The following is a 144,179-nucleotide window of genomic DNA, read 5'->3' as shown; positions in this document are numbered from 1 at the left end:
GCTGCGATGAAGTCCTCTGTTATCTAGGGGAAAAAAGCAAACCTGCTTAACATTAACACGGAAACTGGCTCTTTGCCACAAATTATAGAACTGTTCAAGGTTATTGCTTTAAAAGGCCCAAAACCTTCAGTAGTGCATTCATCACTGACAGATGTTCGATAAGCAAAACCTTCATACCATTAATAACAAATTATGATAAAAATAAATGTATTTTTCTACTACATGTTTCAGGACCTTTAAATTTTACAATCCTATCCATCACGTAGTAGCAGCAGGGAAGCATATGATCACTCCCAAATTCAATCGACAGCAACACAAGACAAACAAAGGGCCCTGCAACCAGCACAGAGCCTCAATCTCAACGCTGTGGATTACACAAAACAGAAGACACTGACACAGCATCAAACTAGCAGCCAAGTACCTTGAAAGACTGTGAGTAGTGTAGCTAGGGGGGCTGGTGATGATTAAACAGCAATGTTGACGTTTTCTTTGTATAAATTACATAAATGAGATAAATAAAACACTATTCAAGTCATTATTTTTGGAAACACCCTCACGCAACTTTCATTGACTCTTGCACAGTACTGTACGTACCAGTGTTTAGAAAGCTGCAGCCACAATAAGAAAAAAATGCAGCAAGAGGGAGCAGACATGCAGGGCTTTAGAGGCTTTAGATGAAATGTACTGTGGGAAAACATAAACCGAGAGGTAGCGATGTTCATACTTTAGGGAACCAGGCCTTCTTCTCAGGGTCCCAGTCGTAAGGAGTCCCGTCCTCTGGGTCGGTGTAGGTGTAGGGGTCAGGGCCGGCCCCGGTTTTCTGGCCGTAGAGCTCCTGCAGCCGCAGCTGCTCCGTAAACTCTTTGTTGGCATCTGAGGCACCACTCATCTACAACAAGCAGGAGAAATGTCAGTGAAATATTATACATTATTACACATGACATGTCTATTACTCTGAAGCAGTGATGATTCTATATCCTTCTTTGCCATTTTCTACGCAACATTTCAGAGGTAGTTGCAATGTGAAGTTCTCACAGTCTTGCAAGGATTCCTCTGTGATCATAGGTTTTGTAAACAAGTATTTGTGCATGCAACCAAACTTAAGAGAGAAGGTCAGTGTGTGGCTCAAAGCAGGATAATGAATACCTATGATTCTGTCCGAGCAAAAACAAACAATAATTGGATTAACCTATAAGATGAAACAATATCCATGCAGCTTCTGACACAGAACCTGTTCACACACGCTATTGGTCAATCCCGCATGTGTACGCACGGTCCAGTCCGATCGCTTGAACTCAACATGCTGTTATTTATAGGATCGGACAGCTGGACCCAACGATAGCGAGCTAATTAACACACATGCAAACCCGCAGTCCATTGTCACAGGGTTGTTGTGGGTCCGCAGCAATTTACTGCTGCACGTTGGTGGCATTTGAAAATCTGTACTTGTGAGCTTTAGTAGCAGTTATCAGTTAGTCAATGTTAGCAGCCATAAGCTAGTTAGCGTTACCTTCAGCGCGGATACTCCAGGCTAAACCAAGACCTGCGGAAACTAGCGGAGCTCCTTCCCCTCGCCTGGAGAACTTCCTCTATTCAGATGGTATAGTCTGAGTTTTTTTAATTGTTTTATTCTGTAAGTTACGTTATTTCATCGCATGCTAACGTTTTTCCCTCCGACTCCGCGACAACCATTGAATGAAGTACTTCCGGGTTACATCCCCAACGCGCATGCGTGAAATGTGAGGGTTTGAGCACTTAATTTCTAGTGCAGCGTCTACCGTTTCTCAGCTAGCGCCTGACACCAAGGCGGAACGCTAACTCCACCCGCTGTTTGTCAGAGAGTTGATAGAATCCGTCGCTTCTTCTTGTAACCGCCACAGCCTCGCTAAGCTAAACTAGCTTCTCGTGTAGCTCACGTTTCAAGCAGCGCGTCCCGGGTGTGTTTGACATGGCGGAGGGTCCGTCCAACCTCCCCCCGGGAGACCCGCAGCTCATCGCCATGATCGTGGAGCACCTGAAGAACCGGGGGCTGTTCGACGAGTTCCGCCGGGACTGTCTGGCCGACGTCGATACGAAGGTAAGGCAGCTAACTTCAGCCAGACTACAAGCTAATGTTAGCATGTTTAGATCCACTCTTTGATTAACCCGTTAATTTGAATATTATCTTCATTGTTAGTATAATTTAGATCAAATATAAGATACAGGATGATTTCCCAGTCTGTCTTATTGTTGAAGTGGAGCTGTGTGCTAAAGTCTCCGGGATGTTTCTAAATATGTTGTTGTTTACATATTTGTTGATGGGTTTCTTAAGTGGAAAAGGGTCAATAAAGTAAATTCAAAACCTATCAATGGGTTTCATGGCCTCATTTTGGCTGTGGCACATGCAAGTTGGAAATATCCAGCCCTGGTGAGTGAGGAGCAGGTAACACTACATGTTCAGGGGATGGATGGATTCCACTGATTATCAGCTAATGTCACTCAATCAATCAGGAAACTGAAAACAGGCAGTTAAACCTGAGCATCCACGTTGATCTATAGCATTGAACATGTGTGATCTGTGGATCTTGTGTAAAACAACCCAAAAGAGAAGTGATCTGCATGAAGAGTGATGGAAACCTCCTGACTCCAAGAACAGAAATACCCTGAGTGGACTTCACTGTGTTTGCAAGCTGTGGTGTTGATATTAACCGACTTCCCAACGTTTCTAAATTCACAAAATTAAAAGTAAAACAATTGCAGAAAGTCTATTTTCTCTCATTTTTTATGTCTTGTTTGTATTTGCAACTTATTTCTTAAAAATTAACCCAATGCCATTCGCCCCAGGGGTTGCTAAACTTTTGCTTCTGGCTGCTTTGTCTTAACAATGTTGTCACTGTCATTGCTCCCAGCCTGCCTATCAGAACCTGCGACAAAAAGTGGACAACTTTGTCACGTCGCACCTGAGCACGCAAGACTGGAACCCAACCAACAACAAGAACCAGATGAGGAATGGACTGAGGCAAAGTGTTGTTCAGTGAGTGGGACCTTCAGGCTTTGACTTATTTAATGTCCAGTTCACAGTGTAAAGAAATAACAATGTTCTTTCTGAATTTAGAATATATTAGAATAATTCTATTCACTTTACACACTAGTCCACAGATTGGGGAATGCCCAAAAGAGTAAAGATTAGGATGGTTGGAAGTAGAACTCTGATCAGTTGTTATTTATTATATTGGTTAATTAGTTGATTATTTTCTATTATCACATAATCATTTGGTCTATACAACATCAGAAAACAGTGGGAAAATCTCTTTCATAAACTGACGTCTTCAAATGTCTTGTTTACATGTTTTCAATGAGTATGGATTATGGTGTTTTCGCTTTAAAACAATCAGTTAATATATGTATTTTCTTCCCCAAGTACTGTTGCTTATGAAATTAGTTTTGACCTCTTGATCAATAGAGCAACCGTTGCTGGTCTAGTCAGAATGCAAATAGCAAAATCCTCAATCATTATCATTACATTTATTGATGTAAATCCTGTTTGTTTGTTTGTTTTTAGATCGGGTATGTTGGAGTCCGGTGTTGACAGGATCATCACGCAGGTTGTGGACCCCAAAATGAACCACACTTTCCGACCACACATAGAAACAGCCATCCATGATTTCCTGTCAGGGGACAGGAAGGAGGAGAACACCTCAAGTTCTAACTCTGCACCGTGTGAACCGACAGAACCGCAGGAGGCCCCGTCTGCATCGGGCCCCAAAACCCCCTGAGGTCCGGTTAAAAAAAAACTCAAGAACGGTCTCGAGAACACTTCAGAGATACAGTAAAGAAATCTGTATTCCCTCTCACTGCAGGCATATATGCTGATCTACATGCAATGTAGTATGGCTGTGTTAGCCCTTTGAAAGGTGCAGCATCACAGGGAGTGGAGGAGGATGAGGTGGTTTCCTGCTATGTTGTCTAATTCAGGGAGTCAGGAATGTTGCTGTGTTCAAAATGTTCAAAAAAGCATCAGGGGTTGTTTCATCGCTCGTCTCCTGCATGAAGATACAGCTGGAGAAGTTACACTGACACTGCACAAACCTGGACTACTGTGTTTTGAATAATTTGCTCACGTTTTTTTTTATGTGTGACATCGGCAAGATTTTAATTTGAGTGTTATATATTATAAATTTCACACTGATTGTTTTTGTATTTGCCAAAATGATTTTGACTCTAAGCTTTCATATTTGTCTGTTCTGATTCAGACTGAGAACTGAAGTCAGTGGAATGTTTTATTTCCAGTTTGGAGGATTAGAAGATCCAGCAGGTTCCCTCCAACTACTTAGACACGTGTCTACAGGCTCCTAGCAAATCTCACATTGGATTATTGAAAGAAATTCATGTGAAGCTATGTTGTTCAGGTTTCCTTTTTTGTGCGTGTTTCTAGTATGTAGTAGTATTTGTGCATCTCTTCTTTAGTAAACACAGTTGATATCAAGTTCCTCTCTGTCTTCTGTTTCTTTATTGTATCCTTTTTTTAACTTTTGGGCTTTTATCATTAAAGATATTCTGATACTCTGTGAAAAGACAGACACACAGTCAATCATTTCCTCTGAGTGGTGTCAATAACTTTGTTTTTGCTGAAGTGAAAACAGAGGAGAGCCCAGAATTGCAAAACACTACCACCAGGTGGGGTTGTTGTTCTTGATTTGCAGAATCCAGCAGTATTCAGCATTGATATTTTGAAGAAAAACCTCTTTACTGTTTTGCTGTTGCTGCCACTACTACAGTACATGACCCATCTGCAGAACAAATAGCAGCTGTATTACTACATGAGGTTAACAGTCTGAAGCTGCAAAGAGTGATCTCACTGATGTCGTATCTACTGCATCAGCTACAAGGCAATTGTCAACCAGCTATTGTTTTCGATCTGTTTTGTCAGAGATACCACCAGCCCTTCACTTTAAACCATTTTTATGCAATGTAAGTCTTACACATTGACCTTAAACAGTTTTTCACCTGTAAAGTGTTGTTCCTGTATCGGGCTGCAAAATTTAGTTTAATGTAGTTGTAGTAGTTTAATGTTTTGATTTATTTTTTGATTCTTTGGAACTTTATTTGTATTTTCTCAAAGCCTCAATCAATCCAGGCTTAGACCTCAGTCAGTTGTAAGTGTTTTTGTGCGCAGCATCACACATTGCACAACTATATTGATTTAACTCCTTGTTATTGGCAGCAGACGGGTCTATATGTTAACACAAATATTATGTGTCTGTAAATGCAATGCCACGTGTGTGTTTGCGTCCAACCATGGAGCTTTGAAGTTTAGAATATAATTGATGGATGAGTTTATTTAATTATTCAGTGACCTTTGACCATTTACTGATCGATAAATGAAATGCAAAAGTCTTATTAAGTTATTAATTAATAATAATCTTGTTATCAAATAAGATACAAATGAATACTGTGTTTTATAACTAACTTATAACTTTATAAAATAATTTACATGACACCAATGATACATAAACTGTCGCTTCAAGCATCAAAACTCAGCAGCAGCTTTTCAAAGAGAAAGTCCTGGAGACTCTTTAATGATCTGTAGACATCACCACGACCTTGTTTCATTGAAGCTACCTTTGACCAAATGACTGATGCTTTTGAGCAGCAACTGTGTCAAAAATAAATACATTTATTGATCCTTATATAGTTTTTGTTAATGGACAGGGTTAGGGTTAGGGATCAGCTTTGAAGTCAAGTTGTCCAAAGTTTTGCATCTTACAATACAAACTGGTGAACTGAGCACTTCAGGGTTCAGTCATGTGAGGACAGTGTGTACAAACCCAAAAGCTGTGGTAACACTTCCTCCTCGGATCAGTTATCACAAAGCAGATACTTATGACTTTGATCTATATGTCCACACACACACACACACACACACAGAGGGCGACGTGTACAATATTGTTTACAACAAGAGTGCAAGAGGGTCCCACGTGTGCGCTGTATGCACAGTGTTGTCCATGTACACTAGTGTGCCGCTTTGGGCATGTGAGTGTGTCTGTTTGAGTAATAGTGTGTGTTTGGTGTCCGGGTGAAGGGTCATTGTGTGGGTGGTCACCAGGGGTTGTGCGAGGGAAGCTGTGGGATGTTGTTTTGAAGCAGAATGAGCGGGAAAGGTTGCGGAAAGAAAACAAAAAAAAGCCCTCCAACCGATTTTAAAATGTGAAAAGTGTGTGTGTGTGTATTTGTAAAGACACATTTCAATTAACGACATTTAGCTATTTTCACGTTTGTGGTTTGGACTGAAAGGTCTCAAAAACTTTTTGGGCTGTATTACCATGAAATCGATTACACCCATTAATGGTGCCCAGATGATTAATTGAAAATAACTTACATTGAACTTCTCATCCAACAGCAACATAAGGTCAAATCGAGCTTTCAATTTGTTCTAATGCACAAACGATTTTCCAGTCAGCCTCATCTGCAGAACTGAATTGGTGAACATAGTTAACATTATATGTTATACCTTCATAATTACAATTCAGATTTAATAACCAGTGTGCATAGATTTTAGTTACGTCCGCCAAGGGGGGATATTTTCCCCTGTATTTGTTTGCTTGCTCGTTTGATTGTTGGTTTGTTTTTTAGGAGTATTACAGAAAAACCACGGGATGGATTACCACGGAACTTGTAGGAAGGATGTGCCATGGGTCAGGGAAGTAGCCATTTCCCTTTCTTTAACATTGCAAGATTAGAGTAAAGAGGTCAAACACATTTTAAACAACCTGAAGACCCAACTTTTTTCCCGAATAGATAACTTAAAATTTATATTATAGTATGCAATTGAATTATAAGACCCATTAGGTACATCTCATAAATGATGCCCTGTTAGAAAGTGGTAAAACATGGATATGTTGAAGGCATAACTTATTTATTTATAAAAGTACGTTAGAATAACATGATGTAAGTCATTCCTGTAAAATGAAAGTTTACAGGAATGACGCTCTCCAACAATCTGGCAAACCTGAGCCTCTTCACATTCTCCTGCTCTCTGTTTCAGTGTGAGACGTTCCTCGCTGCACGTCTCTCTGCCAAGAAAGCAGCTGCTAACCCTCAAACACACGCACACACGCACACGACACACACACACACACACACACACACACACACACACACACACACACACACACACACGCACACTGGGTGGAGGGTTAATTGAGTGCGGATGTCTTGAGTGGTTGACCTTCACGTACCCCCACATACCCCAGAGGAACAGGAAGACCTCAGCACAAAAGAACATTTTCACATTTGGGGAGTTTGTGAGTGTGTGATTTATTTTCTTGGCCCATTCTATCTCTTTCCTCTCCTACATCCGTCATTCAGTTATTGAATGAATGCAATTATCTAATGTGTGTGTGTGTGTGTGTGTGTGTGTGTGTGTGTGTGTGTGTGTGTGTGTGTGTGTGTGTGTGTGTGTGTGTGTGTGTGTGTTTGAATGATTATCTATAGTTATCTATGTATTGGCCAATTTTGGTTCAATACCATCATTGTGAGGACATGTTTGCTGGTCCTCACAAAGTAGGTAGGTGTGTGTGTGTGTGCGTGCGTGCGTGCGTGCGTGCGTGCGTGCGTGCGCTGCGTGCGTGCGTGCGTGCGTGTGTGTGTGTGATAATAATATCCATAGTAATTCTAATCCTGAAAAAGCACAATCTCCAATCAGTCTGTTCACTCAAATAAAAAATACTCATCTCTCAACAATGATAAACTTTTAGCCCTATAGTTTCCTGCGCGTTCACGGTGCTGCGCCGTGATTGGTGGCTGACATCAGCTCCCTTCACTCACACCGTCGTGAACGCGCACCTCCGTCCAGCTCTCTATATAACAGCCTTCATGCCGAGCACACGCTGTTTGCGGGAAACTCTTCTTCGAGGCTGCGCTTCTCCTCTTCCTCCTCCTCCTCTTCCTCCTCCTCCTCCTCCTCCTGGTACCGTTACTTCCCTCCAACAACACAAACAAGACAACAGCAGCTAGACACACAGAACTAAACACATGCAGACTCAGCTGGTCTCAGACATGCCGGTGAACCTGGTCCGGGTGTTTCTCCTGCTGCTGCTGGTCTGTCAACAGCTGCTGACCGTGGACCCGCAGGATGTCCTGGAGAAACATGCGAGTCAGGCCAAAAGACGACTGTCCCTGCAGAGCACAGGTGAGTCCAACATGCACATACTGCATGCACGCGTTCACAGTTCACACACACAGCTGAGGGATCTGCAGACATACTGCAGGCTGTGGTTAGTCTTTTACTGTCAGATACTGGGTTGAAACCAGGTTGCAAAGGAAAGTGCTTTGTGACCTGGATGAATATTCTGCAGCCTTGATAATAACATATACGTTCTCATGTCATTTGGATATAATATCAATATTGAATAGTTATAATAGTCTCAGTTGTATACTGATATTATTCTTGTGTGTGCGCAGTAAAGTGACCATATGACACATCTTCCATCATTCAGAATAAAGTTGCTTTTCACTCTGTGCAATCTGCAATTGTATTAAACTGCAGCCACAGGCCGCGGCCGTGCGTCGGTCCGTGCCGGGTCGTGCCGGGCCGGGCTGTGGAGAGAGAGAGAGAGAGAGAGAGAGAGAGAGAGAGAGAGAGAGAGAGAGAGAGAGAGAGAGAGAGAGAGAGAGAGAGAGAGAGGGTGTCCGGCTCTGTCGGTGGCTTGTAACTCAATGCGCTGCTCCGGGCAGCTCGATCCTGTTTAAGCACATTCCCTCCGTGCCTGCAGCGCTCCGGCCCGGAGCTGAGCCGCCTGCAGGCTGCACTGCACGAGCTGCAGCAACCACAACCACAGCATATAGACCCGCAACTGCAGCAGGAACAACAACAACAACAACAACAACAACACAATGCGGCACTAATGAGGGTCAAAGTTTAACTGCAAATGAAGAGTCCAGACTAGAAGTGATGAGTCTCATGTTGACTTCTCAGGGTCAGTGGCATTAATGTGCTCAGACAATCAGAAAACAATCAAAAACAGAGAATGGAATAGTTGAAATATGACAAACAGATAAATAACCAGTTCAAACACTATCTGAAGCTCAGTAAAAGCCTGGTTGTGCATCACTGATGTTGGACAGTTTAATGTCTCACTGTCTCCTCTGGACGATCCCTGGTCCCTGCTGTCCGCTGCAGTGTAGCCTGTGAAATATGAATACTACCACACACCCTCATTTCTGTGCCCTCACACGAAAGCAGTGTGATAAACTAAAAAGGTTTTGATTACAGTCAGAACCCTGGTCTCTCTTTCATTAGTCTATGGTTGTACCTGGAGTCAAGTGGGCGTCCACAGCCGTTGTGTTGACATTGGGATCCTGAGTAAAACATTTACATGATTCGTAAGATGTCATTATCAAACTCAACCCAGGCTGGATATTCTACAATTTAACTGTAAACTTTATGATAAATAACTAAAAAGAGAAAGAAAACTGAAATCGAACAAAATATGTAGAACTTGAAAATTTGACAAGAAAACAAAAGTGAAAATAAAAGTTTTCACATCAGAAAACATCAACACCGATGACGACGTGTCTGTGAAAGGCTCATATTGTCTGATTATTTCAGCGAATCGATTAATCGCTTTGGCTCTAAACAAAACCAAGTTTGAGCTTCTCTGAAAAGAAAATTGAAATCAACAAGACGGCCCCGTTCATGTGTGTTGATGTCACAGATGCTTAATGACAAGGTTGTTGATTTCCTTTCTTTTAAACTGGTGTCCTCCTGATGTGCGACGTTCCGCAGTGTCGTCTGAAAGAATTCAACATTTATCAGCACAGCAGTAAATATGTGGGAGACTCTCTCCTCTGTCTCCATGTCTCTCAGCGGAGATCCAGAGTTGCCTGGTGAGCTCAGGGGACGTCGGCTGTGGGACCTTTCAGTGTTTCAACAACAACTCCTGTGAAATCCAAGGGCTGCACCACATCTGTCTCACCCTGCTGCACAACGCCGGGCGCTACGACTCACAGGTGGGGAGCACGGCGAGGGTCCGACCTCCTTCCGCACACTCGGATACTTGAAAACACGCCTGAAACCTAAGGGCAGATTCAGATAAGACATATCCAGATGCATGTCCGTATTCGGTGTAATCCCCTCAGTCATTACAGTCATTTGTGAGGAATGTTTGTTGCATAGTGAGCAGTGTATAGTTATGCATGGCACTGGTCACAGAGTAAACTGACGGGGGGAGTGAAATGAGAGAGGGAACAGCTTGTCTACTTCACTAGAATAGAAGTGTGAGAGAGTGATGCAATGTGTCTCCAGTGGGAACAGGCACAGTGGGTGATGTTCAGTGAGGACCTGTATGTGACTATGTGCTGGATATATAACATAGATCCACACAGTCACAAACAATACTGTCCCCTGAGATTCAAATATAGTTTTTTGTGGTAGTTTTGTGTCACTGCCATCTTCCGCATTTAGAGCCAGTCTGCACAGTCGCGATCAGGGGGTGGAGCCGTGGTATCGAGGTCCTACTGATACACGCGCTCGACCAATCCCGAGTCAGTCTCAGCTGTCAATCATGACGTCTCACACTGGTTCTATACACTTGAACATACATCATTGGTTCTGACATGACAGAAACCATCTTTGAGAAAAATCTATTTGACGTGTACTTTGACATTTTAGTTTGACCCATGTCCCATCTGCTAACATGGAGGAGGCTTATGACCTATACTGCTGCCAGCCACTAGAGGGAAATCAAGATGCTTTGGCATCATTTGCGGTCATGACGTCCATCTCTAAATTCAGTGGTCTTCAGTTTCTTGGTAGTCATTACATTAATTTGTCATTTCATCCTGAGGCCCCCGGACCCAGTGGGCCCCAGGGCCCTTCGGCCTGTGCCCAGTCAGTTCAGTGATCCATCAATGCCTGTGAAAGCATCTTAAATATGCACATAAAAAGCATATTAAACAAATGTGCACTACAAGGTTATTAACATGATATTGAACCAACAGACTGACAAGAACTAGAGCAGCTGTTGTTGTTTGAGTTGAGAGAAAGTAGTTGAGAGAAGCTGATTAGTAGTAAATCAAAGACTCAATGTAACAATGGACGTCGACTCTGGTTCTGGAAAGTGAAGCCAAAGCAGAAGAGCAGAACCTTTATCGTCTTGAGCAGCAGAGGGCAACTCCACTGGTTGCAAAAAGAAGTCAGTTTCTATAGTAGTCTATGAGATAATGACAGAACATGCAGCTCTGCTCAATATGCCATGAGAAACGTCCCATTCATTCTTCCTCTCGTTCCTCCTCCTCCTCTTCCTCCCAGGGTAAGTCCTTTGTGAAGGATGCGTTGCGGTGCATGGCGCTGGGACTGCGGCAGCGCTTCAGCTGTGTGAGCCGCCGGTGCTCAGCGGTGAAAGAGATGGTGTTCTCACTGCAGAGAGAGTGCTACTCCAAACACCAGCTTTGTCTGGCTCTGAGGGACCACATGGACACCACGGGGAGCCTGGTCCAGTTCCACCTGATGTTTCCTCCAGGGTGAGATAGAGACACACACGTTAACAAATAAACAGCAAACTTGTACGGCCACTTCCAAAGCATCAGTGAAACAGGCCTCAGTGAAAGTTGCAGTAATCTTTGCTGTTCATTGAGAGGAGAAATGACTCAATTATTTGATTATGCTGTTATGAGCAGCAGCTCACGGTGTTGTTGGGATTACAGAGCCAGTCTAAGCTTTTATGACCAAACCAATTTCTCTACCTCAGCCAGACACAAAACAATTTTCTCAGAGATTTCTTTTGTATTTTCCACATAAAGTTTTTTCAAGCACAAATCGAACTACACATAAAAACGAGTGAAGAGAAACCCACCTGAGCTGTAATCAATGTTGCTAAACCTTTCCCTTATGATTGAAATTTCTGCATATTTAACAGGTCGTTTAATGTTGGTGACTTTAAAGCCGACGTATCCTCTGTTCTGTGAGAATAGTCTCGTTGTTAACCAGGTAACTCAGTAAAGTTCATCCCTCCACCAAGGCCCAACAGTCCCCTCCAATTCGATCAAGCTAAACCAAATTGCACACACTTAGATATTAGTTATCTAAATCTTTCATCAACTACCGTATTCCCAGGGAAATCTGTGAAAATGTTAAAAAGATCCTGGATCTACACCAAAGTTTAATGGGTTCTACCCTGACTCGTAACGCATCCTTCCACCAAGTTTTGTGGAAATCTGTTCAGACATTGTTGTGTCATCTTGCCTACAAACAAACAAACAGTGTTTTGGAATCCGACACACGTTCCAAACAGCATCTCATTCTCGTGTGTGCCCGTCCTTCCAGGCCGTACGTGGAGCTGGTGAACTTCCTGTTGAAGTGTGGTGACGAGGTCCGGTCGTGGGTCAGTCGGCGGCTGCGCGGGCAGTGCGAGCAGCACTGGGGTTCGCTGTGCAGAAGCTTCGGAGGCACCTGCTCTTTCAACCAATCGGACGCTCTCCAGAACACCACCGCTCCGCCACCCACCGTGCCTAGGCCTATCACTGCTCAGGGACCCCTGCAGCAGCCAATCAGGGCGGCCGAACCAGAAGACAGGAGGAGGGGGCTCAATGTGATCGACAACGCGACTGAATCTGTTTTCCCAGTGTCTGAGAAAACCAATGTCACTGCCTCATAGAGCATCAGGTTAACCACGCAGCTGTGCAGGCAGCTGTGCAGGCAGATGTGCAGGCAGATGTGCAGACAGGGTACACACAGATACAAAGATCATGCACTTATTACTATTATATTAGCAGTAGAATGAGTAAACGTAGTGGTAGTTGTATTCAAGTATTCTGTGTAGTTTTGCTGGTGAAAGCAACGCAACATAACTTATTTAATCTGTTGGGTATTTTGCTTTTAATATTTTTCTTGACGTTTGAAAACCAATGATCTACCTCACTTCAACATAACAGTAAACCCCAGCGGCTGTATCCTGCAGCGACGGACACAAGTAAACACGACAGGGAGTTTGTTTCTAGCTCAAGTGCAGCTGAAAGTCAGTATTCTACCTATTTAAGTCTGTGTTTTATTTTTATTTATGTGCATTGTTATTTTATGCAGCGCAAACACAATCAAACTTTCTCTTGTAGACAATCAGGGTGTCGTCTGCAGGAAGGGAAGCACTCTTCGGGTATGGCGTGTAGTAAATATGTATTTTTTTTTCTTGTTCTACTCGAACAATCACAAATTTCATACAGACCCCAGGTTTCAAGCTATGTTTTGTAAGTTTTTATTTAAATGAATCTAAAAAACACATTTGTAAGCAGTTTTGATTGAAATTAAACAAGCTACAATATCGTCACAGGATGGAAAGACGTGTGTTTGTTCAACTGGTTAATGGTTCTTCACACACATTCACAGCGTGGTGTCTCTGGTGGTGATAAATCATTGGGTTTTCTGCCATCTAGTGGTAATACAGCACAGCAACATAGCCCTTCATATTTTGTATATATAGAACTTTATTCAAACTTCTGTTAAACATACAAATAGTCACTGACAAGGTTAACTCTGCAACAACAGTGTCTTTGAAACAGCAGACAAACACACACCTTTTCTCTTGAACACACACACAGGCGCACAGACTGTAATTTGACAATAGGTATACAAAACAAAGGTTAGTGCAAACTATAGCCCTGACTCCTGGTTAGTTCTGAAGACCAGATAAAGTATTATGCTTCAAAGTGCCCTTTTCATGCCACATCTTCTTCTCAGGTTTGCAAAGGTGTGAAATTCAAATTTACAAAATACAATTACAATTCTCTTGAAGCTCTTTTCTCCTCCTGTCACCACGAGGGCCTCAGAGTAGCCTGATTGTACAAAATTGTACAAACTGTCAAAAAGACAACACGACAGCGTTCTTACAGCAGGCTACAACAAGTTTAAGCCTTAAGTGTGTCAAACAATAGCTAGGATCAAGTTTGTTTGAAGCATGCCGAGGCTCACTGTGGCTGCATAAACCTCATAATGCCAGTTATAGTTGCTGTGCTCCTAACTCTTAAGTCAACCTAACAACACCCATCATACCAGTTTTATAAATCCACAAAAATTCGGCTGCTGACCAATGAAACACATTTTCCCTTGGCACAGTTTCTATTTGCATTATTCCAGTTTCAATGCTGCTTCCATCTCCCCATGGAGTCCACGTTTAATCTCATACCTGCCAGTTAACGCCTTGCTGAGTAAAATACCTGGAAAACATTCTTGTTGTAAGCAGGTGACAGACCGAGCCGGCCGGCTGGCTAGATGAAGGGAAAGAGGCGCTTCTTAAGGATGTAGAGGACGGTGGCGAAGAAGAGCGCCAGAGCCAGGAAGATGAGCAGCTTGTCCGTCAGCTCCCGCCGGTTGTACTTGAGGATCAGTTTCCTCCCCAGGTAGATGGTTCCTGTCATGCTTTTGAACTCCTCATTGGTTTCCTGCACCGTCCTGGAGGAAGTGGCTGTGGCGAGGAGAGGGAGGAGTAGAGGTATTAAAGGTTTAAAAGATGAGAGATGGAAACAGAAGAGAACAATTTGGATTAACCTTTTGTACACACATGTTTACAAACACAATGGACAAAGTTCAGTATTTTACCCAGTGTGCCGATGGTGTCCTCGCTCTGCTTCACCTGTTCAGACATCAATCTGCTGATAGACATCAGACTGTCCGTGATGCTGCTGCTGTTTTCCACGATGTTTTCTTTAGTCGCCTTCCTAAAATAAATACATGCACAATACCAGGTGATGCAGGTTTATTGCTTTCAGGGTTAGGGAAACATTGTATATATTGTTACGTTTTAAATATCATATTCTTTGCATAGTGGGAGTTTGTTCAATCTATGTTTCCTGTCACCTGTAACACAGCATCCCACTGGCAGAAAAATATGAATAACTCAAAATTATGATGCTGATTGAATCAATATCGTACAGTAGAGTCTCAGGAAAACCGCTGTTACCTCTGTCTGGTGCCGGGGGTTTCTCCTCCAAGCAGCAGCTCGTCTTTCTCCATGTGGTCTATGGCCAGTTTACAAGCCAGGTTAGATTTCCTCCACGCTGTCTGGTTACTGGAATCCACAGACAAAACAATAACCCAATGAGGACTGCAGCTTTTTTAGTGTTCTGCATCTTATCTGGTCTGTTTTTACAGATGATGTTGTACATGCTGTTTAACCCCAACAAGCCCAGGCCACTGTGTGTTATTCTGTTCACTCTTTACGAATTCTATTTATTTACAGATTTATTGCACATTTTAAATTAACTAGAAAATGAAGAAACCTTTAATGTAAATAGTTGCTCTAAAGACTTTTGTATATTTATCTAGATTGCTCGAAAAATCCAGACAGGAAGTGAATTTTGTTGTTGTTGCTAACTGACAGAAACTATGAGCTTACAGTAGCATAATAACCCATATATATATATAGAGAGAGATTCTACCAACAAACATTAATCAGGTAAAGTTATGTATCTGTCTCAATAGTCTGAGAAACAGCCAAACCTGATGCAATGCGCAAAGAGAGGTTATAACCAAGCAGAATTTAAACGTGTTGAAACAAACCAGTTTCAGTTCACTCAACTCATCACTGGAAGAAACGCTGGTATTTTAGTGAAGTTGATAATGAACATGGTTGATGTCACACAAGCTATTTTGTGTGTGTGTGCGTGTGCGCATGTGCGCGTGTGTGTGAATTCACCTCTGCATTTGCCTTCTCTGACTCTCTGTCTCTGCCTGGATGGCCTGTCTTTCCGTCTCTCTGTCCTGCTCTCTGGCCATCTGCTCCAGATCCTGACGATAACAACAACAACAAAAGCAACAATATCACCACATCGCATCAAATAAAATTGTTTGGATCTTATATAATAATTCTGCCAGACGTAAAGCAGCAGGCTGCTGATACTGACCTGTATTCTGAGCCTGAGCTGGTTGAACTTCTCTTTGACCTGAGAGTTGAGCTCCTTGAGAGTAGACTGCGGTCCAGGACAATCCCTGATGTCCTAAGAAGTAAAAATGTAAAAGTTATGAATTGTCTTTTTATAATTTGGTTCAAGTTTTCAAACTGTGGAAGGACGCATTGAGCATCGGCCTGTTAAACAATTACATAAATGAAATGTCCAAATCAAATAAACATAAAATGCTTATACTACTTGTGTACATGCAATTTTGTTTATAAATGGTAAAACGATGAGAATAATCAAATCACAAACCTTAAGTAGTATATTTGTATTATACTTAATAGAATTTGAAATGATTCCTGGTAGAAGGTTTAATTATCTAATAGCTGACACTGTGCTGAACAGATCAGCTGTTTTTTCATTATTTTTCCTTAGTAATCAACACAACGCTACAGTAGATAAAGTTTGTCATGTCCTAAAATCTCCACAAATATTTCGTAATAAAAATCAATTTTAGAAAATACTGAAAAATGCTCAACCTGAAATTGTCTTCTGACCCAAACCCACAGATATGACGTTGAGTGTTAAAGAAAACTAGAAAAACAATTTCACTTGAGAGCTACAATGACATTTTCTTCGTTTTTATTAAAATACATTTGAAATGATAAATATCTTAAAACTGTTAAATGGTTTTGATGGAAATGACAAAAATGAAAACCTCCTGATTGCTTGAGCTCTAATAGATATTTCTAGTGAGTTGAAATATAGATATAAACAACATGATGTCCATAAAGATTCTATAGGTTTTAATATTTATCTTGAATAATTATACTACTTTGACTCCTAATATTCCTCTGCTGTACCCACTTATTTCAATTTCGCAAATTCAGCTATAAATTTGGGAAGAGCTTTTTAGTTGTAGATTTATAATCTCATATCTAACTGCATTTAAATAAAAAGCCTTGAAGAATCAAGTCAGGTACTAGGAGAAGCAGTTTCTGATCCAACAATTTATTAATAAATGCATAATTGTTTTATTTCTACACATCAGGTTTATCTTTTTTTAATTTGTTTACCTATTACGTTTGTTGTGAGTTTGGTTTCCACACCTATAGAAACCTCTCACACACATGACAACGAGCAGAGCAAATCAAGTTAAACACCGTTTCAATTATCACGATTATGAAAAGACGATTTTCACTCCGTTATTGTCTCTGTCGTCGAGTTCGGTTCAGCTCGGTTCGGTTCAGTTCGCGTTAGCTTCTTGTTTTCCTGAATAAAACCGACACCAGTAGAAACTAAATAAACCTGAGCTGACTAACAACACGTTTTCGCATGTTACCTGAACGAGAGCCTTGATCTCCAGGTCATATTTTATTATTTCTTGGCCACAAATGCGGACGTGTACATCCGCAGAAGACGCCATGTTTGTTATTGTACGGCAAGCTGGACGGACAAAACAAGGCGATCCGCTAAAAGGCGACGCACCAAAGACGGTGGTAAATAGAGAAAGATTGTTGCTTATATGCAACTGAATTAAAAAGAGGAATAATCTCAATGAAGGAAAGAGGGAAACAAAGTAAGGACCTGATAGTCTTTATTTCATTTAAAATCATTAAAAAGTCATAATGACAAATATGTTTAAGATAAAAACAGTGAGTAGTAAATTCAAAATACTTTTCTGACCATTTTTTCCTGAACTATCATAAACTGTATTCATCTCATTTCTGCTGCTTATGGACATTTGTATATTAAACTTTGTAAGTGATGTGAGCTTCAACTCTTTGTCTCTGAGTTTGTTTTTTACATTAGAGCTAGTTGATATAAAATAGAAAAGATTTAATTGAAGTTCGATGTATTTCAGTTTAATCATAGACTTTATAATAAACAACTCACCCTATAGAATTTCAATTGAGAAAATAAACATGATTTTTTTCCAAGTAAAATGTAAACATAGAGCATAGATTTGTATAAAATAAAGAAATAAATGTACACCTGCATTGTTTATTCTGTAAAAACAAAACATTTTCATGTTAGCATGTTAGCTTATATAGCTAACCGATAAATCTGTCCGGCTCTAGTTTTTATTTCTTTGACATTGCGTCATGTTAAATATTGTAAATATCAACACATTTACACAAATTTGACAAATGGTATACAGAGTATACAACTGGGATTTAAAATAAAGTTCTGTGCGTTCAAATGCTGGACAACACGTTGAGTGGGTCACTGCTGTGTGAGAATGAAAATACACAATCCATCAATTAAAATGTATGAAAATCAGAATGTACATTTGAGTCTTCATTTCAGTAACAGCTACGCCTACTAATGAAACAGACCAGAGTCGTGATGGGGTGCTAATGTTTTTTATTGTTTTGATATTAAAATCAAACAACATAATCAGACTATTGTGGTTACAAGCAAAGTTGTGGTACCAACTCCTGGCTGATACAACAGATAAAGAATGATTTCAAAAGAACAAAAGAACGAAAGAAAACGAAAAGAGGCACAATAAACACGACAGAGATTCAGGGCAGATGTCTGCAGGATGTGGAGCAGCCAGAGACAAAACCTGTCAGAAGCTCTGAAACAGAACGAGTCGTTACAGTACAAACCAAAAGATTGTAGAAAATAAAAATAAACGTCTTTTACATTTTCATGCTTGTGCATAAAGCCACCCATTGTGCCTCAGAGAAAAAAAAAATTCAAAAAAAAGTTAGTAAGAACAAAAGTATAAACCCAGCACGACATTTATTACACAACATAAATATAACAACTGTCAAGATATTGTAATAGAACAGGCATATATGTGAACTACAAATATAGACGTCATCGCTAAAGAGAGGATCAAGTTAGTTTCAGCAGGATACACTTTCTGCAGGTTTTGCTTATTTATGAAATTATAATCACCAAGAGATCTATTATAGAGCACTTAGCAATGGAGTACAGTCATCCTACTGAGACTGGTGAGAGAAACACACACAGGACTAATTACAGAAAGATCCCATGCTGTCGATCGAGTCAAACAAGTGACCATACAAGACCAGAAGCATCATAACCATGGCATGGAGCTGTGGAGCTCAGAGTGACAGATACCTCCCACATCCTCTACATGTTTGGACTGGCGTGGATTTCCTATAAAAACGTCTTCCTGTCTGTCATTTTTATCAAAAGTGAAATAAAAAATAAAATAAAAAAAAAACAGTAACAAATGTTTCAGGACAAATATCTTTTTTTTGATAAATGTCTCTCGCTCCATGCAGTTTGGCAAAGTCTGGAAGGAGATGTAAATCATTGCAGTGTTGGATGATGAGTGTGTAAATATAGAAAGAGGGTTTTTGCTTTTATTACCGAGGATGGGTTGTTGTTGTCGTTATGCTTTAATAAGATTAGTCTGCAGAAGAGGAAATCGAACCTCTCCTCATCATTCATCGCAGAGGAGATTGAGGGGTCTCTGCCCACCAGCCTAGAGTAACCCCCGGCTATAATCTCAGGGACTCCCTGACGAGACGACTGCTGACCAAAGCCCTTCTGAAGAAACCAACAAAAAAATAAAAAGAACTCAGAAAGGGCGAAACATCTCTGGCGCAGTGGTAAAGTTTCCCCCAGAAAACGTGATCCCACGGTCACGAGCAAATCTTTTCTCAAATTTCCCCAACAAGGTTAGAGAGCGTAGGCGAGCCGACCCCTGACCTGAGCTCAAAGGCTGCTTCAGTTTGCTGATCCTGGTTCAGGGCCAGAAACTGTCATCGCATCAAAACCTCAAATAACAGAACGCTTCATGAGCTTCACAGACGTCAGTTACTAACAGTCACAATGAAACTGTAAATCTGCAGAAATCGTGTTTCCTTTAACTGGCGTCAGGGCAGAACAAAACGCAGAGGAAACTTAAATAATAGGATACTGAAGGACAGGAAGGAAGAACAGATGGAAATAACTGAAGCCAGATTGTGTGATGACTTACAATTAAGTTTTGTATGCGAACTAATCTGGTGTTGCCTTCAGCCTTTTAATTTAATGTGTGATTACGATGTGTTTTTTATAATTGAATATGTAATTTCAACATTTCTATTTTTAACTATTTGCTTTGACTTGCTTCTCTGTTTTTTGTTGACCAATTTGTCTTTGAGCATTGTTACAATCGCAGAGTTGTATGTAATTAAATGGAATTTTAGGTTTCACTGTGACTGTGATATGAGTCTGTGGGTCTCATGTAAAGTCTCTGACTCATGGAAAAGCCCACTTCAGTGGAAAAGCTATAAAGTCTAGTTCAAACAAACGGTGTCCTCACACTATAATTTACAGGACTGAACAAATAAATATCAAACAAATGGCATCAACACTGGGATCAGGGGTAAAGGCAATAAAATATAATTTAGGAATACAAATTCAAACGTGCAACGTTGGACAGACTCAGAGCATAAATATCAAACTATAATCTCAATTCAAAAATAAAATGGTTTAAACAAACGAGCAGGACAGCGGCCATATATAAAGATACAACATTCACGATCTTTCTGGATCCCGACAACAAGAAGACTAGTCTACATCAACAGCAAAGCAGCAGCAGAGTTATACCTCGCTATGTCAGCGTACAGCAGTGCAGCAGTCAGAAACACGAGACTGACCAGAGTAGACAACAGAAGGAATAATATGGCTAATACAGCTTTTTAACACAGCCATGTTAGCACCCAGCCACTGACAGATTAGCACCACGGTTTACCTCCATGCTCAGTTTGTCGCTTTATTCGCATCCTGCGACTCAGTGCCAACACTGACTTCAAGGAGGGTCTGGCACTTCAATATAGCAAAGTTAAGAAAAGGAAAGTTCGGTCATGTGTGTTTGTTTTTTTGTTTTTTTTTTTATCCCCCTTCTCTCGATAAGGTCTCAAGAGGCAGCAGCACAGTGCTCCGCCTCGACACCCAAGAAGAACTTGTCATTGTAATTGACAAGTTAAAAAATCAGGCCCGAGTCTCCCTCTGCCTCAGACACAGTGGAAGTTTGCTCTTCTCTACACGGACACACACCAGCGGTGATAGCAGCAGCAGCCAATACAGAAAACACAAGAACGTGGCGTAGTGGGCAGAGAAAGAGTTAAAAAAACAGAACCAGGTTTCCCAAAACGACACAAATTTACTTTAACACATTGTCATTTACGCTCTTCTTCGGTTACAAAAAGGGAACATGTTTGCAGGGTTAGTTTTTCTATGCAGACAATAGCTTCTATCTGCATTTAAAGGCTGATTATTATACAAATTTGGTGAGGTTTTCGTTTTTCTTCAAGTTTAGGATTTGGGAAACCCAGCCCCTTTGTTTCTGCAGGGAAACCCCCTCCAGACCGACAGAAGGTGCCGATTTGTGTTCTCATATATTTGATTAAGGCACCTGGTTCATCAGGCATCATATTCAAAATATTTTTTTTCTCTTGTTCATGTAAAAACCAAGTGCAAGGTGATGGTCTGTTGACTCTCATATGAAGAAAACTCAATGGAAAAAAAGAAAAACAGGGGTGAGTGTGTGGACAATCTAAACCAAAAATCTCTTTGTGCTCATTCAATAGCAGCAAGTTTGAAATCAATCATTCGACTGAGAGTACAGTGAGATCAAAAAGTCATGCAACAACCTCGTGACAATGAATATGAAGTTTTTTGGCGATTGGCCATGTTTTTTCTTAATCTGCAAGAACCCCGGACGTCCCTTGATTCTCTCAGTTCTATGCAGGTTATCATCATGCAAAAGACATTACTCCAAATGCATCTTACATTTCTGTATGCATCGAATTTACACAGAGGCTCGTCAGCGCGCGGCCTCTGGAGATGAGGTGTTTTTACAAGCAACGAGGGTTTGAACAAGATACAACACAGTTGAAATGCATCGGAATAAAAATCTAAACCCTCAAAGCCAGACTCTGGGACCTGAAATCACAGCTTGCGGGAGGTAAGGAGAATATGTGGGATAACTGATTTCACAGATGCGGAATTTGAATGTAGTTTGGGAGCAGTTATGCAGAAAGAGCTGCTCCAGTAAATATCATCATTTCGTCAAGTTTTTGGGGTAATTATAATTTTTGCTCCAATATGTTTTTTGTTGCAGGGCGGTGAGACCAAATCCTTGAAGTTTCTGCTATAAAACCAAACCAAAAGAGCTTAAATGCTCTATAGAGCAAATTACATTTAATAATTGTATTCATTTTTGAATCCAAATAAATATTCATTCATTATTTATCGTTTATTCAAAAAGTTATTCTTGGAATTCCAATTAATTATTACCAAATATTTCCACTGGAGATCATTCTTGAAAGTTGAACCAAATTACATATTGACACTCATGATAGTAATCTTATGTTGACCTATATAATATGTGTTTTGATTTGGGGGTTATTTTGAAAATCTTGTGTCTTGGTCAAAGGGAATAAAGATCCTTCATCGTGTCCGTGCAGTGATGTTAAATCCAGGAGTCTGGCTTTTACAAAACAGAAAATGGTATGTTTAACAATAACGATCACACAAATCAATAATACAGAAATCATCAGTCTGTTGTGGTTGTGAGCAAAAATCAGTGTGAATCTTCTTCTGATTGGTCCAACAGGGAAATCACGCCATCAATCTGCAGAATCAATCTGCTCTGATGACAGTTATCGGACAATCATCAAATGGAAAATGTGAGTTGGATCTAAACACAGATGCCAATTTCGTTCTTGGATCATTTCTTTGATAAAGAGAAACAATCAGCACCACATGACAAACCACAGCTGGATCACATCTGGAAATCAAAAGTCTGATCCTTCGTGAGAGCAAAACGTCGCAGGTTGTGTTTTTTGAGTTGAGAACGTGAATTCTTCTGACAAGTCTGTTGGCCGTTTTTTTCAGTTTGTGTCAAGATCGTTGCACCATATTGATTGACATTGATAAGTCATAACACACACACACACACACACACGTACAATATTTTGTACAGAGTAAAGAATGGCGACAATAATTGGAATATAAATATATTTTCTTTCGGTTTGTATATGTCATCACTTACAGTATGTCAGATAGAAGAACGATATTACCCTGATTTGCTGAAGAAGAGCTTTATGGATCCACTTAGCTTTTATTGGACAAGAGTAGCACAAAGTTACACACTCAATTAGCTTAATATTTGACTGAATAGGATTCATCAGAAAATCAAAAGAAGAAGGAATAATTTTACTGGCGTGGATTTTTTTTTCTCACTCATTTCCTTGACTGTTAAAATGCCACAGAGTCTCCTGGTTTGAATGTAAAGTTGCACAGCTTGCACCTATCACGTTAAATGTGAAAACCTGTGAGGACTCTTGCTTGAACAAGGCTTGTGATCGCCTACAAAACGCGCACGCCGCTCTTGCCAGCCGGTGTCAGCCAGCGGCCCTTTAACCACTGTTGACCCCCTTCCACACTCGGGCAAAATTACGGCTGAGAAAATGCCTCGGAACATTGTCCAAAAAGGACGCAACAAAGCACGAGTAGTTTTTTCAGGCATATTTCACCATGTCTGCTACTTTAATCAAGATTGTTTTGAGCCAATCAGGCTGAATGGTTTTGTTGTTGTTGTTGTTGATTACCGCACATTAGCAGAACATGTCAGAAACGTCAGGCACATCTCTCCGTAACTGACACGTCTGCTGTCTTATTGTTTTTATTTGTGTGTCTCTGAAGTTATTTAAGAAGGCAATAAGTGTCCGGATTGAGTCTTCATTTGTAATTGGCTTGCCATACAGTACAGTGATATAGTAACTTCCCCAGAGGCGGCCAGGAACAACGACTTTCAAACGAGCTCTTCCTGCCCGCCCCAGGCTCAACCCCTCCTCATTAAGTCACAAGTAGAAATCAGTTTACAAATGATAACAATATAGCTCTCTGGAGAAATGTGTCTACACTGTACATCACCCTGAAGAGGAAGCCAAAGCAGAATCAGTTTTTCCATAGGAAACCTCTACTGAAGGCAAAATGAATCATGACACCAAGGGGGTCAGCATCAGGATCAACGTAGGGGCCCTGGAATCAAAACCCTCTTTTTTTTTTTTTTTTAAGACCACAAAAACACAATCCTCACAGTCCCTCCTGACCAGGAAGTAGATCGATCCTATCGATACACTGGGCTTCTCAAAGCCAAGCAATGATACGCTCTCACAAGATACCTCATATCATTACACGGCTCCAGAAACATTTGGATCTAACCCTCGTCAGGCCACACCCGCACTCCTTTCTCTTGCTAGTACATAGACCTAGCCAATTCAGGTAATAGACCTATCCTAGCAAGTGGTCATCAAGTACACTTGCAGCATTCACACCAGGCCTTTTAGCAGCAAATGGAAGAAAAAAATGCTTTTCTTTTTGTTTTTTGTTTTTTTTTCTTTTTTGGACAAAGTGCTTTTGTTTTCAAACATATAAGATATAGTATTCTATACATATATCTAACATTTATAAGATACATATTAACTTATAGTCTATTTACAAAAATGAATCACGACTAAGAAAATAGCTATGGACGGCAGGGGAGAGCAAGTCATTAGGCTACAACTAGACTAAGAAGTCAAATAAGAATCATGGATACTCGTCTCTCTAGTATCAGAAAAAGCACCATTTCTCCCTTTTTAGACAAAATGGATAACAGTAAAAATATATATAGATATATATAGATATATGTGTGTGTAGCACTACCTGTTATTCACTCACATGGTACAGAAAGACCACAGCTCTGCATTGCCATCGTCATTATGTGAAGGAGAACTCTCTTCACTTCACACTAACCTGAATTTATCAAGCACTTATTTTTCAAACATATTGAACTCTGGTTGAATATTGCACTTCCTGGGAATGGCAAGAGTTTCCTCTGAGCAGGCAACGGGGAGGGAAGCATTACACAGGCGTCATGCATTGTTAAAGGTTGGGACACGCTGCCTTTTTGTGGCCGGAAACTTTTGTGACTTGAGTTTTGATGAGCAAACGTATGCTGGGGACTGAAGGCGAGGCCAGGCAGATATAAAAACTGAGCAGTTCAACCTCAGAGGAAGTAATGTCACGACCAGGAAGATGCTGAATTCAACCAGCTTCACGGTTAAAGAGGGAATACGTGTGAAAATCTAAAAAACAACGCAGTGTTGAATCCAGAGAAGTCTGGGACAGAAATGGCTTTGTCGTTCTTACAACAGAGAGAAAGTAAATAAAGATGGACGGCTCCCCAAAAGTGAAGCCAAAAACTTCTTGATCACCCCCTGGTGGCTGGCTGCAGTACAGGATATTAACTATGCCTCCACCATGTTAGTGGATGGGAAATGGACTAAAAGGGCTAAAAAGGGCATGGGAAATACATTTTTCTCTCAGATGCTTTCTGTCATTTTAGGTAGTTTTCGAGTTAGTTTGGTTTTAATTAGTTATTTGATGTTACAACAAGCAGTGAGATATCATTGGTTGACAGCTGAGACTCACATGCGTTTGGTTGAGCGTGTGTATCAACAGAACCTTTGTACAGGATGTCAAAAGACGCCAGCAACCATACCCGGGGTATTTTGGCTTCATTTTTGTACAGCAGGAGGAGGTGTAGACTTCGTCCATCTTTATATACAGTCTATGTTATAGCATCTATGACAACACTGCCCTCCCATCTCCACACTGCTGTCCTCTGAGTTTCTTGGACGTGTCCCTGTCTGCGCTAAAGACAGCCTGTCCTCATTCTCTTAATAGACCAGACTTTAAACTAGACCATTACTTGGCGCGTTGTGTTTTAAATAAATCCAATCCTCTGTATTCCACATCTCCCTCTCTCCACTTGGAGAATCTGACAAAACAAATAGTTCCGCACTGTCAGGAAAGCTAGCAGGCAGCTAAAATTACAAAAATATAACAAGAACCTTTTTTTTTTGGTTTTTCAGTTTTTCCTCTAAGTTTCTAATGCAAGGATGGGCTATAGAAATGTGTCATGCTTAGAAATTAAATCAGGTGTCATGAAAAGTGGCATCTCACCTTTGAAAGGTATATCATTTATGTTTTTTTATATACAGTACTTCAAAACACAATTCAGTTATTATTTTGTTGATGAACTAGACCTCGTCTACAACAGATTCTTGAACAGGTAACAAAGAAACATAACATTTTGGTTATTGTTGGTGACATTTTAACAAACAATCATAAAATGTAACATAGCTTATCTACTAGTGCTCTTGGTTCTTGTCCTAGGTAGAGCCATTAACACAATTAGCATGTGGAGAGAGGAATCAGTTCAGGAATGAAGTGCTTAGGCAACAAATTTTCTGGAGAAGCCCACAGATGGGGTAAAAATGTTAGAAAAAAAAAATGAATGTTCCTTTTCTGTACAGAATTGGACCCAAGCTAATTTCACAGTTCTATGAAGTTCCCTGACCCTCCCACATTTCTTACATTCAATACGGCGTCAGGTAAGCTGTGCAAAACCTTACTTTAACAGGCTGGTCGCCGTTTCGTTGCATGTGTCTTTGGTACAAAAAACAATCAAAATATAGTGTGCAAATATTTTTTGTAACTCTTAACGAAAAATATCCGTTAACCCTGCCCCTGACCCTCCCCCCAAAAAAGACAAAGTACCAAAAACCATAAGTAATCTATTGCAGAGCCCTCCTTATATACACAGACTCTGTGGCATCCTGCAACGAGAGCTTCCATTTGTTTTATATACATTCAGAACATCTTTAAACAACTGAAATACACCATAACCCCACAGGTGTCCCCCTCCTAACATTCACTGACATCCTCCCTCAGGGTAAAGTAGTCCTCTCCTTGACTGGACCTCGGGGAGTTCTGAGCAATCGCCTCTTCTCGTTCAGTCTCTCTCACATACGCACTCAGACTTACAGAAACACACACACACACATACATAAACAAGGCACAATGAATAGAACTTTGATCAAACACTAGTATGAACACACCAAACTGTTAGCCTGGTCAACTCTACTGTACAAAAAGTGGAGCCGGTGCCGTTTTTCACTGGGAGACACTTCTATGTACACGTGTGTATGACTCTTCGAGGAGATGGATCACTGCTAATGTCTTCTTCATCACCACCATGATCTTCCTCACAGTCCACTCCCATACTGGCAAAACGCCTCCGTTTCACTCAGTCCAGTTATAACTAGCACAAGGCCAAAAAGCACCAAACTACATGCGCTTCCTCTCCACATGGTCAAAAAACCTCCTGTCCAGATAATGAGCCGTTAAGCTTCCTCCTGCCTGCAACAAACTCCACCCCAGCAGGATGTCACTTAATTCCTAAGATTCAACTTTTTTTTGGAACATTAATTTCAATGAGCTGATTGGCAAACAGGGGATGGCATGAACATATTTAGGCCTTCAATACAAAATATAACTTGCCACCCTGTAACGAGCGTGCTGCATTTTTTTTTCTGCAGCTGTCTTGGCATCCAGAGCCATTTCCATCAAAGTGCTTTAACTCAGTGGGTCGAGTTCACATCACGCAGTTCAATTTTGTTGCCATGTGAAGCGAAGCTCTTCTAGGAAAAGATACCTGGAACCTTTTCGATCTTTGATGGGGTCCAATGTTCAACGGTTCTTCCTCCGTCATAACAATCTCAAACAGACTGTGTGAAAGTATTCCAGTAGTTGCACTCGGGTGACTGTCTGTCTCAGCCTTGGAAGCAGACCTCCAACAGATCCACCCCAACACAATGCTATGTTAAACACATCTAATAATCACCAGTGGATTTAGGACGTGCTGTTAGCTATACACCAAACCATCCTTTGCTTTTAGAGGCGCGTTTCCCAACAGATGCTCACGATGGGTTGGGAGACAGTGACTCTGCATGCAGTTTGCAGAGACAGAAAGCTACGGTGTAGGCCATACAGGTGCATGGCTTTAAACAAGCACACATACATACACACACAGGGAGTTGTATGTGTGTTTGTGTGACTAACAATGTGTATGTGCGCGGGGTTGGAGGGGCATGCAGAGGGGAGCATAGTTACAATGGGACAGCACGGTGGTAATATTTAGCCCACTCCTCTCAGTGGACGGCGGTTTGTCTAGATTTTGGAAGTGGGAACTCGCAGGCCGACCAGTCCGCCAGTGGGATCTCCGCGTCCGGTGTTCTCCAAGATCTTGTTGACAAATTCTGACGTCTGCCCGGCAACTGGGGATGCCACTGCACACAGAGACAGGCAGTTATGATTTATTTTTTTCCCAGCCTGTCTATCTGTTGCTGCTTTGATAAATTTATTTTTTGTTATATAGTGATTACGATATATGTTATATATATATGAAAAACAGACACTGGAAGCAGCAATGGGGCCACAGCTGCTGTGACCCCATTGCTGCTTCCGGTGTCTGTTTTTCAATTAGCTAAGTTGTTGTCTGCAAATTAGGCACTGACATTATTTGTTTTAATTAAATATAATTTCAAGTACATATTTAATCCTTCACAAATTACACTATGTGTGTTTCTGGTGACTGGTTGGATTTAAATGACTCATTAGTTCCCTTCTTTAATTCTCACCAAGTGTCTCCTTGATGAGCCGCTCCAGGGTGTCAGTCATGTTGGTTGTACGAGGAGTAGAGTCCTCCACTCGCACCACTATCTCCTCCTTGATGGTATTGATCACGAAGAGCAGCCGATCTGCAGGAAGAGAAACATCAGAGCACAGATTACACACTCATGAACGGAAATCACTGATTCAAAACACAGCAGATCTGATATTTTGACAAATCACAATATAGTTATTAATGATTGCGTTTTTAATGTAACAAAGCTTTAACAGATACTATGCAAAACAACAAAAATATAATGAAAGGGAAACAAAATACATTTGATAAGAAATTTACAAACAAACTATGAAAATTGGATGTAGAGGTTGAAAAAGTGAAAGATGCAGTAACATACCATATTCTGTGCTGAGTCCCCAGAGCTTCACCTTGTTTGCTTCATACTGGGCTTTCTTTTTAAGACGACAAGCTCTACAAAAGGCAACAGATGATTGGCACAGGGAAATAAGACACACTGCTCTCCAACCAGCATCCTGACTTCAGCTAGCCTTAACTAGAGTGATCGAAATAACATATTACTACTACATGTATGCACGTTTTACCTGGACGCCAGCTTGTTCTTCTCCTTGCGGGACCGGGGTCGTGCAGTCAGCGGCAGCTCGCTCACGGGTGTCAAGTCGCTGATCACCTTGTTCAGTTTGCGGAGCTCGGTGCCGATCTGCAGCAACTTACGTGGATTGGGAGTCAGGTCTTCCACATCCGTACGACGTGACTTCTTCAGCATGTATTTTCCTGCATGACGAGTGATAAGAGATTGTTTTCACATTTAAACTGTTTCAACAATGACTCATCATCAACAGATAAATGCAGAGCAATGACACGGCAAAAAAGGTGGGGATTTTATTCTCATCTCGGTATATGAAAATATGATTTCTATTCTAAGTGAACCTGCAGGTTTTTGAAAATGGATTTCTAATTCTGCATTAATTTAATGTTAGTTGATGTATATGGGATTTTGCTTGGAAACACGGCGAGTTGTGGCTGATGTTCTAAAAAAATGCAAACAATGACCTTCCTACTGAAAGACTGTACTAAGATATACATGATGTGAGCATGTGTGTGTGTGCGTGTGTGTGTGTGTGTGTGTGTGTGTGTGTGTGTGTGTGTGTGTGTGTGTGTGTGTGTGTGTGTGTGTGTGTGTGTGTGTGTGAGAGAATGTTTACCATGGAGAGGCCCGTTCTTCTGGTACAGGTTGCTAGGCAGCGTGTGTCTGTCCCACTCAGACGGCTTAAGCATGCGTTCCTGTTTCGAGGGGGTGAGCTGTTCACTGTACTCCCAGAAGTAGCGGCGCTTGCCTCTCTTCCGGCTGGAGACTCCTGCTGTCAGGCCTTTAACGTCATCCATCAGCTCCATGTCACAGCCTGGAAGAAGTTGCGGGACGGATGCAATTTGAGAAAAGGAAAGATAAGTAGGGAAAATTATGATAAAACGAAGACAGAAAAGTATTTGTTAATGAACAACATCCCAGCAATTGGTTACATTTGTTTACCAGATGTACTTTGATGAGGGCTACCTGGCTCAGAGAAGGTGTCACTCATGTCATCGTCCTTGTCTGCTTCGTAATCTTCATCCTCCTCCTCCTCCTCCTCTTCCTCTTCTTCCTCCTCCTCCTCTTCATTCTCAGAAAGCTCATGCTCGCTGCCAAAACCCTCATCGTGGTCTTCGTCATCTAGCTCCAGTCCGTCGCCTTCCTCCTCCTCCTCATCCGCTTCTTCCTCATCCTCGTCTTCCTCGTCCTCCTCCAGCTGGGAGGGGGCTCTGCCGGCCAGTCTGCTGCGGGTCAGGAACAGGGAGTAGTTGTGTTCCTCCTCCTTGCTCTTCTCCGTCCCCTCTGCAACCAGAACGCCACCGCTAGCACCTGCCACACTGTCGGCGATGCTCACCAGCCCAGAGGTGGTGCCCTCCATGGCCTGACTCGTCTCCACGAGTTGAGGCACAGTGGCAGTCCAACCTACAGGCATCTCTCTTCTCCCTGTCCCCTCTGCACCCTTCTCAAAGCTCGCCAGGCTGCTGGAGCTACCGGCTGCTGCATCAGGACATCCCACTGAGGCGGCACTAGCTGAAGTGGAAGCTTCTTCTTCTTGGGGCTGGGAGAGAGGTAGAGGCACATCTGACATCTCAAAATCAGTCTTGGAGGGCAGGTTGGGCTGAGCTTTATCCACTGCGCTAACACGGACTTTAGCCTTTCGCACAAAGACAGAGCCATGGGAAGTGGGGGCTGCCATCTTGGCTCCTCTGCACTGGGTCTTGCTTTCAGCTTGGCCGTGGTTCTGGGTGAGACTGAGCTGGCTCTGGGTCTTAGCCATAGTCTCAGTGCTGGAGGGGACAGGTCGGGTGGCTTTTTTGGAACTTTCAGGGAAGTCTGGGAGAAAACTGCGGGAAGGACGGGATGAAGAACTTGGGGAGGGCCTTGCAGTTCCTGGGCCGGATCCTTTGCCGGGGAACAGGGGTCTCTTACCGTGACAGGGAAACTGGGACGGTTGAAGCGGAGGCAGAGGGGAAGGCAGGGTCAGATCAGCAGGGGGGTAGAGGGCCTCACACACGGGCAGTGAATCCTCACTGTTGAGCTGAGCCAGTGTCGGTGTTCGACTGATCACTTCCTCATCCTGGTAGGGACTGGAGAAGTCATCCAATCCAAGGAAATCCACCTCTTTGGTCCCCCAGATGTCACAGCTGGCCAGCCGTGTGTATCTGTAAGCACAGAGAGACGCAGGTCTATCAACAGTGAACAGCTATTCTATAGTTATATATCCTTTAAATGTAATTGCTTCCTTTTTTTCGGTCCAAATGTAAACATAATCTGTTGTAACTTTAATGACTCTCAGTCTCTACCCATGGAGTCCTAGACATAAACATACTTTGACAGAGTTTTATTGTTACAAAGGAACCAAACAGACACTTGGGCTACATCCTCACTAATCCATCTTAGTTTTAAAACTAGAATGATCCCTGTCCAAATGAGTCTTTCAGCTCAGCCTCATTATCATCACATCATCAATACATAACACTGGTCATACAACAGCCAACAACACTTGAAAAATAGCTTACGGTCGAATACACACTGAATGTTTAACATCGCTGTCATTAATTATCCATGTTAACTCAATTTAAGTTCTCTGGATCCTTCACATCTTTGTACGTTCATGGTAACAGAGTATTTTAAGCTGTTGTTTTCGAGTCTGAACGATGCATCTGCACCTCAGTTCACACCACCCCCCCGAGCACATGTTTTGCACATGTTTATGATTGTATTTACTCCTGTGATATTTTTTGGTTAATGTTCAGTTTATTGTTTTCTGCTTTTGTAAAAAGTGACAGATACCTGGAGGCAGTCAAACCTCTTCATACCACGAGACAGAAATAGATCACAGGGGCAACGGAAGGGCTCAGAGACGGTCTTATCTCTACATCAGGAAGTTTTGACACACTCACACAGACACTGAGCTGTCTCCCTTTTATTGCGATCCAGAAACAGTTCCCATAAAACAATTGGAGCTAGCAAACAGCCGCGTGGGACTAGTCTGGTCAGTCGAGGTTGTAAAAGAATGACTCACCCAAAACATACAATGCTTTCCCTCTGTTCCTCTTAAACATGACGCCAATCAACCTTGTCAGCAGCACATTCCCCGAAGCTCACAAAAGCCAGCACTCTTCCACCTCAGGTTTAGGCTTCAGAGACTCTCCCCTCAGCTGACACTCTTTTCTATCTCTAACCCAACATCCTGTATCGTCACCGCTGAATATTAGTTACATCAAAATCTATTCGCAAGTGATGTCATTCGAAATCTTATTTACTTGCAGCTATTTTTAACTGGATGTAAAAAATAGGCTAAAGCCGGTAAATAAACGATCCCATACCTGGTGAGGTCCTCCCAGTAGGAGTCCCACTGTTCGAACGCCGGGGTGCTGTGGACCGTGTCACACTCGGCCAAACCCATGAGCTGATCAACGCAGCCCTCCACCTCCTTTCCTCCATCGCCGATACCCACCATGCTGTCCCCACAGGGGCTCTGCCTGTGGGTCATGTCTCTGTCCTGCAGTGAAGAGGAAAAGATGGAGGTGAGTCAAGCACGGATAAATTAAGACATGAACCAGTTGCATTTCATTTCCTGGAGAAGAAGGTCTGGATTTGACAGGAAGAATTTGGATTTATGTTGGATTTGTCTGCCGAAAAGTGCAGTAAAATAAAGGTTTATAATTATTATCATTATTATTATTGTTATTTCTGCAGAAAGCACAGCCTTTGTTGCCTCTTGTCTTTACAAGGGATTTTTTTTTCAGACAGTTTAAGAGGCTGTTACGTTAACCCATATCTGTCCACACTGAAAACTAACTGGAGATACGACAGGTCACCCTCCATATTAATGTGTTGCTATGCAAACCAAGAGCTCGGCAGTGAATCACTGTTGTTTAGTCTGGAGCAGGGAGGAAATTGAGGTGGACACCTGCAGCTGACAGACCGAGCTGTGACAGGTGAGCGGTCTGTTTAAAGCTGCCTCACGCCACCCACCTGCGAGTCTGGCAAATGTCACATGGGTGACAAACAATTAGATACAGATCGCTATTTAAAAGGCCACGCTGGCACCGGTGCTGACCACATGCACATGTTTATTTACAGCTTTTCAATGACATTTAAATCACATCCCTCACATTTCGTAGTACTATGGCTGAAAACCACTGAAAATGTGAGGGAATAACACACGACTGAAAATCCTGATGAGAACAAATCATGTAAAAATCTCTTAACACTCCACTCACATATAAGCGATGCAGAGGAGGATTGATACTGGACATTTCAATTTACATGCACTTTTCTGTGAAGATGGTCTATTGTGTTATAGCAGAAAAAGCAGCAGTGATGCTTGTGTTCTCTGTATCATGTAACCTATTTTTCTAAACAGCTGGAGATACCCATGCTGAGCTGAGCTGGGAGCAACTGTAATGACTCAAGTGTTTTTCCACTGCCCAACATGGGAAGGTCAAAGGTGTTTGCCTTGATGACCCACTGGAGGTGTACTGAATCTCACAAACCACATTAAGAGGCTGTCGTCTGCAGCCTTTCATGGATCATCTCACTGCGACCATTTTTCTTCATACAATGCCTCCCAAGAATCTTCACAACTTATCATTTTTGAAGAATAGCACTACCAACATTGGATTGGTAAAAGCCAATATCAGGTGAATATCAGAAATAAAAATAGTCAATGCATGAGCAAATAGAATTTTTTCAAGTTTTCAGAGGTTTGATTTGAATGAAAACTCGAAAAAATTCTATTTGCGTGAGCGTGAGCAGCCGTGACTGATTTTTAAAGACATCAGGCTCAAAGGAAAAGTGATTGTGTATCTGTGTGTGTGAGTGAGTGTGTGAGTGTGTGTGTGTGTGTGTGCAGTAACTCACCATTTCGTACATGAAATCTGGGTCAGAGCTGGTGGCGAGCAGATCAGTGCTGGTCAGGACCTGGTCAGCAAATGAGTAGTTTTGAAATGCGTCTGCAAAGGGAGGCTCCATCCCAATGATGCTGGGCTTTAACACAACAAGAAAAACAGCAAATTTAAGATAAATATTCAAGGCATCACCCTCACAAAAACTAAAAAAGGTGCATGTCTCCTTTAAAACTATACGAAAAAGTAGCTCAAGGAGTCAGTACAAAACAGCTACAACAATAACTTACGGAATTTCTTAATTTTACACACCACATATTGCTATGTAATTGTCTTTTGTCACTGAAGTTTACAATATGAATGATAATGTGATAAAGAATGTGCAGAAGGGAAAGAAAGCAGCATCATTTGAAAATGAAGAACACTCAGGGCGCCACAATCATCTCCTCTTGAGGCTGATTGTGTAACGTTTCTTAATCCAGCACCACACAGGAGAACAGAAAAAATAATACTTCCAGTCAGCACTGCATTGTTTCAGGAATATTTTTCCAGAGGATCAGCAATTCATTCACTTACTCGTTCCCTGTTAGCACATCTGCCCCCAGCAGCTGTTTGGATGCAGTGTCCTCAGAGGTCACACTGATTATGGGTCAGTCTCTCGCCTCCTTCAACACCACTGAACTCTATTTCAAATCTATGATACCATTGGTCTGTGCGTGGTTACTGAAAAGCGTTATTCGCAGAATTTTCAGATTTAGTTCCATTTGATTTGTGTTGATAGAATCAGTTAAGTTAATTTTAGTTCATATATAAACATATATTATAATTCCTATAACTGTAAAACTAAAAGTCCATATTTTTTTATCATTCAGAGTATGGTTGTCATGGTTTTTCAAACTGCTTCAGACATTTCTGTTGATTCCACAAGTGTTCACATTTCCAAGCTGTCAAGCCATAAGTAGAATGGGGCCTTGCCTCCCTGTTTGATTTCCCTCCCTCTGTCGCCCTTCTTACCTGAGGCATTGCCAGACACAGCTTAGAGCTCCAGCGGGGGTAACCTCTGGGCCTCCTGTCCAGTCCCAGTGGTGTGAGGTTGTCGGATCGGCACAATAAATTACCGCCGAGGGCGATAATCGCAGATTGCTGGTGGATGCAGCCTACACGGCTGGGGGGAAGGGAATAGGGGAGAAGACGTCAGTTACTTGACTCAACCTGGTCTGGTCTGCTGTGGTTCTCTGTGTGCTTTAGGTCTGTGGTAAAAATAGAGAGCGTGCACAGAGCAGAAGAATTAGAATCAAAAGAGAAGCACTCAAAGATATAACCCACCAGTTAAACAAACCTTAACCACAAGAGTTTGTTTGGGACTCTGCATCAAACTGCAACAGTATGAACTGAACTGAGTGCAAACCCAAAAGGAGCTACACAATGATATCATATTTGATTTTGAAAAAGACAAGAATTATGAAGTGGAACATAAAAATGACAACAAGGACTGTGAAATCACCTACTGAATCCATTCGTGGATTAATGGTTTCAAATTATTTTAAGAAGAAAAAATCACTAGTTCCTGCCTAAGATGTTAATGTTCAGGGTTAACAGATTATTACAGAATTTAAAGTGTTTGCTGGAAACATAAAGTAATTTAAATGTGTCAACGTTTTATAAACCAAATTCCACAACAACAAAAAAAACATTAAAATAATAATTAGTTTCACTGCTTAAATCAAGAATATTTAAATGTCAACAGAAATCAAATATATGCTTACAACAAAACAGATGCAAACTTTAAAAAGACTTGTATAAATTATCATTTGATCGTAAACCAGAAATATTAGTCCACATAATTTGCAGTTATAACACATTTGGAGTAATTCTAGTAACTTTAATTAATTGGGTTATGTCACAAAGTTATAATTTACTCTCCATCATTAAATGGAGAAAATAACATGTATTTTCAATTATTACATCATAATTAAAGGAAACAGGAAAACAGTGTTGCCATGGCTGCAAGCGTAAATTGCAGGAGCTAGCAGGCTAACAACATTTTAGAGGTTGAGAAATATACTTTTATCAATATTTATATTGATAGTATTTATTAAAGATGTCCATTCACTGCCAGCAATGAAGCATCTCTCCATCTCTGCTGCTCATATTATCTCACTGCCGCTGCACAAACAAACTAAATTAGTCTGTTAAACAAACACTGAGGCTCAGGGAAGATAACTGATTATTACTGCCTCCTCTTCACGAGTGAATTGAAAGTGAATTTATGGACCTCGGATGCTAATGCTAACTGGTAGGTTCTTTTATAATAGAATATATATTAAAGAGACATTAATTCAAATGAATCGTATGTTTGTTTGTTTTTTTCATGTACCAGTCCAAGTCAGCGAGAATAACAGCCTGGCCTTTTTGGCAGATAAATAAATTCTGTATCTTTGAAGGAACACATCATGGGAAACAGTCCCAGTCCTTCCAAAAATGCTGAACTGCTGCCTCAGGCTTCACTCTGTTTACTGATAACTGCTGGATGTGAGGCTGGGCCTCTTGTCTGTATCTCCAGTGCTGGATCTACAGCCAGATTTTCTCTCTGCCTTCTCTGTGACCGTTCGGAACAACTATAAAACACTTGGTCGAACGTCACCTCGTAAATACAAGCTGTGATTGAGCAGAACCCGACCCCGACTTTTGGGAATCAGATCACAGGAAAGTCATAAACCCCGAATCTGACTCATCAGATCCCTGGAATGAACTGAGTCATCATTACAAAGGGTCCCGACCATGCATGTGTTAAGAGAGCATGACACTGCACCACAGCCACACCTTGCCTCCATAGTGTTCAAGTATCCACCCGGCAGGCAATTTTTTTTTTTTTTATAATAAACATACATTATTTAAAACATTTTTTACTCCTGCAATTATGACTTTAGTCAGCCGATGGTTTTGTGTTACCATATATTTTATAAGCCTTTCCTCAAAGACTAGAAAGGTGATACATTAGGCAAGGTATTTTCATTCAGGTCAACAGGTAGAGTTCAGTATCCGGTTCTTATAATAAATCATTATCAACAATGACAAAAATCATTAGACACACGTTAAATCCCTTTACCATGTAAATATAAGTCTGCGTTTAACAACACTTCAGTCTCCAATTGATCTAACCCCAATCTACATATCTTTGACTGTGGGAGGAAGCCAACCCGCAGAAATGCAGAACATGCAAACTCCACCCAGAAAGACCCTGGCCGATTTGAACCTGGAACCCTCTTGCAACAGTGTTAATCCCCGCACCGCTGAGCCGTCCCAATAGTCATCCACCATAGCACCAAGCACAAACTTTTCCAAACTCAGCAGCCTCTGAATTTCCGTTCATAACATCTGTTCTAAGTCAAACATTCATCGGATGTGACCTTAACTCCAGTTTTAATCGTCATTTTCAGCCTCACGCTTGTTTCATTCTCTGTTTGTCATTGTCTCACATGTGATGATGTTCGGTCCCTTCGCTGCTTTTGCATAGCAGACAAATGAGAATCTGCATGATGACACAACCCAAGCAGCTGACACACACTTCTCTCTGATGCTCAGAGGGCAACATCACTTTCACTTGGTGCTGAACGACCAAAATGAACTCTCACCCCTGAGATCTGTCCTCAAGCATCTCCTCACTTTGCAAAGAGACAGGAAGTGGCAGAGTGCAGAAATCATACAACTGAGTTTGTAAAAGCAACACCTTCATGAATACCAGAGCACAAGTCGGGGCATATAAATATGCATGTACACACAAGACCACAAATAAATTTAGAAGCCCCACCTAAGAATACAAAGTGTGATTATTATCAAATCTCAATGTGTACTTCTGTCCTGGGCAGCTGAGTCTGACTTCACTGGTAGCAGAAGCAGAATGAGATAACATATGGCCTGCACACAATAATAACAAGAGCATTTCTTCCACAGAGAGAAATAGAAACAGCCTACATGTGTTCACACTGACAAACACAGAGTCACAGTGATTCTCACCTCTCCACTCAAAGCTGCGCTGAATATTTTCCAGTAGCAGAGTTTAATATAATCCAACTCACCGCTCAGTAGCTGACACAGGCTGTGATGTAGAACCGGATATTTATGGCCTGACAGGCCCCAAAAGATTTGAGCTGAGTTTCTGTATCAGGGTTCGGTCAGACTTAGTTCAAAGATGAGTGCCAGGATTAGATCTTTTCTTTTTAGCTCTTTGGGACTTAGTTCCGTTTAGGGTCAAAACGAATCTTAACTATGGTCAGGGTAAAAATGTTAACGAATGTACCGAAATTCTGAGTTTCCAAACTGTTTTTGTACTTCACAAGATTTTTCACAGTCAGTAGCAACTTTTTCAGACACCACATAATATATCATAAAGCTACAACAAACAAGACACCCTTATAAACAGAGTAGTGTTCACTAAAGAAAGATAAACTGATGAGGTAGCGTAGGGTTTACATCTCAAAAGAGCACAAAGCGCTGGCTCGTCACTCTCGGTTATTTGATTGACTTTTGATTATGTTGACATGATGCATTTTGGATACATCATTCTTTACTGCTGCAGTTCACATCCAGAACAGGCAATCTCTCCTTATGCCCTGGGGGGTTTGTTCTTCTCAGTATCCACTGACAACAAACTTTTACATATAGGGTCACAATGCAATCGCTGTACACAGGGAAGGCTTTCTGTTTCAATGACATCAATGCCCACAATAGACTCGTCAAACAGAAAAGAGCATCTGCTGGGGTCACAGCATTATCGTAAAAATAAAGATGTGCTTCACGGTGCCGGGATTAGTAGATTTATCAATTAGTTAAGTGGCAGAAAGAAAACTAAAGTCTGATAGTCATTCAGTTTACAACTGATTGTCAGTTATCAAGTAAATATGCCCAAGCATTTTTGTTATAAGTGCCAAATATGAAATGTGGTTTTGTGGTAGCATGCCACAATAAGTGAAAATTGTAGGCATTTAATTACTTTACTGTGGCCTGCACAAACTGTCACTCTCACAGAAGATAAATCAATCAATAAATTAAGCAGTAATAATAGTAACAATTATCTGTATTACTATATACACAGATTAATGAAAAACCATGTTTGGAAACATCATTCGCCTCTTTTATCTTTGAATCTTCTCGTACAATCAGTTCCACAAATAAAAAACAACAAAACATTTATAGATTTAGAACAGCTGACGACTTTTCTCCTCTCTGCATCAGTTCCTGTCCAAACAAAAAGAGAGGAAGCTGCGCCTGTGCTCCACCATCATGCAAACAGCTCACATTGCTGCCTCACAACATTGGACAGGATCCAAGTAGGCCAATCAGCAGAGTCTTATTTGGAATGGGTTACCTACTGATACCAGTCAGCTCCTGATCCATGCAGAGATAATAGGCCAGATATGTCAGTCTGTTTACATGTGGGAGAATATCAGCAAATACCACGAATGGTCATTAATCTAAATCAATCAACAAGTGGAATATGGACGATCACTCACCATCAATTTTGCTTGAAGGTTTGTGTTTTTTAAGATTTATTTCTATGGCTATTCTGATATTGTGTTGTATCAACAGGCAGATCAAGTCACTATGACTTTACTTTTTGGGAGCCAACATGTCGTCCATCTTTATATACTATGGTATTACAGTGTTTTTTTTTACAACCGAATTTTTGACTCGTCAAACACTAGTGAAACTATCATCATTGTTAACTGCTGCACTGCATTGACATTTCTGAGAATGAGCCATTGTTATTAATGTTATCAGTTCCACCTGAACTTATCCTGTTAACACAGGTCATAGCTGTCGGTCAGGAGGCAGAGTGGGTCGTCCACTGATGACCAGCTAAGGCAAGAAACTGAACCCAAATTGGGTTCCCGAATATCAGACCAGCACAACAGGTCAAAGACAAAAGGTGAATTAATCTGATTGATTGCGAACAATACAGAAACAAGAACACTTTCATATGACCAGTAGGGAGACAACCATTGATTATTATCTTTATCTATTAATCAAATCATTATTTTTTCCAATTAAACTGTCAAACATTGGCAACTGAAAAATTGTCCAACACAATGTCTAAGAGCACAAAGAACCTCAAACAGTTCAAACCGAAAAATATTGAGTCTTATATGATGTAAGATCCATTGATAAAAATTGTTGCCAGTTAGTTTTCATTCGAGCGACTTATCATTACAGCTCTAGTGAAAAGCTTAGCAAGATTAAGGTTTGAAAGGTTTGCTCAGACAACAATTAGCAAGAGCTACTATTCAGGTAAACACATCGGTCAAATCTAAAATATGAAGAAGCCCATCTTGATTTTACGTTCACCGTCAAGGTGTGCATTAAGGTTGGGGCAAATGATGATATTTTCAAGCGAATAATAAACGTGTGATATCTTCATCAGGTAATTTCCATACAATTAATTAACACAAGTACAGAATGATGTGGAGCAGAGGTAGACATTTAAAATAGATAAAAGGTATATGAACATAATGTTCCACAGAAAAACATATTAAACCATATTCCTGTCTTTCCTCATTCACATGCACATCCTGCAGCAGCACAAACATCTCCATCCCAACAATGACCAGCATCCAACAGGCAAGTGCAGCTTATTCTAAACACCAAAAGATACATAAATGTCACCAGCATTTACCCAGCCTCTGCACTCAGCACAGATCCTCAGCAAAGCAAAACAAACCCTCAGTCTAACGCATTGTGCCAACACCCACCTAATCTCGTCTTTCGATTGGCCGAGCGCACACGACGTCCCGCCCCCAGGTGTGTCTGGGTGGCTGCCACAGCTGTCAATCGCAGGGGGCTGGTGCATGATAAACAGCCCTTTTCAATCTAGGTTGAGGCAGAAGATAAACAAGTTGGAGGCCTACATGCCCGTGGCCTACATAGCTATATCTGAACGAGATATAAAGTCAAATCTCACACTTTCTGCAAAACCTGAATGCGACACAGAATTACAGCCAATCAATGAGTCGCTAGTATCCACACAGGGGAAAAAAACAATGATGTTTATTTTATCAAATCGAGTTTTAGGCGAAAATCCAAACTAATGCATCATCCTAAAGGAATAATGGTTTACGGGATGTTCTGCGTGGGAGTGCGAGCTTCGTTCGGCTGTGTTATTTATCTCGGATCACATGGAAATTTCTGGCAGTGTCGAGTTTTTTTCCAGCAGCATTGTTTTGTGTCGGGGGGGGCGTGTACCTGCCGAGATCTCGGGAGTCAGTGTTTTGCATTTCACTGATCCACCGAGGCTCTTCTGGTCATTACTACACTTTATTAACGTACTGCAACAATACTGAATCCACCTTATGTGTAAGAAAGTATATTATAGGATATGTGCAATAGTTTAAAAGTAGTGTCGATGACAACCTTCTTGCATTAGTGCAGCTTTTAACCAACTATAACCGAGTTAAAGATGTGACACAACTTATAATGAGACTCTTTTAAAGGGGGATATATTCGCTTACACAGCCGGAGTTTAACATTGTAGCAGGTTACGCCCCCGGAATGTTTGTGACATGTTGGCTAGCTGTTCGCTTTCTGCTCACAAACTCTTTCCGCTAAAGCTCGACAAGCTGCAAAAAGCACGACCAAGCGGACACATCTGCGGTGTTTACTTCGGCCGTGACCGTGCGGGTTCAACGCGGAACTGCCGAGCTGTGCTTCCCTTTCACCCGCAGCTCACACACGCCAAGTATGGCCTCCGTCCGCCCCCTTCCTCCACCCAGCCGAAGCCCGATACACAACAACAACTGACCCGCCGTTAGCTTCGCGGCTAATCCTCCGCGAGAAAAAGCCCACTCCACCGGGGGGTGCAGCGCCCGCCCGCCGCACAGAAACGGCCCCACTCACCTCGACGACGCCCCCACAGGCGTCCCTCTCCGCGTCGGACCTCGTGTAGTCTCCCGTGCCGGAGATAATAAGGCCCACTTTTCAATGGAGTCCACACGCTGCCGCAGCTCTATCGGGTTTGTTTTGTTTTTCTTCTTCCTGACGGGTTCCTGGAAAGCGCGTGACTGCCCGACCACGTGGTGCAAGGCCGGGCCAATGGCAGCAGCGCCCCGGTGGAAACATAACATTTCACCAGATTCAATAAACTGTGAGATTAAAATAAATATCCGTGAGCTTGGCTCGTATCGATATCGAGTTCATAACGTGGTGCTGTGAGGGGGCCTGGCTGCAGGAGGTCCCGTGGCCTAACACTTTTTTGGGGGGGGCCACTGTTGGCCCCCACCGGAGTTGACATCATGTTTCATCATGCAGCCCAAACACCAACCAGGGCCCTGGCATTCAAATGTGGCTCAAATTATTAATGTGACCAAACAGAACAAATAGACAGGGGTTATATTTCCACCCATTTGTTTTGTTTGTAAGCAACATTACAAAATAAGAACTTTCCACGAAACTTGGAGGGGTGCAGTATAGGTCAGGAAAGAACTCGGTTGATTACGGATTTCAAATTTTCTTTCTTAAACATTGTGGGATAGGCATTTTCACCGTTTTCTCAGAGTATAATTCATGGATCCTGATGACAAAAAGTCAGGCATATTCAGAGGACTGATATCTATGTGTGTGTGAAATGTGGTGCAGCTTGTTTGAATCTAAGGAGATAGTTTGGCTTCGGCAGAGGTCTGCTCTCTATTGATTGCCACTTTAGATTGTTTTTTAAAACACAGTTTGAGGACTGATTTGTCAATCCTAGATGAAGTTATCTTTAACTCGCCCTTTCATAATAATGGCTCAGTGCAGTTACATGGTAACAGTGTTAGGACACATCAATGTACTAAGACTACAGATTCATAGACATAATGAGGGCCTGAGCATTGAATATGCTCTGATCACCTTAAAATTTTGTCAGTCTAATCTCAAGACTTTGACAAGGATAAATGTAAGTATTTTTTAGCTTTTGTTGAAAGGTACGTCAATCTCCTGGCTTATATTTTCAGTGGCTGTTGTTTACAATGAACCATGAAATGGATGGCCCCTATAATATTAGCTATTTTTTTTACAAATCACCATGCAGCTAATACTTGACCATTACTGACAATAATCCATCAATTCATTGACCTTCAGTTATGCTTCAAAAATGTTTACCCTTATCAATGCTGCTAAAACCTTTATCTTGATGATGTTCTCCTTTACACTTGACATCTATTGCACTTCTGTCCGTCCTGGGAGAGGGATCCCTCACATGTGTCTCTCTCTGAGGTTTCTACCTTCTTTTTACCCTGTTAAAAGGGTTTTTTAGTAGTTTTTCCTTACTCTTGTTGAGGGTTAAGGGCAGAGGATGTCACACCCTGTTAAAGCCCTATGAGACAAATTGTGATTTGTGAATATGGGCTATACAAATAAAATTTGATTGATTGATTGATTGATTAATAAAGAGTAGGGTAACGCATGAATGAAGGAAGGGGACTTTATTTCACTGCTCTAGCTTCTTTGTATTGGAGAGACAATGGTTTGTCAAGAAGATACTGTCAACAAACTCGAACTCGTCTGTAGTTGCCATGGCCAGAAAACATGTATATGAATCTGTGGTTTGTATACATCATGATCATTTCTAGCAGTCTGTCAGAGCCCTCCTAGTGTTTGCTATGTATTTTTATGCTATTTGAATACAATTTTTTTTTAAAGTTGTAACTCTTTCTTCCAGTGGCTAAAACTGGGGCTGGTTTTGGCCAGTAGAGGGCAGACTTCCCAAATCTAAACTTACCGCTTTACTTGTATCTGAGAATTTGACATTGTGTTGTAGGTACTTTTACTTAAGTAGATTCATGGATAGGGCACTCTTACTTGTAATTGAGTATTTTGCTCAGTTTTATTAACATTCAAGCATTTTTACTTTAGTTGAGTGCATGTTATTTACATTTGTTTTGCTTATACACTATCTTGTTCGACAGTCAACTGCTGTTGTGTTTTTTAAATGTGCTCTATAAATAAACTTGACCTGACTTTTATAAGATGTGCCTGTGCCACACTTCAGACTCCTAACAGCGACACAGAACAAATAACATAATACTATATATTGTTTTTATATTACAAATATTAAGTCAGTTGTACATTCTGATCCACAGAACAGTCTCGGGGGAAATCATTTCAAGACTGCCAATGTGATGTAACCAGTTACTGATGCCAACGGGAATGGTGTGTCTTTCCGTGTAATCACCTTTATCCAGGCATCATTTTTAGAGGCTGATAGAGAGTTGAGCTGTTGTTAAAACGATGTACAACAAACCTGGTACACACGAATGTGCTGTTTGTGTCTGTTATTGCAGCTCTGTAGCCCTTTTTAAGGTTCCATTATTAACATTTACCATCACTGACACAATATGTCATTACAATGCTATAATTTAATGCTTTAATTTAGTTATTATGATCTTCATTTGCACAAATTACTCAATCATAAAAAAATATTGCTGTCCATGGAGTTTTTGTCAGTTAACTGAATTCATATAAATACTGAAGACATGAGAATAAAACTTGGTTAAAAAGTAGTAGGTCAGTAGCTGTTTGTTGTGAGCAGCTTTGCTTGTCATTTGTCTTGTATATGCACTGATGCTTTTACACCATAGAAGTGCATAACTCATAAAAGATATTTAGAAGTTGAAGGAGTAACAATAGGTCTTTTTTAAATGTTCTTATGGATGTTAGTGTATTTTACTAAGAGTCCTTGGAGAATGCCTATGAGATCCCATCATAAGTCATCTCACAGTCAACTTATGATAGTAAATAAAACTGTCAATGGTGTATATGCAATTGGAAAGTAAAATGTTGTGAGTCTCTCTGTGCTGTTTTGTAACACAAAAACACTGAATACATTTATTCAGCCTAGAGAGAATAAATATATATGGAGAGTGTGTCTGGTCCTACCGTTACTAAAAACTGTGTTCGTTTGTGGTATTTCCATCTACTTTGGTAGAGTTGTAGTAAATAAATTGCTACATGAGCAGTGGCATCTCTGTGCATCGTTGCTATCATAGAGTTACTCACCATTTTATGTAGAATTTAAGGCAAGGATAAAAATGTACATTTTTACTCAGGCCTGTGCCTGACACACACTGTAACTGATATTAGGGATATAGTCTTTGAGTTCTTACCTTTCCGTAGACACCAAGATCATGCATATGAATCTGATAGATGTGGCGCTTTTCTTGCCAGTATATAGATATATACTCATTGAATAAATCACAAACAAGTTTAGTTACTAAACTGTGTGCATCACAGGCAGCAAAGGCAGCTGCCATTGCCAGAGTGGCAACAATTTCTGTTGACACCGGAAGTGCCTCTGCGAGCTACCGCTGCCACGATTTGAGCCTCTCCTGACTGCAGACTGATCCAGAGACTTCCAGCCGCTGCTCGTTACCGCCGCGTCTGTCAGGCCCCGTTGTCCAGTTCCTCCTCCGGATACGACTTTAAACGCTCACGGTAGGTGGCCTCGAACCTTAACGCGTCCCGTTCACTTGTGTTGACCGACGTTATGTTTTTGTTCACGTTTTATTTGACGATTTGTCGCTGCGAGGCCTCACTGACGCTGCGGTAGCAAGGCGCTAGCGTAAGATGCTACCATTGTGCGTGGTAATGCTAGCAGCCCGGTTAGCTCAACGTTTAAACAACATTAGCGGATTGTTTTGGGTCTTAAAAACACACAAGACGGACGTTTCACCGTGTAGCTTGTGCATTAGCGATAACAGCGAAGAGTTCGTCGCGAATGATTTTAAAATACAGCTAGCTACATGATTAGCATTAGCCTGTAAATAAGTCTCTAGTTAGCTAGTAGGAAACATTAGCGCGTTTTACATGTATCACTTGTACAGTGAGTTTGCTAATAACAACATCCGCATAGCTAACCTTAAAATACATTAACATTTAACCAGTGTATTTCTACTTCTGCAGCTACCTAATTCATAATGATACAAACCATTTATCAACAATCGGTATCAGCTAGCCACAGCTTTAGCAATAACCACACGTATAATTGGTGTCATCTGTTAATGTGTGTTTAATGATGTTGTTGTTGTTGTGCTCTGCAGATAATGCCCACAATAAAACTACAGAGCTCTGATGGGGAAATCTTCGAGGTGGATGTGGAGATAGCCAAGCAGTCTGTCACCATCAAGACCATGTTAGAAGGTACAACTTTCAAATCACCTCAAACCTAAAAGTCTGTGGCGTGTTTTACATTCTTTTCATTTGCATCATTTGGTGGATGTAGTGCAGACTGATGTAGGTCATTGTTTGATTCTCCGATAGATTTGGGGATGGATGATGAAGGAGATGATGACCCAGTTCCTCTCCCCAATGTGAACGCTGCCATCCTGAAGAAGGTACTTGCACACACACACACACACATGAACAAGAGTTGAATGAAGGATTTATTTTCAAAAGAAAAGTTTAATTATTGTGTATAAGTTTTTGTTGTTGCTGATTATTACAAAATGTTTTTCATTCTCAGATGTTAAATTCAAATGAAGATACTTCCTCTATGATCACCATAATTAATTACCCAGTAGTTGTTTGGTTGCTCTTCGGGGTTAGGGTTTAAATCAGATTTGTGTCTTAAATGGAGGAGATGCTGCTTTAAGTACGAACCATCAATAAACACACTTTGAAATTAGTGTATATGTACTTTACCCTCTGTTTCCCATCTGTTAGTCTTTTGTTGTTGTTGTTGAAGCTGCTTTTAGGGACTTTATTATATTATAAATATGATATACAAAATATCAGGAACACAATACTGAACGTTAGATCCTTCTTAAAGGAAGGATTCGTTGTAAGGCTGTTGTATAGAACTCTTTTTCGTTTTAGTTTGATGGACCTAATAAATTTGCAACAGTTTTTTGTTTTCCCTTGCTAAGTTGTAACTGTTAGTAAAACAACTAACAGGATTTGTGAGAGCAGAAGGTTGTGCAGACCAGTTTATTTGTCTCTTCCACATGTGAAATTATTGTAATAACCAGGTTCTATAGACCTAAAGAATAAAGCAAACTAGTGCAACCAGGAGCAGTTTAGTGTCTTTTTGGATGTTTTGAATGCCAAGTGGCAGAATTCCATGCATATTTGGTTGCTTAAATTCAAGTTGTGTGTGTGTGTGTGTGTTCTAACTCCAGGTGATTCAGTGGTGCACCCATCACAAAGATGACCCTCCTCCACCCGAGGACGACGAGAACAAGGAGAAGAGGACGGATGACATTCCTGTGTGGGACCAGGAGTTCCTCAAAGTCGACCAAGGCACCTTGTTTGAACTCATCCTGGTAAAAACAGTTTACATTACATTGATATACACCAGTTCCCAAAAGACTGAAATCACCCATAACCACAACCATTACACAACAAATCCCAAGCGTAGTTCTGTGTGGAACATAAAGACAAATCTGAACAACTCTACAATGAATGCAGCAACATTGACAGTTTGTTTTTCAGTTTGTCATTATGACAGAACTGGTAGACTGTGTCCATCCACTTCTATTTGAGTTTGGAGCCTGAACTTTTCAAAAATGTTTCTCCAGTGGGGTTTTAACAGAATGAGTGTAGGTTGCCAAGCAATAATCCAAGACTTAGGTGATTTGAGTGCAGATCCCATGTTATCCCCTCAATTTATTCTGTGAAGAAGCACCAGGAGTCAGTAACTCATGAAACCACTGATTGTTTTTGATATGTGAACACATTTACTGCGTTAATGTCTTCTGTTTCCATGCCTCTTGTTGCCTTCTACTTGAGAAGTTGAATGTGTGTATTTCTTGTGGTCTGTTAAGTAGTTTTCATTTACTACCATGGCAGAGAACTGAGCTTGCATTTTATTAACAATTTTAAAATGACCGTAGCTGGAAGATGACTTGTTTGGCCGTGGTAGAGGCAAGGATTTGAAAATATAGTTTTAAGTCGAAAAACAACGGGGACTAATCTTGGAATTGGAAGATCCACAGGAAGCATTAGAGAACCAGACACAACATGTGAAAGGTAACCTAAGTGGAGATTGGGAAATAGGTGGTAGAGCTGTGGTCTTCCAGGAAGTGAAACACAAGTCGAAGTGCCTGTCACTTGAGTTGACTTAATCCACCCACACTCACCCCAGGCTGTTTGAATGTGTTTACATGTGTTTACATGCACAAAGAGGCGAGAATGTTACAGTTGTTCACCTGCTACTCCTGTGTCACATGAAAATGAAAGTAAGGCCTCGATTAGTGCTGGGGAATTAACCGGAAAATTATCTAAACAGCATTTATAAACTTTAACTGAATCTAATTTTGCTCATTTCGGTTAATACTTTCCCCAATGCGTGCACTCACGAACTGTCACGTTCTGTATCACCCTGCTGCATGTCCTAACTCCCTCACTGACCTGCGCTCACATTGCACGTTACCAATCAACACCAACACTAATCAGAAGTTATTAGGACATGTAGGCTACAGGACTTTACGTTTATTTTGTGTTTGTTTGATTCACTCTAAAGTTTAGGAGACATGTTTAGGAAACGCATTGAGAAAAATTCCAACATTTTTTGCACGTACGCAGTTCACACACGAGACATCACGTGACACGCAGACAGAAGAGAAATTCTTCTGGCAGATTATGACTCAGCGCAGTGTGTTTTACATTCATTGTTGCAGAAGAAGCGACACCTTGTTTATCCATGAACACATAAATATGAATTCAGCAGGCTCTTATAAAGATCAGTTCTGCTTGTGAGTAATTAGAAAGGAGCAGAGTCGCTTGTTGACCGACACTGAGTGATGTGGTAATTGACCGCCCTGTAGGGGTGTGTGTTATAAAATATACTTTCATTAATTGCAATCAAGATAAAAGTTTGAAATAATCGTGATATTGATTTGAAGTCATATGCAGATCATCTATTTATTATTACATTAGTAGCTACTTGATACAGCATGTTTTTCTGTGAAGTTAATCCCTGCTGTCGCTGTCACCCTCCTCTTCATCTCGATTTTGTCTTTTCTGTTTAGGCCGCCAACTATTTGGACATTAAAGGTCTGTTAGACGTCACCTGCAAGACGGTGGCCAACATGATTAAAGGCAAAACCCCAGAGGAGATCAGGAAGACTTTCAACATCAAAAACGACTTCACAGAGGAGGAGGAGGCTCAGGTACTTATTCCATTCATCCCCGTCCGTCAGAATCATAAACAAACGGGTCTTGTATAAAATGCTGGTCAAAAGTTTTACAACACCTAACTGTTTCAAAATGTACATACTCTAATGTCTCAGCACATAAATAACGATAAAGAAGAGATTCTTGATTCAAAATGTAATCATTCAGCAGTCAAACTCACCTGAGTTTCTTTCTACCATGGAGTCTGTAAAACTTGTCCCAACACTGTTGCACAAGTTCCCACAAACATGCTGCACTTTTAGTTTGTTTTGCTTTTCACCTTCTGTGAAAATTCATCCTCAAGTTAAAGTCGCAAGGTTTTTGGCAATTGTCTTTGTGTCAGATGAACTTCTGACCAACCGATTTGTCTTCTTTTGTTACCTACCGTTTCCCCACCATTCTGAAATCATTATACAGCACCTCCAGTGTTGTCCTCTGATTGTATCACAGGGTGTAGTGACACAGTTTGTCCAAACACTGCCTTCATACGGACAGAGTTCCACTTTAGTTCTAAAGGCTTCATTCACTTAGTAGGAAGTAAGACGACCAGTTTCTTAATTCCTGAAAAAGTTCTGTATTCAATGAAACCTACATGATTTCTCGTGACTTATAGTGACTAAACCTTTGATCTGAATCTCCTGATCAGTAGAGTGATTTTATGAGAAAAGAATCACGATGGAATGACAACGTGTTTGACTAAGAGCTTTTACTGTGGACCTGTCTAACAGTTTTTGAAACTCCTCCTCTTGTGTCCCCCCTCTCGTCCTCAGGTACGCAAAGAGAACCAGTGGTGTGAAGAGAAGTAAAGGGGAAAGATCCTGCCAACACTACCACACTGAAAAGGATTGTCTCTGCTAACTGATTGCACTGGCGTTGTTCATACTTGTTAATATTTACATTTAGTATATTTAAAGCCACATGACCCCCCCTTTGCCGCCCCTCGCCCCCGTTCCTCCATTTCTGTATACCAATAGCATGACCATTTTAACTTGCTTGTGTGGTGTTATTAATTTAAGTAAAGACGCTCTTTCTGTTTCCCACACTCTCCTGTTGTGTATTCTCATAAAGTGAACGGTCCTGGGTTCCTGGCTTTGTACCCCTAAAGATTAGACAGCAGCAGTCCTTTCATATTCCTCCTATCATTAATTGCTATGATCGTCTTTTTTACTGGACATGTTTGTTTTCTTTTAGGTTAATTGATTGAATAAAATGGCTTTTTTTGACAATGGAAAGTGAAGGGTGAATATTATTTTTGCCCGGTTAAAGGCATTTGTTCTGTGAAACCATGTTAAAGAGATGATGGGCTGTTTTTAATGGAAATGTAAGGTTTGAGGTAGAAAGGTGTTTTTTTTTTGTTTTCTTTCTCTTTTCTCCCTTTTGCATAATGTCCGTTGGACTTGAAGTACTTGTGTGTTGTCACACAGTGTTGGGGTTAATCAGTCCTAATTCATGTTGTATTGAATAGGAAACTGCTCAGATAAGCTCTGATGCTGGCTTTCGGGGTGGTCACAGATATACTGAAGGAGTAAATAAATCATGAAAAGGCTGGCGTCTGTCATCTTTGTGTTGAAGGTACAGGGGGCTGAGGAGCTTCACGTCTCTTGTTACTTTAATAACGACAGACGGGGACAAGATATTCAAAACACTTTTAATACATCAAACAAAAGAAACAAGTAACACACCAGAGGCGTTCGAGGCATAAAAAATACAAAAGACATGTTTGAGGCCTTCCTGCTGGGTCCTCCAGGCTAATTCTAGCACGAAGCTCTCCCTCTGCTGGAGGAAAACGATTTGCTGTACAGAAGCCCAGCCTGCAGTTTGTCCACTGAGAGCTGAGCTGAGTAAGAAGCTGCAAATTAAAGCCTTTTTAGTCAAAACGTCATCTTGTTACGTTAAAGTTTGGAACATGCACAGATGGAGAACACGGAGATGCCTGAACGCTGCTGCAGTAACACGGCCCAAAAGTACAAATCTGCACAAGAGGACAAACACAAATGTATTGCTTTAAGAAATGTCGGCAACTAAAATATTTTTTGTTCAGTTTGACTTTTTTTCTTTTTCTTACATAAAAACATATAAAAGTTTAATTATAATAAGGAATTCCAACATTTAAAAAACTTTACAACACAATGCAATATAATAGTACCCATTTGGTCTCAGATCAGTTTATGGAGCTGCAAAACGTTCAAAGGACAAGAAAACTTGTATTTCTTTGAGGGTTTCCCCACCAGCATCAAAATATATGACCTTTAAAAAGATTTATACAAAAATACCCACAAATGAGGAGAAAAACAACAAATGTATGTTGACAAAAGCAAAAGCCTGAAAGTGCCTAAAAGAAATAACGTGAAGAGGGATTTCTCATGAGTCGGATCCTGTTTTATGACCTGATGCTAGTTTTCGTTGTGTCAAAACTGCAGCTGCAATAAAAGTGGATCTGTCCCTGTTCATATCTGAGGTTCTGCTGGTGAGGCCGACGTCTGGCTGGTCTCTCTTCCCCTCCCGTGGAGGTTTGTCCTCTAACTGTGGTGGATGATGGGTAATGAAAGTAACTTGGAGGAAAGCATGCATGTAACAAACTGAGGAGTCTCCTGCAACAAATTTGGTGTTTCTAGGTCTGTGGTTCATTTGATTAAGAGCTCATATGCAAAACATTTTTTAAGATTGTCATGGAGGTCAGGGCTCCGATTCATCTACAAAACAAAAATCTGATTTTTGGAAGATGATTTCTCAGAGGCAGAGCTGCAATCCAGGTAAAAAGAATCACGTCACCAGCAGATGGAGCCAGTGAACCTTAAGTTTGAGGCTCAAGATAAATTCAGCCTTCAGCACAGGTCTGCCTCTGTACAACTGGATCTGTGTGGTCTTTGTACTACAAAGAGTGTCTATTGTTTTTATCCGTGATCACGAATTAAACCTGCTATGGAGCAGGTTAGCTCAGTTCATCGTAAGTTACCATGGTGAAGTGAACTCTTGAGTTATGCCTGACGTTTTCTTGATCATCGCAAATCCTGAATCTGGAATCTGGAATCTCCCTGCTAAACCTTTACTTCCACTGTCAGAAGAGACAGTTTAGCCTCATGGACAATTACTCTTTGAAGGTTTCAGGGGTTCAACTTCCAAATTAATAATTTCCAAATTCATTACCAAGAAGTTGTCGTCATGAAACTACAAAATAAAACTGGGTTAACTTAATTGATGATCACAAAATTCATAGGATGAGCTCTGACTGACGGCTGCTGAAGGATGCTGGGAGTAGAGATGCTGAGGGGGCTGCAGCACTGCCTACTGGCAAGAGCCTGTAACTGCAACTCATAATGTTGACTAAACTCATTTTTAAAAAGTATCATAGAATTAGGCCTAATATTTTTATTTTTTATTTTAATTAATTTAACTGGTATATTCTGTATTGTCCTTTCATGTCCTTTCATGTGGAACGTGACATAGATAGAGCTGATGAACTGAAAGGTTGTCAGTGGTGGTAATACAGGGTTAGACGAAAGAAATCTGATTCGTCAATTGCACTAAAGCCAAGTTTGCTGCCTGATGCAGAGTAAAATGTTCTAAAACTGGTGTAAAATTCATGAGTTTTGTTGCAGAAGTGTATTTAATGTAATGTTATTATAAAGTAATTCTCTCAGCATCCCCAACTCTGACTGACCTCCAGCATCTCTGCAGCTGGTAACAGTTAGAGACACCACAATAAAAGACACCACATTAAAACCTAGTTACGGCTTAAAGATTGGCGCTGATTGGTGTATTTTTCTTTTTGCACATGTGATAAAATAATTTGTTTAGCCTGAATTGGCCTCTTCTAATTATAAATAACTAACACTTTGATTAATAACATGTCCAGGCTGGTAACAGTTTACCTCCTGCAGTAACTTTTCATTGGTTTCGGCCCAACCAGGGTCTCCCGAGACAATTTCTGGGGGTTGTCAGATAATAATACATATTTTAGACTGGGGATTGTTTTTACATTAAATTGTACCAGTGTTAAGACCTGAATTAGAATGAGAGTGTTTGAGAGAGTCAAAGTCAGACAGGACATCCAGAGTCAGGCCAAAGGAACAAAGTTTGAGAACTACTGGTTTAAACCATACGTTCCATTTCCCAGAGACTTGATGAACCACATATCTGGTCACACGATGTGTGTTATTACATGTTGTTTCCAGTCTTTGAGGCTGACGAGGATTTCCTGAATGCTTGATTAAAGAACTGATCATGCGAAGGAGGCTTTGAGACGGACTAAGCCTTGTTGACCTGTTAATGATGGACTTGGCCTGGAAACGCAGACTTTGGGGGAAACCAGCATTTGAACTGAGACAGGTCTGATCTGTAAATGTGGGACAGTCCCGCAGGACAGATGATGGTGGACCCATCATCCTGTCAACCACAGTCGCTGCTTCTTTAATGATCTGACAAAAAGTATGGATGAATGTGAGGATGAAGGCAGGTGAAGGTGATCTCCGTAGCTGTGACAGAAGCTGAGGTGAGCATGGGTCAGGGATGTGAGCGGACTGGAGTGATCACTGAGTCTCTGTTAGCACTTTGAGAGAAAGTCCTGCGGCCTTGGCGGCGGACAGCGCCGTCGTGGAGCCGTGCATCTGCTTGCCGGACAGTTCCAGGTGTGTGTGTTTGGCTGCAGGCTGACGGGGGCTGCCGTGCTTGCCGGCCGCCTGCTCCGGGGGCAAGAGTGAGTGCGTGTGCGGAGACAAGGGGAGGCGCGTTGACGGGGAAGCGGGCGTTGGGGAGCAGCCCAGGGAGGCGGGGGGCTGACGCTGGTGCTGGTAGAGCGGGTGTCGGGAGGGGGAGGAGGAGCGGGGAGAGTCTATGGCACTTAAATCTGAAGAAGTTGGGCTGGGGCAGCCTCCTCCTTGAAGGTAGCGAATGCACTTCTTTTTCCTCCTAGGAACAGTCAGAGAGAGTTATCTGTGAATAAAGTGTGGATGGTAAACGTCAGCAGGCGTCAGTGGAGATGCTTCACTCACCAGGAGGTCAATGAACAGGGAGACAAACTGTATGATCACAACGAACAACACACAAGTATTAGTGTTGGTGCAAATACAGAGAAGTATTAGGGTCAAGAGTGAGGAAAAAAATGAGAAAAGGGAGGATTTATTTTTCCATTTTGCATTTCAAAAATAAAGTCGACATTTCTAGAATAGATTTGAATTTCTTGATTCAAGTGGAACTTTTAAGAACAAGGAAATTCTTCCTCCTTCAGCACATAAACACAGTGTGGTAATCAGTAGTAGGACTTTGAAGAGATTGTGCCAAACATTGTTATGAAGGAGAAACCTCACAACTTGGAAATATGAAATACTGGCAGCTCGCAGTCATTTAGTTTCACTTTATTCTCAACACTTTCACGTCACTCTTGTCATTACGACCTTATTTTCTAAATACACAAAAAATGTACTTATTCAATTCAATTTACTTGAATTGAAGTTTGACTTTATACTTGATGTTTCAGGTTTATTCTCAAAATGCAAACAGGAAAAACAAATCTTCCTCTTGTCATCTTTTTTCTTATGCCTGACCCTCATACTCGTCTGTAATATATGGAAGTCTATGAAGTCTATGAATGAAATTTTCCAAAATACCATAAATGCATTTTTTAAAATTTAATACATTTTAAACATAGCTAAACAAGAACCCAGTCGGCTGCCATGCTAAATCAGAGCACTTATAAGTTACTTTCTGTTATATCTATATATATCTATATATATATGACACTATTCTTTGACATTTTTTTGTTGATTAATACAAATATTTCTGTATATTGATACAGATTTTGTTAATTGAGAGGAACTCAACTGTTTAATTACTACAGCAAATACATTGTTCAAGTGTTTCATCTTTATTCAGTGCTTTTAATATTAAATAATCAACTGCTTAAAATCACCGATCTCATGGAGTCGACACAGTGACCTTAAACAATGTAAGCGCCACAAAATAATATTTTTCACATGTTCCCTCTCGTCCATATTGCATCTGTGTGATATGCAAACAGCAGTGACGTGCTGTGCTCGGTGAGGTGTGACACTCAGCTTCATCAAAGCAGCGAACAGGATCCCATGATCATTACCAGAATATGATATGAGTCACCAGGTTAAACCGCGAGGAGAGGCGCTGCATGGGCCGTATTTAGAGTGAGACACGGAGGGAGAGAGGGTGCAGCAGAAAGTGATTTCTAAATGTTAGAGTTCACCATCAAACGGCGCCTGTTACCACATCGCATGAATGGAGAAAGTTGAAAGCAGATGGGCATGAGAACGATGTCAAAATGCAAAGCTGCAGGGAGCGTGTGTGTGTGTGTGTGTGTGTGCGCCGAGCTGTGGTGATAAGGATTTGCTCTAACCACATTCACCCCCCTTTGTTCTCTCAAAACGAAACACACACACATGAATGCACACTCACACACACACACACATTTCCATGACGTGATGGTGGGGAAGACGATGGGGTTGCTACAGTGCTGTTGTGGTAAAAAAGGCTTTTTTTTCTGCAGAACCACACAAATTCCTGAATCCTGCAGAGAAGCTGTCGCCTGCTGTCTACTGTAAATCCTGTATGGCACATGATGAGAACAAATAAATAAAGGACAAATAGATCGATCCATCCATCCATCCATCCATCCATCCATCCATCCTGCTGTGACTAAAACTGAGCAGTCTGACGCGGTTCCAAACTTTTCACTTCATACGATTTGTATTGTAGTGGGACCATGTTTCTGCTTTAATACAGAGAGAGGGAACAGAACTAGTTGCAATTTTGAGAAAAGGTCAGGACATAATCAAATAATAATATTCCTGCTGTAAAGGTTTTAGTAACAATTACTAACAACAGACCAACATGGTTCCTGGCCTTATCTAATTTATTCAATTAAGCATTATTAGCTATCGAGTTAGAGCTTTAGCTGCTATAACTTAGGGTTAAAATATTTTGAAAGTTTTCGCACACGTTGCAAATTGCACACTACAGGATGCAACTCAACAAGTTTTATGCTCCATGATCGTTATGACTTTGTGTCAAGTGGTTCTAAACTTGGCCTGGTTTTGTGTTGATTACAGCTGACATGTACTTTTTGTGTTTTTTGATCTGTATCATTCCTACTAAATACTTAACTCACAATAAATCTGTTTGTGAATTTATCACTGTTTCCAGAGCATTTGTGAAATGTTTGAATAACTAAGACGGCATCGGGCCGGAATGATGCACTGATGAAGATGAAAAGAAAGATAGAAGGAGAGATGCGGAGTTAGTTTGACGGCCACAGTGCGATGCTGTGAAATGGGGGGGTGGGCGAGGATGTTTGTGGTACACACCTGCAGGGACCGCACCAGTCCGTTTGTTGGTTGAGGCCGAAGCGAGCCCGGCATTTCTTAGGGGAGCCCGGGTCTGAGCACAACACACAGCATGCACAAAACAAGAAGAGTGGACAGGAGCAGAGGAAGAAGAAGGTTAGAGCAGGAGGAGGAAAAGAAAGAGACAGGAGAGCTGGTCAGGACAGAGGAAGGCACTGAGCGTCAGTGTGTTCAGAGAGAGCCTTCAAGTTTAACTGTTAGTAACTGTTACAGCAAAACATCAACAACCACCAGAATAACAACCTGACACAGACGTCATCACTGAGACGGGCAGAGAGAAACAGACGGATTCAGAGAGGGCAGCCATGCTGTGACGCTCTGTTAGTACAGGATCTCATGAGATATTCAGTCATCAACTACTTTATCTCTAGAGGTCACAACCCCTGAAATCCAGAAATACATATTCATATCTTTCAGTCTTTGGTTGTAAATATGTGTTTTCTGCATTTGTTTAGGCTGCTGCATATACACGTTCACATTTTTTCTTTATCAGAGCACAGTGTGAGTTAGAGCTCTCACATCACGCTTCATCATCAGTGGCCCGTTCATCAGCTGATTGGCTACCGGCCGACTACTAACAATGACCAACATCTACATTTTTCTACCAAGCTCTTACTTGAAACCCCGGCGTCATTCCTCATGCCAATTAAGATATGGATCATTTCCCCTGCAGCCGAGGTTATGTTTTGGTTGTTTGTTTATCTGCAGGATTACGTGAGGGATGGGACATGACTGAAGGAAGAACCAGTTAAATCTTGTTGCGGATCTGGATCAGGGGGCAGATCCAGAAAGATTTCTTTTACTTTCTTTAAACATTGTGAGAAAGGGCGTTTTTCAACATTTTGTTTGTGTAAATGGTAAAAAATCTGGATCTAGTGAATTTACATGTGGTTTCATAAGGGGACTGTTGGGCCTTGGTTGACCCATTCTAGTTTTTTCTGGAACTTTCTCACTTTGGATGCTTCCTGCTGAGGCTACACTGTTAGCAAGAACACTCATGCACAGCACATGAATGTGGAAGAATTCAATAAGTGTGTCTTCATCACCTCATAATATGTGTGTGAGCATTTATGATTGATTTAATATGGTGAACGATAAACGGTCGGAAAAACTGCTGTGACGTCCGACTTACATTTCAAACTTAAACCAGCGGAGGATGAACCTTCGTGCACTGGTGATTAAAAATGTCTGTAATTCAGGTTACATGGAAAGCAGAGTGGGTGGGTGGTTTGACGTTAGAGACACATCCTGCCCCAAAGACTCCGAGAACATTCATCTGCAGCAGAGCGCCAACGCACGTTCAACCTGAACTGAATTCTCCATAATGCTGCAGAGTTGACACTAGCTATTTAGTTTTCTATATGGAGTCATGGTATCTGACAGGAGAAAGATGAGATGTTTCGGTACTGGGTGTTTACCTGTGTTGGGGTCCTGCTGCTTCTCCCTTTTTCTCCTCTTCTTCTTGCCCTATTGGAAAAAAGAAAAAAAGAAGATTCTACATGAATTTCCACATTGAAATGACTGATTTTTTTAAATAAATTCACCGTCAGGACAGGAATTATTAACAGATATGGCTGATGAATCCAGTTCCTCTGTTAGATAAGTTCTCAGCCAGTTCTTTGTAAATGGTGGGTTTGTGCAGCTGTTCTCTCCTTTCCTATGAATTGATTTTTCTGGTTTGAACTAGTAATATATTTTTATATAGCTGTAGGTGTTTTTATACTACTCTAAATGTGAAATCTCCCTTTCAGCATGATGCTCAAAATGTCCTAAACAAAAATCTGCACTGCATAAAAAGCTGAGGTTTCTTATGCAACATGTAAATGTACAAGATAAGAGTAGAAAACAAGCAACCAAAAAGCCAGACAGATGAAGACAAACAAACTAAATGAAATACTTTGAATTAATAATGCAATTGTCAACACAATTCATGCAATAACCTGTGATTCGAGTCATTAAAAGTTTTAAACTGTTTCTGCAACAACCCAAAAATCATCGTTTTCAGATTTGATTGTGCTGCTGTAACTGTTGTGATAAACATCATCGTTCGCACAGAGCCAGAGACGGTGAAGCGAGGCCTCGTGTTTGGGTGAGATGAAGGATGTGGGTACATGAAATCTGCTGCCTCTGCGTCAGTGTCTGCCCTCCTCATCGTTGTGTCTATGTGGTTACAACAACTCCTCCTGCATCTGTACCTTTGTGTCTGTGGGCGTATGTGTATGTGTGTGTGTGTGTGTGTGCCACTCTCTGTGTGCATATATACTATATGTGGGTTTTCGTAGAGTTGGAGGAGAGACTCTCCACAGCTGCGGGATGGTGTGTGGAACTTTGTTTCCTGTTTTGCTCTTGGGTCCAGCGATTGCTCTGTTTTTTTAAGCTCAGAGATGTTGAGTGAGGTGGTTTTATCAAATACAACTGAGAATATTTTAAGTACAAACTATAGAGGGTATGAATAATTCTATTTATGTGATCATCACACAGCATGTGCATATGTTCCTGGCAGATTTTGCTGTTCTGTGCAACGTGAAATGTGTTTGCTCTTTTTGTGTTCGTGGTGGCACAAAAAGTTCACTTTGGCTGCTGCTGAACCATTGCATCGTTTTCATTGTCATCAGAAGAAAAACATCAAACATGCAGAATAAAGTTTCCCAATGCCCCTCGAGTTAAGTACAGAATAAGCAAACACTTCCCAGTAAGTCACCAATGTTGTTTAGATATTCAACATTTGCCATTTTGAACAAAGCAAACAGACTCCACAGGGTTATTGCTGTGCTCAAAGCTCCATGCATGCAGCAGCAGATCCTCCACCAATAATCACTTTATAATAGTGATAATATACTAAATATACTTAACTAAAGATCTGGTTTATAACAGTTTATAAACCACAGTGTTTTTGAAGCGTGGCCTCAGAATTAACTCATACACAGACAGGGTCAGAGCTTTTATTTTGAAATTTATGCTCAAACGCCAAATGCCATTGTGCTGCTCTCTGAGCTATGGGATAAACATTTGATGAAGAAAAAATATAAATATATAAAATAATGAAGAATGTTCAGACCTGGTATTAACATTTGTCCTGAGAGATTCCGATCACTAGTGGTCAGCGCTAAGTTCATCTACTGGCTTTTTAAATGCATCCTGAACGTTAGCTGAGTCAATGTGGCTCAGGATGCGACTCAGAGAATGAGGTCTGAGGGATCGGATCTCAAGGCACATTGAGGATATATCTGGGTGCGTTCAGACCTGCGCTGACCACTTGTGATCGAATCAGGATGGATGTTGATACCAGGTCTGAACTGAGAGCCAGCATCCATGTTTGTTCACAGCCCAAGCAGAGTGTAAGTGCAGCTTGTGTGCCATGCCTGACTATGTAGAGCTCAGCTACAGAGAAACAAGTGCAGCAGAGAAAAGCGTAAACAGGTTTCCACCTCAGATATTTAATGTGACTAAGAAACAGCCTGTGTTAGCATCAAAGCTTATTATTCACCTGATTATGACACATTCACTTCATCACTTTCTAACGTTTTTATTACAAGGTTTCAACCTGAAATTGTTAGAAAAACAAATGACAACTGAGTCACGACTGAGTGCTGTGACAAAAGGTAGTGTGACATTGTTTAGCTATAACTGATCAAATTAAAGGTGCTGCCTTTTAAAAGCCCACATTAATGAAAATGAATGAAAAACCACAGCAGCGAGGCAGTGAGGCCAGCCATGCGGCCCTGTTCTCTGTTAGTTGAGCAAAACGGGTTGATTTATACCTCTGTGTGATTCAGCGATCAACAGATAAACCCTTTAGTAATCATAACCAGCGTGCACGTGTCCCTAACTAACCAAATCACACTACATTGTAGCAGCTGATTTGTTGTGTGTCAAGCTAATGTGTGAGTGTGAGTCACTGTGACTTTTGGAAGGTGCATGCAATCTTTGCACAGGAGTACCCACAACCCCTTATCATGCAGCCCTTCATTTCTTTTTTCCACCACAGAGGCATAAATCCACCATAAGATGTGTCCCTACCCAATCAGCTTTACTCTTTTCCCCTGCGACCCCGCTAAGGCCCGCCTCCTGCAAGAGTTCAACAGCAAACTGACAAATGAGAGGCACACAGCAGCCCAGACACAGCACATCCCCCAAAAACATCACACTACAATGCATGCACCACACAGATTGATTTGTATTCTCTGAGAGTTGCTTAATTAATCCATGTGATAAAGGTGCATTGTTATGTTTAATGAAATTATGAAAGTTGCTGAGGCAGTATGCGACAGGTGAAGTTATTATTTTAACTCTAAGGTAAGAACAACAAACCAGAGAAAAAAGAAATTAAGTATTTCTTGGTGTTTGTTTCATTAAATGTTTTTAAATGTTTTAAATTTCCTCAAATTCAGGTTTCTGCTTCTGTGAATTACTCAGCGTTGTAACTACAGGAACCAAATTACTCTAGACATGGATCCCATGACAACTTAAGTATAAAATTCATGACTTTTCCACATTTTTCACAACAAAGTCTGAGTGCCCCCTTAACCTAAAACTTTTACATCTTCCTGTTTTTTTTTAAGTGAAAGCCATGACACTGACGTAGTTTTAACAGTAAATGGAAAGATTCAATGAGGAAGAGGAGAAAAGTTGAGGAGGAAGAAGAGGGAGTCCTTACGTAGTTGTCTCTGGCGGACCAGGTCGGGTAGAGCTGCATGTGGAGTTGTCTCTCCTTCCTCGCCAACTCATAGTACTTTGCTTGTTCCTCTCGGGTCAGTGCGTGCCACTGTGCCACACACACACAAGCAAACACACACACACACACACACACATACACACACACGCAGACACACACAGACACACACACAGACACACACACTTAGTATTAACGTCTAATAATCTTTATCTACACAGTCAACTAAACTGCACAGTCTCTGGTTGGTTTGATGGATTAACCTTAATAAATTATTAAAAAGTGATCACACTAAATGAAGTCTAAAAGATATATCAGATAAACTACTAATAGTACAGCAAAAATATTCCCCAAAAAAGATATAAGATATAAAACAATACAAGTCAGTTGAAAACCAGTTTTTAAAAAGTGTTTTTAGCTGAACTTTTACAATAAATTCAGAAGTAGCGACAACGATCGCGAACAGGAACTCATTCCACAGTTTAGGTGCCATGACAGTCGCCCTTGGTTGCACATCTAGATTAAAGAACAGCGAGCCGAGGCTTTTTCTGCAGATCTACAGTAGGTGTAAGATACAATGTGATCTGCACCTAAACTGAAACAAATGCTATCACACACATTAGTCTTCAGGTTCCCAGTCCCACCAAGTCTGGTTTGTATAATCACAGTAGCAGCAGAATGTGAGAGAAACTGAATTCACATAACCACAGTCCTCTTATGTTCTTCATGTGTGAAATTACAGACTGACCTGGAAACAGGATTTGTGTGTGTGTGTGTGTGTGTGTGTGTATGCGCGCGTGCATGTGCTTTGCTCACCCTCCGCCCCAGAATCTGGTTGATGGCGGCGCTCTCCTTTAACGTGCACTCAGCGATGACCTTTGCCCTCATCTCCTTCATGTAGAGCATGAAGGCGTTCAGCGGTTTCTTGATGACCGGCTTCTTGGGCTCCTTCTCCCGCTTGGGCTCCATGTGCTGCTTCCTGAAAGGGGGAGAGAAAGATAGAGGGGGAGAGAAAGGAAGAGGGGGAGAGGGAGTGAGAATGGATGAATTCATTAATGAGCAAAGATGGGAAAGATGTTTGTGTCTTTGAATATTTTCTTCTGTGTAAACATCATCAACTAGATCTGGAACATATGAGTATAAGGGGCATGAATAAAGGAATATTTTGAGAAAAGAGATGATTCAGGAATGAATAATATTAAATTGAATGATTGAATCAGGCTGATTGGAAACATTGTTGAGAGGGAGGAGTGGAAAGAAATGGACCTAAAACAATGAACCCAGACGATACTTACACATACATGCCCCTGTCATACTGGTCGTGCTCCTGTTTGCCTGAAGGGGGCACTATGGCTGGGTGGGGGATTCCTGTTGGATGCATGCCTGAATGGCCCAGCATCAGAGAGTGAGGGAACCTGGTAGAGGTAAAAAAACAGGAGAGAAAGATAGAGGAAGACAGAGACAAATAAAAATGGGTCAGTCGAGAGAACTGTTGTCGGGGGGGAGCAGAGGGGACGGAAGCAAGAGCGAGAGTTGTGCGAAGCAAAAAAAGAGCCGGAAAAGCTTCTTGGTTGATCATGAAAGTGATTTTATTTCCACCTGGTGTGTGAGGAAGGATTTCTAGCTTTGCTGTTGAACTGTTCTTTTGAACTTTTGAACTGTTCTATATCCTCTTTATTATATATATTACAGGCTGATCACCACAACTACAACAGACTGATGTTTTACAGCTCATGTTTGCACATAAACTGCACTTCATTCAATACATTTATTGAGTTGTGACATACGCATTTGTAACCCCTAGAGGGCGTCCTAGCCTCACTGACTGAGACCAGGAAAGCAGACGCTCACATTTCGTTTAGTAAAGTCTGAATTCAGTCCGTGTTCTCATTTACATCTTAGTTGTCAATAAGTATTTCACCTTCCAAGGAAAGAACCAACGATTCATTTAGACTAAAAGATACAAATTTGGGGGATTTTACATCAAGATGTTTATTCCTAAAGTTTCCGAAAACATACCACTAGACGTTTTATGAGTTTGTTTCAGCACCTTTAAATGCTGTGGAAATAAGATGTGAAGCAGCAACAAGCATCAGCTGCAGGCAGCTTGTGGCAGTCGAGTGAGCGTTTAATAACTAAAAAGTATGTTAGAACCTGAATGGAGATCAGACACACACAAGACATTTTATGCATGAAGAGCAGATTTGTTTGTTGTTGTAATTAACCAGATTCTCGGTTTGGATGCATACATTTTAATTGGCTTTTAAGTTTTTGTTATTGTCCATCTAGCTTATATAGATATAAGGCAGCGTTAGCAAGGAAAGAGGTCCTGATGGGGGTGGAAGAGTGTGTGTTTCTGTGTGTTTCTGTGTGTGTGCACATCAGCTTGGTGTATACTGCAGAAGCGATCAGCTCGGCTTGTTCTGGCGAAACACTGAACTTTGAAAGAACTTTGAAAGCTGACACAGAAGCTGAACACCAGTTTGCCTTGGTGAAGGGAAAACTGCTGCTCAGGCAGTTTTTTAATGTGCTGTAAACAGGAGTAGATGCTGCGGAGAGCTATTTGTACTTTTTCTCTCTCGGCTCAGGTCCGACCAGCCGGCTACGGTACCTGGAGTAGGAGGAGGCGCCGGGGAGGTTGGAGGAGTAGGGTTGCCTGAATCCACAGGGGGTCAGGGCAGGATAGACTGGCTGGCTCTGCCTGCCACATCACAGCAGAGGGGAGAGATGGCAACAGTTTGCGCCTTTTAGCTTTTCAAGAAAAAGTCTGTAGCTCCCTTTAGGGATGTTTAACCCTTTTGGATCAGTTATATAAAAGAATAATATTCATTTAAACTAAATTTCATCATATTAATTTTGAATGCACTTTAAACTGTGTTTTTCTCCAGTTACAAGGCTGAAATGAGCAATTTTCTTACATTTTGGTCTTTAAATTTATGATTAGTTTCTCATTATTAATAATCAATAAAATCCTGTTTCTCAAGAGAGGCCTCTGCACATTACTTATCTTTATTTTTTAACAAGATGCATTTATCTTTCACTCTGCTGCATTTTTATTTGCGAATAAATACATAAACCTCAGAAGTAAATTAGCTGATTCTTCCATAAAGTGATTCCTCTAATGTTTATTTGATTTTTTTTGCCACTTCTGTGCTGCTGTGACGCTCGCTGATCCCTCATGGAGACCAGGGATCAGCTCTGTTGACAGCTGTGTGTCAATACTGTGAACACACACACACACACTCACACCCCACGGGGGGTCGAGGGTGGAGATTGGATGTAAGTAAAGAGCCTTTGATATGTAGAAAACCACACTTCTACCTCCTGAGAGTCAATACAACCATCCCCCTCTCCTTCCTTATGTTTCAATGAATGCACACACATGCAGCCTGATCTACATCTAGTATCTAAACCTATCTCCTCTATCTACATCTTGTTCTTAACCGTATCCTGTCTTTAACCCCAGGAGGCAGACATAGAGTAAAGCCCAGCATCAGAGGCCCTTGGCCGGGAAGAGATCCAGAAAACACAGGGATCAGCTGTCGGAGGTTCACTCCTGCTGTAATCCTGTTTTCACAGAGGTCACACAGCAACACAGGTCAAGTGTTGTTCAGATAAAGAAACAGTTCAACCAGAGCAGCCTTTCTTCTCAGCAGGAAGCTGCACACACACGTCAGATCTCAGCATCCAGAAATCAATCAGTCAATCAGAGTGATGTATTACTGTTCAATAGCCAACAGAGATCCCTGTGTGGCAGACTGGTCTGAGTTTCTGGTGACGCCATTCTCAAACAGAGCAATGCTTCCCAAGTGAAAGGCATGGCTGCACAGAGGAATGCTGGGAATGTAATGAAAAGTGGAGGAAACTGTTGCGGTGGTCAGCTCCTCATGCATTCTCTTTGTCCCTGAGTTCACTCACAGGTAAAAGCAAACGGCTTCCGAAATCAAGCTTTTACAGTCAAGGCCTTCCCAATCTGAAGAAGCCTGGCTGCTCTCTTGTTCTTCAGGTTTATTCAAAGGACAAATAAGAACAAGTTTACTACTCTCGAGTACAACAGTGATCATAAAGTGTTTTAGATGGATTTGGGCTTTACTTTACTCGAGGACAGCACTTCAACTCAATCTTTCTCAAATGACATTTTAGGCTCACCCAGTCTTGAACCTCCCTTGTGCAATTTCAGCCACTCGACGGCGGAGGAGGGAGACGTAAGCAAAACGAGATAATTCAGCAAACAAAGGCTGAGAAATTGTGTTCTTTAAGTCTCTTATTACTACATGAGTCAGCGTGGTTTAAAACTGCAGCTTTAACTGTACCAGTTACCAACTCATCAGAACTCATCCGTCAGTCCAATCATTTCTGAAATCACTACCAAAATAAAATGGGAGAAACATTTCTGCAACTGTCTGAAACCAACATTTAAACACACATATCAAGCCGTGATTGGTTACCTGAGTGGATGTGAAAATAAAGGCCATGATTTCATTTGTTAGACAACTACAGGACGTCTGTCACCCAGTGCAGCTCTGTGAACACTTTCAAGAAGAGACTGTAAAAACGTGTTCTCCCCATATTTGAACAACACGGCCGTTTTCAGACATTAATTCCAGAAAATGTCAGTTGGATCTGGACATTTCCGGGAGTTTTCTTTTCACATATAAAGAAGGCAGCAGGAGATTTTCTTGGTCAGACATCTTCATAACAACAGAAAAATGTTGGGGGCGAGGACTGGCGCCTAAAGGTAGAAATCATAGAGCCAAAATCTGTAACATCTTTCCATTGTCTTTCCAAGTTGATATCTTTGTCACAGTCACGTCTTTTACATCCTGAGATATTTGTATTCTTCCAGTTTCACATCTGTTGCGTGTTAGAAATGTCAACATGCCCACTCGTTCTCGAAATATGAAATTACTCTGACATTTTACTCGATGGCCGGCTGGAAAAAGCGAGAAGGGAGGATGTTGGGAGCAAACGACTCTGACAATGTCTGGAGTTCAGTGGATGTCTGAAAGCAGCGTATGACAGCCGGGTTTGAACCTTTGAGTCAAACACTCTGTGATATCATTTCCTTCAGCTCTCGTTAAACACTGTATTTAATAATCCAACACGTTTGTGAGACTCTTACTCCAACCATAGCATGAGAGTCCGGGGGGACACGGAGGTGGTCATGCAGGGACGGAATATGAAACTGGGCTAATGATCAGAACAACGGACAACAAACCGTTTGACATTTTCCTCGTCTTCCTTCAACAAAGACGTGAACAACAAGGGGCCAAAACGAGAAGATAATCTGGGTTAAAGGAGATTAGCTGTTAATAATACTTGTGAAAATCCACAGTGAAGTGTTCTCGTCTGAAAAAGATAAACTGACTGTAAAAGCGCAGACTTGAGAATCGTCCAGGGGCAAAACCGCTCGTCTTACAGAAAAATAACAGGCGTAAACACACATGTGAGCAGACGCACACGCAAAGTTTAAAGCCTCCGTTCCAAATCTCCATGACATTTGACGTAAGCCTTTAACTGCTCCTGCAGGGGATTTTGTCCAGGCACAGATACTTTAGGTTGTAATAAATGGATTTGTGTTGATCCATAAATCAACGGGAGGCTGACATTAGAAGTTCACAATCGACCAGCATGACATCGTGAGCTCACAAACGAGGCCAAAATGATGGAAACCATAAATGAAAGGACTGAATATGGAGCAGATGTGAGACGTCCCACACTGCAGAGTTCTCTGCACCGCGGCCGCTGCTGCTCCGTCCCCGAGTGAAACCATCGTGAAACCAAGACACAGGCCGAGAGGCCTTTTACTGCTATAAACCAAACACATAAGCAGAGGATAAAAAAACAAAAAAAACACAGAGTTTATTATATAGTTATGGAGGTTTTGGGGAAAGACAGAATCAACCTGGAGCTTGCCAACATTTCCCAGAATCCACCACAGCTCTAAGGACTCAGCTAGTTGCATATTTAGAAGTGAAGATATTACTGCAAGACTTGTGCTCTTTTCTGTTGGCAACAAAGTCCAGCTTCAAACCACATTACATTAACTCTCTCTATTGATTTTAGTCAGTGTAAACACAGACTTACTCGTAACTAGAAATACAAACTTTTGAGTGTTTGTCATGACTTGGTTGATTTAGATTTTTCATTTAAATTGTTACAGTTGTTCCTTGTGTTTACAGCCGAGGCCGTTGGTTGAAGAGTCAAAAAACACAGAGGTTCAAAGAGGTGGCTCCCATGTTAACAGGGCCTTGGGTGAGCTGCTCACCAGGTGAGACAGTGATGTATGCACCACTGATCTGGGTCAGTGTGTGTGTGTGGGTTTATGTAATGTTGTGAAATGACGACGATGGTGTTCGGGAAGATTAGCAGGTAAATGACAGCTTCATTAATCAATATGATAGATGACTATGTGAAGGTTAAAGGTTACATTAGTTACAGGTTAATGTTGAGAACCAAGTAGACTCTAAAGTATCAGAAAATGCTAAAGAATTCCTGTTTCCTGTTTGTTTGACCATCTAAAACCTAAGATATTAAGTTAACTATAGTAAAATCAAATAAAAGTAGCAAATATTCACGTTTAAGAGACTGGAACAAGTAAATTATTGTAATCTTTGCTTGCGAAATGATGAATATCACTTTTTTTTGGTGCAAACATTTGTGCAGTGTTATATCATGTCATGAGAGACTACAATAATTTCTATACAAGAACATTTTCAAGATGCACATTCTCCATCAGTCACCACACGACTTCATCGTTTGTGATTTGGAGTCAGAACATAAGTTGCTGATAATTAAGTTCTCTGTCGATTCGAAAATGGTGAAAACTATCCATCGCGATTTCCCAACGTCGGAAGGACACCTTCAAACTCGTGTTGCGCGACCTCTAGTTGAAAAGATATTCAGTTTACAATCATCAAGAAAATGTCTAAATCTTCAAAATACATTTGGAGGAAAGAACTGAAGGACACTTTGCCATTTTAAATAAATCTAAATAGTTGCAGATTTTTCTTTCCTTGTTGATAAATTGATGAAGTGACAAGTGAATTCTTTCAGCTCCGCAACAAACAGTGTTTTCCTTTAATGTTAGGGAATGAATGGGAGTTAGTACAAGGTCATTACAAGCACACAATGGACTTTGTGAGTCACATCATGTGTGTGTGTGTGTGTGTGTGTGTGTGTGTGTGTGTGTGTGTGTGTGTGTGTGTGTGTGCTGTGAGAAAAAGACACTCACCAGCCCATGGAGGGAGATATCTGGCCCACACCGCCTGGAGGAAGGGAGTAGTACCCTGAGAGGTCCTGGGACTGGTGCCTGTGAACGCCTGGAGGAGACACACACACAGACACACACATACACAAGGTCAGGTAATTGGCCCCTGGCTCTGGCCCATTGTACACTGGGCTATTAGTACTATTAGTTGTCTGGGAACTTGGTATTAAACACAAAGATGCTCTTTAAAACAGGTCACACACTCCCATTCCCATCCTGTGACAGTAAGTGTGTGTGTGTGCGTGTGTTACACAGTGTGTGTGAGCGTGGATGGGACCCTCCGCTGGGAGCTGATGTCACCGGTTGGTTTCCCTGGTTTATTTTACACAAGTGAGGGGCCGTGGTAAAATCCACATTTAACAAACACAAAGCAGACACACACACGCAAACACGCACTCACAAACAAACATTCCTCATCTCTACTTTTAGCAAAAATGTTTTCCAACAAAAGAAACACAGACAGCTCGACTCTGTGCCCTCACACAGTAAATACAGTCTCCCTCTTTGTGCCCTTCAAAGGAAGTCATTTGTCAACAGGCAGCACCTAGCACTTAGCGTGGCCCGGCTGCTAACCTGTGTTTGCAGCACAGGAATGCGGCAGATGACTGTAATTTGGCCGTGGCTCCAGGCCTGTTTCAGGACCCCGAGCCGCTATAAATCTGGACGACAGGAATGCGAGTGAGTCAATACACCTATCTCGCCTCTCCGATCCTTCCACCCCTCCCTCCGTCCCTCTGTCCCGCCACACCCTTCCTCCCCTCTCCTCTCCTCCGCCATCCCTTCTTACTGCCCTCCACCCCTTCCACTATCCAGGCGCTTTCAACTCCTCGTATTAGTCCTCATTCTCACCCCTTTTTCACCTTTGACCTCTCTTCTCCCTCCATCCTGTACGTCTCCCTCCTTCATTACAGACCTCAGATCTCTCTGTTCCTTTCAATAATTATTTTAATCTATTCCCAAAATACATTTACCCACCTAAATTACCTTTACTGTCACTCACTCATTTGTCCTCCATCTCACCTGGCTTACTTCTATTCCTTCTTTGTCTCAATTTGACAGGATGCTATGTTGTCCTGTTCACTTTTAGTCAAGAGTGACATCAATAATTTACTGGTTTTATTTACCATTTTATTACTGTGGATCATTCAAAGAACTACACATTGAAAATTAAATTATTTTTAAATAGAAATGTATTGATTGAAATCTACTTACAACAATAATTTAATTGTTTTCCATGCAGTTATTACAATATTTTACCTTAAACTGTGGAAAGTGGACGACACATTAAGTTAAAGGAAGTTACACATACACGTATGAAACTTATAAATGATCCAGTTGTCGGGGGAAAGCCTGGGAGAAGGGAAACAAAGCTCTTAATCGAGCCAATTTATAGATATGAAATAGTTCTGTAAGCATAAGGTCGTTTGGAATTTGTTTAGATTTTTATTTTATTTTTGTGGTGTGTCTTCTATTTTTCTTCTTTACATGTTTTGTATTGAAATAGAAAAATGTAAATATGTAAAAGTGACTTAACCGGTATTTAAAAAGTTACAACATGATCTAAGCCAAAGTTACCACAAACATGGTCATGAGGCAAACATAACCAGATGAGGTCTTCAGGGAAATATACTGCACACACGTGATGGATGCGTTTTAAAAGAGCTGAGAGGCTGAAGGGACTTTTGTTTCCTGCTGTAGCATCTTCCTGTCACAGGTTTGCATGTGACACATTAGATCACAGAGGAGTTTTCTCAGCAGCATTTATCAAAAAAAACGACAAGGCTCAATATATATAGAGAGAATTATATCATGGTAAATTCCACTCATTGTAAACACAGGGGTTAACCTCAGGCAGTGTTCAGACACAGACTCCTCATTCAGCTCCATGAGACCAGAGTGTTGTTGCAGCAAATGAGCAAACATTCAAACAGTAAAAAAATAAAATAAAAAGTAGCTAATTTTGGTCAGAGACTTTTGAACCTGATTCCACAATGTCGCAGCTCGGTGCTTTGTCATTTGGCAACGCATTAATTCATCCAATCAAACGGGTCTATAGAGCCAAGAAGTGGGCGGAGTTCTTTGTTCTCCCCATAAACAACGTTAATGTGACTCACAGTTGGATGAACATGAAACTGCGCTGGTTTAATAATCACAACCAGGGGATGAAAGACCAAGTCAGAAAATATCTTACTCTTTGATGAAAAGAAGTCAGAGGTACAAGACTTTGAGGTGAATGTTAACTACAACTCCCAAGATGCAAGAAACATCCACCAACATGTTCGTATCACGGACGATGAAAGCTTCAGATTACGCGTTTGAATAAAGAAAAAAACTAAAAACAAAACAACTCTTGGCATCTTAAATCAATGAATCAATTAAACACTTATCTCATCATATCATTATGGTTTTGTTCTCATGTGGAATTCTCTATCACTCTGATTCTTTTCTGTAGCAATGGCAGCTGAGGCTTGTGGGTAATGAAGTATTTTTTGATCCATGAGCCAAACCAAGCTAACAGACAAAACATGGTTTCTCAGAAATAAATAAATCTGATAGCAGTTACATCAAAACCTATAGGATTGTTGTGAAGGGGAATTTCTCTGTTGTGGATATTGTATGAAGATTTATTTGAATGTGAATACAGAGTTAGAGAAAACATGCAACTCTATATTAGATAGACCACTTTGTAGAATGTAGCATTTTGCTACTTTTACAGTTTAATTTGCAAGAAGTGAAATGGAGAAAACATTTGCTGTCATGTCAACTTATCAGAGTTGTACAGTCCTGCGTCAGAGATGAAATCTAAAAAGCTGTTACATCAGCCTTTAATCTGAACTTTATCTTCTCACCAGCTTCCTGTACCATCTCATTCTACATGTAATATTTCAGTGTGTTGCCAAAGGGCTACTGGACGATGCCTTAAGGCTAATATAGTTTCTGTCTGTCAATATTTGTATAGGTTCAAACTGAGCAAATATGTTTTTATAAATGAAATCCAATAAGCTTTAACAGATTGCACTATTTAAATATTGATAATGATAAAAATAAGAATAAATAATTCATCTTAATTTCACTGCACCTTTCGAAAGATACAATATATTATAAATAAACACATGAATAATTAAAATAAAACCTATTTTGATCTATATCCATAATAGATATAGAATGTTAAGAATGATGATGAAAAAAGTGCATTAGGGACACTTCTGTTAGGAACACGGAGTTCACACATTTTAATCAAGCTGTCAATCTATGACACGTCAATGTGATGGAAACATGATTTATTTCTGTAAGTCACGTTCTTGCTGCAGCTTATTATCGTCGCTGCTGTTGGGAAACGTGAAGGGGGAAAATTAGTGGCAGTAATGGGGCAGTTTTCTTTGGAATGCCCCTTTGAAAGCGGCCGTCTAATAACAACTACAACGACTATCTCACGGTCTCAGCGTCTCAAGGAAGAGAAAAACACTTCAAAGGGGAAACCGTTTGAGTCAGACCTGCACAGCGTGAGCTTGCTATCAGAACGTGTGCGAGTTAAACCGAGAGTTGAGCAGCTGAAAATAGTATTCTACACTGATAATGTATTTTGGTGGTTATAACCACTGAGAGTGAAAGCGCTGCAGCATCTGAGCCTTCAAATGAGTTGGCAGCCCGTCTGTGTGATGTACATTAAGTGGCCCAAGACCAGAAGAAACTACGTAGTGTTTTGTTACAGTAAGTACAGTAAGAGCGCTGACAGATTTCACCCAGGTACAGGAAAAGTTACCTTGTTTAAGAACAAACATCAAAAGTCAAAGAAATAGTGAAAGTAATTCTTCACAGTGTAAAGTTACCCATAATAAAAGCAATGTCTAATATGACTCTTGATTTCTGTCTTATTAGTCATCACATTTTGTTTCTCATTTCTCTTTTTTGGTTGAGTGACTCACACTCTTCATTATTCAAAACTGTAAAAGGAAAACACAACACAAACACAAACTGTAGGCTTTGGATATATACAATACTTGTTTTGGTCTTTTCACGGGATCCAGTGACAATAACATAGAATACCAGCTATGTTATTGACCAGTTATAATGTCAAAATGTATAAAAAATAAATCAATCTTTTTAAGACATATAATATCATAATGCCATATAAGACACATGGCAGCGTGACAGTAAGCAGACATGTTTCACTTCTGCTTCTCTCGCTCTGTAGTTGATGTTTTATTGCTCGAGCCAACAGTCATATCTGAAAAACAGTCAGAGCTGTGTTGTGGTGCTCGATCAACCGGGAACAGCTCAACTTTTGAATCACATGTTGAATGTGGTGTTAAGTCTCACAATAAAAAGGGCCAAAGCGAGTGACCTGCTGGGTCGCACGTCAGAAACGTCATTAGGACATTTTCTCATATTCATTTTTTATTTTCTAAAGCACTTGGAGCTGTATTTTGTGTATGAAAGTCTCAATATGAATTAATTCTAATATAGAATTAACTAATATATATATTACCTCTTTCTCTACAACATTCCTCACCACTGTCCCGCTCTGTGCCATCACCTGATATAACTGTCATAGGCTGTGTTCTAACTAGTGTGCTACCACGAGATCGCAAAAACAGAAGTGAAAATATAAATATATATTAACAAACTCCCTGGTTACCATGGAAACTGGCGTGGTAGAATCCCTGTCATCGAGTCTCTTACTTTAAGTCTTAAAGTGAGCCGATGACGTAAAGCGGGGCTTAGGTGTGACAGAGTCTGTACCTGCAGCTGAATTTAGAAGAAAATCTGTATTTGTATACAAATACTTTATTTTCCCACTTTGCTGAATCACTATGATGCTTCTGACGAAAAGGAGTAACTGTTAAAAGAGGAAGATTTCAATGTGTCTGAGCAACATATTACTGTATATACAGATATTATAAATACCTGTATTGAAAAAGCAACCCCCTGACTTTTTTACAACTTTACTTGTATCCTTCCATCAGCAGGTAAAAAACCATGTTGACCCACAGAGTTAAACCTCAGTGACGATGATCAGTTTGACAGAGGGGAAGATAGTTGTGCCAAAAATGACATCACTGATGAGGTAACCCCTACCTGTGAAGAGCCGACGAATGATGTGAGGAGTGAGGTAAGATGGCATGTGTGTGTTTGTGTGTGTGTCTGTGTGTGTAAAGTGGAAACATAGTCAGAATCCAGGTGAGCTGATGTGATAAAGGTTATGTGCAGGAGCCAGGTGTTAGCAGTGTATATATGTGTGTATGTATGTGTGTATCTGGGGGGGTTAGAAGCAGGTGGCCCAGTCTGTCATTAAGAGCTGAGTCACTTTGCCATGCACACACATACACAAACACACACACACAGACACACTCAGTCTAGACAAGACAAGGAGAGTGTGTTTGTAGGAAAAGGGGGATTTCCAGACGGAGTAGGCAGGAGATTGCCTGAGGTTGGACTCTAATATCTAATCAAAGCTGAGAAAAGACTTTTGTTCGTCTCCTGTTGCTGTTTTATTTTACTCTCAACATCTCTACTCCCATTTTCTACATTTTGGAATCATCATCATCATCATCATCTTCATCATCACGTCAAAACTCTAAACTGATGACCTCATTTACTTATTTACTTAGAGAGTTTTTAATGCAGCAGCTCCTGAAGAAAACCCAGGAAGCGAAAGAGGGCAGATGAGTTTCACCTCATCATATCATGGTTTTCAGCTGTATAACACTGAGCTATCTCACCCTGTTGAGTTGCTACATGCGACAATATTTATCATGCAACCAAACATCAATCCTCTGGTGATCATAAACACATTCCACAAATTCATCAATAAGCGTCCAGATGAGATATCTTTCACTAGAGCAAAAGTTCCAGACACACAGATGGACACTGTCACGGACACTGTCACCCTTCTGCAGGACAAAGATCCGGCAGCGTTTAAACGTCGGCTTGTGTTTGTTTGTGACTTCAAAACAGAGGACTGTGTGTGTTTGTGTGTGCAGTGTTCACTAAGGAGAACCTTGTGTGTGCCGCTGTGATGGCTTGTGCGATTGTCACGCTAATTGTTTCCATGTTTGTAAGTGTGTGTGTGTATATGTGTGTATATGTGTGTGTTTGTGTGCGCGTGCGGCTGGCGGTCCCTTCAGAGGAGCAGGCCACTTCAGAGCGGCCGTGGGACTGCCACAGGCTGACGGAGCCAGCGGTGCCACTTCACTCACTATGTGCATGCCTTAATGTGTGTGTGTGTGTGTGTGTGAGTGAGTGAGTGAGTGAGTGAGTGAGTGAGTGAGTGAGTGAGTGAGTGAGAGAGAGAGAATAAGCAAAAGAAAGAGAGAGAGGATAAGAATATGAATATATTACTTTTGTTAAATTACATCTCTACTGTGTCTTTTAAAAGTAGCCAATGCTTGTAGTGGAAGTGAATGTGCATGTGTGCATATGTGTGTGTGTGTGTGTGTGTGTGTGTGTGTGTGTGTGTGTGTGTGTGTGTGTGTGTGTGTGTGTGTGTGTGTGTTAATGTGATATATGATGTTTCCACAGCACAAACAGATTTCAGCAACAATGCAGCATCGGCATGGAGTGAACATCATTAAAGACGGTTGTGTGTGTCTCCATATCTGTACCTACAGCACTGTCAAGTATTGTGAACATAAACCTATGTCTTTTGTGTGTGTGTGTGCAGGTGTGTGTGTGTGTGCTCTCACCTGTCTTCTGGCTCATGTCTGTGGGCAGGTGTGGGGGACTCGGGCTGAAGTGGTCGTTGCTGTAGGGCAGGAGGGACGACAGGGGGTGCATCCCGTGTGACTGCTGCACCACCGACACTTTGTTGGACTGTTTAAAAAAAAGACAACAAAAAAAAATATTTTTTACAACATGTACTGCTGAGCTACGAGATGCATTCAAACAAAAAAACAAGAAAGGATTTAGAAGATTCTCAGTTTTTTCTTCTCTTAATTGAATCACTAAGGTTACGAAACACATGATAGACACAAACACACAAAGAAGCCAATGTCAGTCTCAGCATCTCCCCCAAGCATATAGTTTGCCAACACAAGAATAAAAGATGGAGAGAGAGAGAGCTGGATATTTTCAACATGGTGTGGAACAAACAGAAGGGCTGCACTTTGCTCCTATTGGTTTTCAGCGAAGAAGAGGAGCAGGAGGAGGACCATTTGATCGATTAAGCTTTGATGATCAAGTGTGGCTGCGTTGAAGCGTGTTTGCTTTCATGTTTCTGTTTACAAAATGTGTTTCAATAAAATAAATTAATCTAGTTATTGCAAATGCTCACAGCACGCAGGCTGACCTACAACACGTCAGCTGATCAGAGGTACACTACATAAGTTTTAAACAGGCCGTGTGTGTGTGTGTGTGTGTGTGTGTGTGTGTGTGTGTGTGTGTGTGTGTGTGTGTGTGTGTGTGTGTGACTGGACACTTGTTGTTTCTGTTGAAGGTGAGAAATAATATGAATGTGAATGTGTCTTTGTGAGTGGGGGATGTGTATGGATTGATAGTGTGTGTGTGTGTGTGTGTGTGCATGTGTGTGTGTAGTATTATGCCTTTGAAAGCTTGAGATGCTGATTTCCATGTATATAAATATTTTTGGATAAAAGTTGTTGTTCAATAATTTATTTTATGTTGTGCACTGATATGGACAAACCTGTGTGTGTGTGTGCGTGTGTGTGTGTGTGTGTAACATCAGCACTACAGAGGGGAAGATCTGGTGCTACTTGCAGGGCCTCCTGCTGAGTTACAAAGTGAATACCTTATCACTTAAAGGCAGAGCTTCCACACACACATGCTGCACATTGACACACTCACACACTCACTCATACACACACACAAAATCACACACACACTCAACGGTGTCTTCCCTATCCATCAACATCTTTAACTCTCTCTCTCTGACCAAACATTACACGCACACGCACGCACATGCGCGCACACACACACACACACACATACACACACACACACACAGAGGGAGAGAGACTCTCATGTGTATGCTACACAGTCAGGCTGTGGAGCTAAGATCAAACTGCTAAACCGCTTTAATGTTGAGACACATGAAAACAAAACGCAATGCCTCTGTACCGGAGAGCCGAGGGTTGGGAGGTGTGAGGATGGGAGAGGAGGTGCAGGGGAGGAGGCAGAGTGGAGGAGGTGGTGATGGGGTTGATACCCTGAAGATGCAAAGGAATATACCAAGAATAGGACTCTGGCGGTATGGACCAAAAATCCTTTGTCTGTCCTTTTAGACTGAATGGTGCTACACCATGAAACAGCAGTGTGATGGATCTACTTGTGCTTATATAAAACCCTTGACTGTAGACACATAAACTTCCTTACTGGTTGTGGTTTTAATGACCCTGGAGCCTTCAGAGCATTTGGACTTTCCCATATTTTTTATTAGCGACTCCCTCAAATGAAAACAAAGACATATCGTGAATGAAATAAGCAGAAATAGCTGGTGTTAATATCAGCTCTCAACAGGGTCAATGACAATAAAAAAAAAACTGATTCGGAAGCTCATAGGCCCTTTTCAGACATGACCTACCGGTAAAGTCCAGAGATTTGGCTACAGAGTTGACCCGTAGTTTGTCTTTCACACAGCTGGAGTTTCTCTGCACTGACGCATTCTCAACAGCATCATATTATTCACATCCTTCATATTATCCTCTCAGCGCAATTTCTACTTTCGGAAATTTCTAAGCACTAAATTCAAAGGAACTTTAATATCTGCAAACACACAGAGTCACAGAGTTCAGCCCATAGGAAAAGGAAGTTATGTAATTTTACATTTTCACAGTAGCCAGGACATTTTGCTGGGAATTCCCACAATTGGGTAGTTAGCGCCATTAGAACGCATGTGAAAAGGCGTTACATAAAATCTGACATCGTCTGAGTCAAAACCACAGTTAAAGCAAAGAATGCTCCTGGCTTCAAACGTCAAAACCAGAGTCAACAAATATCTTAAGTAGATTTCACATCTGATCCAAGACTGAAGGAATAAACGAATGAACTGTAACTGCAACAACATCTGTGTTCGATGAGACGCACAATAAAGCAGATATGAATACTCTGCAAAGACAGAAAATACTTAAGTGTGATTCACTGCACTTTAATCACACTTGCTTAACACATTCTTTATACACTATGACACACACACCTATTCTGCACATATGGATGCAACGCGCACACACACACCAACACGCACATCTGTGCTGGGCTGCTCGGAGCCTTCAGAAGTAGCTGTGGCTCCGTTTCACGTGCTGAGGTTGATGTAGCCATTTTGCTGTAACATTATAGCCGCAAAATCGTCCATTTATGTTTCCTCTCTTCCTCAGGGTAATTAGTCGGCCTTGAAGTGGCTTTCGCTGCGCCTTCCTTTTTTTACACACACTTGGGGAGGCTGACTGAGAGCATTCATTTAACCCATAATTATCAACCCCTCTGTATTTACCCCCCTCACCCCACCACACACACACACATTTGCACACACACAAAAACTTACAAATAATTACCCGAGCTGGAACAGACGAGTGTGTACATGCACGTGTGGGACACACACGCACTTGCAAAAGCTCAAATAACACTTACGGCATCTTTGAATTGGAAACACTTAGTTATGTTATGTTTTCAGTACAAAAGAAACCAGAGGATATGTTCAGGTGCACGCTGCTACGCGCAGACACAAACACACACACACACACACACACACACATTGAGGAAAAAGTGCTCACCCACCCTTTAATTTGAGTGGCGTTACCCACCCTCTCGCAGGCTGGCATAAATCATCAGGGAATAAGTTCGTAGTACAAATCGATAGTAAATACAGGGTTTTTAACTGTGACTGACTAAATTTTGATTTATTTATTACTTAATAGGACAATACCATACGTTAGGACTCATCAGCCAAGAGAAAACACTGGCTGTGACTCAAGGACAATACATAAGCTCTTGCTGAAGCCCGGTTTCTGCGGTGGTCCTGCCTCTGCCACATATCTGTAGTCACAGTTGAGTCTTAACGGAAATCTGGATTTACCATAGACGAACATCACACTGAAGGAAGGTCTTCTTAAGGGCAAGCGGGCAGGCAGCTAATAGTGCGGTGAGTAGCACTGCAAACAGCTAATGCAGCAACAGAGCAAAACATTGAGTTAGAGATCTCTGTTATTGTGAAAACATTTATCTATTAAAATATGGCTACTAGATAATATGTCTAGATAATTGATAGGAAACATTGCTTTGACCTGGCGAGATAGGGCATCAGCCTTGGCGAAGGTACGCGCTCCACTGAGTGACATTCTAGTTCCTTAAGTTACCGTTGTGCTTCCAATGATGCAGCTTCCAAGGCAAGAAACGTGTGTATCCTCCACTAGATTCTTTGCCTGTTGTTTTCATTATTTCACTTGAGCCCCTTTCGTCAAACCTCGTATGTGCAGCTGTATTTCCAGATCACTGCACATACATTAATCATGTAAGCAGCAATTCACATGAAGAAGCCCACTGTCAAACGCCAACTGCAGCAGCTGAATAATAAACCGCCTGTTTGTTGATTACATCAAAGATATAATTACTTCAAAGATGCGATTACTTTAAAAATTCCAATTAGAAAAACACCTTTTTAAGTGCGTCAGGAAATGTTGAATGTGGCCCTCAGTGTCTCTGTAGTCTCATTTCACTTGAAAGGCCTTTGATTTATCAGCATATTGTTGCAGCCTTTTATCTCCACTCTATTTGAACAGAAATCTGCTGCTGAATAAAAGAGTTAATGGGATCCCAGACATCACTTGTTTGTAACGATGCCCTCCACCTTGACCCTGACACACACACACACACACACACACACGTACTCGTATGTTTGCATGTCACATACACACGCGTGCAAAGAAACGCGACTGCATGCTTGTGAGTGCACACACACACACACACCTTCATTTAGAAGACCTTATGCTGATAAGACAACTCTAATGTATTCTTTAGTTTTCAGATGACACACTAAGTAGATCCATCTCTTTTCATATTTGAAGCGGAAATTAAAGCGCCCTCTCTTTTGTCACCCCCCCCTCTGAGTGCTTTTGAGTCTAATGTCTTTAATCTCAGATGTCACGGAGTTGGAGGATAAAAAAACAAAAACACAACCATCGCACTCTTTCTTTCAGTCGTCCTTGCCCTGGTGTGGCCGGGGAAAAAAAATCTCCAGACAGTTTCTGCAAATTAATGGTGCGTTCATTCACCTTGGCTCTCTGCGATCGTTTAAGTGTCTGCAATCAAACTGCTTTTGCAGGAAAGAGCCTTTTTCACAAAGAGATGAGAGCATCACAGCATCATGTTTAGTCATCAAATGAATCGAGACAGCGGCATCCTTCAAAGACAAAAGCAAACAACAATTTATAAAGTGTTGCAGTTGCTGAATCAAAAGATATCTATAAATGAACTATTACAACAAATGTGCCATTTGAGCAATAAGAAAGTAAAGTTTTTCCACCATTCTTCTCCATACTTTCTTTGACACTTTTAGGTTTTCGAGGACTTTAAGGTGAATATGAATGCAACATTCAAATAGTGTAAATTAAGGATATTTATAAGAAAGGCTTTTCACGTGTTTTTATATATCTATCAATATATATATGAATATTATCCTGAATGCATCGACAAACTGTTTACTGCCAACACATAATGTTCATGTGGAGAGGTTTTTAGGGTTAGTGGTTGGGTTCAGGCAACTCAAAGCTCATTGGTTAAGTTTATGAGAAGATTGTGGTCTTGGTGAAATATATAAAAATCAATGCTCACTTGAAGTACAAAAGATGGCACATTCTATATATGTTTAATGTATAAACTACAAAACTGTGTCTTTCACCAACTGTTTCAGTGGCCTGAATAAAAACATCCCCCACATCTCCTGTGTCAACATCTTGTGCTTTGTACATGTACACTTGTGTTCAGTACATGCACAACTGCTGCACCCTCTCCTCTGCACCCCACCCGAAGCATCAGGTTGACCTGCGTTGACCGTCATGACCCCCTGCTACCCATCCCACCGCAGCACTCGAGTCTCGAGCAGCGAGTAGGTCTCCCAATCTGGAAGTCATTGCCTTCTCCAGCGTCAGGAGCCCGAAATGAGAGCCTCTTAGTTGGAGGTTTGGGCAACATCAAAGCCCCGACAACCATAACAACGCAGCTATGTTTAAAAAAGGGCCAAACACCCACCCCCCACCACCCCCAACAGGTCCGCCCACTCCCCAATTACCAACATGCACGCACACATACACACGACTGCAGCTATGCCTGCGTCAACGCATGTATGCAAGGACACGCCCAGTGTCGTGCATGCAAACACACACACACAAGCACATACATACAAATACACACTCTGGCATCCACTGCTGCCACACACCACTGGAACATCTGGGCCGTGGCCACAATGAATCAGTAACCACTGGTTTTAGCGAACAGAGAGAAATGCTCGGTGCACGTATGTATTACTACTATAAAGCAATGCAATATATACAGAGAACAATGAGTCCAGCTTTTTTACTCGATGTTGCATTGGTGTGAACATGTCTGGCCCGGACAACTTCCTGCTGCATTGTTCATATGTGAAAGGCAAAGTCAGGAGAATGTCCTGACCCAATTGTCCAGACATCTTCTGGAGTTCCTGTCTGAAAACGGCTGGAGAGAAGAGATGAAGAGGAAATGGAAGGAGATTCACTTTCACAATTAATCTGACATTACAGCTCAGGCTCAATGTGGCGACAAAACATCCAAGCTCTTTATGAAAGACGGCTTTCTGCTGCAGCTGGCTCCAGGGGCAATGAATATGACTGGATGCAAAATCAAATCCAACAAGGGCGCAGGCATTTAGAAATGAGTTATCACTCTCATAATGAGTGGACAGAGACAGACAAGCTGGCAACTTTCTCTTCTCGGCTGCGGTTGTCGGTTTCACTCTGCAGTAATGACCTCTAATGATTGGTCCTAAAGAGAGCTAATTAATGGTGTACTTGTTTATATCTATCAGATCTTCCACGATTAACAACTTGTTTGTGACATTTTTGGGCAATCATTTGCAACAAAAATAATGACACGAGGAGTCGGGAGGAAATGAGGCAACCACAGATGACATAAATCCTCTCTGAGACACACTTCCTCCAGGGTTTGGTTTATTCAAACAATAGATACTACGAGGACTTCAGGCCACATCCATATTTGTCTCGTCTTGTCTTGTGGGAGCCAGTTAGCAGAAGCCCAAAAAATCTAGCGGCTTGATAACAGCATTGTCAAAAAGGCACAGAGGACTCGCCACGACAGAAGGAAGGCGTCTGTGTCTGCATTTATTCTCAGACAAGCCAGAAGGGATTGTTTTCAGTGTGAAATGTCATACTTCCACAACTGTGTTTATCTGACCTGATTTATCTGTGGGCGGGGATGAAAGTTTTTCCCAATCACCATGAAGAAAAAAATATAATTAAATAAATAAAAGTGACCTTTTGGTGAATCTCCTCCTACCCACTGTACTGTATGAGGGAAGGAAACTCCAGGCCTCAGAGCTTTTCTTCTTCTCAAAGACCTCTGATGTGATTGCGATCCTATCAGTAGGTGATGTGGTCCCGTCTCCTGCTGAGATGACTGAGAGTGTCTACCGTTCACTCATTGTGAAACCTTTCCTGTACGGCTGCCGCTGACGGCTTTCACTAACCAGTTCAGCAGACACACCAGACCATGTGCCCAAATGGGAAATGCCACCGCACACTTAAAAAAAAACCCCTGCAGTGACACGTTTCCTGTGAGACAGTTTCTATTTATCAGACAAATATGGCCGAATACCACACGAAAGAAAATCACATAGTCATTGTGTAAGTGTCATTTTTATTAAGATATATACACTGATAACTTAACCCCAGATGAAGAAAGATATTATTAGGGGACGATGTGATGAGCTCTTATCATCTGATCGGTGATGAGTTATCGCAGTTCATCTTAACCATATTATTTGTACGTGAGAACCAAAAGTCCTTTAAAAAGATATAACTCACCAACAACGCATTAAAAAGCTGTACAATGCATTTAAAGGCCAAGATCTATTTCCAATATAAAGCAATTAATTAAGATTTTAATAAATTTTATCAAGGATCAAAGTTCAAAGTAAATCTCAAAATCTGCAAATCAGTCTGCATTTCCCTTAGTTACCATTGTGTTTCCTATGAAGCAGTTTCCAAGGCAAGAAAAACCCCGGGCACTGAGTGGAGTGCAAACCTCCGCCAAGGCCAACAGTCCCCTTATGAATCTACAGTTACATTTTTTTGGAAATCTGAACCAAATATTCACACACTCATAAATATCAGGCCCATAAAAAATCTTGGATTTTTTTCATCAAGGTCCATAAATTACTCAATGAGAAATCAACGGGAACAAAAGCCTAAAAGTTACAGGACATTTGAAAACAACCACTTTTGAAAGGTTTGACGATCGATCTTATGATTAAAAAACGAAACTATTCTGTGTGTTTGTGGCGATCAGGGCGTTGTCGAGGTGGTCGTACACGGCTGCTTCTACGTGTGAGCCAACTGTCGCCGAGTCAATTTTTAAGGGGGAAGCAGACAGCTCAATCAGCTTACATGCTCTGTGCCCCCCCCGGGGCCAGCGCTTCACCTCACGCGCACGGTGCTTTCTGTCTGATCTGCTGCTTTGATGTTTGTATCAAAATAATCTCATCCCTGGGTGTTTGTGTTATGGGAGCATTAAAGGCCATGCAAAAGAAATACCTGGGGGGCAAGGTGCCATGAATGGCCTTAACATTTCCAAATTCAAATAGGAATATTTTCTCTATACACCCTTTTTTATATATTTGCACACACAAGTTCTATGGGGCTATGAGAAATTTGAAGGAGTTTGGTTTTTGGAAAGGGAGTTTTTTTGGCATTTAAGTTTATAATTTACAATCATTCTTTGAAGAACTAACTGGTAAGACAAGCCAAAAATACCAATTAAAACAATCACAAACTGTAATTAGTGTATCTCTCCGCTCACGTCTCGCACGTCTGATTCTTTCCTTGTTGCATAATTTCTTAAAGTGAAAATCCCGTTTTTAAACATGTCCCCTTTGTGCCTTATATATGATAAAATACATTTTGAATGATATAAGAGAAAAGTCCACGTCATGATAGAGAGTTTCCACCTTAACACTGCAGTAAACAAATAGCAAAAAATACATTTAAACAGCAAGAGCTTGTGAAGTCAAAAACCTAATCAATCAATCTTTTAGGATTTCAGTTTAACAAATAGTTTGTTTTACCTTTTTATTTATTTGACCAACACAACAAAGGAGAAGGAAGAAGAGAAGGAGAGGAAAGAAGGAGCAAAGAGAGCAGAAAGACAGAAAACTGACAGACACAGATTGTTTGGAAGAGACGAATCATCAGACAAGATCAGGGACGAAGCAGAGCCCCGAGGCCGCTGACCAATCAGCTCATTCCTTTCATATTGTCTCAGAGAGATCAAGAAGTCTGACTCAGCAGCGTTTAAAGAACCATCTTTCACCAAAATTACACTTGCTGAGAACCAGCTATTTGTCAGCACTGATCTCTGTCCACTCAGACGTCCTAATACATGGTGATACGATTTTTCATCCTGGGGGAGGACAGCAGCAAAGGCCCAAAGTGACGACCTTTGACTCTACAAGACTGAAAGTTGACCACAACTACTGTGGCTGAGGTTTTCGGGTTTAAATACTACAAAGACAATTTTCTTAAAACCACTTAACCGTTAAATCTAATCTATTTTTCAGTTAAGTTAAAAACTTCAAAAGTCGTTCAGAATTCTTCTTCCTGGTATTTACCTTTTATACAGAAAAGGTTAGAAACTTAATTTTTTCCCTAAACGAATGAGAGTAGCCTCAGCTGAGACCTTTAACATGAACAATTGATTTATGAATATAATACTGAAATTAAAATGTTGCGCTTAGTGTTCAACTGTCAAGGCTGCATCACTTTTGTTTTGTATGGATTTTCCTTTGAATAAAGCAAGCATGAATTTGAATAGCTAAGAGGATGGGGATCACTACAGAGGTGAGTGAAAGAATGACAAATGGAAAGAATGACTGAAGTAGGAGATGCATCTGACAGTTACAAGTCTAAACTTATATTAATGAAGATAAAAACTGTGAAAGTCAGAAATAGTGACATTTAAAACACTCACACAACATCTGAAATGACAATAAAGGGCTACAAAGTTAATCTTGAATCATAATTCTTGGATGAATCAATGTAAGGATAGTGTGATGGATGGATGGAAAGATAGATAGATGGATGGAGAAGTGCTCCGTCTTCTTTCATGTTATAATTTATTCTGTCTGATTAATTCCTTTTACCCCGGCGGTTGGAGTGATTCCTCTGGATGCGCGGTGTGCCCCACCTCCCAGCAGCCCCAGCTCTCTCCTTCTCTCTCGCTTACTCCTTTCTCCTCTCTACCTCTCGGCCCACCTGCTGGGCCGGTCCTCTCTCTGCATGCCGTGCAGCAGTGAGGGGAAACAGAGCAGGCATGCTGTAACCATGGCAACCATAGCACCGCTTCAGCCGCAGGCCGCAAATATTCCTGGTTGTTGATCTAAGATCTGTCGCTGCATTTGTACGGACAGTACACAAACAATGAAAATAGTCAGTTCAACCATTTTTCACTAAATGCGAGGATTAAGCTTGTCTTAAAAAAAAAAACAGTTCTTTAAACCCACCGTCCAACATTACTCAACAAAAACATTAATCTGCAAATATTTTAATAAAGTTTATCAAGCAAAAATGTCCAAAACTGGACTGTCCAAGAAATTTGCTGCTTATTTTAAACTAATTTCCCTTTAAAGTTAATCGTTATATCTGGCTTTTAGGACAGAAAAAGATGTCTGATGATGTTATCTTTTGGCGATAACCTCACATCATAATCGGAAGGGAAGAAGTTTAATATGCTGTAATAGAAATAATATTAGTACTAAAGGTGATCATCTATAGCCATGGTGCCCTGTACCTAAACAGGTTCTAGTGTAGTTCTAGTTTAAACTATGTCCATCAATCTTACACTGTGTTTACTCAACCAAAATAAACCGATTTGACAGTTAACCCCAAAGAATTTAGAAGGACGACACTTTACTGCCTCTGAAATGTGTGCAGTCGTGTGTATAAACGCCTTTAAGAAAAATAAAATAAATATTACAAGACTCCTTTCACCAGAAATGAAAGGCTTCAGCCAGAGGACCTCAGATGGACTTGAAAACTATACTCTGGAGTTTGGTCCAAACACCTGGAAAAACAACTTTGGTTTTCCTCTCAACTCTCATTTATCGTTATAGGTTGTTGTTACCACAAGTGGTTTGGCTCAGTCTCAAGGGAAATATAATGCTTTTTTGTGCGATGAATAAACGCCTGCAGTCAGTTACTGTTACACAGCTGCAGCGTCGTCCTTGAGCGAAACGCAGAAACCTTGAAGTCAAAAAAACACCTCCTTTTATAAAACTGTATTCTTGAATAATTGATTTAACTATGTCGTCCAAAAAATTGCAAAGCACGGACAGATAAAATATTTTTTCGGAGATTTTGTACAATTTGTAAAAAAAGCAGGTTTATTTTCTAAGAGAAAATGTATTGTTTCAGAGTTTCAAAGAAGGTTGGCTTTGACTCACGCTCACAAATTTGATCACATAATATCCTCCCTATTCTATCGACCCTGCCCTATCCTGGTGTGTTTTCAATCAAAACAAAGCAGAAAGGCCATAAACACGATTTTAATCTGTCGATACTGGGATAATCTCTGTGAATTGAGTCCAAGCCATGATGGTGAAACATATTCCTTTCTTCCCCTCGCTCTGTCTGTGTACGATGCTGTGAGATGCACTTCATGTGTTTGGCAAACATCCTCGCTGTAGCTTGACTGGCTTGAATTATAGATAGGAGACGCGAGCCACCCGCGGCTTGTTTGTTTGTACAAGACTTTGAGTAAGCAGAGCAAACGCAGGAGGATCGAGAGAGATGAAATGGGATGGAGAGTGCGAAGGGAGATAGAGGGGAGGATGAATGAAAAAAAGGGAGAGGAAGAATAAGATGGAAAGAGAAGAGAAGAAAGAGGCTGCAAAGGAGACAAAAAGCAGAGAAACTGAGGCAGAGACAGATTAAGGAAGACGTGGAAAGATAGAAAGAATAACACAACAAAGAAGGGAGGAGAAGCGAATCCCAAGACAGTTTGTTGAGGACTTCAGGAGCAAGGTTGGAGGTTTGAATCCCAAACCCAAAACAAACGAGGAAGAAGAAAATGTTGAGAAAAAATATAAATAAAACTGAATCAAGACACGTTGCGAATGCCATCATGGTGGCGCAAAACTGTCCATAATTGTTTGTTAGCGAGCGCTGCCTTACATCATTGACCACCCGTCCTTGTGCTGCACCTCCGCAGCGGTTCTCCTGAATCCAAAGGGGGGAACCCTCCTCTGCCCGTCCAGATCACATTACACAGGGCTCAGGGCTCTGATGTGGCTTTAGATAGAGAGAGCGTACAAACCCCGGCCCACAACCACATGGACCGGCTCAGCGCAGGCCTCGTCCTGTGGTCTCCTCGCAACGACAGAATATTTCTGAATGCCTTGTACATTCCCAAACTATATTCAACCCCCTCTCCAACATGCTGCTCTCATTCAGGATTGCGATGTATAATGGTGGCTGTGACAAGTTGCGTCGAAGGGATTGTTGGACAGAAGTTTCTGGTTTGTTCTCGTAGGAGTCAGGGGGAACCGAGGATAACTAATCAATGTCAGAGTGGAGGGTGGTGAGCAGATTAAATTTTGTTCCCTCAAGGCGGCCATAAAGTTATTGGTACAGACCAACAGTCATCATCTTTCAGACTGTTAGCTAACTCGAGTAGTAAACAAACTGGAGGAAAAAAGAAGTTGTGGTTATAACATTAAAGACAACTCCATTGAATAAGACTGAAGAAAGCTATAACTATATTATTTGGAAAGTCTAAAGACTATAAGAGCTGTAGTAGTAAAAGTGAAATTACATAAATCAGAAGTATTTCGCAGAAATACTCAAACCAGCCTAACGTGTATCAACAATAATATCAAAGTCACTGAGATCACGTTTTTCACAATTCAGATATTTGGCGGTGAACATGAATTGAAGTGATACAACTTCTGATTAATTTCATGGTTGACAAAACGGTTGATAATTTTCTCAATTAATCGATTAAGATCTTGGTTTGCAAATTATGGGAAAAAATTATGAAAAATGTCTCTTACTATTTTCTTTGTTAATCCAAGCTGATGGGCTGTTCGAAAACTTAGGTTCACTTGCTGCCTTAAAAACACGAGTTAATAATACTTAACAGGTAAATGGTATGAATTTAGTTACTTATCTTAACACAAGTTGTTTAAATTTAGAGTCTCAACTTATCTTTTAATCTCATTAATTAAAACACTTAACTTTGTGAGTTGAAACAAAGCTTATCTCAAAATTGACTTTACTTTATGTTTTTAAAGCTGCAATTAAACTTTTCAATTTTAACCAACTTGATAATTGTTACACAACAATGCATTGTGTTAGTAGACTCAAAACTGTCTACTTTTCAATAGAAACATTCTGTACTAGGAACATGCAGTTGTGGGCTCAGTTACAGTTTGGTGTGCGTTATTCAGACTCCTCCTATCACTGGAGGAGTGGTCATGTTGTTGAACAGACATGTACTCGATGCCTTTTAACGGATCAAACACTGAATTTGTGAAACAGATAAAACAGGATTAAGAAAGCAGAGGGGCACTGGATCGGAGTGAAAACTGAAAACTTCAAAAGAAAACAGTAGAGAGAGATTTGAGAAGAAGAGATGAGGGGGAGATCATTGATGTACAGATGCACAGGTAGAAACAGAGCTGCATGAATATTTGAAAAGGTGGATGAATAACATATAAATATTTACACAAATGAAGTCTTACTAATGGATGAATAAAAGGAAAAGAGTGTTCGCTGATTACAAAAGGAGCCTCGGCACACAAACACACACCACCCCATTACAACATCATCATCCCTCACCTTTTCATCCATATCCTTTCCACCCATCAATTAAATCCCTTTCCATTGGCAAGGCCTTGTACTTTATTAGCATCCTGCCTTCCCTCTGTGTCTCTGAGCGAGTTTCTCTTTAATCTTCAGGATATGTTCCTATTGATGGACCTATCGATTTGATGTTGCGCCAGCTGCTTTTATCTCCAGGAACTCAAAGGGGTGTTGGAGAGAAGAGAGTCGCTCCCCACCAGGGTTAACCTTGCAAGTTCTGTGTTGTGTTTTAACAACACAGAACCTGCGCTGGACCGAGACCTCTTGACGGCCCGAAACAATTTTAGAAATGTGTAGAGAATCTGCCACTGTGATAATGAAAAAGTAACGGATGAGGTGAATGTACGCAATTCGGTGCAGTTAATCCAGTATATCCAGTGCTTTGTGACTTCGAGCTTAAAAGTTTGAAAATCAATTCAGACTCATTTCATATACAATTAAAAGCAGTTTTACTGTTTATTTTTAGTGCCTGACCCATAAGAGTATTTTTGAGCCAGTGAGGTTATTAATATCAGGGGGTAAAATATTCCTGAGACCTATACTGGCTGATGTATATAGTTTTTTTAAATGTCAATGATTCTAAATATCTCCTTACCAAACACAATTGATAAAAATAAATACATATATCGATATGCCTTTATCTGCTGTATTATTATCCGACTAACATATTGATAATGTTACAAAGGTGTAAAATACACACAGACTGAACACAACACAAATTTGCCTCAGGAAGTTAATAATGCTGTCAATGATGCTATTTAACCATTGTTATCTCACATTCAGTTATTTGTGGACCTGTGTCATGCTGGTGAGAGACATTGTGAAACAGACAAGTTGCAGCACTATGTTTAGCGTCATGCTAACACCAGGAAAAACTATTTTAGGTTGTTGTACATTTCAAAAGAGCATGGATAAAGAAATTACATCTTATAGCATTTGTCCAGTTGAATGTAATGTAAACAGAAAGACTGCAAGAAGAAACAGAAAAGTCTTGGCTCTCGTTTGGGGGCAGTAAACCGAGGATTTCGACATGGCACGAGTCCACTGGAGTCATCTGTGTACTTTGGGCGAGTGAAGCGAGGGCGCTACCATCCAGCTGACCACATGTGGAGCTCGTCCAAAACCTTGCGAGGGCTAGCGCTGGTGTGTTCCACCACAGAGCTGCATGCACGGGCCCAGGGGGGGGGGCCTCAGTGTGCAGCAGCATCAGAGAGACCGCCCGTCACCACTCGCCATCTCTGGGGCACAGTGTTCTTTCTGACATACTGTGCATGTGTACGCATGTATGTGGACGTATTTATGCGAGAGAGTGTGTGTGTGTCCATTTACTTCTTTTCATCTGTTTAGGAGTGTGTGCATGATCTAAAACAAAATTCGGTGTGTTTTTGTGTGTGTGTGTACGAGGGTCCCCTAGAGAGCGTGGCAGGCCTGTGGTTTACGGAGCGCCTGCCAAGCCACTCGGTTGTTGAACAGAGGGGGTTGATATTCTGCTATCGATCATCTAAACTAATAACATGGTGAGTTGCCCGCAGTGTGTAATTATCACCCCAAAATAAAGTGGCCCGCTCTGCTCAGGGCCCTCTGCTTTCAAATCAGCTTTTGTCAACTGCTCACTCCCTCACTCTTCTCTTCTTTCTGGGCTCCTGGTATAGAGGAGTTCCCTTTGTGCACCTCATAGTTTAAAGGTCTAGGTTAGGTTTTCAAGTGCGTTTTTAATCAGTGCCTTAGGTCTTAATGGGTTTAAGACCAACAGTAATGAAACCGATTTACCAATTGAAAATAATCTGCAGTTTAATTGAAAATCAAAATAATCATTAGTTGCAGCCCCACACTAATTCATGTTTAGTATAATGTATTAAAAAACTTTCAGTAGTCTGCGTTCTGAAATTTACAGAAATTAATTGAAGCCCGTAGCTGCCTTGAACGACAGAAAATTAAAAAAGACGTTGTCTGTTTTCAAACTTTTCAGCAAAAAGGAACTGTTCCACTTCCACTTTATTCTTGTCAGTCATTTTTCCATAACTTGTTTTCGTGCCCTCATCCCTGCATTCCTCTGCACATCCCTCCATCACTGTTATCCGTCCCTCCAGTCTATAAAAACGTCTGATGTTTGCATTTGTGGTCGGCTGAATTGTTTAGTCGTGATTTGTAATGTAAATATGTGGCTGCGTATGAATTCACCGCTCCCTCTGGACGCCCCCTGAACACACACAAACACAATCACAAACACACACACACACACACACACACACACACACACACACACACACACACACACACACACACACACACACACACACACACACACACACACACACACACACACACACACACACACACACACACACACACACATTGCATATTCAGAGAACAACCGGCAGCTGCCTGGCTCAGCTCCGTTACTCTTACTAAGCCATAATTGTTCCCGGGCCTCTATGCATCTCAGTTCTGTTCCGCCCGAGCCAAGCGGCTAACCATCAGCAGCCCTTATGGCTTGATTCACCCCCCCCAGGTCCAACTGCCCTACGATGGAGTTGATAGTCTCCACACGGCACAGACAACACTAGAAAACAAGAGATGCATGTTCCTTTTTTACATAGTTTAATTATTTATGGACCAGGGAGCTTTCAGGTGACGTAACCGAGGCCTTTCTCTGCCATATCGAAGGTGTTTGGGTGTTTTCCGCTTCTTTATTCCACACCAACAGCTACTTACATTTCTTTATATCCAACTTTACTAGTTTCACTGTAACGTTGCGAGAAGTCATGTCGTCCATCTTAAGATACAATCTGAGTTTCTCACAGTAACACTCATTGGTGGTTTCATTTTGTAAACGTTAATTCATGACCTTGGAATCAACAGCCAGCAAAACAATCTCACCTCAAGGTCCTATTAGTAGTGATGAACTGATGAAGATCATATGACGTGATCTTCATCAGTTGACGAAGTTTGCCCATCCATGTTGGCTGAAATTTTGTTGATCATGAGATGAGGATGAGGATCATGTGATGTGATCCAAAGGTGCAGAACATCAATGGCTAGATGGAATTTTGTTGATCTACATATCTGTAACTCGCTCCCATTTGAGATGATTAGCGAAGGTTCAGAGTTTTCTGAGAGTAAAAAGCTTTATTTGCTAAGGCCGTTCCACGGCTGGTGTTTTCATTGGAGACAAACTACCTTGTTTGGATGCAGGAAGCTGGAACTTGCTCTCTAGAGTAGATGTCTCACTCTCTGTCTGTATTTATTTGTTTCTTAGTCTAAAAGTTTTCTCCTATCGCTCTCTCCCCTCCGTCCTTCGCTCCCTCACTCGTTTAATCTCCGTCCAAAAGAAACATCATGTGAAACCCAAAAACCAAGAAGCTCGACTGAGGCCAAACCAGAGATCGCTGCTTCCATCCTGGACTCCTTCCCTCCTTTTCCTCCCTCTAGCTACTGCGTGTAGTGCAGCTGTAAAGCACGAACATGCTTTCAACCCCATTACTTCACTGATCAAACTCTGCGATTTTTCCGTGACTAGTAAATGACCGAGCATCTCATCCACTGCCAGCACGTTAAAACCAAACTGATGTTGCGCAACACGGTTTCTAATGCTACAAGACTTCTGCCTCACTCTGCTGCTCATCTGTACTTTCATGCAAGACACGATGACTCGTCGATGAATGTGCTAATAGGAGATAATTTTCTCCACATTCTTACCCTGGTTGATAAGCGATGCATCCACAAGAAGCTGAGACATATCTTTAAAATAAAATGTCAATCATTTTTGACGATAGCCTAAAACATTGCAGGTATAAAAAACCATGATCAGTCATGCTTTGACTTGATGTTCCCAAAATCAACCGACTAGATCTCCGCAAACTCAATAATCTTGGTGTCATAATAAAGGAAACACTTGTGAGATATATGCAAGTGTAAAAATCTGTATGTCCTGGATCAGAGTAAATGGAGTTGGAACACAGCATAAATTTAATATGATTCAAGTAGGAATTAACGCAATGATTTTATGTTTGTCTCTTGCTGTTATGAATGATTTTCCATTGCAGACAGTAACTTCTCCTTATTTAAAGAAGCGAAAGGAAAAAAAGAGGAGATGCAGTTGAGCGAGTGAACGTTTGAAATTTTCCACCAGCAACACAAAAGCATCGCACAGGGAGGAGAAGTGTTTGTGTGTGTGTGTGTGTGTGTGTGTGTGTGTGTGTGTGTGTGTGTGTGTGTGTGTGTGTGTGTGTGTGTGTGTGTGTGTGTGTGTGTGTGTGTGTGTGTGTGTGTGTGCGCGTGTGTTTGTCGTTCAGGTGACAATAAGACTTGAGGCCTTTATTTTCCATGGTAAACCACAACAGGCTTAACCTCGTCTAACTGTACGCAACCAACACACACACATACACACACACACACAATGCACTTCCACAAAGAGAGAGGGAGCTGCACTTCAGAGAACACCCTCAGTACATTTTGTATAGCAAATAAACAATTTAAGTCTTGCTCTTTTCACTGAGCTTCAAATAACATTTAAATACACTCTTCAGCTCAACTGACGTTAGTAAAAGTCTTTCTGTCATGACTGTAATATCCAGATTTTATTCCATGTCACAGCCTCTCACATTCATCTGGCCTGTTCTGAGGCATTGGAGAAATTCTGGAAAACCAGAGAATCAAAAGTTTCTAAAGAATATGAAATAATCCTGTCCTTAATTTGTTTGCAATCCTATGATGTCAGCTGATTAAAAATGTGTTAAATGGATATGAGGGCAATGAATAATGTGTTTGTGGAGCTGTGTTTCTTAGATGTGGCTAAATTTGGGACAGATTGCATACGTAGGGGAGGGGGTTTATTGCTCGATGAGATGAGAGGGAGCGGGGGGGAGGATAGTACATTTGTGGATGTGTAAAAGGGAGACAGAAATTTAACTCTGCATTATATTGTATTAGCACAATGGAAAAAAAAACTCTAAACCTTTAATGGGAGGATTGAATGTGAAAGTATTTCAAATGTCGTAAGTCTTTGTTGCTAATTCTTTGCAACCAATTGGTTTAAGTTGTGCGAGACAAGGAGCCTGTTCAAATAAAGGTTAAAAAACCATAACCATAAACTTTAAATAACAATGATGTGTTAATGTTTTTAACACTAGACAAATGCATCCTCCAGTACATGCCACAATTTTGTCATAATATAGTTGGAATTATCAATGATGTCATTATTATATCTGTTTATCTGGCGCTGTCGCATTTTTGAATTAAAAGCAGAGACTCCGGGGACATTTGAGGACTTTCTCTCCCTGTGCTGAAATTCACAAAAGGAGGAAAGACCGAAAGCGAAAAAAATAAATCAGCAGTCCTCTCCCCTACTTCCTCTAATCAAAATAGCATACCACTGACTTGATGTTCAGCTAATGGATGCTTGATTGAAACCAGTATTGCCTCCATTGGCCTGGGATTCATGTCGACTCTGCGGGGAGATCGACTGGAGCCTGGATGGCACTTACACTGCGCTGCTTGTGGCCGTGTCAGAGTTATGGCTGCCTTTAATTGGCAGTATTAAGACCATGGGTGCTGTTTTTAAACTAAAAAGGAAATTAGAGTGAGAGATGAGGTGAAGGAGAGAGACGAAGAGCAAAAGAATGTCTACGGGACCGAGAGGAGAGAAGTGGTGACAGTCGCCGTGATCTGCGGCTCAGCGGGGGAGTTTGGGGTGGGCTCTGGGGGAATGAGTCCTCTGGGGTCCTGACAATGGGCTGATGACTGTGCCTGTGCCTGTGCCTGTTGTAAATCTGCTTCTGTCTGGAGGGGAGAGTCGACGAGGGGATCATAAAAACGTCATCGCTGGAGCCTGTCTGTCTGACTGAATTTCTGTCTGTCAGGAAATAGCCAATCTTCTTACATTCCCTCTTAATGAAAGAAAAAAAACGGCTAATCAATGGCGCCTGGATTCATACTTTGATCAAAACAAATAACTATGCATCATATTCATGCTTCATATTGTTTCAATCAATAACTTTTCTTTTGCTTTTTTTTGTCCAAATGCAATAAACCTGAAGCGAAATTTTCTTTCAACAACAAGATGTACTGATAATGGGCAGCACAGCGGTTAGCCATGCCTCTAATAGCAAGAAGGTTCTTGGTTTGAATCCTGATTCGATTCAGAGAGTTTCTGTGGAGGTTGCATGTTCTCCCTCATATCTGTGTGGGTGTTCTCAAGGTACCCCAGCTTCCTCCCACAGTTCGTGGACATACTGTTTTCTCTCATCATGAATAGGCTGCTCCACCGAAGTAAAAAAATAAAACTCTCCAAAAACACACTAACAAAAAACTCAATAACCCAACCTTGGTTTTCTATTATTAAAAGTACCTGGGTAGGTTTCAATTTGCGTAACACACTCATCTCTCTTGTCCAGGTGCCGAGTCTGAATCATTGCATGTGTGAATTCTGCCACTGAAGGATGTTGAACAGGCTCTTTAAACATCTTTTAATACATTTGAATAAGAAAGGTGTTTCAAGCCCAAATCGGATCTTTGGGCTCAAAACCTTTGAGTATTTTCAAGCGAGGCACAAAATGTTTTTATCCATTCCAACCCAGGTACTTTATCAGCTCTGTAACCTCTACATACAGATTGTACATTTGTGAATGTGCAGAATCTGTAGGTGAGGGACAAGATTTGAGGCCAGAATCCTTAAGGTTTCCAGTTTGACCAATCAAACCAGAAAACACAAACTACAAAGAAGAGGCATCAACAAAGTGAAAATGATTCAGTCTCGATCATTTTGCTGCCATCTTTGGTTTCTTCAAACAAGTTCACTTTCTAATGTTGAAAAGGAAAAACTGACTTTCGAGATTCAGACTCGCTCTGGATTGGTGTTGATTTCCATTGAGTGAAGTGTTTAAACGGTTAAAGGTTTTCTTAAGAGGCTGTTTCAACTGGGGCTGTGGTTTTGTTTCACCAGGTGCACAACGCGGTTACCGGCTTCTCATTGTTTACTGCTAACTCCCTTCCGCTATACTGCAGTTATCTTCTCTACCTTCATTGTTCTCTCTCTTTCTCTCTCTCTCTCTCTCTCTCTCACACTGTCTGTCAATCATTCTACCTCTTTCAACTCTTCTCCGACTCTTCTGCATCCACTTTCCCCTCTTCTTTCTCCACCGTGTCTTTCCCACATCTGATCAACTCAATCTGCAGCCATCTGATAAATCAGATGATGCGTTTCTTTTGTTCTTCACTTCCTGCCCACCCACCTCATCCCTTTCATCGGTGCATACAGTGTTTCCCACATACATGTCCTGTACAATGTGCAATACCTACACCAGCAGGCACACACACACCCCTCACACATACACACAGATGGTCACCGCACACCACACAATGCTGTATACATCACAGTTGCTCTAGATTTTAAGCTTTAAAAAATGCTCACACACGCCAATTTACCACAGGACCTTCACACACACACACACACACACACACACACTCTAAAAACAACAACAATGCTTAATGCGCTCTATTACTTCCTGCATCTAACATATGAGATGTTTGGTGTCAACAACAACAGGATTTGTCAGTAAAGCAACTTGTTTTGGATTTTTCTCTCTCTACCATTCCACTCCTCTTTCTGCTCCACCCATAAACCCTCCCATCCTCTTTCATGAAAACAACACCCCTCCTCGTTTCCTCAAGGCCTTGTGTCGCTCCTGCCCCTCTCATTTCCATTGACTCTGAAATCCTGACGCAATTATCAGAAGCACGGTAAACATTTTCTCCCAGTCCAGTACTAATCGAAGAATGAAGGCCAGTGAGGAAGGTTACACTCCTATCACGTGTCTGTGTTAGTGCGTAAGTGTTAGGTCTCTTTCTCTCTGTAGACCCATAGAAAAGCTTCCCATGGCCACAAACTGTGAGGATGGGTCTCTTTCCTTACTCCAAAAAACAAAGGTAGGAAATCAATTTGACGCATGGCCGAACGCCTTTTGAGGAAGCTTGTTGAAGAGGGAATTCCTCCGTCTCCCCTTTTTCTGGCTTGAAAATGAAATTAACACATGGAAGCGGAGCCAAATAACATGAGCTTACACAGACTGAAGTCATCACAGAGCTCGAGCAGTTGGCGGCCACACATTCACCTGGGACTCATTTTCTCTCTGTGCGGTTCTCCAATGGCACAACATGGTGTTTTTAACATCACTTATGAAACTACTTCAAACAAGTGACTCAAGTCACTGACACGCTCGACATCGCCAAACCTCGTGGAAGGCAGGAAGGGGGCGCTAGAACTGAGAATCAACACAAGCTAGCATTGTATGAAGTGTTGAGTTCTACAATGAAACTGAATATTATCAGCTGAGAGACTATTCTAAAATCAGTGAAGATGCACTCAGGTTTCTAACAAGATTTAACATCTTAGCATTAGGTCATTGCAGTGTCACATCTGGATTTACAGGATTTGACATCAGTAGATTATTAAGATATATATATATATATATTTTGACATTCATGTGATTTTCCATGTTTAAGCCAAATAACGAATATCCACTTACACATTGAAAAGTGCCAGCCATTAAAAGAAAATATGGAGACATAACTAACCCTAACTCTAGTCCCAACTTAAAATTCAGTGCTTTGCACTTCAAAGCACACAAATGCATTTATAACAGTCATGAGTTTGATTGTATATTCAATCTTTTAAACTGGAACTAATTGCACTGGTGGAGCTATACATTCCATTATGTGCCGTTCTGCATTGAATAGGCTGGCAGGACGAATGTCCAACCTATTCAAACAATTTTAATTGGACAGGCTCTGTGTGAAGCGAATCACATTTCTGACCCAAACATCGTCGCTATAGGTGGGCTCCATTAAATGTCTGGTTCATGACAACTAATGCGGACCAGCGCACTTTATGGCTCCTTGTATTTCGAAATCCAGAATCCAGCATCAACAAACAGGAGGAGGCGACATGTTCCATGTGTGAGCAGTGATCATTTTACTTAAATATCAATAAAAAACTCAAACCTGAGGCATTGCTGATTATATATCCATGGAGTTAAGTTACTGAAAACACCGGCTGACCTCTGTTGGCACAGACTCGTGTAAAAAAAAAAACTTCCATAGAAAGTGTTATCGCCTTCTCATCAGAGATCATCATTACCACATTCACTGCCTGACATTGTCTTTTACTGACCTTTAAGACTTTTGTGACATTATTTACTTAACACAAGCTAATCAATTACATTTAAAAGACAAATCAACTAAACCAGAAAACATGATCCCTGCTCTATGGTTGGGAAAACAGTACAAACAATGTAGGTAAACAATGCACACTGCATGTTAAACTGATGCTGTGTTGTGTGTGTATGTTAGTACGTCAGTGTGCCTTGAGCAGAAGAAGGAAGTTAAGATGTACAGTGCAGCTTAAACTACTATGAGTGAGGATTTTAAGTGTGTTTTTCTGTGTAGTAAATGTGGGTGTGGCTTAATGTGATTTCAGAATAAGTATGAGTGGTGTGTATATATATACATACAAATATATATATAGCATAAAAGGCGGAGACTGCTTCCCTCCCACAGCAGATGAGTATCATATGAAGAAGGATTAGACTTGTGCTCCTGTGTGTGTGTGTGTGTGTGTGTGTGTGTGTGTGTGTGTGTGTGTGTGTGTGTGTGTGTGTGTGTGTGTGTGTGTGTGTGTGTGTGTGTGTGTGTGTGTGTGTGTGCACGAGATCACAGCCATGTGTGCTGGGCTGCTTCATGCGGCTGTGGAGGCTCCAGCTGGTCTGGGCAGAGCCACGGGCACGGGGTGGAGAGGGGCGGAGGAGGAGGAGGATGATGGGGTTTGAGTTTCACTTTAGCGACTATTTTTACAAACACTATTTTAATAAAGTGCATATTACAATGATGATAAAGTGCGTGGAGGCCGAGATGAGTGGAGGAGGAGGGGAGGGTCTTCATGGGACTTTATCAATTTCTAAGATCTTCTTGTCCGTTACCATGTCACTCATAAAACAACAAGGTGGTCAAATAAAAGAGTAAAGAGTCAAACAGCAAGTAAAGCAGAGGTACGTGCACAATATAGGACTAGATGATATGACCTCAAATCTATAGCACGTTAAATTGCAAGATTAATAAGAAAAACATCAACATAATGTAATAATTGTAATAAAAGTAAATAGTGATGTTTCAGAAGTTTGTGTGGATCAAGAAACTAAATCAAGCCTTTGGAAAATATACTCATTTGCCTTCTAACAGAGAGTTTGTGATAACGATAACCCGCTGTAAAGCAGAGAATTGTTGTATTCATGCTTTGGGTTTTTCGTACCTTTTCACAAACATAATATAATGTGTTAATTAGATTTAGAGGCCTTTATAGGCAGATTTTGTAAATGTCAAACTGATCCAAGCTATGTGCTTACTGAGAGTAAACAAAGTCATTATGTCAAACTGTCCCGGCTCCTTCATAAAAACTGACACTGTTGTATTGCAAATGTTGTTGCACTGAGATATACTCTCACTGTGAAGTGGAAGAAGAGTATATGTGAATTCCCAGATAATAAATTGAACAACACACACAGACACAGAAGTCAGCAGTGATACTCACTCTAGAAACACACACACACACACAGGCTCCATCTCTCAGTAGGAGAGTGTAAACAGGTTGTAAATTTCCTCACAGGCGTGGATGAAAGAGGCCGATCACCTGGCAGACTGTCATGTACGATCTCATATGAGCGTCACACTGACTCTGTTTGCAAACAGTAGAAGCTTCGGCACAAAGGCAAACACGCCGTGTGTGGCTGAGACTGCAGGCGTATAAAATGTCAGAGTCAATCTGAGTGGCGCTCATACCCACATTACATATGGGCTCTGTTTACTCTAGCAGATAAATGTGAGTAGTAGATTGGGACAAAGTGATGATTAAGTGCATTTATCAGATTTTTTCATGTCTGTTTGCTGGATTTATAAGCAGAGATAAAAACTTACACACTTGACCTTTCAGCCCCCGAGAAGCTAAATGTGACCTGTGACCAATAAAAAGGAAATGAAACAAGACTTAAATTCCCAAAGGTCATGTGATATCTCTCAATCTTACAGACAACCACCGATTATAATCACAAGAACATCAGTTGGATTTCCCACTGAACAGCTGCAAATGTGTCAGGAATTAGATTTCACATTGAATTACAATTTTGATATTTTATATAAATCTTAGTTTTGCGTGAATCTAAACTAAAAACAGGTTTTAAAATACTACAACTTTCAATTCTACCTGGGAAAATGTTTGTAAAAACAGACAAACATGGATGCTGCAGGTTTCTGATAAGGTAAAGTGTCAGGATCGTATATTTTTGCAAAGTTGATGTAAATGTGTTGTGAGTATTAAAGAAAATGTACATGCATGGAAGTAGTCAGAGTAGACGCAGGATTCTTCATTAGTAAAACTGTTAAATCGATACAAGATGCTTCAAGAACAAATGACAAAAACAAGACACTGTGGTGCTTGAACCTCTGCATAACTAAATCCTTCAATGTATATCTATGTTTCTATATACGGCTTCTCAACTGTCTATTTGAATGCATGTTCACACTTTTCATAACCAAAGCCAGTATTTCCATTTCAATTGTCAGACAAACTAAGCTGCTGAAGAGCAGAGATGTATTCAACAGAGTATTCCTCACTGACCAGGGATGGATGGATGGATGGATGGATGGATGGATGGATGGATGGATGGATGGATGGATGGATGGATGGATGGATGGATGGATGATGGGAGGGAGGGAGGTTTCAACATGTTTACAAGTTGGGAGTGTGGCCAACTAACCAACAAACATTGTGATATGGGTCTGCGAGTTCACTTCAGTCTTAAAGTAAACAGGTAAACACAGCAGCACCAGGTTCATTTTTATGAACTAGTGAACATCCAAATATAGAAAGTACAACAGATTGATATTATTAATTCTTCATAAAAATCCTTTCCATATTATTTTATTAAGAACAGAATCCAAAATGTGCTGAAAGAAACACTTTTTTTCGATTCAAGCTGATTCAGAAAGTAATTTATTATGTATGACAGGGTAATTCTATAATGTTTTACTGAAGCCAGAGCACAGACAACAGATCTGCACTGCATCAAGATGATTTGACCTGACTTTGCCCTTTAATCAAGTATTTATGGAAATTAGATCCATTTATATTCTTTATATTTCAGGACACAGGTTGAATATTTTCCATTTTACACTTGTTTTTACTTGAGCTGGATCTACCACCACACAGGACAATGAACCTATGACTGAGGGCATGAAGAATTCTGAGGTCAAACACCTCGCTGCAGGAAATGCTTATGTGATAATCTTATCACAGTTACTACATTTCATAGCATCACTTCTGTCCTTTTGCAGAGCTTAACCACACAAGTTCCAACTCAGAAACTAGTTTTTAAATACAATCAACAGTGGATGAATGAGCATGAATGATATGCGACAACTTTGATATCTGCTGGTGTGTGAGAGAGACAGTGCTGTCACTGATTAACTGCAAGCTGAGAACACACATCTGGGGGGAGGGGGGTCTGGACGGTTCGCTCTGTAAACAACAACACAGAGGAAACGCTGCATGGATTCGCTCCACTGGCCAATGACTCACCTGGGTGCAACATCCCGCAACTCACAAATGCACGCACACACACGCACACACCTCGCAAAACAAATACTGGCGACCAAACAAAGAGTTACTTCTCAAAACTTGCTCTTTTGTCGCAGTTTCTATCTCTCGCTTCCTCTCTTTTTATATATTGACAACACCAAGTCTGTGAAGCTGAAATGACCAATTTATCTCATTTTAACTTGGCCATTGGTATTTTAGGAATCCATTAACAGCATGTAAACTTGTCACTGCTCTTTTAGCGCTCTCTCAACCAATAGACAAAAGGTTACTCTGAAGCAAATCTCAACTCAGACCTCTGCACACCCCATCAAATACCTGCAGGAAATGATTTGTGTACACACTTTACAGCATCGAGAGAGAAGACCAGTGAACTGAAGAAAGCAAACACATGAAAACCCGTCAGAATCACTGGAGCAGATACTCCTGCATAACTCGACCACAAAACATGTTGGGGGATGTTATACCCAGTTCTGCTGTAAAGCAGCAAATCCTCACATTGGAAAAGACACACTGGAATCAGAAAATGTGTTCCATGTCTCTCAAACAATGAATAGGTGATAAAATCTTCATGTCCATGCTCCATACCAACAGGTCACATGTTGCTTTACGGCACAGCAGGAGATTGAAGTTTACAGCACGAGAAAGAATTATGGCCACAAAATTGAAAAGCAGCAGAAAAAAAAAACATCCTCCAACATATCAGACCTTGAGCATCCTCTTGGTGACAGGAAGCGTGGGAGGAATTATGGGAAATGTGGTCTCACTTAAGAGAAACACAAGCAGTAACAACCGCTCATGAGGTTTCCAACTGTCAACTTGTTGCTCTTACGATACTCTGATCGGAACCACAATCAATTCGATGTTCTGCTCAAAGACGTTAAGAGGAAAAAGAAAGAGTCGACGCACAAGATTTTGTCTGTGTGAGAAAAAGCGGTGTTAATAATATCAATCAAACAAACCCACACTTCCTTTGCCAACACCTGTCTTTTACTGCTCCGCCGCGACCCCCCCCTTCCTTCCCTACGCGCCGGAAAGAAATAAGTGGATGAATAATTACAGGTATAAACACCTCGGGGCCATCCAAAGGGGTTTTCTCCTCTTCTGATTTTCTTTTAAACTTTTCCGCCTCTTGAAATAGTCATCTGAGCAGATTCTTTTTTTGGTGCCTTCAAAGCTTGCAGGGTGATGAGGAAGATCTCCTGCTTTTATTATCTCATTTGTATTTTAATTTTCACTCTATAATGCTCTCTTCACCTCTCCAGTCCTCTCTCTTTAAACTCCATCTTTACAGTCGATTTATCTGTCAACACCCTAATTTATTTTGATCTACTGCTCATGTTTCATGTCCCTCTTCAAAGCAGCAGGGAACCCAAAGTCTCCCTGAGACTGAATTAACAAGCCAACAAGTGGCCACACACATACACACACAGGTTTGCACAGTAATACTTATTTGGACTATGCATTGGCAGCCTAACCAAAACCTTAACCAGGACCATTTCATGCCTAACCCAAACCTTAACCTAACCACAACTCACATCTTATAACTAACTTAACCAGGACCTCAGACATGATGTTTGGGACCTCATGTTTGGAACCAGGCTTTGGTCTCCATGAGGTCTGACTGGTCCTGACAAGGTCAATGTTTATGGTGGAAAAGGTCCGAAAGAGGAAAAGAGGGGTTCAGCATCTTGCCCAAGGACACTTGAAGAGTGGAGGAGCTATAGGAATCGAACCACCAACTTTTGACACACTTGCACAAACAATTTAAATGTCTATCCATGATGTTAAGTCAATTTGTCAATCAAGTTATTTGGTTTCTATTTTAAAAAATTATGGATAAAATCTGTTGTTGCCCTACTGCCACTGAACCCTGTTTCTTTAAAAGATGAATATTAAATTATATTTGAACAGCACCAACTTACAACACACATTATCTCAATGCACTCCAGATAGTAAGTTCGAGACTTAAAAATATTACAGAGAAACACCACAGTTTCCACAGCAGTTGGCGATAAATTCATTTTATTTCTTTGAATATATAGTAACTTTTAAGTTCTGTCAAGGATAATGAGAACCACGGCTACTGTTAAAGGATCGACCTTGTACATACATATGTTTTCCATATTTTTTCAAAGCCTATTGGGGTGTAATATCTGGCTAATAATAAAGAATAAATCCCAAATAATGAGACAACAACATAAATCATTTCATGTGATGTGAATGAGGAGAAAAGAACAAGGATATTTGCTTGTTTGCCAAAGAGGAATCATGGAGCTTTGCTTCCCTATCGTCAGCCTCATTTCACTCACTAATCTGAGACTTTACACAACTGTAATCTCACACTTACATACACTGCAACAATGGCGATTTAAGACTCTGCCAGTTCCTTCGTCCCATCGCTCCTGTACAAACTGAAAACTCCAACATAAGCAGCTTTTTAAAAAAAGCTTTTACTTTGACAACATGGATGTTACTTTACACTTCTTGTCTCCATTCTTGATATACTTTTTTATATATAGCAACATTTTGCAAAGCAAGGTTTCCATCTGACCCCAGCTTTTGCTGCCTTATAGTGAAAGCCTCTTTTCTCTTAGGCCTCTTAGATCCAAGCGGCAGGGTCCTTATCATAGGCAGTCAGAGGCAGAGGGGCCCCACTGCCGCTCATCCCAGCCCTTGGGTCCATATGAAGGGGGATTAGGGAGGCCTCAGCCTGTGTTGCTGCCATTGTTTACCAAGGGACTAGGGGCTGGCTGAACCACCCCCCTGTCAACACCACAATACAATGGGAAACAAGGAAGTGGCAAGATCCAAGAGGCTTGCACACACACATGCCATTCCATTGATCTTAGGGAGGATCGACCTGGTATTATGTGGGAGACACGAGGAGGAGGAAACGGGGATGGGAGCTTGTTAGCAACAGCAGCTTTTGAATGGAGGTGGAGGCATATGAAAAGTGTATGTGCCGAGAACACGAGACCTAAATTTCCACCTACATAATAATAGAAAAGTAAACAAGCTTTCAGTTGAAGTGGGAAAAAACAATTAAACTGCCATTTCCCCCTGTGATGCCGTTTAGTTAAAGCCACAAAGGGACATTTTGAGATCTTAGAAATGACAAACGCTTTACCGCTACCTTTCCCAAAAACTCTCTCTTTGCGGTCTTCCTGTCAATTTTTAATTTCAGTCTGTGAGATGAAATGTCAAATGAGCAGGAAATTCCCCCAAACAAGACAAAGATAGTGCTCTTCGTACACAGAGGCGTTACATGCTGACTTGTAAATTCCAGTGACTAAGTTTACATGCTTAAAACTATAAACAAAACACTTTACTGTTTTTCCCAACATGTACAGTAAGACTTTTACAGACACTGTCCAGGTACAGTGAGAATGAAAGGGTTTTGGCGCAGCGGGTCATCTTCTGAGGGTGTTGACGTCATCGTGTGACCACAGCTTCCACATCACAGGGAGTTTCACAGCCTCTCTGACGATGAAGAAAACTGCACGCAGCCAAATATCGGATGTTTAAACAGCTTCTCAATTTTCAGATAACAACCCTCCAAACAGTTCACTGGGAGTTTCATCCGTTAACTCTCACATTAAGATTGTTTTTAAGCTTCTAGATGCCAAATCTGCATTGGCAAGTTAAAGCTTCTCTCAAAACAGAAGAGGTTATTTTTTATTTCCAAACTGGACACGATAGACAACAAACTCATAAAATATGGTCAGTAAAAGTTTCTGATTGCGATCTATAGTCTAAACACATCCATTAAAATATGACACACCAAATTCCACTTGTCCATAAACATTTGCACTCCACAAATCCCTCACTTGTTTCATAAAAATTATTCTGGAAATGAATCGAATCCGCTTCAAAAGTTAATGGCTTTTTTCCTAGGCCCATAATCCACCCTTCAAGCAAGGTTCACTAAAATCGGTTCAATAATTTTTACGTAATCCTGCTGACATCAAACAGAATTGGAAAGATATCCTCCCTGGCGGAGGTATTAAAAAAAGCATGGTGGCTGTTTTTGTTTCAGAGGACGCGCTAATTTCAACCAATCACCAACAACAATCAGATAACGTCACATCTTCTCCCAATTTATTTCTGCTCTAACTTTGGATATCATGATTTTCTGTCAGGGCTTGAGTCCACAGCCACACAGCTCAAATGAATGGGGATCATCACGTCAATCAATCAAATCAATCAGACATTAAAAACCTTCCTCTAGCATAACAATGATAAGCTTTTATTGTGAAGCAGTTGGAAAGGCAGCTTAAGCAACGGAAACAGAATGATGACTCCTAAGTCGTTGTTCAATTGGTGGATATTTTCTCAATACACCAGCCAGTTTCAAATATTAGACTGGATAAAAGACGAGAACAACATGTTGTTGTAAGAAGTTTAGTCCATCACATTCCAGGGAAACTTAATAAATCTCTGTCAGAGAAAAGAACATAATGGTATGGTCCTAGGATTATTATTATAAGCTCAGGTTAATACAAACAGACCATAAGACCGTTCATCACTCTGTTCTTCATCTCTCCTCTTCCACTTCTTCTCTCTAATGTGTGTCTGCTTTCTAAGAAAACTCTTTCACAAGCCATAATCAAGCCCTGAACAACAGCAGCCACTGAAACTGTGGCGCAACACACCAGCATGGTGAACTCTATATTCACTCATCTACACTGCCACATTCCCTGGTAAAGATTCTGCAGGTTTCTCCAAAACGTTTCAGCAGGGTGTTTGCTCTCCGACAGCCAGGTCCTCCAGGTGAAGTGTGGTGATGTTGTACTTATTATGCTGCGCTGTACCTCAAGATTAATGTGGATTCTGGAGCTTTATGCGAGTTTAAAAAATGATGACAGGAAGCTGAATTGGAGGAACCCTATGCTTAGATTCAGCTACGGTGATGAAAATAGCACAGACAAGAAAAAGAGGTGGATAGGTGAAAAGAGGCAAAAGGAAAAGGAGTTGGGAGAAAGATGGAGGGAATAATTCTCAGTTATTCTTCATTGAGAATCTCCGTTCTGCTGGGGTTCGACGACAAAGAGCGATTATCGCTTCAGAAACACTGACTTTGGTAATCCACAGCATTATACTCACAGCTAGTGAGGGTCTGACACACACACACACACACACACACACACACACACACACACACACACACACACACACACACACACACACACACACACACACACACACACACACACACACACACACACACACACACACACACACACACACACACACACACACAAAATGCACCATGAACCTTGGAAACAAACACAACCCCAAGGCAACAAACTTGAGGAAAAAACATGCAGATAAAGAGAGAGACCCACACACACACACACAAACAAACACAAAATGCCCCTTAGATACACACAAATAACTTAGTGGAAGGAACTTAAGCCACAATAACGCACACACACACACACTTACACAATACGCAGTGTCTTACTCACAGTGGATAAAGCTTTATCCAAAGACAACAAGCGGAGGGAGTTTAGTCGTATCTCTGAATCCCACAAATCTCCGTCTTTGGCCACTTCCTCTGAGAGGACGGCTGATATCTCCATTAATATAACAACAGCGAAATGCCCCATGAAACGCTGTAATACCAGTATTACGGCTGAATGGGAGAAGGGGCCTCTCCAGTGTGTAGTCGCTTTGTACAAATGACTTCTCGTAAGAGATTACAAGCTTTTCCGTCTTATATGAGATGTTAACAATAAGTCCAGAGAAATAAGGGGTGTGATTAATCCATCTTTTTTTGTCCATTTCACAAAATCTGGTTTGGGTGAACATGGAAAATAACACGTTTATCTTTTCAGAACAACAACAGCTCTTGGAAATGTTTTGATGGTTGTAGTTAATGCCTTCTGACAGATTCTCATTCAAATCCCCAGAGCATCAGTTACACAAAATGTATTCAAAGGGCATGAGTAACAACATATTTAAACTCTGGAAACCACTTGTACAATGAAAGCTAAACCCAGGTTTTGCCCTTGGATAGAAAGGGGAAATACAAATATTACAATTAATATTTAGCTTTCAGTCATTTCACTGATGTTCTCACAATGAGTTCAACAGATTAGAGTTGTTTACTGGAAAACAGCAGCAGCAGCTTTTAGGAAACTTCAGCTGATGAACAATGACAACATTCAGTCTCCCACAGACTTATTACCATCACCGTCTTCAAACAAGCTTGATGTATAGATAGACAATAATGCCATAACATAATAATAGAAGTAGGGCTGCATCTGATCATCTACTTTAATCATTTTCAATTTATCTATAAAGAACTTTCCTGAATTAACATTTGGCCAATAAAACATCAGAAGCTGTCGCTAACGATGTTGGCAATGTCTTCAAATGTCACAGGTTTGTCCAACAAACACTATGAGACAAAGGTCTTCACATTTCAAAAGCTGAAACCTGAACATTTTAACCATGGTAGTTGATTGATTTACAGTTCATCGATTAAGAGATTTGAGTTTTCATTGATAAATATCAGAATGAATCACATGAGCACATCATCTGCATTCTTATCACCAAGCTGACGGGAAAATCATGTATACTGTAATTATGATAATTAAATTACTGATATGAGAAAAACTCATCTAGACATCTGGTAAATATGATTTCATCTTCATGAAGGTTCTTACACTGAATAGGGTTTTTTTTTGTTGTATAAAAAAAACTAGCCTGGGGGCGTAACCTCGTAACCTTTTACGAACTTAACGATGACTCAAAAATATTTTAGAAGAAGAAACAAGACACCAGCAGTCAAGAAACTTTTAAAGTCACAGTCCAAAGACAGCAGGATAGCAGCAAGACACGGACACACACAGACGTAACATGCATCACCATGTCCCGTACTAACACCACAACACGACAGGTCTCCCAGACCTGTAGTTCCCGATCCATCCCTTCCATCCATAATCATCAGCCCCCACCTCAAAAACCCCTAAACCACCACTCTCAGCCCTTTCAAGTGGCAGGTAGACGGGGCCCGATGCGTCTGTACCGCCTCACAACCAGTGGGCTAATTACAAGGGAAGCAGCAACAAGTGAGCATTGTGTGGAGTCCCGAAGACACACAGGGGAAGAAAGTGCTCTTTATCTCGAACACCACCACCACTCCTTCCCTCCATCCTCCTCCTCCACTCCGCTCTCAACAAACACAATCTCCTAGAGGCTCTGCGGATGGCACTCGAGAAGAGTAGAGCAAAGTAGAGAAGAAAAGAGACGAGAAGAGAAGAGAAGAGAAGAGAAGGAGACCAACTGATAAATGACAAATACCATCACACTTGATCACCGTGTTTGTGCAGCGCAATGCCGGATGTACGATGTTATGCAACAAAGATTATAAGCATGTTTAGGGAAATATGACTACGTTCTATCGTACTCACAGTTCATTCAATTATAATCTCAAAGACATTAACGTAGCTTTGTCCGGGTGTAAACCCAAGGCCTGTGCGGAGCTAGATTTTGTCACATTTTTCTCACCAATAAAACAAAAACACAGGATAATTTTCTTTCCTCAACATTCAAATCTGGAAGATTGGATTTTAATTATAGGGAAGATAAATACATAATTCAAGTACAAGTGTGCTCCCCATGTTTATTTTAAACCTCTAACATTTTATTCAACTTTACGCTGTACAACTGGAGCGACTGATTCACAAATAACATGACATTGATATCAAAGTTTATCTTCCCAGAGATAAGAGCTTGAAATATATTTTTTTTATGTGGCAGCCTGAGGTATTTATAGAGAGAATCTTTTGTAGTGGGAGATTGTGTGAAAGAACAGTCAGCTGTTTTTGACCCTTCCGTGACCCAGTCAAAATCTCCCACGACTAACTGAGCCGGGCCTTGACCCAGACTTTGCGGTGCAAAACACTGTGAGAAACTTCAAGGTGTCATTAGAGAAATCACATTTTCTGGCCATGAAGCAGATTCCCAATTCACCGTGCTTCATATTAGATCAGCCTACAGTACATGTGATCCCGCAAACAGTTGTCTCTGCTGTTCAGCAACGTCTCGCCGACAAGAGCAGGGGGTTAATTCAGGCAACAGGATTACACAGCACGTGAAAAATGAATTTGGCACAACTGCTCATGTTTGGTGCAATTAGTCAGCCTATCCATGGATGTTGGTTCTTATGGGTGACTTGAAGGGATTGTATGATTAATTTTTCAGGGCTGTCTGGCTGGATGAGTGATACTGCATACTTGAAATCCTTCCATGAGTCTTTCTGATGTTTGTTTTAGCGGTTTAACACTTAGAACAGCCGTTAAAGGCAGCAACAAACCTCTCGTCATTCACCCGGGCATGCAGTTGAAAAAATAAAAACTCAGGGTGACGACATCAATCATATTTCCAACTCCGACGAAGGCATAAACAAAAACAGGATCTTTTTGCCGCCTTCCCTCGTGAGGCGGCGGCGCTTTGATTTAATTTTGCTGCGTTTTACGGAGTGCTTCATTTTCTACGGCGGTTTCAGGGGAAACAACACAGTTCAGTTCAAAGCCAAATAAGAACATGTGTAAAGTTTGGGACTGATTTGCAGAGGCTGCGACTGTGAACTCACACTGACAGAGGCTCTCGTAGCATCGAACCAACGTTAACCTTCACTGCATTAAACTACAGACACTCGTATTCACTGCACCGATATAAACTGACTATTTTGAATGGGCGAGGGAGGCGTTTCTTTGGTTGAACTAACAGGGGTGTACTATAATCATTATAGATCTCAGTAGCTCAAAAGAAGCTTAACTCCAAAACAGCCTAACTATTATAAATACTCAAGCACAATGCAAATCTTATGTATCAAAAAAAGAGCCAATAGAAAATCTGTATACAACCAAAGAAATGCTATTTTGTAGGAAATAAGTGTATAAGAGGCTATAGATTAAACCACCATCTGTCGATTGAATCTAATAGCAAGGATCTTGGTGATTTCTATGCTGATGTAAGTGAGTGTGTATAAATGTCCAACATCTGATACACAGAAGAAATAGGAAAAAGCTGAAATACCCAGAAAAACATCTTCTGTCTTTATCCAAAAAAGCACAGAAGAATCTCCACTCATTAGTGATCCGTCACCTCCACGCCGTCTCTGTTTGTTATGACTGAAGTCTGGTGACAGAGGATGTCTTTGCGTCTGCCAAAAATAAAAAGATACTAGCCAGCGGCCACCCGCGCTACAGACATTTCCATCCCTGAGTGTACGTTGCTTTCTTTCGTCACATTTCCTCCGCATGTGGTGAGCGACCGTGACAAGAGCATCACCACTTACACTGAATATCATTTTAATCGCTCATCAAATAAAACTTAGTTTCCTTCCTGAAGCACAAAACCATGTGTTCACTGAGTGTGTGTACAAAGCAGCACACACACACAGAGACAGATAACCAGCAGTGACAATGTGCACTGCAGCCAGCAGAAGGATTGAAAGAGAAGCAGACTTACAGATGGAGAAACTGAGCTGTTGGGGAGGTAGGGGTCAGGCAGCATGATGAAGGGATAGCCAGGATACCCCGGCGTCTTGTACATGCCTCCATCTTGGTGCTTCGACACTGAAAAAAATAAAAAAATAATGACCAGATTACATTTATATTGGTCTCTAAGGTGACCGGTAATCGTGCAGAGACATTTTCAATTTGATTTAGTTGTTTAGAGAATAACAGAAGTTGTGGATGAACAATGGAGTCTCTCTACAAGGATTGAAATCAAATTAAAACTGATACTCACTCCCACAATGTAAAAGATTCAACTTCCTGCTTCGGATTAAAAACTAAAACTTGACATCCAAATTACAAGTGCGCACAAAGAAGGCCAATTATTTACAAGTGTTCTAGTCACTACATGTTATATCCTCGTATGAGCACAGACGACGACACTTGAGACAAAAGCGTAACAACCGTCACCTAGCCTGAGAGGCGTCAACTCCTGTAGCCTATGTGTTAATCTATCTCTCACCACCACCCATAATAAGCATCAGGGGTCTCTCTGTGGCTCAGGTAAAGCGAGGTATAACTAGGTTATCTGCATGAAACACACACAGAGAGAGAAAGTTTTTTAGTGCTCCAGTCAAATCACTCCTCACTGCTGAACTTTTACGAAGGTGCCACAACTTTTAATTTGCCCGGAACTAGAGTTACAGAACATGAAATAATGCAATCACATAATCAGCATCATTCAGGGTGGGTATTTTTCTCTCCGGTTTCCTGTGGGTGTCATTTCTTTTTCCTCAAGACCCCCCAAACAGGCGCATTTGTAACCACAAATTTACATTTGACGAGGATTGTGCTCGAAGGAACACAATGTGAGAACATTTTTCATTTCAGAAATGACTGAAATTAAGTTTTGAGACTGACTACAGTCTACGGTGGTGCCTTTAATTAAAACTGCAATTTGCCAAAGGGGAGGGAAAGTGAAATTGCTGTTCTTATGGGTGGCCACCCAAACAAAAAAAAACTTAAATAAACCTCTCAAGCACCCAGGTTGATACCAGGTTTGACAAAGTATGGCAAAGGCTACACTGTATAAAATGTCAAGGGGTACACTTTAAAAACCCTTTATTTCTAAAATAAGGGCAAAAGGTTTTATAGATGAAAGCATGTGGAAGATCACACTATCAGCATAACCACGTAGAGTTGGGTGATAATAAGACTATACCAGATGTCCAATATATCGATATAATGATCATGCATTTTGTAAGCAGAGGGAAGAGATTACCTCAGATTTGTAAAATGTTTTGTTGTTGATCAAATTTTTGTCATTCTCTGCCCATAAAGAACAATTTCAAACCACACAACCACAACATCTTTAATATAATTACTTTTGTCAGGCCTGTTACAGTGGTACGGAGGTGTCAAGCCCCATTTATAACAATCTAATATCATTTTAAAAATGAAAAGACAAACTTTAAACCAACTTATGTGGTATGTTATGAGACAGATTTAGGAGACTGATATTTTGTTTTCATACCTTTTTTTAAACGGAGGATGCTATGAACATGTAAACTGTAAATGAGCAAAAACTTCCCAAATGTTCTCACTTTAAAAACACATTTAGTGGAACAAAGGTGATTTATCTTTAATAGCATGTCAGATTTGCTCTAAATAAGAAGGGCTTTTTTCAAACAGTAGTTGATAAATCAGGGTTGAACAAACAAATTAGCATGTTGTTTTCTATTTTTGCAGCAAGGCATCTTTCAAAGGGTAAGGCCGAATTTCCTCCAGAACGGGGACTGAAGATTTTCCAAACAGTTCCAGTAAGAATGGTAAACTGCACGTTATTGTCACATAATGACCCAAATACTTCCACTACTAATATTAAAAGGACATTTAAAGCTGCTACTTTCTACTCGAATCTCCCTGAAACAGACCAAACCATCAAGTGTCGGATTCAGGAGAAAAAGTCGAGAGTTGACAACGTGGATTTTTTTTTTACAGTGTACACCTGAAAACTAAAACTCTTTGAAGTTTTCTTTAATGTTGCAACACGTGTCCCGGTGACCGTAAGGCTCTTCTCTTTGACACGATAGGCGGGGGGTTGTTTCATCGCCTCTCAGCTGAGGTAGTAGTGGCTGCTGAAACCGGATGAGAGCGACTGTGTAGCTATGTGTGAATGTTTTCGGCTTTTTCCGTGTTTCTCACCTCCGTCGAGATGCTCCCGGTGTTTCTCCGCGAAGCCCCGCTGCTCGCCCGGCTGCTGTCCCCGTCTGACCGCCTGGAAGGGACCGACAACAAGCACAGGGGGTTTAGGGGTCGGACGGTCCGAAAAGAGGAGAAAAGAGATGGTGTGTTTTTCTGTCCCCCCCCACTGGGAATTTCACTACTGTAACCCTGAGGGGGAATTCACTGCGTTTCATTCAGCGGCTTGTCAGCAGCGTGGAGAATAAAACACACACACGCACACACACACACACTGTATATCCACTCACACACACACACACACACACGCACACACTCCGTGCCACCTACCGCCGCGCTCGGACTTTGACTGATCTCCGACTCGTTCACCAGGGAGGACTTGAGGTCGGCCAGGTCCCGCTCCGTGAACGCGTTCTCCTGGATCTTCTCCTCCTGCTCCCCTTCGTCTTTGAACGCTATCATCTCATCGTTCGCTCCCAGGTCGTCCCCGCCGCCGCTGCTCAGCTGAGGCATGTCTGCGTCTTTCTTCCCCTCCCTCGCAAATGTATCGCACTTTTGTAAAAAAGAAAAAAAAAAAAATACGCCTAACAAGGTAGAAGAAAGTGTAAATACAGAAGTGGGGGGTGGACAGAAAAAATCAAAGGACTTCTGGGTTGAAATCTCCTCGGCGCGTGTGTTGTTGCCTCCAAAGTGCAGAAAGTGCCTCCACGTACATGGAGAGAGGAGAAAAGTTGAGATGTGGCGTCCCCGGGCTGCTCGGCGGAGGACTAACGTTTCCCTGCTACAGCAAACAGCTCATTTGAGCCCAAGACATGGCGAGGAGTCCCGACATCAAAGGGAGCCGACCGGATGATTGACAGGTCCGATGACTTGTTGGGGGTTGTACGATTGTTTCTGCAGAGGGCTGCGGCTCTTAAAGAGACATCACCTCCCCGAGCTCTGCTCCACGGGCATTATGCATGACTTCCAGGGGCGTGTTCAAACCATCCACGGTCCCCTGGCTGCAGGAGCCTGCTGCTGCATCTTGCCACCGAAAACTTCTTCTTTAAGACGAATGTTCTCGGAGGGCGACAGAGCAGATGTGTAAGTAAGTAAGTGCATTTTGTTAATAAAGCACCTTTCAAAACCGAAAGTACTGTACAAAACATACATTAAGATAAAAATGGGAAATAACAGAGTAAAACACAAAATAATAGAAGATTTTAAAAACTACACAGAGGGCAAGCAAAAACAATGGAACCATGAGGACTGGACCAAGTTAGAATATTTACGAAATAGGTGAGTTTTTAACGACCTCTAAAAAGTGTTGACGGACTTTTTCTAATGAAGGGAAGACGGTTCCAGAGGGTGGACATGACAGAAAAAGCCTGGTCACCCCTCGTAGATACAGTGGATCCTTGTATTTCTGCTCTGTATTGTAGTCAGCATTGCTTCATTACTGTTATGGTCTCAGGAAACATGATTTGATTCTAATGGAATTCTTTTCTTCGTTATTTTGTGCAGCACTACGTATGTCTTAGTTTTGAAACACATTTTGATGCCTGCTGTCCACAATACTCCAGAGTTTGAAGTCCCTTGTCTTACTTTTCTGCTGTCGTTCGTAGTGTTTTCTGCAACTAAGCATCCGACTGCAGAGTAGACGCTCTGCTTCCTGTTAACACCTGCACACCCATGCCCAGTGTACACGAATGGTCACGTGACATGCGTTTTCAGGGGTTTTAGTAGGACATGATATGGAGCTTAAACACTGTGTGGACAGAGATCGTTTAGTTAAAATGCTGTTATATACTATATATATATATATATATATATATATTTATTAAATCATTTATTACCAGTAAAAAAAAAAAAAAAGCCTTCTCAGTATTCTAACAATATACTGCTACTTTAATTTAAAAGAAGTAAATTAAAACGGATAATTTCTCAAAGATTAAAGTCAAATTTACTTTCTTATTTACCATATTGAAATGATAATTACGTCCTCATTAGTTTGGAGCTCAGCCTTAATCCTTAATCAAAGTTTGCACAGAATCTTTACTTTACTTTTCTTTTTTGTCATCAATTGGTTTAAAACCAATTATCTCCAAATGATTATGAAAATGCATTAAAAAAATGATTTTGTTCTCTAATGTGGATCCATTTAATTATTTTATACAACATTCTTAACAAAGTTTCTCTAAAAGTGGTCTATTGGGGTGTCACTGCAGCTGAACCTCACTTTTGGTGATTGATTTCTGATTTACTTGGATTTTAATTGAAAGAAGTGATATCATGATATTTCTGAAAAAATTGCAGCTTCTTGGTGGGGCTCTTTCTGAGGTTGTGGATCAGGGGGTAGGTGCTTTGATCCCTGGCTTCCGACTAATCGATTTTTATGTCAACCTGCAAATATTTTGATTGTCAATTTATTAATCATCTAAACCTTCAATTGTTCCAGAATCTCAAATATCCGAATTTCTTGCTCTTTCTTGTCTTACCTTTGAATAAATTGAATATTTGGGTATTTGTCTTCAGGAGTTGTAAATGTTTATGTTGACAGCTGGACTTGCTGGTGTTTGCATTCACAGATTGACCATATATTTGTATTCACTTTTATTCTCATTAAGTATTTTCAAGTGTCTCCAACACTGAACGTAAAACACAAAACACATACGCACACACGCACACACACAAAATATCACATTCACCATTGCGTACTTTGTTTTACTAAAGAGATTTGGGCCAGTTTTGGGTTTGATGATGGAAACCAAATCCTATCAGCTGCTTCTTTTACCTAAAAACCCGCCATGTCTTTCTGGTGAGTGGTTTATATAGAATATGTACTTTGTCATGAGCACTCATCCTAAAGGTTGCCCTCGTCATATTAAGGTACACACATTTATTAATTCCGAACAATCATATTGCTTTATTAAGAACAATGTATCCATATTTTTATTGTTCAAAATGTCCCACACACTGGGAGAATCATCATCATCGAGTTAGACGTTAACTGGTAATTATGCAGAGTTGGTTTCACTTCTGTCCCAGCAGCCCGTTTGTAGTGGCTGTTGTCAAACTGTTCACTTGGTAGTTTTCACATTGTGGAACAAAACTCGTCATTTGCATGGACAGCAAAGTGCCAGCTGAGGCAGGAAACAAAAATGTAGGACATTCTGTGAACAACATCAGACGGCACGGCAGGCTCATCAATAACGGAGGCACAGCATGTTTTTGGCTGGTCCTTACATCCCCCAGATTTTGTAACTGTCTCCAAAACAGCAAAAAAAAGTGCAAGCTACTGCAACGGCTTGATCGGAGGAGGGAAAGAAGACGAAAAAAACACAAGTTCAAAGATGTAGACTTAAAGTTCTGATGTCTTATCAAACTCATAACTTGCCTTCCCCCATTTTCCTCCCAATGCCAATGCATTTTTAATGCTGATACAGTAGCATGGCTGGTCTTCTGAGTTTTTAATTGAGAAATATTTATACAATCCCATGCAGTGTCTTATTTGACTTAATCTGAGTCGGTTGCCTTGAATGAAAATGATGATCCACAGCTGAGGAGCAGAATTAAATACAAACAGAAAATCGGCCCGGTATTTGCATAAAACTGCATATTTATACAATATCGTCGATGCATATTAATAAAAAGATTAAAATGAGCGGTTTTAATGTATGCAAATCTAAATTATAAATGAGTTGTTTAAACTCCTTGTTTATTCGCCTTGATTAAATATAGACAGCTGTTTTTCCAGAGAGACAGCACCTCTCCGATGTGGGCCACTGCCTCACGAGATCGCCGCACTCTGATCTGAACACTTTCCCATGAATGTCTGCGCCGATGGTGAGACACGCTCATCACATGGGTTCAGGGGTTCACTCAAGGCTTTCGGCTGTATTCCGCCTGTCTGTCTCTCTCACAGACACATGCACCAAACAAGCACAGAAATGAAGCAACCCTCTCTACTCATGTTTTCTCCCGTTGTAATACAACACTTTGTCTCTTTTTATATGTCTCTCCCTCGCTTTCTCTCTCTCTGATCATTCCTCTCAGATCAGAGTTATATTTAAAATTCACTCTGTATGACTCACACACACACACACACACAAGCACGACACAAAGACTTTGTGCATCCTTTCCTATCAAATTTGATCGTGAACCCTGATGACTGTTGTGACATTAGACATCATCTGTTGACAGGAAAGACCAAATAAGGGAACATGAGCCGCTAGAGGAGATAAGCGGCCCCACACAGAAAGCTGTGACGCCAGGACGCCAGTTTCTCTACAGCACAAATACAAGATTTGTATCTCATCATGACAAAGACTGTGGTTGTTCTGATAAAGGAAATGTGTTTTATGCAAAGATCATCATTTTTTTAGTTGTTAACACACATGACTCTATGCAGTAAAAATAAATTGTCAAGAAATAATTATATGAGAAAGTAAATCAGGCATTACTGGTATGTATATTTAATGTTGCCTCAGACATTTGCTAAATATCTTCCTGCTGTCCCCCGTGTAAAATGTCCAGAGCAGGAAAATGTTGATGACATTTCCAACACTTGACGAACAGAAAACTGGAAGAATACAAATATCTCAGGTTGAAAAATACGTGAAATATATGTGGAAAACACAGACAAAGATTTCAACTGAGAGAGACAACAAGAGCCAAGAGCTTTTGGTGAAAAGGAAAAAATTGTGCAACAGAATTTATAATTAAACCCTGCCTCCTGCATGTTGAAACCAGGCTCCGCCCCTCGCCTGAACACTGAAAACTCCTGTAATTGTCCAGCCCCAGTATTCTAGAGTTCAGAATGTCTCTTCAATCCTCTAAAAGGTATCTGCAAATTAAACAAGGAAAAAAGCACAGTCTTGAATTGCTCTGGTTGACACATGCATTGAGGCCCAGGTTGAATGTTTGTTACCAAAAAAAGGTTGGAAAGCAACAAACAGCAGTGATAGAAAAAGAAAAAGGCAAATTTATGATTCTACTTATAGCGCAAACTTCAACTCCACTGTCGGTGTGCGCAGAAGTAGTTTCAAATGTGAAGATAATTTTAATGAGTGCTTTTCCATTGCTCAATCATTAGTGGGGGAAATGCTCTTCCTTTAACAGGTTTTTTTTTCTACAGAGATGAATCACAGTCGGTTTTTTAAAAAAAAAAGAAAGATTATATACTGTGCTTTCTAAAGAAACATCAGGCGCATTAAAGCTGCAGAGTAATTAAATCATGTCCTTTCATTGGGGTTAAGCCACATCCAAGCAAACAGCTCTTAACTGGAACCACTTGTGTGCTTTTTATTGGTAGTTTTCCTACAATCAAAACCATGTCCTTCAACGCAGCATCCAAGCAGCAATGTGGAGCCTCAACAAATCTTCTCAACAGTTTTATGTTGTGTATGAGGTTCTGCAATGAAACAGTGAGCAACCCGAACAACAATCTAGGGCATAAAATGCTCAACAATAATGTGGTTCTAGGGAGATTTAAGATTATGACTGATTTAATTGTTTTCTAAATGTGAGGTGGACCAAGATTACCCCCAGTGTGCATGTAAGAATTGCCTTTTCAGACATGCGCTGGAATTTACAAGAGTGGCTGTATGTGAAAAATGTCTAAATGTCTGAATCAGATGCTCCAGACATCTTGCCTAACTTTTCCTGCCAGCCCTCTTAATAAAATGGCTGCAAAACAGAGATTACAGCAGGAAAATATCCTGAAAAATTCACAGGGAATTAGTGGTCGTGTTGATGACAAAACTGGAAGAATACAAATATCTGACTCAAACACGTCTGACCCAGAGAATCTCGAAAAATTGGGTCCGGACAGTTTCTGGAGTTGGCCTTTCATGTATGAAAACAGCAAAATGGCCCTCACTAGCTAATATTTGAGATATTTGATGAACAGTCCGCATTTCAAATGTAAATTTGTCAAAAATACATGATTATTCGAACAGTAGTACACTATAAATTATCAGACAATTATTTAATAAGTGAGTAGCACCAGTTTTACAATCATGATGAAAGGTTACAGAAGCCGCCTGGAGACAAGGAGCTGATCGAGTTGAAAGTAAAGAGTAAAGAGAGAACAGGGAGAAAAAAGCGTGGTCCTTTCCTCCAGCAGCTCCTGTTAAGACGTCTCCGAACAACCTGAGACGACACAGTGGCCAACAATACAAGACTGGTGTCCGCTCTCATATTTCTCACAGAGAAAACTGTTTGAATGTGATGAAAAGAGAAAAACCCTGGCTCAGCAAAACAAACCCAATTTGAAAAAAAAAAGAGGTTGAGAACTTAACATCTTGTGCCAGATAATGAGACTTGTTGGAGTTTTAGTTTGCTGAGTGTTTGCTGATTTGAATATGTCTCTCTTTTGATTTAGCAGAATGCAGTTCCCTTTACCTCTTCGTTAGCTCCTTATAAAAGATTTATGAGTTGATACCACAGATCTGCGCAGGGCTTTGGGGGTGAAATCAACAAACATAAACAGTGGAGGAAAAGAGCTTTGAAAACACATCGCTGGTCTGTGGACCAAGTTGCAAAACACTTTATTTATGACTTTGTGTCTCGCACAAGATCTGAAGTGTAATAATGTCGATTTTATCTCATCCTGAGCAACTTAAAACATGTCCAGCTGTAAATTCAGTAGCTTCATCAAACATATCACATATAACTGAAATAGCTTGATAATATAATGCTGCTAATCTAGATCACATGACAAAAGCAAGAGTGGCACTAAATAGAGCGCATACCTCCGCCAAGCCCCAGCAGTCCCCTTGTATTCAGTCAAGCTGCACGGAATTTCACATACACATAAATATCAGTTCCTTTAACATACCTGATTATATTCATCAAGATCCATGAATTATTCTCAGGGAAAGTGGTGAAATGTAAAAAAAAAAGACAAAATCTTCTGAGTGAAAAAATCTATTTTGGATCCACACCCAAATTTTATGAGTTCTTTCTTGGCCCATGTTCTATCCTTCCACCAATTAATTATTTTGTAATCCCGCTGACAAACTAATAAACCAACCAACAGACAATGGAGCGGGGGAAAAAACATATACCTACATGGCGGTAATAAAAGCTAAGGATCAGCTTCGAAACATAAACTGTATTTAAAGATGGACGCCAAGAAGACACGATGGCTCCCCAAAAATGTAGCCACAGCTTCTCGATCACCACCTGGTGGCTGGCTGCAGTATAGGTCATACACTTCCACCTCCTCCATGTAAGTGGTTGGGACATGGACCAAACTAAGTCAAAGTACATGTTAAATATATTTGTTTCAAATATGGTTTCTGTAATTTTAAGTAGTTCTTATCACACTGATATTTGCAAATTTTTCTGGTAAGTTTGGTTTTAATGACTTACTCAACGTCATGATTGACAGCTGAGAGTGGTGAGAGTTGGTCGACACCACATTCATTACTGCGCCGACTCTGCACCGATAGTGGAAGGAATAGGATACGCGTTGTCCATCTTTATCGATGCTTCCAATACATTTATCATGTTGGTATAACACTGCATGTTTTTATGGACTCATGCGCATTTAAAATGACAACAAATTTCCCCAAATTTAAAGCATAAAGCAAAAATAAATGAATGAAACCAGGGTCGAAATATTAGTTTTCACTCTTTTCCAAGGATCATCTTTTAAAGTCCCATCATTCCTTTTCTCACTTTGTGCTTTCTGTCTCTGTGTAAGAAGAGATTACCAATTTTTTTTATTTTGAACCGTCTACGTCTGCCTGTGTGGAACAAAAAACCTTCAAATGCCTGCACGCAGCCCGCTCTCTCTCTATTCCCTGTGTTCAGAGGAAAGAACAAGCGAGCTGTGGTTGGAACAGCTCCATCTCCGCTCAGGCCTGCCTCAGTTCATGAACTTTTTTCAGACGTGCATTAACAAATCATGGCCCAGCTTATGAGAAAAAGGTCTGATAGTGACTGGGAGTAGCAGCGAGAGAGCTTCTGCGTCACGCTCCGTCACCACACACACACACACACACGCGCGCACACACACACATCACAAGGTTTGTCTCAGTGTGTCATCGGTGATTTGCACATTGAAGCATCAGGTGACTGGAGGTTGGAAGATACATTTTATGAGACACTCTAAGAGAGGTTGCCGGTAATTTGCTTAAAATGCGTTGACTGTTTCAAGTAATCTCTGACTCACCAGTAAAACAATGTGGGAATTTCTACACATGAACCAGTAATTATCCTGCAAATATTCATAGAATGATCATATAAGGTCAAAATTAAATAGAAGGGTGTCTTTTAAGTCATAAAAATTCTCACTTGTCTTTAGTTTCAGGGCAAATTAGTACTTTCTTTCTTTCTCTGTGTGAACCTGAAAACCTGAAATAAAAGGTTTTCGTTCCTTGTTTATCCCCTGTCAGGAGTCAATACATGATATAAACTCAATACAAGTTATATCAGTTATTTACAAATGTGTTATGGTTGTTTGTTTTCTGCTGTTTTTCTTACATGGATCTACTATTTTGAACCTTTTAATGCTGTATACGTAGTTGAAGTCACTTTGCATGTAGACTACTGCATTAGAGTCATTTTTACTGTGATCAGAAAGTAGATGTAAATAATTACATCTAAAATAATAATAATAACTGAAAAAGTTCAGAAAACTCAAAAATTCAAGGCACCTTACTGCAATGGAAGTTTGAGGCCAACTCAACTCTTACGTTTTGAGAAAATCACCGGTAGTTGCGCCAACTAATATTTTTTTGTTCAGAAGAAACAGTAAAAATTCGGCCAATTAATTATGATTTGTAAAGATAACAAACACAAGAAGTTCAATATTCGTGTTGAAACAGTAAATAAAGCATGAAATATTTTACTGCACCTTTTGTCTCTACAGCATCTACAACATAATACTCTATCATATATGTGAAGAGAGGAAAAATTGTGAGTTTGAGTATCAGTCTGCTCATTCTTCCTTTCATTCATTTGGTTGAAACTCTAATTTTCTACACCTGCTCCTTTATTCTCCATTTTCTCATTAGCTCCCAGCAGCAAATATGTCCATCCATCCATCCATCCATCCATCCATCCATCCATCCATCCATCCATTATCTTTACCGCTTCTCCTTTAAGGGTTGTGGGGGGAGCTGGAGCTGACATTGGGCTGGAGGCGGGGAAAACCCTGGACAGGTATCACAAGGCCAACAGAAACCATTTTCAAGCACGAACTCCAGATAATGTCTGGCTAACTGGGTCCAGAACGCTGGGTGAAGAACTCAGCAGGACATAAATTCCACGGTGGAAATGACAGTTTTCCCATAATCCCATATTGTCAAAAGCTCTAGAATCTCCTCTTTGTTGACATCTTCGTCTGTGTCTTCTACGTGTATGGCAGCTCTTTGTCAACCTGAGTTATGTTTATTCTTTTTGTTTTTTTCCAGTTTTGTATTCGTCATGTGTTAGAAATGTGATTTTTTTTCCTGTTGAATTCTTTCATGGCCTCACTCATGTCCGGACATTTTTAATAGGGCCATGACGGGAAAAGTTCTGAGAAAATGGAGCAACTGACTCGGACATTTGCACTCTCACATACAGCCCCTCTGGAAAATTTCAGCAAAATTTCTCACGTTTAGTGCATGTCTGAAGGCAGCACTAGTATTCACATTCACCCATTTACCCAGTACTACTAAATGCTGTAGTTCTCTATCACACATTCACATTCATGCCAGTGCAAAGACTGTCTCTTTTCTGAATATCACGACACTGACCTTGGATCCGTTTGGTTTTGGGTTGCATTAGAAGAAGAGGAGGATCAGTCCTCTAGTCTACAGGTTACTGTGCCCTCCTCACACACAGACATATGGGCACACACACACACACACACACACACACACACACACACACACACACACACACACACACACACACACACACACACACACACACACACACACACACACACACGGAGCTCAGGGAGAGAAGTGTTGTAATCTGGGAGGCAGGAAACAAAGGGCCTCGTTAATGCAGAGACTCGCAGGGGCCTTTGATGTGGAGCCAAGCCATCACTCCTCACGTCTCTCTCCTCGCACACACACACACACGCACACACACACACACACACACACACACACACACACACACACACACACACACACACACACACACACACACCCAGGCAGTCTCTTACCACAGAGCGTCTCAAACACACACTTTTGCAAACACAGAAAATGATAAAAAGAGCATAATCTCCCCGAGTCGAGGAAGCGTGCCTGCTATTTAAAGCTCGATCTATTAGATGCGAATCAGCCAACACAAAACACGCTCACACACTGATGAACCACAAAGCTGCAGCGTGGCTCAATGGAAACAAACAAGTTTTTTTTCACTGCACATTTTCACCTCTGTGTGGTGATGTAAGTTTCCACCACTGCCATTTTATTTCAGGAAGAAAAAAAGAAATTTCAACTTGTAAAACCAATCGTCTTTGAATTCAATGCTATAGAATCAGGATAGTTGCGGTAGTAGCAATCAAGTGTGGTGTACATAGAAGTATGTACCCCTTCATAGAGGCTCATAGAGGCCATGATCACAGTTGCAGGTTTTAGGGTCGTTTTTGTATTAGTGGTGTAGTGTAGTGTCGTAGATGTCATAGGCTACATCCACACTAACACATATTAGTCTTAAAATGCATCACTCGTGTCGACATCTTTGGGTCCACCCTACTCTGAAGTTTTCCAGTCCCCAAAACTTTTTAAAAGTTGTTGCGTTTTTGTCTGGACTGGCAAACATGGAGATTTTGCCACTGATGACGCACTCACCCACATCTGCATCCTGATTGGCTCCTATCGGTCACAACTTGACTGGATGCGGCGAATGCAAACTGTCGTTCTCGGTAACAGTTCCACCTCAGTCAAGGGAAGAAATGATGATGTTGTCACCATTTCTGTTTCTCTTTCGTACTGTTTTGTAACTGAGCAACCACCTGAAATAGAATCTCCTTCCTGTTTACACCAGCGTGTGTATGACCATGTGATATGTGTCTTCAGGTGTCTTTCTCTTTCAGCAGTTGACATTTCTATGTGTTTCTATGTGGATTGCGATGAAATTTAGTGCAAACTTCATTTTCCTGATTGACTTGATGAAAGCTGTACCAGAGTTGTACCAGTTCTGGGAGAATCGATGCTTGCACTTGTCGCTGAAGTCATGGTCTTGAAAGGAGATCAAGCTGCAGGGGGGTGTTGACACGGCACACAACTCCAACCACGACCATGGGAGGTGTCTCCGCAACTGTCACAGCCAATACCACCTCCTCCTGGTTCACCTCCTCCAGGTTCTTCAAAGATAAAGATGATTAATGGACGGATCCATGGTCCTCAGAGGATGAAACCTTTTGAGGTTGGCGATCACCCAACCTTTTCCCCACTGCCACCATTATTTTGATTTTGTAATTTTGTAAATTTTTTGTTGAAACAAAAGGTATCAAATATATTAGATTTTTCTATTTGTATGTATGTATGTCTACGTATACACCATAATATACAATATTTCTATTGAAGGGGATATTTGATGTTGCAGTATAGTGATGTTTGTGTAATTATGATAATTTTTTACTATTGTCATCGGAAGTGTAGTTGTTGTTATTATGTCCGCTAAGAGGCTAATCCCTCCTCCAGTATATTGTGATGCAGGAGGCTGCAGCTGTCTGGTTAGTGTGGCCGTGCAGTTGTTCTCCTCTGCTGAACCAACCTGATATTAGTGGTCTGTGTGTTCACCGCAGTGGAAGAGGCTCGACCGTGTCTCTGATGAACGTCCTGCCCAGGGCCTCATGTCCGAGGAGCACGACACACTGCATGAAATGTTAATAATCACAAGTCGTCTCTTTATTTACTGTTTGATATCAGAGTTCAGCTCAGTTTTTAATTTCGTCTTTTTATTTACGTTGTGTATCTTGCACTGCTTCTGCATAATTTTGCCTTGTTGTTTTGGTCACTAATGAGTTTTTGGAAAAGAAAGACGCAAAACACGCAGTCATCTGCTTTCAATGGGAAGACGACCACAGTGAAATTGACAAAAACTTTGATGGTTTGCAACATCATTTTGACACACTCGTCCTCTTTGGCCCGAACATAAAGCAAATGTTTACTTCGCCTCGCTCCTGAAATAGAAACAGCTGCCTTATGAGCACAAAAACACAGAGTATAACAAAGTATTTTTAGGTTATCGTAAAAAACTGCAGCTTCTAGCTGCAGTTTTTCTTTTCTGTCAAATTATTTGTTTTCTTTTATCACCTTATAAGAGAGGTAAAGTTACAACAGGGTTAAAATGTTTTTAGAATAAATTCATGATCTGTAATATGATATCAAATGTTTTCATATTTTCACATTGTACATATTTTTATTCTAATTTCTATATATTTAATGTATTATTTTTGTAATTCAGTTCTTGTTTCTCAAATTGCTTTATCTTTACCCCTGTTTTTCTACTTGTTTGTTATTCACCAAAGACTAAAGCAGATTCCTCGTATATTGAACTTGTCAACAAGTACAATTCCGATTCTCCTGAACAGGCTTTGCTTCTCCCCTCCTTATGAAAAACATATATATCTTTATAATTGTCATCTAGGTAAATATCAACATTTAGCCACCTTGATATATCGGTCAACTCAGCAGCCAAAGAAGCGGTAAGATGTGGGTTTTTTTTTAATTACCAAACAAAAGAGGAACTGGTGTCGATGCTAATAATTTAGCCTAACAGAGTCCTTTGAGGATCCATTATGTTGACTTTGATATTTTACAGTAAATGGGCAGAGACTGTGGGTGGCAAAGTCAAGTCTTGTCTCACAAGGATTACTTTCATACGTGTCCCTCATTATTTGAAACTTTGACCATGTTTAATATGAACATCTGACACCGTAACATTATGTATGACAGCAAATGAGGAAAAGCATAATAGATTCCCTTTGGTGTTTGCCAACAGCCAATTCGAGCTGCTGCATGTTTCATTCATGCAGCGGAAAGAGCACAGACCTACATGTATGCAGACACACACACACACACACACACACACACCACACATAAACCTCGTTGACAGCTATGACATCCAAGACAATTCACCTTCAATGACAAGGAACAAAACTATAACTAAAATTACAATTAGAGCTTCGACAAATCCACCATTGTGTTTGCTCCCTTTGGGGTTTTTACAAAAAAGAAAAGAAAAAGAGGAGCGTCACAAATCCAGAGAGACATCAGAGTGCTCTCAAACTAATGGCAGGCCTATTAAATGTGTGCGTCCACAGTGGTCTCTTTCTAGTGGTGAGTGGGCGGCTCGAGAGTCCTGCAGTTGACAGTTAGCAGCCGATTCTGGGATCAGTTTTTCCGCAGCAAAGGGATTGATGTGGCCCAGAGGAGGATGTGGATTCGTATGATGGATCATTGTTTAGGTTTGAGGAGTGGGTGTGTGAGCCTATGGGTGTGTACGTGTGTCAGTGTGTGTGTGTGTTACCATGCCAGTCCATGCAGTTGGAGTTAAAGGATTCAGTATCGGCCCCACACTACGTCCCTACATGTGTGCAGACAAACATCTGCATGGAAGTAGCAAACATATGTACTGAACACGCACACGCACACGCACACACACACACACACACACACACACACACACACACACACACACACACACACACACACACACACACACACACACACACACACACACAGTCAGTTTTTAAGTTTTCAGATAAACTGAATGCTCCCTTATGGATTGAGAAATATTCTCATGTACCTAAGGCTGATGAAAAAAATCTAAAATCCCCTTTAAATCATTTACAACATGCGGCTTCTCAAAGCTTGAGACAAGGCTGTTTTCTTATTTCACAAATTTGGGTTTTAGAGAGCTTTGGTTTTCATTTACTGTGACATGGCCTGTTTAAATTAGGGTTATCGTACAAAGATACTCTCTCTATCTTCACGTTTATTCCAGTAAATAAAGTTGGTCTGAGGTGTGTGTGTGTTGCTCCATAATGGGAATAATAAAGATGGCGGGTTGTAGGTCCAGATGAAAATAAAGTTGCATATAAGTGTCAGAGCCATTATAAAACTCTTTATATGCCCTTTTGACCATTTTCATGTTTTTTTGAGACAATCCCTATATCTCAGTTTCTCCTCTCTCCTTCCCCACCGACTGTCAAGTTGCATAAAGTTCCAGACTTCAGGGGTTGGACACACACTGTTGAAAATAACAACAGTGCAGCATCACAAACACAAAACAAATCTGGCGAAAGTCAAATGGAGATGATCATGAGACAAACTCTAAAATTACAAGGAAATCTGTTTTGCATCTGAACTGATTCATGGGCATCTATTCTTGCTGTTGCGGTACTGAGTCAGAAGAACAGATGTAACATGGGCAGAAAGGTTCAGATGCTGTTCGTATCTTTATAATCTGTTCATGTTTGACTGATGTGTTGTATGCAGTTTTATCATTAGTAAACATTATCATAAAATGCTGTTTGCCTGATAACACGGATCAGGCTAAAAGGATGCAAAGGATTCTACAGGACAGTCATGATAAAAGTATCTTTGGCAGGAGGAGGAACGCAGTCTGTGTCATGCTTATATACGGACATAGAAACCAACCAAAGAGTTGATCTATCTGATCAGAATGAGTCATTTTCCTCTGTATATTGTGCAACTGGAGAAAGCCCAGCTTCAAATAAGGAAAATATGTTGCTTGCGTCAAAAACAGAACCAGGAACAGGAGCTGCCACTGTTTCTGCTGTTTGTGCTCTGGTTTATATGAGGCTTCACAATATTAGAATTCTGGAAAAGATTAGGGGGGAAGGATGTATGTTATTGAGAGTGACTTTCAAAATGGGCAAATAATAGTCTGAGGATTAATAGATTTCCTAGTTGCACTTTGACTTTGGAACATTCTTACAGTTTAGCTGTTTTACTCTAAATTGCTTTCTCGCCTTTCCTGCGATTATCCACTGCGTTTTCTGAAATTGTCTTTGTATGCCTTTATGTTGAAAAGAAAAGTTTTAAATATTTTCTTTATCTGTGGAAAACATATCTTCATTCAGGCTGTATTTTAATTTAATACAAACATTTAAAAGATAGACATAAGACATCAAGATAACAAATATAGGAATTTGATCTGGTCTGCATGTAGGTTGTGTTTTGTGTTGTTATTAGATACATGACAGCGAACGGAATTTTACTGGAAAGAATGAATTGAAAAGTTATTACATTACAGAAACTATAGACTTAAAGTTACTTAAATTTCCACAGCATCAAAGCAAAGAGCCCAAACAGCCACGTTAGAAGCTAAAGTCAAATGTAGGGAGGGTCGTGTCGGACAAAGAAAACATCCTGGTCCTTTTTTAACTCACAGTTTGTTGAATAAATGTTTTATTAGGAGGTTCATTTTAAAAATGACTTTTTAAGTGCATTTATGTATTTTCATCCCTGAGTGAAGACGGCAGTAATGGCAATCACAACTGACCTGCCAAGGAAGTGTAGTAAATCACATTTAAACTTATTTTATATACAGTTCCTTCTCAAAGGTTTAACCAAATATTAGTTTAATGGAGGTGTAGGCAGCAGCCGGTTACACATACTGAAAGTCACCACATAAAAAAAAAATTGCACCCGAGGGTCATATCACATATGACGTCAAACATTTCCCAGAATGCCAGCACATACATGTTCAGGAAGTTGAAGTCAAACATTTTCACTTTGAGCTAGTATATGAACATATTGGATTTTTGTCTCTATACTGATGTTGTTGTGAATATTGAACATGTTTTGGTATCAAACCTCATTCAATCTGCCTGGGAAGCTGATTATCTGTAATTGGCAACTTAAGTAAAAAGTATCAAAAATATATTCTATTACAGAACTCCAGTCCTGTATCTTAAATCTAAATCAGGTGAAGTATTATCATCAAAGCATCTTGTGGAGATAAAGTTAATGTTGACTACTTTATATTTCTGTTTATTTTTATCTTAAAGGTGCTTCATATTTTATATTGATAGAATGTTTTTGTCAAATAAATGTAGCATGGTGGAACTATTGTCAAATACCTCAAAACTGTACAATACAGCACTTGAGTAAATGTTCATATACTATATAAAAAAACTCAGCTGTACAATGTAAACCCACAAATGATGTATCTTAACAATGTTTTTTTTTGTTGTATTTTCCAATCTTAATTCTGCTCTTTTAGACTTAACTTGCTAAAATAACCCTGGAATTAAGGCAAAAATATATCAATAAGTACTTTTATATTGTGCTGTATTATTAAGTGAAGAACAGCTACAGTATGTTTGAATGACATGTCCAAAGATACACATAAACAGCCTCTTTCTCGAGACTTGGTCATTGGCTCTGCTGGTCACTCAGTGCTGGCACAGGGAGCTAGACTGACCTCTTGAGGTGTAAAATGGGAATTAAACTAGGTCCTCAGAAGTGTGAGCTCCAGCACATCGTTACATCGGAAAGAGGAAGAGAGAGGAATACCAAAACAACAAGTCTGGTTTGATTCCTTTTTTGAAGTTTAAAGTTGCCTTTTGACCCGTTAAGGAAACTTTACTGAAAAAAAAAGACTTGACTGATGGCAAAACTCCCCCCTCTCGAAAGAGTAGAAAACAGACAAGGACAACTGACAATCTGACAACATTTGATGTCGAAACATGAAGTGATTTTTTCTTTTTTTTTTCTGCCCTCATGCAAATGATTGTGAAAAAGGTCAAACCCTAACTTGAGACTCGCACTCTGAAGCAAACCCTCTCATCATCTCATCATTCGAACTTATGCAAAATCAGAAAGCACATTATTCATCGTGGCAGACTTTGAAAAACGATTTGGTCCCATCTGGGTTTGATCGGCAAATCTTCCCAATACTTTTTTTTCTTCACGTATGAAAACAGAAAACTCTCAGGATTTATGAGACATTTTAGGACGGCTGGAACACTAGCGTATTACACACTCACACATCATTTTTACTGTGACTTTTGTCAGAGTTATGGCTCCGGGTTGAATGGAAATGCAGATGAGTCGGGTTCTGAAAACCTGGTTTATACTTTGAACGACTTATAAGTGAGTAAGTTTGATTATTCGAGTCGAGGACCTTTAAAAGCCACTTGAAAAGCGCTGCATAGTTTCAGATGGCTTCATGAATAGTTTAATATTCAGAGATTTAAGAGTTTCACAGAACTCAACACTGCACGATGAACTGGTTTATGGTGCAATGCAGGACTGGAAATCTTATTTATAAGTAATAAATTATTTCTTTTACTAAATCACAGAGGGGTTTTGTCTGAACCCGAATTCATCAGAGAGACATGTTGACAATGATATCTCTGCTTGTTGTACTGTAGTTAGATGGGGCAGCAAATAGAATAACACGTTTTAATGTTACACGAGAAAATACCTCTAAGATAATTCAAATAACTTTATTTTCACAAGCATATTATTATATACAGTATATACTGTGTGTGCATGTATGGACTGTATTTATGTAGCACTTTTCCAGTTTTATCTACCACTCAAAGTGCTTTACAGTACAAGTCACATACACCCATACACACACAACTTCATACAGTGCTTCCATACCCTTCCTTTTTTCTATCACACACCAGACAGGAGCTCTTTGGGATCGAACCACTGACCCTCTGGTTAGTGGACGACCCTCTCTACCTCCTGAGACCTCTTAAAGTAACTCTAGAATGGCGCATAGGAAAATACACTGCATAAGTCATTCCTAGGAGGGTTTATCTTTTCACTGGCCTCTGCAGTATTTCCTGATGAGCTTGTAAGAACTGTTAAAGGCCAATTCACACGTCAGGCTGAAGTAAAGCAAAATCCCCTGATATGAAATCTCGTGAGCCTCAGGGCTGGGCCGGGCTGGATGTATGAGAAGCCGAGGCCTCGTAATCTCTTCACTGTGACTCGCTTCTTGTGTGTGTGACACCAGGAAAGGGGGGCGGGGGTGGGTTAATTACATTAATCCAAAACAAATAAACGTTTGGCAGCCCTTGAAAGGCTGTGGGAAATGGTTGGATATCGAACTGACTTTCGAGTCCCCAAAACCTCAAGCTTTGATGGTTTCTACTTCACTTGGAGACTGAAAACACAGATTGGTTATCCAACTGGAGCTGAACCGGTCTCCTCCTGCCTCCCCCCCACCCCTCTCTCTCTCTGAGCCTGAATCTCTCTCTCAGTATTTTTCTTTCCTTTCCTCCTCCGTTTCTTGCTTTCTCTCTTTTTACTTTAATACTTCCCTTTTTGCCTTTTTCACTGTCACTTTGAATCACTCGCGCTAGGGTCTTGCTCTTGCGTCTTCTCTTTGTCAAGTTTGTCTTTCAAAGTTTTACTTTTAATAAATATTTTACTTATAAAATGTTCTTTGTCATTTGACGGCAATTATCTAAAACTGATGTAACAACAACCAAGAGATTATGAAATCACTTTTTTCTTGGATGAAATACTCTTATTTCTCAAATCTCCCCTTAACAATAGTGCAACTTGATTAAGCCTTGGTCCTTTGAACTTTGAACTTTTCTATTGACAGGCACCCAAATGTTTCTTCATTCATTGGTTTCCAAGATGTCTTCACCTGTTTGCACTTTTTAAAAAATTGTTCATGAAACCAACAAAAGCTGTAGTTATTCTTCCATTTTTTCCTTTATTGCCACCAGCAGGTTTGTGGAATAGGTTACTCACACAAAGTTTGGCCCCGACATTCATGTTCCCCTTGGAATGAATTGGAAGTTGATCCTTTGATGTTTCCTCTAGAGCCATCATCTGGACGAAATGTGTCCAATACTTTAGTTTGTTTTATTGGAGCTAAAACTAATAATATCCCCATCAAAAACATGTGTGCTTTGCTAATTAGCTAATATTAGCATGCTAACACATTCAACTAAAATGGTGAAAATGTGATCCCTGCTGAGCATCTGCAAGTTAGCATTGCCGCTGTGAGCATGTTGCTACGCTAGGAATAGCATGTGCTAATCACAGTATTAGATTAGAAACTTCTCAAAGAGGTTTCACAGGAATAAAGGGTATTATTGTTTGTTGTTGACCTGTTTCATCATTAAAACCAATATTCCCTTCAGCCTCATTCTGCTTGGCTAATTAGTAAATGTTAGCATGCTGACATGCTCCACAAAACTGTAAAGCTTTTAGGAATGTTTGACGAATAGAATATTGTGTTTTTTTATTTATTTATTTATTTTTATCTTTCCGTTAACACTTACTAACTTATGTCAAGAACAGTTTTATAAAACATTATCCCTGTTAAACATCTGCATGTTAGCATCGCCACAGCGAGAACATGGCCGCTAGTATGGTCAATGTACTGCTAAACCTATCATTTGCTGTTTATGTGATTTCCAGTGTCAGGCCTTTGTTTTGGACTTGTAGCTCTGTGCTTTCTCACAGTGACAGTTAACAGTCACCCTGACTCGCCCGATGCTTGTTCACCGCCAACGAACCCTGTAATGAAAAAGGAAGAGGGCCAAACCCAAACCCCAGCTCATCCTGGAACCTGTAGTTTCACTCTACCATACAGTAAGTGTGTGAGAAGTACAAGTGAACGGGACTCTATCTTCTCACAGTATATCTTGAGCACCAGTCTTGGGAACAAGCATTATACTCCCAGGCCCTGTTGTTGCAGTATAGTGTACTTGTACATGTCCGGGGTCATGATGATGATTTACAGTGATGGGATACTGGAAGTGCTGCACAACCTAATTTGTTCTGGGTTTCCTGATTGGAAAGATTATAGAGCACTTGTTTTGCGACGGCGACAAATGTGTCACCACACGTATCCCAGCATCGGCTCCGTCTCTCGGGTTGTTATAAACACACAGGGAAAACAATCTGAGGCCTTTTCCTGATGTGTGGCTTCTGGGGGAGGATTTGGCCGATTTGAGCGTCGCTGTGATGTACTGTGTAGCTGCTGAGGCTGTTGTGTAAAACCTTTATTTGGGGTTTTGTAATTGACAAAATGTATTTGTGCGGGGAGAGCAGCTGAGGACTGAGGTTGCATCATCAGCCGTAAAGTCGGCGGGATCAAGGCGAAGCGGAGCCGCTCTTCTCGCAGTGAGTGAGCTGAAGGATAATAATGTATTACATCACAGCTGACAGAGCCTGACTGAATGGAGATGTGACTTTGACCGTATGAATTACATCAGTCATAACATGTAATTAAAATTACATTTCACTCAGATATATGATTTTGATAAAAAAACTGGTTTGCTTATGCGCTGGGAAAACATCAGAAGTAGCATATTCTTACATAAGGCTGTTTGCATTTTATAAGCTCTTTTAATAATTAATTTAATTTGCCGTCTTTTTGTAGTTTCGCTGTGAGAAAGCCTCTTTGAACAGCATGCGTTTTTCATGATGTGGTTTTTTTTCTTAATTTGCCATGTAGAGAACGGGCTCTGGATGCAGTTAAGATGTTTGTGAGCAAAGATAAATACAACGGAGAAGTTTAGACAGGCTCCAAACCCCAGACTTTTTAAATGATTTCATTAGGTTGGTCGAGTCCCAGATAGATTGTTGGTTCCAATGCACACTATAAGTAGTGTGGACAAAATTCTATATAACATACAAGTCGTTCTATATAAATATACAGTGTTCACTCAGATGTCTGGGGCAGGGGCTCCCTTCATTTTACAGCTACAGCTCCAACAAATCTCTGTCCACAGCACACAGTCAAACTATGAAGTTAAGAAGTTAAGAAGAGTTTTGTTTGAAAATAGTAGACGTGATGAACAGAACTCCCTTTTGTACAGTGGAATAAAAGGTCTCTGTATCGTGTGCGTCTGTGATTTTTTTTAAGGAAATCCAAACAATGAAAAAAGAACGTACATATTTTCCATTTTACGTGTCATTTTAGGTATTTGTTTTATTGTTTATTAAGTGATGTTGGTTTATGCTTTATAAAGTGTTTAATGGTCTTGTACCAGCCAACTCGTTTGACATGCTTGCAGTGCATGAGTCAGGCGAGGTCGTCCAGTTGTTTGACACAAGTCTTTCAATTGTTTCAAAGTGCAACAGAAAACACTTTTGATGAGGCATTTCAGTTTTCTATCCAGCAATCTCAATGTAAAACCAACCTCTTCAGCCTTTTCTTTAGATTTGTTTAGTCTGTTTTATGGCAATTGCTAAGTTGTCATTATTTATTCAATCCTCTATTAAGTATTTACTATTTTAAATTTAGATTTTCTTTTAATTGTTTAATTTGCTTCATTATTTCTTTTTTTCATTGACAGTGCAATTTTTTTCCCCATGAGAATAAAACTGAGGAACATGAGCAGAGAAAATATAAAAGACTTTGCATTTCACTGACATGTCTAAAAGGGGCTATCAAATAAAGTTTGATTCATTGCATTAGACCACATCCACATTACAATAACTAATAGTGGTCACAGAAATCTCTTTGAAAACATTTAGTAATGATTTCTCACTTCCCACAGCGGCACATGTTCAGATCCCACTGTGTGTTCTCACTGCAGCGTCTCTGGGTAAACAGGAGTAAACATAAAGGAGGCAACACTTTGTCGCCTTCAGCTTTCTCTGTGATCCCTCACCTTCAGTGTTACCATAATACAGTGGATCACACAACACGTGTCACCACTGAGTGTGTTTCATGGTTATTTTGTCAGACAGGTTTGCGAGCATGAAACAGTAATTTGAACGTCTCTCCAGGGCAGCAACATGGGAATTAACTAAAATACTGTTTACTATATTGTCTATGCCTGGAGGCTTTTCCCCCCTGCGTAAAGAGATGAAGGATTTGTGAATGATTTTTGATTCTATGTTCCCATCTTTTATTGAGTTTGATATCTGTTTGTATTTCTGGAGACACTTCTGCTGTTGAAAGAGGTAGAAACATAGCTCATCCACAGTCAGAGACAAATTACTCCGTCTTATGTCTTTGTGTGTGTGTGTGTGTGTGTGTGTGTGTGTGTGTGTGTGTGTGTGTGTGTGTGTGTGTGAGAGAGTTTGTGTGTCTGTCTGTGTGTGTGTGTGGGTGTGTGTGTGTGTGTGGTTGTACCAGCTATAGCTGGGTCTGGCATTTAGATGTAACCGTTTGCATCTCAACAAACAGCCTGTTTACGCCCAGACAAACAGTTTTGTCTGATTTCCTCACATCTCTCTCAGTGGAAACCACTCTTCATATCGACAGTAGAAGCTTTTTGAAGAAACTGAGGCCTCTTTCTTAAAGACACACAGAATTACACAACCACTGCAGATCTCAAGGCTGGAGATGGAAAATGTCTCCTTACCACTTCAGTTTAACAAACTGTGACGTCCTCTCAGGTGCGTCCTGTGAATGGAATACAGAATTTCAGAAGTGGTTTAACAAACATTATTTATCTGTAACCTAAGCAGTGAAGTCGAGGCTTTACAGTAAGATGCAACAATGCAAGGCAACATTAAAGACATTTGCACGGATTCACAGAAACAGAATCTTCAACTGCTCCAGATTTTAATTGACTATACATTTTCACATAAGCTTAGAATTAGACTTATTTTGTCTTTCATTTGACATAAAATATGTTTAGCATTTAAGGTTAGCTGCAAATTATACACATTGCTACCAGTTCTAGACAGAATTTTACTGTATCTGCATGTTGATAAAGATTATCAAAATATTCCTTTAGAAGGGGTTTAAGGCTCATTCTGGTGGAATGATGATTGATGGATGTGACTCCTGGAAATTACATTTTGTGATACTTTGCCATTTTTATGTGTAATTTAATAGAATAACAATTGTGAGTGCAAATGAAAACTGCAAATGCGTAAGGGATTTCAAAAAGCTCAGAGTAGAGTTCGTAAAATAAAGACACAATATCAGAATGATAAATAAATAAATACAGTGAACAATAGAGACTAGCTTGTTAGACTCCAACATCTCAATACAACTTAGAATCACTGATACAGTGGAATGGATTATTTGTTAAAAGTAGTTCATTGCGTGATTTGAAAACCGATTACAGAACCTTAAAAAATCTGCAACTAATGGGCAAGCACTGAAACATCTGCCTTTGCATTTGCGGTTTGTCTAGAGTTTTCAAAAAAGAAAAAAAAAAGAGAAAAGCATTAAAGTTGTCAAGTCTTCTGGTGATAAAAGCATTCGTATGCCTTTCAGTATCTGGCTGAGCTCCGCACAAGATAAAAGCATGTTTTGGTGATTTTTCTGATGTGAAATTCAAGTCAGGATCAAAAAGTGCACTGAGTTCCCTCGCTCGGGGCTCGGTGTTCGATGCCAGGGATTTTCAGTTGGTGCACAGCTTCTCTCCGTCTCCGTGGGCCTTCGCTCTGGTAATTAACCTCGGTAACTTTGAGCGTCAAAGTGATGGATGGAGGATTTGATACTGATATCAAGTTAAGGTTAAGTGTCAAGTCATTAGCTTTGATTGTTGATTTTATTTATATTCAGCTGCCGAATGATTTCAAACACCTTGGTTTAACCTCCTTTACACCATTAGTTGTTGGTTTGTTTGATTACAGAAAAAATACAAAACATATTTCCATGAAAATTGGTTGAAGGATGTTATGGGTCACTGAAGAAACCATTAGATTTTGGTGTGGATGAGGATCAGGGGCCAGACCCAGGATTTATTTTTCACCTTCTTTGTGACATAGGGTATTTTCAAAATGTTCACTCATTTCCCAGGGAATAATTAATGGATTTTGCAGCTTGATCGGATTTAAGGGGACTTTCGGGCCTTGGCAGAGGTTTGCGTTCCGTTAAGTGCCATTCTCAATTTTGACATGAGAGAATAAAAAATGAATGCTGCAGCTGTTTCAATTGTCACACTTAAGTATCAAGAGAAAGAGGAAGAATATCAATTATATAAAACAGATTATGCTTCTATTTTTGGAGAAATAAAAAGTTGTATTCACTGCAGTATTGAATCATGAACTTAGGACTTTGTAAACAAGAAGCTTTTGTGAACTTGTACAGTCACAAGTCTGTGGTTTTATTTTCAACAATGTTTGTTTGACTCAAATTTAATTTCTAAGTTATGTTTGGCATCAGTTACAGAGAAGAGTAAAATTGTTTATTAGGACTTCACTGGAAAATCATAAATGTTCCATTTCATTCACTCCAGTTTGTGTGTTGGTCAATAAAATTGTATTGATTGATTTTGTGTTTATATGTTTGATTGATTTTAAAGGGTCACTCAGTAGTTTAAATTGAACTTTTACACTGTTAATTTAAAAACAGTCACACCCACCCCTGCTCTGTACAGAATCCTAAAAGTTGGATCTTTGGCACAGACACTTTCATATCTGATCCTGCACTTTTTAAGACGTGTTTGGTGCAGATCAGCTCGCAGGCTAAACCTACAGAACACGTGAACCACAGCCCTACCTGCCAGGTACCAGCGTTGACGTTGTGAAATTCAATTTCCTCGGCTGCTTCCCGCCTGTGTCTCGGGGCTGTTTCGTACAGTAGAAGGGAGCAGGCACACAGAGATACCACACCACCCTTTACCTTCTTTGATGTTTGCGAAGCCACCTGAGGGGCAGAATATGGAGAATATTAATTTTTTTTGATTACAGGATCCAGTATTCAGTACACACATCGAGGCTGGGTGCAGTGTGTATGGCAGGGGTTTGATAAATTGTGGTAAACGTGCTGGCAGGGCCGCAGCTCTCCTCGCTCTGCCAAGCCTGTGGTTCTGTGTTGTGATTAACAGTGGCATATGTGAATTACAATATAAACTTTTCCTGATCAGTGTGGCCTAAAGTACAGGCTTTACTTGGTTTCTGTGTCGGTCTGTGAATGCTTTCATCCAAAGTGTCAGGCCAGTGGTGGCCTGACCTTATTTACACCAGAGCCCTGTCACTAATGCGAATGTACTATTAAAGGTGTTTAAAGACATTTTGACCAATCAGAGTGATGTGGATGAGCAGAAACTGAGACTTCAGGAACTCAAGACACCCAACTTCACTTCCTGATTGGGTCACAATGTACTCTTCTCTGATTTGTTATGCTCCTACCACGATAACATTTCCTGGAAGATAACGACATGGACAGCAAACGTGGCTGACCTTGTTTTCTTTGCTCGCAGCTGTTGAGCAGTTCAATTCTGCATTTTATGAAGCTACTTCAAGCGCATGCCCAATTTATGTGAATGATCATGTGATATGCGTTTTCAGGAGTATATATGGGCTCAATCACAAATACACAAATGCGAAGCGAGTATCGCAAGTCAAAGTTTACCAAAGTTGAGCTCCACGCAAAGCCACGCTGTGATTGGCCTCCTCGTTCGCACAGATTGGAGGTGAACAGGTTCGCTGCTGAAACATTTAAGTGTGTGTGACTGGGCCCTAATTTTGGACTGAGGTCATTAAAACGCTCGTCCATATGGAGAATGTGCTGAAGTGTGAACGTATCAATGTTTTTACCAAACATTTGGTTGCACTTCAGACGATGATGAAACGTGAGCAACACTTACAAACAATTTATATTAAATATTTACCTAATTAAAAAGAAAATTCTACTTAATTTGAGATTAGTTTTTCATTGTTATTTTTAAAATACCCCAAATTGTAATGTAAATGCTCATCCCTGTGATTTCACCCATCATTTGGTTCACCTTACTTCACATTAAATTGCCCTGGTTTACCCTGCACTGCTTCTGTATTGGGTAATACTTCCAAAACAACTGTGCATCATTGAACTGAGGAGTACGTGGGCAATGCAAACAGTATTGGGCAACGCTGCAGCATCACTTGAGTTTCCAAAGAGCGAGGCAGCAGGTGTCTGCACGGGCGACATGCTGGTGATTATCTGCACATCTCTGCCAGATACTGAGAAAATGACTTTTAACTAGCTTACGCTACATGTGGACGCCATGAATGAGAGATAAGGAACGCTACATCTGCTCCGTACAACACACCACACCACACACACACGCACACACACACACACACACACACACACACACACACACACACACACACACACACACACACACACACACACACACACACACACGCACGCACAGAGAGACAGACAGACAGAGTGAGTCACGCCTCCACTGCAGTGCTCTGACCACAGTTGAGCCTTGACATTTTCTCATGCCTCCAATCTATTTACCAAAGTTCAGACAGGAAGGACGTGTCTCTGCAATTTTCCTATCATGTCAACCACTTATAAACACTGATTCTAATCACAATCACACAAAAGCCAAACAAATACATAAACTTAAGTTGTGTTACTTCAAAACCACAGTAGAAATTGCTTAATTTCCTCAGTGTTTTCCAATTGATTGTAAACTTCTATAACTGCATCCCCCTCCAACTCAATGTTATTGATACAACTCAACAGTTTTCAGAGTAACTCACTCCTCCAAGCCTCACATGATATTTTATCCATTTTAAGATTCCTTCGGGGGAACAAAGCCCCATTGATACAACTCTCAACCAAATGCAGAGGAGGAAACTCTGAACACAAACAGATCTTCATTGTTTAGGGAAACAGGTTCACATTGTTTGTGTTTCCAGACGTTAACTCACTGGGTTTGTCTCAGAACAAGTTGTGGTCGGATATTTAAACTGAACAAAGAGGCATCAGCACATTATCATCAACTGACTGTCTGGTTTATCTTATATATTAAGATAAAATAAACTAAAATGTGTTGTGTGAACTGAATGTAGAAATGTGCATTTGCTCTTTCAACTCTGACTCAATTGGTTGTAGATGTACACTTATCTATATCTATATATATCTCCCTATTGATAGATAGATAGATAGATAGATAGATAGATAGATAGATAGATAGATAGATAGATAGATAGATAGATAGATAGATAGATAGATAGATAGATAGATAGATAGATAGATAGATAGATAGATAGATAGAGACAGTGACAGAATTCTTTATTTATCCATTTGGACTCTATCATCTCCTTCAGCGTTTCATTCGATGGCAGAAATCCCTCCAAATCTGAAGAAGTGGAAACTCTGAGCCATTAAATCTTTTTTAACATAAAACTTTGAAGCCAGCTGATTGTTGCGTTTTGTTCTAGAGAGACGGAGGTAAAAAGGTTACCGGTCTCGGACTGTTTGAGCACATGTGAACACGAGCGAGGTGATTTATACCCACGCATTAACAAGGCCCTGGCTTACGGACTTCCACTCGGAGCTGGAAAAAGCAGCAGCAGCAGCAGGGAGTGAAGTCATTGACTCAAAAGAGAGGGTGGAAGGTTGGGAAGGAGGGGAATGACAGAAGAAGGAGTTTGGACCCTGTGTGAACCACTGAATTAAAAAAAACCCTGACATGCTGCCTCATTCATCCATATGTTTCAAATGATGACATCTGTTTACAATTCATTTTATTTACTTTGGTGATGCTTGGCCCGGGTTGATCAACTTTTTCGGCGGTGTTTGTTGTTTTCTGGAGCGGGGTTTGATTGGCGTTCGCCGATGGTCTTTTGAAGTGAGCATGGCGTCGCCTTTGAAGCTTCTGGGATGAAAGCAGAGCATCCAGATACAACTGGAGGAGAATCCAGAAATGGATTCCTGGCGGCCTCCGAGGGCGACCGGCAGGCGACAAACACATTATACTAGCTGTTGATTTAATGTTATTTGAGATAAAGTGATGCAAGGACACAAATGGAAACTTCTAAACACATATGAGGAAATCAGTTAAATATGCTTGCGTAATGACGACAAGCTGTGGATGAGTAAAGGATAAATTATCTCTTCTTGTGCAGCAGGCTCCTTTTATTTGTGAGCCATTTGCAATTGTGATTTTAATTAACATTACTAACTATGTTTTCCATCACAGCTGCCTTTGGTTTATCTAGTTGAAAACATCTAATTCATCATGACAAGAGTTTGCAGTAAAACCTGCAGTGTTTCGTTCAAGTTCCTGAAAAGTAGATAAATCTGTTAGCAGCTTGTCACAGGTAAAAGTTACATAAGTCAATATCTTGTTGGAAAATGCACTAATCTGTAATTAATATTCAAATAAGTATATTTTTTAAATATGAAGTCCTCCTGGCGTGTGATGAAAAATGTCTGGCTTGACTTTTCTCTTCAAGCTGAAGTTAATCTTATAAACCAAATGTTTAAATCCCTTCCCAGAGAGAATCGAGTAAATGTGGCTCTTTGACAAAATGTTTCTGAGCAGAATTTTTGCTCGCAGTCGAGTCTTTGATTGAATAAATTATCTAAAGTGGAAACATTCAGATAAAGCAAAAGGAAATAGTGAAATATAGAACTGGAATGAAAACTTTCAGTGCCTTGTTTTTATGTGAAAGGGAAGATGATATTACAAGACACAACTTGGGTACATTTGTGAGGAAAATATAAATTGGGAAAAACAAAAGAAATAAAATCTCCTAAACACAATTATTAAATTCTGTTTTTATATGAATATGAAAAAGGTATTTTAAAGATTTGCAAATCAGTTTACAAAATGTTGCTGAGACATTTCCTAGGTGAAACTTTGGATCAGACATTTAAGAATTTAAATTGTATTTTAAAACAGACAGAAGACGTCTGCGTCACAGTGCAATGGTTTCTCTGAAATACCTCAAGTTTACTGATGCAAGGGACTTTATTCAGGTTGTTACCAACACTGACATCTACTGGCTGTATGGACTATTTATTTTATAATCAGCCCTGTTACTCTAACATAATATAAGTTACATTATAAGATGCACAAGGTTATAATTTACTGATCCACTGATAATGGACAGCTAACAGGGTATTTAATTGAGCTCTTTTACATCAGGCAGGGGTTGTTTCATTTCATGCCACTTTGATTCTGATATATAATAAATAAAAAGTCCTGTGAAACTGAAGTGAATAAGAAGCAGAGGAAAGTATAAAAATAGGTAAGTTATGGGTGAAAGTGGTTCGGTTTGAACGCTGTAAGTTTTCTGCTGCCAGCTGCACCCGATGCGAAGGAAAGCACCTTCAGGTTTTGGCAACGATCCCCAAACTCAACCACAATCGCTGTGTTTCTGCAGAATCCTGCACACAAAATTAAACAGAACTGCGACAACTTTCACAACCCAGCTCTGCTTTCACAGAAAGAAGATTGAGAGAGGATAAAGTTAAAATCTCAATTTGTTTTGACACAACTTCGTTACCTGCCATTTAAATTTGACATTTTTTAAATGATGTCAGTCTCAGTATCTCATATTTTATACAATAAAACTATCCAGACTAAAAAATGTCATGTGGTTTAGTTCACTTCATACTCAGTGAATATCTCAATTATAAAGAGAATCAAGTATAATGTGTGATATCAAGTGATATTTTCTCAATATATTACATCAGGGAAATGCATCTGTAACCTTTATATTATAAGTGAGGAAGACAGAAGAAATAGTCAGACCTTTGAATTAAACTAAACTAGTAACAGTACTAATCTATTAGATAAAAAAAAATCTCTAATGTGTAACAGGCCATACATGAAGTAAAAGTACATGAGTATTATCATCGCTGTAAGTGTAAATTGAAGTAACACCAGTTTTTTTGCAGCAGAAGAATCCAACTCAGTCTATGTATATAATGGCACTTTTATTACTATTGCACTGTAAGGTCAACATCATTATCATGTTGTAGCTGGAGCAGCTGAACCACTTTGTAGTCTTTGCTTTATAAAGCATCTGTAGCATTATATTTTTAAATTCAAAACCTATTTTTAAATCAAATATAACGCAGCATCAAAAGCAACGGGTGTCAAGAAAAGGTAATTGTGTAAAAGGTAACATGTGTTTTTCTGTAAAACAGTAGAGGTCAACATCTTCTCCTTCAGCTCTGTACAGATGTGATGTAACATTACAGCTGTGAGGCGTGTCCTCACGTCCAGGATCAGTTTGAGTGAACTGCATGATGGGATGAGATTAACGGTGAGGGTACAGGAAGCTGATCTGCGGTCAGCTGCTGACGAGGATGTTTTATCACGGTGAGGCTGCGGGAGTTGCGTGATGCCGGAGTGAACTGCGCCTGCGTCAAGGTAACGCACGGCCAATGGGCTACCAGAGAGAATACTGTGAAGCGAGAGTGTTCACCTGCTGTCATTTCCGGAAGTAACTTGAGGGATGACAAGAGGGTAAAGAGATAGAAAATAAGAAAACTGCTACATTAATGTTGCCAAAGTGATAAAGTATTTGTTTGTTTATAGCCCTTCTATGATTTCTATAGTTCTCTGCAGTGCTTTACTTTACTGAGCCATAAAGTATTTATATTAAGATCGTAGAATATCTGAAGCCTCTTCATAACTAATATAAGGCTACATTAGAACCTAATTCATCCTGAAGGGAAAATATAAGCCTGCAAGAAAACAGCAAACAGTCAGTAGATTTTCCTTCAATATGAAGCATCAACTCCCTTTAAAAAAAAAAAAGAAATATGCTGATACAAACAACTGGTGTGGATTCAGAATTTTACATAAAAGCACACACAGATTAGTCTTTCAGAAAAAAATAGATCAATTAGGGTTTCAAACGTCAATGTCATCATTAAGCAAAAGCTATTAATAGTAACACTTATAATAACAACAACAATTATTTTATTGTTTTGTTATTATTATTATAATAATATAGTAGTAGAAGTAGTAGTAGTAGTAGCAGTATTATAAGGCTATGTTATTGGATTGTTATTGATGCTGACACGTTGTAATGGTTTGGTTCATGTGGAGCTGCTTTTACTTACTTGTTGTCATGTTGAACCTATATGTACATTTTGTATAAATAACTGAATACGCTAAAGTATTATGAACCAATTATATATTTTATATTTTTATTATAATTTCATTATATTTTCTTTGAAGTTATGTATCATATATATGTAAAGGTGTTAAATCTCTAAATCAAAACTACATCCAGACACAGTGAGTTCTCTGCAGCCTGTTTCCTCCTCTGACCACAGGCTGTAGACGAACGGAGGAAGCACGGTGGGGGGAACCATCTCGACGTCTCTCTGACCGGTTGCGGGACTCGCTACGTGCGTGGCGTCACGGCCCGCCCCCTGCTCTCCTCTTTGTGCGGTTGACTGACAGGCTCCTTCCTTCTCTGCCGGGACAGGGACACACGGAGGTACGTCTCACATCTTCTGTTTTGTCAATAACACGCGGCTGACTCAGGTGGTCGGTCCGCCGCTCTGCCCCGGCCCGGAGCTCCAGAGCGGCGGGTCCGTCCGCCGCCTCCATCCGTGGTTTTATCAACCCGGAGCGGGATGCAGCTCGTGCCGCAGGGATGCTAGGCCCACTACTGCTGCTGCTGCTAGCTTAGCGGCTAATGTGCCGCGGTGCGGCCATTGGGCAGTGACAGTGCGGTGGACGGTGCTCAGGCAGCAAGTGACGAAGGAGCTTAGCTGGTTTCTCCCTCCTGTCACGTTACCGGCTTCGTGTGCGTCAACCTGCCGCAGGTTTTACCCACTTGCCCGCTGCCCACCTTGACGGACAGCTAATGCTAATCTGTTAGCAGTGGAGGGCAGAGGGATGCTGCTGCTGCCGCTGCCGCCCCCGCCTCCGGAGTCAAATAACCATTCACTCTATTGATCGATTAGAGTATCG

The 144,179-nt window shown here is 40.7% G+C and overlaps 7 protein-coding genes across 17 annotated transcripts in view; 3 read left to right on the top strand and 4 right to left on the bottom strand.

The window, feature by feature from the left end:
- Positions 1–1,696, bottom strand: part of htatsf1 (HIV-1 Tat specific factor 1) — a 4,656-nt gene extending 2,960 nt beyond the window's left edge. The window contains exons 1-3 of the mRNA XM_047343427.1: positions 1,511–1,696; positions 725–889; positions 1–23 (exon numbers count right to left, since the gene is read on the bottom strand). The exon at positions 1–23 is cut by the window's left edge and continues 197 nt beyond it. Of these exons, the coding sequence (XP_047199383.1) occupies positions 1–23; positions 725–889 (188 nt within the window). The 5' untranslated portion in view covers positions 1,511–1,696. The remainder of the gene's footprint in view (positions 24–724; positions 890–1,510) is intronic.
- Positions 1,697–1,781: 85 nt separating this feature from the next.
- On the top strand, positions 1,782–13,301 carry LOC118122476. Its single transcript, XM_035179194.2, has 7 exons — positions 1,782–2,077; positions 2,889–3,013; positions 3,542–3,752; positions 7,996–8,170; positions 9,848–9,990; positions 11,291–11,502; positions 12,305–13,301. The coding sequence occupies exons 1-7, from the start codon at positions 1,949–1,951 to the stop codon at positions 12,633–12,635; spliced, it is 1,326 nt and encodes a 441-aa protein (XP_035035085.1). The 5' UTR covers positions 1,782–1,948; the 3' UTR covers positions 12,636–13,301.
- Positions 13,206–17,363, bottom strand: bnip1b (BCL2 interacting protein 1b). Its single transcript, XM_035177903.2, has 6 exons — positions 17,207–17,363; positions 15,874–15,966; positions 15,666–15,757; positions 14,931–15,038; positions 14,570–14,688; positions 13,206–14,435 (listed from the first exon to the last, which is right to left on the bottom strand). Exons 1-6 carry the CDS (start codon positions 17,288–17,290, stop codon positions 14,239–14,241), a joined length of 693 nt encoding a protein of 230 aa, XP_035033794.1. The 5' UTR covers positions 17,291–17,363; the 3' UTR covers positions 13,206–14,238.
- An 851-nt stretch (positions 17,364–18,214) lies between these two features.
- On the bottom strand, positions 18,215–42,039 carry crebrf (creb3 regulatory factor). Of its 2 annotated transcripts, none has more exons than XM_035177889.2 (10): positions 41,690–42,039; positions 34,814–35,049; positions 33,816–33,941; positions 32,276–32,451; positions 29,907–31,108; positions 29,581–29,778; positions 28,960–29,149; positions 28,755–28,828; positions 28,371–28,490; positions 18,215–28,019 (listed from the first exon to the last, which is right to left on the bottom strand). In XM_035177889.2, exons 2-10 carry the CDS (start codon positions 34,820–34,822, stop codon positions 27,901–27,903), a joined length of 2,214 nt encoding a protein of 737 aa, XP_035033780.1. In that variant the 5' UTR covers positions 34,823–35,049; positions 41,690–42,039; the 3' UTR covers positions 18,215–27,900. The 2 variants fall into 2 exon arrangements, with proteins under 2 accessions (XP_035033780.1, XP_035033781.1); XM_035177890.2 differs by having other exon boundaries at positions 29,931–31,108; positions 41,690–42,038.
- A 3,069-nt stretch (positions 42,040–45,108) lies between these two features.
- Positions 45,109–50,486, top strand: skp1 (S-phase kinase-associated protein 1). The gene is made up of 6 exons (XM_035177904.2): positions 45,109–45,262; positions 45,868–45,967; positions 46,088–46,161; positions 46,945–47,088; positions 48,796–48,936; positions 49,711–50,486. The coding sequence occupies exons 2-6, from the start codon at positions 45,871–45,873 to the stop codon at positions 49,744–49,746; spliced, it is 492 nt and encodes a 163-aa protein (XP_035033795.1). The 5' UTR covers positions 45,109–45,262; positions 45,868–45,870; the 3' UTR covers positions 49,747–50,486.
- Positions 50,487–50,574: 88 nt separating this feature from the next.
- tcf7 (transcription factor 7) lies at positions 50,575–113,504 on the bottom strand. 10 transcript variants are annotated; one of them, XM_035177891.1, is made up of 13 exons: positions 112,976–113,504; positions 112,649–112,721; positions 110,457–110,563; positions 74,939–75,065; positions 68,217–68,304; positions 63,552–63,683; positions 62,278–62,397; positions 61,799–61,961; positions 60,968–61,075; positions 60,331–60,378; positions 57,729–57,777; positions 56,272–56,344; positions 50,575–53,848 (listed from the first exon to the last, which is right to left on the bottom strand). In XM_035177891.1, the coding sequence occupies exons 1-13, from the start codon at positions 113,156–113,158 to the stop codon at positions 53,470–53,472; spliced, it is 1,650 nt and encodes a 549-aa protein (XP_035033782.1). In that variant the 5' UTR covers positions 113,159–113,504; the 3' UTR covers positions 50,575–53,469. The 10 variants fall into 10 exon arrangements, with proteins under 10 accessions (XP_035033782.1, XP_035033783.1, XP_035033784.1 ...); XM_035177892.2 differs by having other exon boundaries at positions 63,594–63,683; XM_035177898.2 differs by having other exon boundaries at positions 53,738–53,872.
- Positions 113,505–143,550: 30,046 nt separating this feature from the next.
- Positions 143,551–144,179, top strand: part of vdac1 (voltage-dependent anion channel 1) — a 9,754-nt gene continuing 9,125 nt past the window's right edge. Inside the window, exon 1 of the mRNA XM_035178990.1 lies at positions 143,551–143,700. The gene's annotated coding sequence lies outside the window, so the exon portion shown is untranslated. The remainder of the gene's footprint in view (positions 143,701–144,179) is intronic.

The sequence above is a fragment of the Hippoglossus stenolepis genome, chromosome 15 (genome assembly GCF_022539355.2).
Source record: "Hippoglossus stenolepis isolate QCI-W04-F060 chromosome 15, HSTE1.2, whole genome shotgun sequence".
NCBI classification, from domain to species: Eukaryota; Metazoa; Chordata; class Actinopteri; order Pleuronectiformes; family Pleuronectidae; genus Hippoglossus; species Hippoglossus stenolepis.
The sequence above is the reverse complement of the archived record's forward strand: the minus strand, read 5'-3'. Positions and strand labels throughout refer to the sequence as shown.

Bases quoted from the DNA above. Each gene is read 5' to 3' on its own strand.
- LOC118122476 (XM_035179194.2), top strand. From the start codon at position 1,949: ATGGCGGAGGGTCCGTCCAACCTCCCCCCGGGAGACCCGCAGCTCATC. The intron at 9,991-11,290 runs GTGGGGAGCACG...TCTTCCTCCCAG, and splicing joins CCGGGCGCTACGACTCACAG to GGTAAGTCCTTTGTGAAGGA. The intron at 11,503-12,304 runs GTGAGATAGAGA...CCGTCCTTCCAG, and splicing joins CACCTGATGTTTCCTCCAGG to GCCGTACGTGGAGCTGGTGA.
- bnip1b (XM_035177903.2), bottom strand. From the start codon at position 17,290: ATGGCGTCTTCTGCGGATGTACACGTCCGCATTTGTGGCCAAGAAATA. The intron at 14,689-14,930 runs GTAACAGCGGTT...TATTTATTTTAG, and splicing joins ACCCCCGGCACCAGACAGAG to GAAGGCGACTAAAGAAAACA. The intron at 14,436-14,569 runs GTAAAATACTGA...TCCTCGCCACAG, and splicing joins GGACACCATCGGCACACTGG to CCACTTCCTCCAGGACGGTG.
- crebrf (XM_035177889.2), bottom strand. The intron at 28,491-28,754 runs GTATGTTACTGC...CTCTTCCTGCAG, and splicing joins GGGACTCAGCACAGAATATG to ATCGGCTGCTCTTCGTGATC. The intron at 28,020-28,370 runs GTGAGAATTAAA...CTCTGTGTGCAG, and splicing joins GCTCATCAAGGAGACACTTG to TGGCATCCCCAGTTGCCGGG.
- skp1 (XM_035177904.2), top strand. From the start codon at position 45,871: ATGCCCACAATAAAACTACAGAGCTCTGATGGGGAAATCTTCGAGGTG. The intron at 45,968-46,087 runs GTACAACTTTCA...ATTCTCCGATAG, and splicing joins CATCAAGACCATGTTAGAAG to ATTTGGGGATGGATGATGAA. The intron at 46,162-46,944 runs GTACTTGCACAC...TTCTAACTCCAG, and splicing joins ACGCTGCCATCCTGAAGAAG to GTGATTCAGTGGTGCACCCA.
- tcf7 (XM_035177891.1), bottom strand. From the start codon at position 113,158: ATGCCTCAGCTGAGCAGCGGCGGCGGGGACGACCTGGGAGCGAACGAT. The intron at 112,722-112,975 runs GTAGGTGGCACG...GGTCCCTTCCAG, and splicing joins GTCAAAGTCCGAGCGCGGCG to GCGGTCAGACGGGGACAGCA. The intron at 57,778-60,330 runs GTAGGGACACAT...TTTTTCCAATAG, and splicing joins AAAAGAGTAAAGCTGATTGG to GGCAAGAAGAAGAGGAGAAA.